This window comes from Polistes fuscatus, unplaced genomic scaffold (assembly GCF_010416935.1).
Source record: "Polistes fuscatus isolate 324 unplaced genomic scaffold, CU_Pfus_HIC Scaffold10, whole genome shotgun sequence".
In the NCBI taxonomy this organism is placed as follows: domain Eukaryota; kingdom Metazoa; phylum Arthropoda; class Insecta; order Hymenoptera; family Vespidae; genus Polistes; species Polistes fuscatus.
Window position 1 is genome coordinate 804,753 of NW_025112998.1, and position 126,587 is coordinate 931,339.

Sequence of the window (126,587 nt, forward strand, 5' to 3'; positions counted from 1 at the left end):
TTAAGAAGAAAAAAAGAATATTGGTACACGTACACGCATATACACACACGAAAGAAATGATCTCAAGTCTTAAAATAACTAATTAAACGATAAATATTCTCCTTTTCTCTTTATAGCCTTTGTAAATTGCGCTTGTTATTATTCTATAAATATTCATATTTATTTGTATGCACGCGTTTGCACTTGTAGCTGTTCACTAAGTATGTCGTGAGAGAAAATGTGGAAAATAGTTTGATTAGAAGGCGCGGATTATTAAAAATACTAACCACTCGTCCTTCGGGTCGGCTGAGTACAAAGCATTTTTTCCTAACAATCATCTAATACGATATGGCATGTAGGGATGGCGTTATCAAATCTTATATTATCTCCGTTTCGTTTTTCTTTTTTCTTTTTTATTTATCTGTTATCCCTTTGCCCTCGAGAGGTGACTCTCACTCACCATGGGGTGTGCTACCGCAACTCGAGAGGTGACTATCGCTCACCACGTGGTTTGCTTCGGTAATTAGATACGCGGGACTAACTGTTTTCGTTTACTTTCTTCGACGCGGGTTCTTACGCTCTTTCTATATAATCTTATAAAGTATAAAGGGAAATGGATATAAGATTTTCTTATCTGGGATTAGTTCGCAACCATGAACCGGACTGCATTTTCGGCATTAGTTCGAACCTGACAGTCGTGACAGAGAGACTGCAGAATTTAAAGTTTTTGATCCCTAAAAACATGGAACGTTATTGTGACACTTGACAAGCCGGGCATGCATCTCGGCAGTTGTTATCTCAAATACCATACAATGCAAAATTACAAAGAATAACGTTTCAGAAATTATCATCTTAAAAATGTAAAGATACATTTAATATTAAAATATAAAAGTTTTATGTGTTACTTTATGCGTGTAATCATTTTAAGTTAGAGGTAAGAAATTCACCAAATACGCTACGAAACGCTTCGAGTTGCTGGTGCGCCGTGCGAAAGAGGTCCCGAGTGCAAAGGGTTAACAATTTCGAAAACTTTTACGTGTTACGTTTCTTTTTTTTGTTTTTTATTTCTACAAAATTTCGTGTTTTTTTGTATGGTTTATTTTTTTCTCCTTTTGTTTTTTCTTTTTTTTTTTAAACGTTGACAACTACTATTTCGTCCAATTACACGTCTAACGTAAATTGTATGTTGAATATCGGTGTTTGTAATATTATCTATTCCTCCTTCCTTCCCTCCCACTAATCCCTTGTCATTCCTCTTCTTTTTAAGGACCCGAAATATAAGCGAACTGGCTTTGCTAAATGCCATCGCTAATTAGGATAATGTAATATTTATCGAGAATTAAAAAACATTATTTTTCTTGTCATTTTCTTTTTCTTTGAATTTATATCGGTTAAAAATTTCAAAATTTTACCTGGGAGTATAATTGTGATCAATAATAATCTATTTATTTTTTTTTTCTTTTTTTTTGTTTATTATCATTTTTTTTTTATTATCATTTCATTGATAATTAAAGAAAAAACGATTTGTCGATTAGGACATTGAAAACGAAATTAAAAACGATTTAGGCGACTGTTATTATTAGTGATTTGAAAAATGTCTCTTATGTTTTATTTTAGCGAATAAGATTATATTAATAATAATAATTAGAGAAAAAAAAATTGTGCGTATGAACGTTTAAGTGCATGAGTGAAAGAGTGAAAGAGAGAGAGAGAGAGAGAGGATGAATGGATGAATCTGAATAAGTGAAAGAAAGAGAAATCAAGATAGATAGAAAGAAACAGAGATGAAGAAGATGATAGGTGTTTATCCGAAAGACGCCTATCAAAAAATCGACGTATTTATTTATTAATTATTGACATTGCGAATTTTCCGTTTGATCGGGCATTAAGAAGATTGAATGCATTTTTAGATTATTAGTTACATGAACGCTATATTTACGCTAATAATAATAATAATAACAATAATAATAATATTAATAATAATATTAATAATAATAATCATAATAATCATAATAATCATAATTGATAACTAATTCATTAGTAAATAATAATATAATAAAATAATAATAATGATAATAATGATAATAATAATAATATTAATAATAATAATAATAATAATAATAATAATAATAATAATAATAATAATAATAATAATAATAATAAAAATAAACAAATACAAAAAAAATATACAAAAAGCAACAATAACTGAAACTTGTGCGACAGTGAGAAGATTTCTGGATCCACCAACATAAATAAGAAAACCCATTCATACTTGATTGGGGAGGGGGAAAGAAACTCCTGTGAATGGAGTAAAAAAATTGGATAAACTGAGCCTTCAGAAAGAATATTATTATTTAAGAAAATTATATGACTAATAATAATGTGTGTGATGAACGTGATGATCCCAATAAATATAAAAATAAATATTTCTTCGCGTGAAAAGAAAAAGCGCGGGGTTAAGAATACGACAAAAAAACAAATGAATATTCATAGAATAGTCAAAATTAAAATGAAAAGGAAGAGCAAAATGCAGATTACCTACCATAAACTAGTTAGAGTATTATAAGAATCATTAATATATTTATCGTTCCGACTATTGACCGATATAGCATATATACTAATTATATAGACAAACAAGATTTAATAATAATAATAATAATTAGTAACGTAATATAATTTAATCTATTATTTATTATCTAGGTTTTTTTTTTCCTTCTAAAAAGAATAAAAAAAAGAATAAAAAGGGTAACGAAATTGCAACACAACAACCAAGCATTATCATCGCATTACCGTTTTTTCACAATTCACTTTTTACTTTTCTCGTCTTTCTTTTTCTTTCTTATTTTCTTCTTCTTTTCCGTTGCCTTATTTTCTTTTCTTCTTCTTTTAGTTTAATAATTATTATTAATAGTCTTGCAAATAAATGAACTGTTATTGTCTTTCGGTGATTTACGGTGATTTGACAGAAAAAAATATAAAAAAATAAAAAAAAAAAATAAAAATAAAAATAAAAGATACGAAAGAACACATATATATATATATATATATATAATAATAATTATAGCCGATATCTTCACAGGAAGTGCATCGCGTCTGACTTTTGGACCTTCATCCTTTTTAATCTTGTCACCTTGTATTTTCGTAAATAAGAGAGAAGAATATTTAAACGAGACGCACTAAATAATAAAGAGTTTAAGAGATCGCGTATTTACATATACTCGTGAGTGTTATAAACAATGAACGCCCGAGTTTTTTTCACTCTTAACTCTAGTTGACTATATTATATTTTGCTACCGTTTATAAACGTCAAATGTTATAGTAGAGAGAAAATAAATACAGTGAAGAAATAAAATAAACCTTTTTATCTCGATTACAATGCATATCATAAAAAACGTTGCATGAAAATAAGAATTTAGGAACGGGTGGTTATAGGGGGTTGGGTTGGAGTTGGGGAGGGAAGGGGGGCTTGAATGTAGGAGTGTTTTTATTGCGAGAACAAAACTAAAGATAAAAACAAATAGATAATGAGAAAGAAAGAGAGAGAGGGGGGAAAGCTTAAAAATATTTTAAGCATGAAATCCAGTGAAATCGTGCAATGGGTGATAGATTAATTACACACACGCACACACGTACATATACAAAGAAACAAAAATAAAAAAAAAAAGAAATAAATGACAAAATAAGTATCGTAATAATGGATGCTCGCAAGTCACGATGCACGTTCCTTCTCGGTATTCGGCGCCGAGTTTTTAAATAATCCTTCAAAATTAATGGTACAAATGTTTCATTTTTAAGAATTTTGATGTGTTCCAAACGATATATTGTTTTAGGTTGTTTTACATAAGGACGGACAGTGATCCGAAAAACGAGAGCACAATTATTGACGCTCCTTTAAAAAAATAAACTATATTAATATTTATCTTTACTTCGTATATAATATGTATAATTTATCTCGGTGAATTTATATAAATCTTTCGAAACCTTCCAAAGCGCTCAGGCAAGCTATATGATGTAAAAACAAACATGACTAAACATGCATAATTAAATCTGAGTGAGTAAAAAGTGATGGTAGGACACGAGGAACTTATTATAAATTAGCGATAAAATAATTAATTCCTTTAATCCTCGTGCCTACAAGCGTACCCATTTAGTTAAATAATTTTTTTCTCTATTACAAAAAGAGGCTTCTAATAATTTGTATTTTTTTGTGATAGCTTATTTTTTATTATGATCAACGTGTGTGTGTGTATATACATATATCTATATCTATATATATATTTATATATATATATATTTTTAAACAACAGCTATTGTGTAACAATTATATCGGACAAATTATGTGAAAGAAATGTTTTTTCTTTTTATTTCGTTTTTTAATTATGAAACTAACAAAGAGAAATGTCTCAATCTAATTTCATATAAAATTTTAATATCTTCTTTTTATAAATTGAAATCTTACATTTCGACGACTTCCAAATGATGTAAATGTATAAACAAACAAAAGTAAAAGTTAACTTTATCGTCCTGTCGTGACGCAAATGTTGCGACGTAACAGCTGCTTCCACCTGTTACAGGTTTTACACACACGAAAATAATATTTGCACGTACATATTAATACACGCATATACACAACGTACATATTAACACGTGTTTTTACATAGAAAGAAACATATAAAAAAATGGATTTACATGTACACGCAAATAAAAGAAAAAAGGGGGAACGTTTTCCTTACGGGATGCAAAGTTAATTTTTTGTAGAAAAATGAAAACTTGAAATTGAAATGCGACGATGCCAAAATAGTATTAATGGTAATAATTAGAGGTTAAAAATATTTGTAATAGTAAACGTAAAGTATATAAGGAAGTCATTAACGCGATATGAACAAAAAGGATTATTTAATACACATACACATACACGTCGCATTCGTAAGCAAACACATGTAACAATAAAAATTAAATAAAACGATGAGGTGACGTTGAGAAACAGAGATTAAACAAAGAAAAAGGAGAAAGTTAATATTTGTTGGAAGGAACTTCTAAATGCGCGAGTAGGAAAAAAAAAAAGGGGAAATGAAAGAAAAGTTGACAAATGTATTTTTTCTTCCAATGCCAAAAAGATGCCATTTTGTTTTTTACGAAAAAACCTACGAAAAAAGTCCTAAAAAAAGAAGCGAAGTTAAGAGGAATGAAGAGAAACTTTTGAGATAGTTTGTAGAGAAAACGTATGTAAGTGTAATAGCGAAAAAGTAAAGGAAAATAAAAAAAAAAGAAAAAGAAAAAGAAAATAAAAACTCGATGTATATGTCTCGTGAAGTAAAATTACAAATATTCATTAAAAAAAGAAAAAAAAAAAAAAAAAAAAAAAAAAAAGACAAAATAAAAAACCCGACAAAAGAAAATGAAAAAAAAATAAAAAAAATAAAAGACACACACACTTGTTCGCCTTATGATGAAGAAGCAAAATAATACAATAGAAGAAGAAGAAGAACGAATAAAATTTAAAAGAAAGAAAAAGAAAACAATATTTGTAGTTTACAGTAAAACAGAGTTTGAAAAGATAAATAAACAATAGTATAATAAAATATGGACACGTCAGTGTTGCATTGTCCAAATACCTGAGATGCAGAAATTGTGAGGATATGTTTGGTTGAACGAATATAATATAAAAGGAAACAAAAAGAGAAAAGGAAAATAAATATACAAAAATGCAAATATAAATGAATTATAAATGAGAAACGTATTTCTAATTAGCAGAATGTACTGTTTGAAACTCACCATTTTTGCATTTTGGTATCATATTGAAGAAGATTAAAATAAAAAATAAATAATAAAGGGAGGTTAAAAAAAAGAAGAATATCCCCGTGTCACTCACAGGGCATTACGCATAAAATGTTATGTATACACCAATTATATATGTACATATATTTTTGGACAAAAAGAAAAAAAAAATCGTGAAGAGAAATTTTAAATCGAAATTAAATTTTTTCGGCGTGGGAAAAGCGGTAGACTTTTGACAGATCACTCCCGTTCGTATATAATCGATCCTGGAATTCGTCGTAACTTGAAATGAATAAATAAATAAATAAAAATAAATAAATAAATAAATAAATAAATAAATGAATAAATATAAATGATAATTCTTCATTTAATTGTATACAAAAAAATGAATGAATGAACCAATTGATACATCGTAACTGTTTATCGATCGATCGTCTTCGAATAATCTTCCCACAATTGGATTCTTGGATCGATCGACGTAAAATGCGAGCACTAGTCTCTTTCTTCTATATATATATATATATTTTGTTTTTTGTTTTAAAAAAGAACGTGAGAAATGAAAATAATATAAAGATAAAAAGAGTTAAATGAAGTCTTATTAAATGTTGAGTCTGTCAGGCGGTTGACCGCGCCCTAACGCGCCGAAAAAAATCAAATGTATTTATAACTATTTATTTACGCGAGATAAAAAGAATGGAAAGAAAAAATCTAATATATTGATGACGATTACGTAAATAACCGTAAGTTAAGCTGTAATTTTTCTAATAAAAAAAATAAAAAAAAAAGAAAATAAATAAATAAATAAATATGTGAATGAATAAATAAATAAATAAATATACAAAATAATTTTTTGATGCGTTCCATTCGCCAAAACGATAGGCCAAAACGAAAATCGAAGCGAAAGGAACTCCGAAGCAATTAAAAGAAAGACTATTCAATGATAAAATGAACAAATAATAAAAATAAAAAATAATAATGATTAATGAATAATAATAATAATAATAATAATAATAATAATAATAATAATAATAATAATAATAAATAATAAATAAATAATAATAATAATTAATAATAATAATATTATTAAATAATAATTATAATAATATTAATAATAATAATAATAATAATAATAATAATAATAATAATAATAATAAAAATAATAATGAGAAAATGATAGTAGTAACGAGTAATGATAATGATAACGATATTGATACTGGAAAAAATTTTAAAGCTGTCGTTCCGTAATATTGTTGGCTGATAAAAGCTGTGAAAGCTATGCGTGTAACGAAGAGGGTTAAAAAAAAAAGCTTATAATTAGTATGCTTAGATTAGAACACTAAAGGTAATAAATATAAGTAATTAAATTAAGCCGATTACTACACACTACGGATGATTATTATTGACATAAGAGTAGATTTAGGTGAGATTATATTATAAGCCAGTTGTAATTGTCCTTTGTGAATATACATAAGGCAGAAATGAAAAATACAAGAAACTTTTATGAGTAAAAAAATTGTCTAACTTTTTTTTATAAATTTATTCGAATACCTCGTACGCCATAGTCTTTAAAAGAAAAGACTTTTGCATTTATTGCAATTGATTTGTAATCAAGATTATTTTATATCGCTATTAGTATTTGTCATATAATAATTAAATGAAATCAAATTATAATCGCATTGTTGAAAACTAAACGACAAGATTCTATGCAACAAATTTTTTACCAAATTAAAATGGTTGTATACATTATATAATATATATATATATATATATATCTTATTATTCTTGGAATAATTGGTTCGTATACAGCACTTGCCTAGAGTTAAAATTATTAAAGTCTATAGGAATATAATTGATTAATAAACCATTATTCTTTTCTTATCTAGTAACAAAGATTTTCTAAAGATGCTTAAAAAAACATTATACAAGACTAATTAAAATTTGTCAATCATATTATATGTACAACGAGATATCAGACATATTAAAATTACAAATAATTATTATTAAAATATACTCATCTTTTTTTTCATAATAAAATTGACGTTATTTCAAGAGCTTTCCTTTGTTTGATTAACAACATTTCTCGTTGTTAAAGAAATCTCTGTGAAATTAATTTCTTTTTTCTTAAAACATGCTAATATTACTCTCTTAGTCAACCGACAGGTATTATTATGTAAGCAGTATCTGAAACGTACAATGATTAAATAAAAACGAAGTACGAATGTCAAAATTATCCTTCATGTGTATGAATATAAATTACCTTTCTGCATTTCGAAGTCGGACTTTCATTGGCTCAAAACAATCGTTTGAAAAACGAACTGAGATGAGGTTGATAAACTTTTCATTTATGTCTTATTTAGAATTCTTCGATCTTTTTTTTGAAGGCAATGATATTAATGTCAAAAATGTCAAGGAAAAAGTATAGTAAAAGTATTCGAAAAAATTTAATTACTAACTGACCTACTAGCGCTACCACCGATGGAACCACGATGAATGGGAGCTTCAGTTTTAATGATAACACCTTGTGCGATACCATAGTGTTCGTAAACATCTTTACCAGATACGAAAGTATTGATATTCGAAGTAGTTTGCTTCGATTTAATTGATGACATTTTTTCTGTTGGACGTGAGGGCAAAACATCAGGAGGTAACGAAGTATTACTGACACTTTGTAGTGCATTTAAACTTTGCATCACTAAATGAGATGCAATTGGCATGGACAATGGATTAGTTGCTTGTACAATTGTTAATTTTTCTTTCTGTTCCGTTGATTGTACATCCTTTTGAAGATCTGACGACGCCAAAGAGGTAGGTGACTCTGATACTCTTTTAACGAAATCGTTTGTAGCTTTGTCAACAATAGACGAGACCCTTTGAATTGTATTTTTAACAATTTTGTTATCAACTAAGGGCGATCTATCTGACTGAGTTGTTATTAACGCACTGACAGATTGACTTCTTTTAGTTGCTTCGTTCAACTTTATTTCATTCGTACGCGTTGACGTCTCCGAAAAAGGCGTCGTCTTTGCACGATGCTTCCTTGTTGGAGTTTGAGGACTTTCAACGTGTGCTTTCCCATTGACAGCACTGTTTCTAGGAATTGAATAGGTTCTTTCTACAGTGACGTCAATCGATGAACCATTGCTACCGTAATTTCCACTAGTTGTTGGCACAGAACTGTCCCTTGAAGTAGTACCGTTGTCTTTTTGAGAATCGTCGATGATCTGATCATTAATATTGGCCGATGAGGATATTGTATTATCAATAATTGAATTATTTTTTAATCCCATCTTATTTCCATTGATAACCTGTCCAGTATTCAGTTCTAAAGGCTCAGTGTTTTGTTCTTCTTTCTTGATCATTGCTAGGCTGGGGTCGCCATTAGGGAAACTAGCAAATCTAGCAACGGTTTCTCGTTCTTCAGCAACTTGCGGAGCGAATGGTATCTTCCTTTCAACGGGTTTAACCGATGAACGCCTTTTTGTTACCATTTCTGTTCGTCTCTTTCTTCTCTTAGTCTCAGACGTTTCTTTCTTTGGTGGATGCATTTCTGGAAAATGTCTACCTCTCATAGAAACTGGTTCCTTATCTTCTAACTCTTGGGCATCGATACATTCGTTAATGTCTGATTCATCCTCTTCGTTCTCTTCTACGATAGCACTAGCTTCTATCCATTCCCTGATACGGTCTTTCTTTTTAGCTCGATCAACGGTCGTTTCAATTCCATAAGTAGTCAGCGTATGCAGCAGTTGGTTTTTTTCTTCCAAAGAACTGTGAAAACTGTACATGGATGGACAAAGTTCGTCTCTTTCGTCAGCACCACCTGAAATAAGTAGGACAAGTTTGTTATACTTTTCGTGTAATATAACTAGATTAATGAGGTTAGAGATATTAAAATAATCTCAACATATTTCTTACCATTCAAGGCTTTTTCAGCACCCAATTTAGCTAACCATCTGTCTTCCAAATATTTATTAACTTCCAACACGCTAACAGGCCTTTTCTCCGCCTTAGGATCTAACAGCCTCTTAAATAGTCTGCGTCAATATATTCAAATATGTTAATATTTGATTATGTTTATTTGATTATTTGAAAGTCGCAAAAAACATTTCAATAGACTATGGTTCAAAGAGAACTAATTTGAACGGTTGCCAATTCAAAAATATAATGTCACAAGAATCCATTAACTCATTTGTTTGCACAACTTTAAGAAACATTATCTAATATATATATATATACTTCGTCAAAATATAATAATTTTTAAATAATAGAAATTACTAACGTTTATATATATATTTTTGATACTCAGAAAAATAAAAAGGCATCAACAATTTAGATTGATACCACGTGGTCATGCGTACTAAAAGTTAAGATATTTACCTCTGTGCCCGTGAGCTGATCAGCTGAAATAATTTCGGTTTCTTGGCGATGTTAAGCGTCGCATTGTGCCAGTTTAGATATCTTGTGTATCGTGGGTCGTCCAATGCTGCTTTCTGCCATGGTAGGCATCCGGTCAGGCAAACAAATAGGACAATGCCGAATTGCCAAACGTCATGAGATGTCAGGGCTCTGAAAATTGCATTAAATTAATAGTCAATCAATATTGATTACCAAAACTGTCAATTAATTTTATTAATCATCGCCTAAGACAATTGACCTTTTTAATTGTCCAGAATTGGTGATGCATAGTGATCACAAATAGATCTATAGGATGACTCAAGTATAATGTAGTGTTGTTGGTGAGAATAACTGATTGGTAAATAAGTGATGGTAGTAAAATTAAATCGGTGTAGATAGTTGTGTTTTAAAATAGAATTAAAGTAAACTATCATGCAACCTAATCGTATATTTAAAATGTATAGTTCTTAATTACTTGTAGGTTTCATCGGTCTTGATCTGTAGTACCTCAGGGGGTGAATAAGGAAGCCACTCATTGTGCCTTCTTACGATAGTGTTAACTCGTCTGGTCTCGCCGAAGTCACAAAGCTTTATACGAGAGAAATCGCTTCGAAAAACTAGTACATTATCCAACTTGATGTCCCTATGAACAAGCTCGCGACTGTGAATATGATGAACAGCGGCTGCCAATTGTCTTGCAACTCGTTTTGCGTGTAGCTCGCCTAAACCAGTCTCTGTTACGTTCGACGTTAGATCACCTGAAAATATACATCATTCACTATTAGTTATCCATTTGAAATTATTCTCATTAATCGTATTTTGGATCTTTCCCTTTTTGTTATATTATCTAAATAAAAAAAATCGCGAGTATTTATTAAACGATTAAATTAGTTTAAAAATTAATTTAAAAATAATCTTCAATATCATAATTAAACGATATGTATTTATTTGATCGAGTTGCATCAGATTTACTGACGAATACAGATCGAATGTATATAGTATAGAAAATTTGCGAGACAAGTTGTATGCAATCATTAAAGAAACATGGCAGACACGTAGCAGAACGTAAATCATTGATCTTACCCAGTGGTGCGTATTCCTGGCTGAAAACGTAGAAGCCAGCAGTCTCGAAAGCAACGTCGTATGTAGTTATGATGTTACGATGTGCTGCTAGATGTAACCCGTAATGGAATTCACGAAAAAAATCCGATAGCCCAGTGTACGCTTTTGGTAGAGCTTTCAAGACCATTTCGGTTTGCGTACTGCGATGCTCGGTCAAAAGAATTTTCCCGAACCATCCCTCACCGACGATTTGAAGTATATCGAACTCGTCAATTAAGTTAACCTGAGGTATGAAGAACTTTTGATTAATATCGTTAACGTGGCTCGTATCCAAGTCGAGATGAAATCGGCCATCGTTGGCCGACAATGTGTAAGGAACAGGTGCAGCTTGCATGATCTTCTTCGATACGAGAAGATCCCCTAACGAAACGATCTCTAAACGATCACTGTGCGTTGAACGCGTGGATCACCATCCGTAGACTCTACTCGCACGAATCGTCTGTCTCTATTTTTAATTCGACGCATGCTAACGTCGGCACCTAACGAACACATCACGTTTTTGTGTCACAAAACGAGGGTTCGTTCCATGGTAAAAATGTCTTAAGGTTTCTTTTTTATTTCTTTTTTTATTTATTTCAATAACTAAGAAGAAAATTGTTTAATGAAAAACTTTGCATAGTTAGCGCGAAAACAATTTAATACAATTAATTTGTAAGATTTGATCGATCGTTAAGTAAAATTCTTAATAAATTATACTTTCAACATATAATTAAGTCGTTTATACAACAAATGTAATTAATGTTTTATCATTTAGATTAATAATAAATTGTGAAAAATTCTATACAACGTTAACGTTAGTACCAAACGTGAGATCACGTGGCACGTGTTACGCAAGTCGTTTACAAATACAATTACGTATTCTCAGTTCAATGTCTTGAATGTGAACACGATGAACATAAAACTGACACTATTCAAGAATCTGTCCCAACTATATCTACATTAAATCATTATGATATATAGAGACTATCGCGTGGCGTCATCTTTCCGAGATCGTCAAGTAGCAATGTTATTAAGAAAGGAAACTGGTTTAATGCCAGGAACAAGGAGATTGCTCGTAATTTCGACAAATGTAAGTAAGTATTGTTAAGTCTTGCTCGCTATTTCGGGATCTCAAAGACTCGATTCGCTGGAAAATCCGTATGGCATAGTTAATTCTAAATGATGACTAAAGTGCGTGCCTTTTAATTTTTCCAATAAAGGATTCATTAATTTTACCTTTTCCAACTCGAATTCTCGTACCCTGTGAATCGATCCACCCATAGCCTTCTTCATTAAATTCATCCTGTTTAATAATTTAGGGTAATGTTTGTCAATATAAAATTGATGAACTTATGCACACTTTTATTATAAATATTAAATGCACTATAAACGTGTCACATATTTAATCATTTCTATATATTACAATTTTTATATAAAACTCAACGATAATCGTACTTGCACTTATAGAAATGGTGCCGCCGTTGATGATTAAATGAACTTTATTGTCACGTAACCAACGTTCGCCAAACCGAACCAATGAAAAGCTATTAATGTCCTAGCTAATTTATCAGGACATATCAGTTACATTTCACGTTATTTTCTCTTATACGTATAAATTAAGCGCACGTTATAATACTATAAATAATAAGAAAAATCATGTGAGAAAATAAAATGTACGATATATATTTTAAACAAATTGTACGTTTCTTTATATCAATCGGTAAAAGGAAAAGAAAAAATGAAAATAAAAGAACTTTTAACGATCAGGGTGAACTTGTAAGTTCCACTAACTTCACAACGGGCCTCCCAGTGTTCGGTGCACTCTTTGGCTGTCTGCAGTATTTATAAAACACCGACCGGAAAGCAACTGGCGAGCTGATTTTGGCGCCGAGCCGGCTTACCCGTGCGCCGACGCCTCATCTTTAACACTTCTTCGTCGGCGTCTCTTCAAAAACGACTTCCTAAGTCGTAACGAATCATCGTGGAACGTTAACGTTAACGTTTACCTTACGAAAAATACGCGCTGCCAGAAATGACATTTGATTCATTGTTCGCATTGTATTTGGTTTTGTAAAACACGGGGTTCTCATGAACATGAAGAAGCTCATTGTTTCGGAAAAAAAAAAGAAAGAAGTAGAAATTTAATTTAATTTTCATTTGGTTTTATTCCACCTAGAAAGTGATTTGTATTTTAATATTTCCTGTGTTTCATAAAAGAGAGAGAGAGAGAGAGAGAGAGAGAGAGAGAAAAAGGGTTGACCGATAATTTCATTTCAAATGTGTTTATTATTCCGTTCCACTGTCTTATTACAAATAGAAACCGTCGTTGTGCTTCGTACGTGCCCAGATTTCGATGCATTTCAAGGAATCGATTAATTTATTATAAAAGGCTTTACAAGAAAACACAGACAGAAAACAGATCGTAGTACAGTCGTATTATTTAATGCGAGACGCATTAACATATTCCTTACGAACATACAAATAACCGTTTCTTTTTTTTTTTTCTTATATCGGCTGCAATATTACAGTACGTCGCACATTCGATTCATACGAACCTTATTTGGTTTTTTATTTTTTTAATGTTTTTTTTTGTTACTTCTTTTTTTATTTTCTTTAGATCTCGCGCGTATATCGTACATTTGAGCTCTATAAGGAACATGCTAATAAATATTACGTTAAAAGTGGAGGATTCATGCTCGATTACACACCAAGAATAGGAGTTGTAATGAGTTGAGAATGACTCTCGATTTTATTCTTCGAAGATCGTTCTGATTAATAAACGAACATGTGAATATAATTATATTAGCAATGATTCTGTCCCGTTAAGAAAATATTACATGCTGATGTGTAAAAGTATTGACTTTGGTATTTTATTGGTGATGACTCTAAAACGAGACATTTTCGTCTTGATATTTTTGCACATGCAGGAAATTCGTATCATTGATATATACCTTTGGTAAGTACTTTAAATACAGCAAGCACTTTGTATAATCATTTTTATCCGACATTCAACGAATTATCAGACGAATTTAATTAACTTCGATTAATTGAAACGATTTTTTTTTTTTTTATAATCAGTCTCGACGGTTGTATAATTTTACCAAATATTTGAAATACATGCACGAGTACTTGTCAAATGAAAACATATTCATTTGTATGATATTCATACATCTACGAGACTAATTTATTATTTTCCCCTTCCTCTCTGAACATGATTTCAGTTAAAAGTCATTACCAAAGTATTACGATTCAATACTTTTGCACGTTATAATATAATAGTATACCGGTTTTTCTCGTCGAGTGTGCTTTAAAAAACCGATGTATTGTGATACTCTCGCAGTTGTTAGCAGAAAAATTCGTGAATGTTGTTGTTCGATTGATTATTGATCGCATTTAAAGTTCAATCGAATATTAGAAACAAGCTTGTTTCATCTATTATTATTATTATTTCTTTTTCATCTTCTTTTTTTGTTGTTTTTCCTCCTCTATCATAGATTTTTCTTTTCTCGCGATCGTCGATCGCATTTTGTGCTCTACAAAGTGACCGCGAGAAGTGACTAGTTATATTCTACATATAATGTCGTATCATATATTTATATATACACAGCTACCGAATAACATATATAGTTTTTTATGATTTGTCCCTTAATTGTCGATTCGTTTATGATACAAGTAATTTCTAAATCGTTGTACATCGTTACGTTTTTTACCAGTCCCGCTCTATACGAAATTTAATTACATTCTTTCGATTTAACTTATCCATTTCTTATTTTTTTTTTTCATCGACTCTCTTACTACCAATTAAAGTTATATTACACATATATACACACGCACACGTATACATGTGCATATGTATATCCGTGCACGTGTATTATAAATAATTATATATATATTTATATACGTGTGTGATCATTTTCAGAAGTTATGATTTTACCACGTGGTATCGTTTTTTTTTTCATACCTGTACTCGATAAATTCAATGGATGTATATATTATGGTCTATAAAAAATAAGGAAAAAAAAAAACGATATTCTTCCAGTATACACTTGAAACAAGATCACAGGTTGATAGGATGGTTAAGATCATGTCACAGTAAAACCACGAAATAAAACCATAACTTTTGATTTTAATCACATTACCCTCCGACGATCTCATTTAAACCAGTCTAATTTAAACCGACACTTGCGTCGCACTTATTTCATTGTTCCTAAGTTTATTTTTCTTCTCTCCCCCCCCCTCTTGTTCTTCTTCTTTCTCCTCTTTGTTTTTTGTTTTGTTCTTTAATAAGTCGAAAACGACCCGTTTAGTATTTACAGAGATTAGATACAAAATTATAAACAGTTTTTAGTACAAAATAATTTTATGACTATAACGATTAAGGTTTTCTTTCCTTCCCTTCTTTTTTGTTCTCCCTTTTTTAAATAGCATTGTAATAACGGACACGGGCACGGTGTTTCCATTTCTTATTATATTCTTATTCACCCTATTTCTCTCTTTTTCTATTTCCTCAAAACATTATCTTTTTTCCACTATTGGATCTCATTTCTTCATTTCATTTTTTCCGTCGACAAGGAAATAATATTCCACGTCTAAGAAGTTATAACGTTGAAGCAAATAAAACAAATGTTTTAACTTTTGCCCGCGTCCGGTACAGAAGATACAACTCAGGTGAGCTCTTTTTTTCACAGTCTTCCCGATTAATTATTTACTCCGTTTTCTTTTTTTTAAAGATTCCATTCAATTCCATAATAGACCGGCAAATACGATGCTTTTTAAAATGAAGCGCTTTTTTTTTCATTTTGAAAAAGAAGGAATTCAATTCGATTCATCTTAAATTCAATGGTCGCTTATTTTCTTCGTTTTTTTTTTTTTCTTTTTTCTTACAAGTTTCAACTGACTTATAGCACAAGAAGTGAACGTATTTCTAGAAAGAAAAATAATAATAATAATAATAATAATATAATAATAATTTACACAACAGAGCGCAATGTATTTCAAAGAGAGGCGAAACAAGGGACCTTGACTTTTCTTTCCCTTTTTTTATCTTTTCGTTTTTTTTTTGGATGAATAATTAATTACACGTTAACACACTTATTCTCTTAATGACGTTTTTTTTTTCTTCCTCAGACACGTAGCGATCTCACACGTTAGCTAACGACTTTGACAGAGCTCTATTTCGCAACGAACTTAAAAATTATTATTCGATATAATTGGCGGAGAAGGCGCATATTATTAAGGTAGAATAGTCATCTCGATTTAATTTCATTCAGGTAAGAAAGGATTACGTTTTTTCTTTTTTTTTTTTTTTTTAATTTAAATTCGTAATCGGATATACTAGCAACGGGATTAATTATTGTTCTTCCCGATACTCCGATAAAAAAATAAAAAACTAACGAAAAGTTTTGTATCATTTTGTTTTTTCTTCTTTTGTTGTCTTACGAAATAATGATGCTAAGCTCGAAAAATGTAATCCTTTCGTTTCTGATAATCTCATCGAGCTAGTTAGGTACAGGTAGATACGAAGAGATATACTGAATTATCACATGAGTAGACAAGTGAGTTACTCTTTAGCAGTAGGGGCAACGATATAGCCAAAGGCAGCATTATTTTTATATCAATTTAATTCGAGCGCAACTATTATTCATATTATTCTAGTTGTTATTAAAATCAAACCTCGTGTGTCTATCTATCCGTTCGTTTTATTTTTCACATACGAAATTTGTTGAATTTAACATAGACCAAGTAAGAATTTCGTTTTAAGATGATAAAAATATTGCAGTATTGCAACAAATTAATCCAATCATGTTTGATTATTAATTGTAGGTAAAGACATACATACAGATAGACACAAATTTCATTGAATTTCGCATAAGTATACGAGATAAATTCGATTTTAGTCACGCTCGAATTGAACATATTCGAAAAACGTATATGACTAATTTTCTGACTATCTACTTCCTTAAATGGCATTAGATTAATTTATATAAATAGTATTTTTAACGTTTTAACGGTAACATCGCCTATACGTTAAGATTACGCGTTACTATCACGTTTCACAATGTTGTTCATTTCTTTTTTTCTGCATTACCAATAAAGCATTAAGAAGAAAGAATGATACAGCATTATGAAAGACAACAGCATATTTTTCGTAGTAATCTAATATCTTTCATGTACATATACAATGGAACTTAATTGATTGAATTGTTTCGTTGAACTCTTTCGTTCCCATATTTCATTTTCGTCAAAGTGATTATGCACGTTACGTAGATATTTATATATACACTTGTATAATATAATCCGATTTTTTTGTTTGTTTTGTTATCTATTGCTTTTCGATTTCCCATGCTTCCTTACTTCTTATTAAATTTTTATTCATTCGTTGAAATAAGCACGAAGGAACACAGCACGATATGTTGTAACATTTGCGAAAATGATATTTTCCAAAAAGCTTCGTTCGTTCGTTCGTTCGTTAACAATTTAATCATTTAGCTATAATTGACGTGTATACTCGTCATGCAGAAATGTTAATATTTTGTGTTATCGTTTCATTATATTATATGACACAATTTAGGTAGACACTTTTCAAAGATGTCACCGCATAGCTAATTGGTTAAATAATAAATGGTAACTATTGTTTTTTTCTGCTTAAACAGAAAATATTGTCATTTTATTACGACGTATATACTCGTCAATTCGCAGTGAACTGGTTAACAAGATTTTACCTTCAATAATTTTAGAAGATTGCCGAAAGAAATTGTGCGATATTCAAAAGAAATAATCATTGTTTATTATTATGTATATTAAAACGTAGTCCTATGCACGATATATTTATACTAGTATCATTGATCCCGCCTAGCATATAGAATTTCCTTCTTCTATTTTAAATAACGTATCTGTTGTCGTTATATTATTATTTCGATATATTGCCGTTAGTCGAACATATGCTAATTTCAATTTATGTAATTTTTTTGTTATCTTTACTTTTTCTTCGATGATTCATTTAGATTTATCAATAGCAATGTTCACTACAAGAATGGTAAAACGTTATCGAATTTCAATTCTTAGCATTTTTTTAAATTCCTCGTGTCCGACTATCAAGTGACATGAATGAATAAAATTTGAAAAAATGTTAAACATTAAAAATTAACTTAAATAATCACCGATAAATTTAGTCGTATTTTTTATTTGGTTTAAATTAATATTTTAAAACATATTTAGAAAGTATATTCATGTCGCTTGGCATCCATTTGATTCTATAAAATTTACTTATCATCATTATGTATATATATCTATATATATACATGCAGACTTGTCTCGAAAAGAGGTTTAGTTTTTTTATTATTTTATATTATATCGAAGAGAAGTAGATCGTTACACGCATACTTATATTATTAACGCATCCTTCATTGTACAGATCACACACGCGCGCACACACACACATACACACACAAACATACATAATACACATCATTTCGCGATCTTCGATTAGTTAGCAACGATAGTCACAGCGTTTATATTGTTATAATATAATATATTGCCATTATGGTCGATGTAATTTTTAATTAAATAGAGAAAAAGATAGTTAGAAAGAAAGAAAGAAAGAAACAAACCAACAAACAACGAACCAAGCGAACAAACAAACAAACAATCGCTCTAAATCGTTATTTTAAATCTATTAAAATTTACGAAAGCAATTGTGTTGAATTTATCGATCGTATGATCAAAATCGATATCAATGAAATAATTATTCAATGGCATAGGTACGTACTCGTCTATGCAGGAATGTTCACAGCGGTATTTAATAGCTAATTTTACATTGTATTGTTCTTAAATGTTTACATTACGAAGAATCTTGATTAGTTTTCTCACGAAATTTATATCATTACCTTTATTCAGTTTCATTATCTTTTTTATATTTTTATTTTTTATTTATTTATTTATTTATTTAATTTTTTTTTGTTCTCTTTTCTTTTTCATTTAATCTTAAGTTTATTACATCAGAGGCGTATATCGCCGTTCTATCGTTCAGTCGTATAAACGCAGTAGCCTTTTTTATTAAACAGTTTAATAAGAACCACGGCGCACTCATTGGATTGTCGAAGTCACAGTCCAACGTCATATTCTTGTCTCTTAGAAATATTCAAATGTAACGTATTCTCTTTTTTTTTTCTTTCTCGAAAACAGAATGCAAAAGAACGAACCAATTTGACGATTCCAATCAAAAGCGGGAGTTTCTAGAATTTAATTCTGAATAAGAGGAATGTTCGCGATTTTTAAGCTCCTAACAACTCTCTCATGAAAAAAAAAGAAAACCAATACGATGACATTATTTTCCTTAGATACGTAATCGTCAAAAATATCTTTCCCCATCTACTTTACCATACCAAAGTTAAATTCCTAAATAATTGGAAGATATTTATTTTATTCATCAGTGTGTAATACGTTCGCGATTGATTTCAAGATATTCTCATTGATTAAGATTCCCAAACGATCTACGTTGTCAAAGGTTCATCGAATAAATTTGTTCCGATGAATGAACCGATGAACAACAAGTAATAGAAGAAAATTCGATGAAATAATCGAATAATCATCGTTCGATTCTCGTAACATCGGAGAATCGTAAATGTTCAGAAAATAAATCATAAACCTCGTTGGTGTTGATGGTTCAATATCAAGACGTTGGCGCGTATCCGAGATTTTTCCGTTGTAAGAACAAGGAAATCTCGCGGAAGGTTGGACGTTCGCTTTCCTCCCGACGCCAACATTCTAACATCAGATCGTAAATATCTTTCGAAGAAGCTGTAGGTCTTGGAAGATAATCGAAATGATCGTTTGTTCCATCGGTACCACCGCTTTCCGATGCCGAGCCGTCTTCTTCGTTAGCACGATGAAATCTTCGTAGACTTTCGACCACTTCCTCGTTCGATAAATGTTCGTAAGGTATTCGCCTTCCTAGATTTAAGATCTCCCAAAGAGTCACAGCGAATGCCCAGACATCACTCTTGGTCGTATACTTGCCCTTTTAACAAATAAATTCTAATTAGAGTGATCGTTATAAAAAAAAAAAACAAAATATTATTCCAACTATCATTCGTTACTTACTAAAAATATAGATTCCCAAGCCATCCAACGAACAGGCAAGGGTACAGTTCCATCCACCTTATAATAGTCACAGGCATATAGTTCGTTGTCTGTACCGAAATCTGAGATCTTGATATGATAAGCCTTTCCAACTAAGCAATTCCTATGGGCAGAAATATATTAATTAGACTATTATAATCTCTAAATACTGATTAGATACAAATTAAACAACCACTATTTTATTTCCAAACTTATGATGGAAATAAAAGTTGTAGTAGAAGAATTTTCATCTGATCTGATATTTGTATATATATATATATATAGGTAAATACAAAATCAATTTCAAGCTCCATTGAAATCTATTTAGAGATAGTTAAGAGACGAACACAAGCAACGTACTCGTGCTGGACAAATGACCGAGCGAACGATAGCCGAGCATCCAACGGTTATTGAATGGAGGGAATCGATTAATTTCGGTAGAACAAAGCACCAATTTAGAGGCAGAACGTCCGGGTAATTAGCTGCGCTTTATCGATCATTGCGATTGGCTGGTTCGCTTCTGATAGTTGTCCACGACTCGCAGCTCGTGTTTGTCAACGATCGTAGTAGGTAGTTTCGCGAACGTAGGAATGATAAGATTAATCCAAAAGACATATTATAAGTATTATTAAGTAGCCCCTTTTCGTATATTTCGTTGATGAATGTTCATCGTGTCGAGTAATAAATCTCTCTTAGTAATTATTTATACGCGTATACGTATACATATAACAGCTGTTTTGTCAGTGCAGGGCTGTTATCTATCTACAAATGCTCGTATGATTACATAATGAACAAGTGGTTCATGAGAACTGTGAGAGATGCTCTTCCGAAGTTCGGCAGAGAGGTACTCGTACTTGCTATGTTATGTGATAGTTGTATTAGATAGATACCTGACTGTTGACTACTTGTAGTACACGGAGAAGCGAGAAGCAAACATTTATTCGGTCTTCTGGAATGGGTATATCAGGAATACATGGTATCAGCATAATTCCACGTATCACTGATTTATTGAAAATCAAACCCTCTCAAATACATCGTATATGTTACATTTGAAATATTTTACAATTGATACTGAGAGAAGAATAATATTTGATAAGAATAATATAAATAACAAGTTAAATTTTTATTATCGACAGAATATTTATAGTTTGAAGTAATTTAAATGTCACATTAAACGAGACATCGAAGAGAAAGAGGTTTGTAGGATACCGAAGGAAGGGTGGAAGAGAGGAAAGATGCAGGAACATCCTCCTTCTCCTCCTCCTCCTCGGGAGTGTTCACAAAGCCGTAATATCATCGTGAAAGCGGCCCCAGGAAGCGTCTCGTGGTATTCCATTAAGATTTACGAGGAGGTCGTTTGAGAGACACTGCTTCGCAGGAAACTAGGTTCCAGGCCGTTGTGAGAGAGCATCACGCGCTTCTACTGCATGTGTGTATGCATTACCACTACTTGCACACATTCATGCATTTCTAGCGTATACGTAGAGACCTTTATTGATGCGTAGCCGCGTGTATGCATCTAAACGTTCTATCGATTCGTCGAGATAGGCCACCGCATTTCAATAACAGGAACGTACGAGATAGGTACGTGAGGGTCTTCTACCTTGGCTGATCATCCGCGATCGTACATGAACGAATGCCAACGATCTACGCGAATACTCCTGGATTATTACGGAAGCTATTCATCTCTCGAGATATCTCACTTTAGTTTCACTCCTCTTTCCTTTTTTCTTTCTCTTTTTTTCTGCTTTTTTGTTTCTCTTTTTTTATCTTGATTCATTATACCGAATAGGAAGATATACCCTCACGTTGACCTACTGTATATCTTCTCTATACGAAATATTATTTTTCAAAGCAATGCTTTATGGGTTCGATAGTATATAAATGCAAATATGTATATATATATATATATATATGTAATAAAAGATTTGACTGCATTAATAATGCAGGGATATTATTTTTTTTTTTTTTTAGGTCGCTGTATAAAAAATTGACTATTTTCTGTTTTCTTTGAAAATGAATAAAATAATGAGACTCATTTACTATTTTTCGATAAAAGGAACAACAATGCGATTATTAAAAGATATTTAATTATCTTTCAAAAGAAAATACATGTTCCTTGCGTTTATAACGTAAATACAGGAAACTCTCTGTTATCCGATCCTATTATCTGGCAAGCTTAACTAACTGGTATCTTTCACTACAGATATTCTCCGCTCTTCCAAAGCTATTGTTCATGATTCTCTTCTAACTACGTATAAACTTATCGATATCGATAGCTTTGTAATAATTCAGCAGCAAGTAATAATAACAGAGAGAATTGAAACAATGATGATGTTGATAAAGTTTTCGTTATTTATGCAAATGAATTCTGCGTGTGTTTATCCTGATTTGTGATTTGATTCACGTAAGATAATTTTTCTTAGGATTATTATCTCTTATGTACATATGTATGTATGTATGTATGTACTTAAAATATAAAAGAAACTAGAAAAGTAAAATGTTCGAATAGTTATTCATTAAAACTTATTCACCGTTGACGTGTAAATGAATATTTTGTTAACGTTAACGTAACGTTTCTGCTTTTAAACATAAAATCGTTCAATCGGGAGAGTCCTATAAATAGAAACTAATTTTGCGTTACCATGGAGGGTAAACTTTCAAAACGTAGACACGTATTTCCATTTACTAGCAATGCGGGAACAACCCTGAAATCTCACACCTCCATGTGTCAAGTAACGATGCCGTTAACGTAATGAGTTATAACTTCTATTAAGCAGAATTTCACAACGTATAGGAAAATTAACCAAAGTAACCGCATTGTTTCATCTTAATCGTCACCGAGTTTCCAATTGCTCACGCGACATGAAAATATAATTTACGTGCCTGCATACATACATACATACATATATACATACATACGCGTTTCATGCTTTTATCCGTTCGGTATATATATATAATTTCAAAATTATTATTTATTAGAAGATTATCCGGTAAAAGCATATACCATACCATACCGTCGAGTTCATCAAAAGTAATACAATATTATTACAGGATTTTTAAAATGACGCATGATATACCTACATACATTTTCAGAGCATAAAAATCTAAAATGGGGAAAACGTTCGTAAAAGGCAAATTTACTTTTTAATAACGTGAATTTCGAAACGAGGTTATGATTAATGTTTATCTCGTATTACGTAGATACTCTAAACGAATGTTGTCCTAATGTAGAAAATGCAGTAACTGGGGGCTCCTTGATTAAAACACAATTTATTCTGTCGGATGAGTTAGCACGCTCCCATCACGGTGCATAATTAATATAATCAGGAGTATAATCACAGCGTATTCCCGATTCGTTGACATCGAATCAGGGCCAACGAATCGTTGATTTCCCAGGTGGCAGTAGCTCACCGTTTGTTTAGGAATTTATGAAAATGCACGCTCTTCGAAAACGATATAATTTAATTTTCTCGGTGACATGAAGTGATGTGACCGGCACGGGCTTTCCTCGTGTAAGTGGAAGAAGAAGAAGAAGAAGAAGAAGAGGAGGAGGATGAGTAGGAGGAGGAGGAGGAAGAGGAGGAAAAGGAAGAAGAGAAATCAATGCCGGTAGACAGACCTTTCGTCTCGTTGCTTGGTTAGGAAAGCCCTGCGGAGAAGGAAAAGCCTTCGTTCGCTGTTGAAGACGAGTTTTCGGGATAAAACGCGACAGTTCGGTCTACATAATCCTCTGTTATCCCCACGAGAGAGAAAGAGAAAGAGAGGAAGAGATAGGGGAGATGTGGAGGGGGTGGGGGTAAGGAGAAGGTGGAGGAGTAGGGGGAGTTGCCTACCGAGGGATTCATTCGCAGAAAGTTTCGTTGTACTCACCTAGTAGCCAAATCCCGATGCACGAAGTTGAGGTTCTCGAGATACCGCATGCCCGATGCGATTTGCGCTGCCATATAGATGAGACAGTTGAAACTGAAAGGAGAGTAAAGTACATAATGCTGTGAGATCGAACTAATGGAAACTTGATTGGAGATGAGATTGTTTATGGAATTTCCAGTACTTCCGATACAATGTGTTCAAGCGATTTTTTTAATTACCTAAGCGTCTTAACACCGATTGGCATGGAATGGGCATCCTCTGCAGTGATATGCGTCTTTAGGAATTGACAGAGGTCCCCGTGTTCCAAATATTCCATCACAACGCAGTAGGGTTCCTCACGGCAGCAAGCACCCAAAACCCTAGCGATATTGCGATCCTCGAGTGCCGCCAAAATCCTCACGTCTCTTTGGAAATCTAGCCTGTTGGATGAAAATATTAATCTTGACAGTTTCGACATATTTCAATCAAATTTTGCAGATAGGTTGATATATATATGTATGATATATGTATGTATGTATGTATGTATGTATGTATGTATGTATGTATATGTATGTATATATAAATGTGAATTCGAGGAATGATCTCAATTTGTAACATACGTTGAAATAAAATATTTACGTATGCTAAAGAGTTATAAAAGGGGCGACGCTTATTCGTATTAGTACGTGAAGTTAAATCAAAAAGGGACATTAATATTCAAAGAGAATAATTGACAGATGAAAGGTTACATTTCAGAGCGGTTTAATTTAATCGAGTTCCTGTTAATAATTTATTACTTAGAGAAGAAGTCTAGACTGTCTGAAAAGATTGAAGCAAATTGTGTTGACTTCTTCGCATATTGATGGATCGAACTGTCCGTAATTGATACACGGTGTCACACACAACTTAATAAATGTATTATATTAATAATATTAAATTCAAGGCGTTGAAAATTAAAAGATTTGATCACAATGACGAATGAAAACAAGGGAGGGTGGGAGGGTTGAAGCCTGATGCGTGAATTAAATGATAATCTTATAATCATTATTTTTCAAGTATAACACACGAACAAGCGAATATTTTGGTGAGCATTTTCGAGTTACTTTTCATGAAAATTTGAAGCTTTTGCCAGAGAATAGAGAAAGATAAAGAGAGAGAGAGAGAGAGAGTAGTAATGCCATGGACTTTACCGACGGTGAATGTTGTTCAACGCTGGCTCGTTACTTCGGCTTTACTTACGATCGACTTGGTAATGGCACTCTCGCGTGATAGCTTAATGCGGCCGTTAACAAAACTACAAGGCTGCTGCTATCGATTCGCTATAAAACCGAGAATCCTACCGAGAATGCAACCCCCCCCTCTCTCTTCTCCTGTTACCTGCACTATTCGCATTTTCCCTAAGAATTATGACTACGTTCCTATGAGTTGTGTTCTACGATTGTTTCGCGAAAGATGAAAAATTCTTTGTATCGGTAATAAGGTTGATTTATAAAACGAAACTTGGTTCACATATAGAAAATAGTTAAACGTTATACGGTGTTGCAAACATGAATCACATAGCACTTAAATGATTTTTAATTCTATTTCATTGATTTGTTATAATATTAAACAATAATATGCACTTATTATTAAACTATCAAAAATTGTATATACATATTCTATTTCCTAGTTCGATAACAGTGAATGTTTTTGCATTTCGACTTAACGACGATGTTCGATCTCGAAATTCTATTATAGTAGTTTCTCACATTTTATTAAGATAAACGACTTGGATTCTTGGCAGTTCTTTCTACGATCCGAATGTTTCCAGGTGAATAAGGTGAAATAAGTAAGAGAAGTTTAGGTCTCTGGATGATAGAATATATATGGAAACGATCGATTAAAAAAAAAAAAATAAAAAACCTACCTGTACACGTGCATTGTATATGTATAAAAGTATACTCCGGAGTCTGCATCAGACGATAGGAAGCGTGACGCATAAAACAACCCTCTTATCTATAGTAAACGCGACCTTTGCCAGACCATGACCACTAGAATCGTTGTTAGTTCTGGTTAGTATGAAGGTTGGGGAGGGTTTGTTAACATTGTTCTTCTTCTTCTTTTTTTCTCTTTATAATAGCATCGTTTACATTTGAAAAACTATCATTTATGCACAAGTATACCTGTATAAATATACTTACGTGTACAAACGTAAAGTGATAAGGAGAGAACTAAGAGTAAAACGGACCAATCAGTAAGCTGTTCTCAAGGACCAAGAGAATGGTCCAGAGAGTGTGGTAACGAATGGTGTTACATTAGGTTCTAAAGGTACTATGAAAAACGGAAGGTTTTGTCTCCGGGTCTCTCGTGAAAGGGAGAAATGGTGGATCGTTTCGATCCAGGGAGTGAGAGAGAGAGAAACTACTTTGTGAGAAGGAAATTGAGGTGAGACGAAGGGAGGGTTGAAATTGAGAGGGCTGGAGTCACGAGATGCGATACGTTATACCCGACGACGAAGACGACGACGAGGACGAGGACGACGGTGGGAAACTTGTTGCGTGAGTTGTCGAAGACAAAGCGTTGGAATGAGCCCGACTATTCGACTTTTCGAAAGTTTATGTTTGATGTATAAGGGTTCTACGAATTTTTTGTACAGGCTATTTTATTTGATCAGAATTCTAAGCTCTAAGAAGAAGAAGAAGAAAACGAATTTTATATGAAATTTGTGATATCTCTAGTGTACATTTATATAAATTATTAAAATGATGAATCTTTTATAAAATATAATTATTTTATAAATATGAAATAAAATATCTCGTAACGATTAAAAATTCACACGTTACTTTTCTGATTAATCGTAACAGGTTCTGTGTAAGTATCTATCTATAAAGATAAACGTACGGATAGAGATAGATAGATCTTGCTACGGTAATTCGTCTTTGTCATTGAAAGGTAGAAACGACGGGCAAGGTGGAAATGCTGAGTTGGAATGAACGAGGGGTTAAGGAACGAAGCTTTGTCATTTTGTGAGGAGATTCGGTCGACGAAAGAAGTCCGAGAAGGAAGCCGGCGTGCGACTGTCTGTCGCGACTTTTTTTCTTTTTCTTTTTCATTGAAAGAGAGAGAGAGAGAGAGAGAGACCAAAGTTCCGGTCCACCCTATCTCTCCTTGGTCATTGTATGCAAATCTATTCCATTCGGCGAATCGAAAGTGGCTTTTTTTTCTGATGTCCAAGCGCGATAGTCGCGGGAACGGCTCAGCTCGGCTCGGCTCTCGTCTTCAGGAGGAGGCTGGGCCTCTTATCTGGTAGATTTTTTGCCAACGTTTCTTGATCGCACACCGTGGGGTTCCTTTCTATGAACAAACGGACGACGACGTGTCCGTTGATGCGTGGCTCAGACTGTTGGACCTCTGGCCAAGAATATTTTCGGGAAGGTGAACAAGAGATTGGCTAACATGAAAGAAACCAACGAGGTTTTATACTTTATTGAACCTTTAAGTATGGCTTATAGACGTGCCGAACGATGTGAATCGATTTTGCATTCCTATACATAAATCCGACTCAGATATTATATCCTGTCTCAACGATATGTGTGTATATATATATATAGTGATCGTAAAAGTCAATATATCAAAATAAAAACAATTGTTTGAGCTAATTTAAAAGTAAAATTATTTTATTAGGTTGCCCCATTAACCATTCATTCTATCACTAATATTCAAATAAGGTCTTGAAAAGTTTCTTCAAAATAAGCTTCTTTTTTTTCTATACTTTATACTACCGTGGATCAATACAACACTCCAAACATGATATGAAATCGTGAGTGGAAAACCGGTGGAACGAGTATAAAGTTTATCGGTTTAACAAAAGGATGAGAATCTAAAAGAATAAAATGAGAGGGGTAAGTTGGGAGGGGGTGGGACTTGAAGAGAGAGAATTCGATCGAGCGTATGCCATAACACGAGAGAATGCAAATTTCGAGATTCCAGGTAAAACTGCATGTGTGCATAATCATGTGAACATGCGACCTACGCGTGTGTGTCCGTGCTTGTGTGTATGTGTTTGTGCGCTCGTATACTCACTTTTCCTTCTCGCTGGCTTCCGGTAATAAAAACTTGACGGCGACGAAACGCTTGCCGAGGGTGGTCGTTGTTCCGTACTCAGGAATCCCTTCGGCTTCAGCTACGTATACCTTTGGAAGAAAGATTTCTGTGTTTTTTTTTCCTTTCTCTATCTATCCATCTATCTATCTATCTCTCACTCTCTCTCTCTCTCACACTCACTTTTTCACTCTTTACTTCTTACATTTCCTTTTTTCTTCGTTAGACAAATCGTTTTACTTAAAAATATGAAGGGGAAAAGCGCTGAGAGATGAATCGCATCGAATTCGACGCGCATTTTAAAATTATTGCCGCGGTGGTCGTCGCTTTTACATTGTTCGCTCGCTGTGTGTTAGAAGAAGGGGGTAAAAAAGAAAGAGAAAAAAAAAAAAAGAAAAAAAAAGAAAGAAGGAAATGCTTTCGAGTTGATACATGTTTCGCGAGTTCATTGAATTCTTTCAAGACTTTTCAATCTGATGGCGTCTGGTAGTATTTCTTTGAAATTGTCGACGCGTGTTTTAAACCACCAGCTCCCCCACCCTTCCCCCCTCCTACCCTATCGACCGTACAGATTTGATGCATCCATCTCTCGTTTTGATATACGTTTGATATCCGCGCGTTTAAATTTTGTCGATAGTGAGTGCGCGTCCTTTGATCGCACCCCGTACGAAAGAATAATTGTTTTTTCTCGCTATTGATGACTTTTTATCAACACTTAATCGTTAAAGTCAACGTTCGAAACAAAAAATATATATATATCAATTAAGTAATTTTCTTTTGTTTTAATTTTTTTGCTAACCCTTTCTTTCCGGGCATACTAGAAAATAAATCATCGACAAGTGGGGATCGGTGTATTTTCGCAAACTCGACGATGCGGTACTCTCGAAAGGAGGGTGTCGAAAGCGGTGACTTCGGTCTAGCCGGTCATTAACGCTACCCGATTCGTACGCGAAAGGGTTGAGGACAAAAGGGAATTATTAGCCGCGCTAACACATTCTAAATTGATCATACTCGATGAGTCTCGGCCGACGAGGTTGCATTGTATTCAGGAAGAATAATACTGCGCTTCGTTAATCGACGTATTGTTGCGTGCCTTGAAGCTCCCGTTGCTAACTCATTGCGCGAGCCCAAGCGAATGGACTTTGGTTTGAGAAGTTGCTTTGCGCGTTTCTCTCTCAACAAACGGATTGATTTCCTGATCATCATCGACCCGATAGGAAGTGCCGTCATTTCGTAAATTGTGGATAAATTGGGAGCACTTTGTCGTGCCATTCATTCATAGCCGTGTTCGTTCGTTTGTTCGTTCGTTCGTTCTGTTATGTTCTGTTCTGTTCTGTTTTGTTCTGATAGTCGAACAAATGTCAAAGACGACGACCTGTCGTATTTGAAGCTGTCAAAAGGATTCATTTTATTTTTAAATGAATTTGTCAAGCGCGTACCTCTTTATTCATTGCTAAATCCAATTAAATCATTTTTCTCTGATATCTTTTTCTTTTGTTATTTAAATTAATAAATTGATTTATATATGTTTTTTGTTTGTTTTTTTTTTCTTTGGCTAATTATAAAAGATTATTAATATGCTTACCGTCCCGAAAGCACCTTCTGCGAGTTTGGAAAGCATGCGAAGGCGATGTCGTGGGAAGAGGGGAACGCTAGTTTGCTCGAGACGTCTTTTCAAGGCCGACAGTACCTCCTGTTGTGTTGGTGACTGCAACACCGAAGAAAGATCTATTGTACTGTTGTAACCCATTGATAATCGACGATAGACGATCACGCTACGTTGGTAAAACACGAAATGGGTTCACGATAGATTGTTCTGATGTATTTGATGTATCGTTTCTCCTACTGTATCATTATATCTTGTCGTGTTTATTAAATTACGTATATAGATCGCTAATAAATCAATTGATAAATGATTTGAAATAATTTCCGGTGCGAGGTGGAGGATAAAGATAAAGATAAAGATAAAATAAAAAAAAATAAAAAAAAAAAACAAACAAAAAGAAAAAGAATCAATGAAAAATAAAACAGGAAAAAGGTTTTGTCAAAAAACGTGCGAGGAGTATAGAGAAGGGCAGTTAGGGATAGGATGAATTAATCGAGGATCCGTTGATTGGCATTGCTACCGATGCGTCAAGGGCAGAGAATCAACGGGGGTGGTAGGGTGAAATGTTTTGACTGTTTCGAGTGGTACTGTCGTATGTCAATCACGAACAGACGGGTACCGACATAGACATGAGCACTTTCGGATTTGGATCGTCCTAGCCGGAGTATTGTATTCGGATCAATCTCAATCCGAAACTATACATATCCGATACGGAGAATACCATTCAGTATACGAGAGTGAACACTAGCATACTAGTTCACCGTTTCTTTATCTGGAAGACTAGGGATGCACGGCGAAAGGAATCGTTTGTTGACTGGGAATGCATTCATGTTGATAAATGCAGGAACACACGTAGAGTGGTAATGTCTATTGAAGTGGAAGAAATCGCTTAGTTAGGTTTCATAAATATGTTTCACATATATGCTAACTTTTAAATATTAAACTAATCTAAAACGAATGTGAAATATTTTCAATAGTATTTTGAGTATATATATAGTGCCGGAAATGGAACTTATAATTGGCAACACACTCTACTCGATGTAATAATATTTTTTTGGTCGTTTCTATTTTTTCATTATTTCCAGATATTTTATCCATTTTACAGTCGAACAGTCAAGTAGTTTTCGCGTTGTATCGAAATTCCGGATACGAGGTAGACCTCAGTGTACCCGTGGGACGAGAACCAATCTACCCCAAAAACATTTCAATCTCTTACCAGAATCTAGTGATTTAAATAATTAATTTCAATTTTTTTTTTCTCCCTCGGCTAGACCGAGGCCGTTTTCAATGAAAGGGCTCCACCTTTATATACCTCTAGGTAGGTACTAAAATATTGACACGAATTTTCTCTTTTGAAGTATATATGAAACAAATAAATTTAAATGATTAATTTGAATTGAAATCATTTCATTTGTAAGATCGAAATCAATTTCTACGAGTTTAATCAAAATATGTTATAATACGAAATCTATACTATTACATCGTTGCAGGAACAGATATGACCAAGAAGTCAAAGTAACGAGGCCATGATTAATCTAAATTGAAACTGACCTTCTTGTCCTCGGTCTTGGCGCTATGAGAAGAATTCTTAGAGAAGAGACTCTCTTTGTCACTGGTCGTACTGGATACAGTAGTGGTCCTAGGGCATCCTCCGGTTCCTTCTTGGTTGAGGAGAGGTACCGTGCCGAGTTCCGGTACCGCATAATCGTATGATGTGTCAACTGCACCGTTCGCGTACACTGCTGTGGATGATATAGCAAAGGAGGAGCGGATGTAGAAGGGGGTTGGTGTATTGATTGCGGTTAGGGAAATGCTTTGTACGTTGATACGTATTTGTGCATGTTAGTGTACCATCAGCAAAAGCTAGTCATATGTTCTAGGAGTAGATGTAAGCGAATGTCCATGAATGTATCGGCACGGTACCGTTCGAACGGCGCATACCTGAGTGATTGATGTTGGTGCCCTTGTTGTTCAGCATCATGTCTTTCATCTCCATAACGACGGTGCTGTAGCTGTAGTATGGAGCATACTTCAACGCTTGGTAGGGTTCCTGATAGTCATCGAGCTTGGCGATATCCAGGAGACGATTGCCCAGGTCACGTGGTAGGGTAGGCAAAGAACCCCCGGCGTATCTATCAAAACGCGACAACAACAAAAAAACGATCTTTGACTAATTGCAGGTCCTTCCCGAGTTAGCGGTAGCTTTCACTGTTAATGAGATAATCATTTAAAGGAACGTCTAGAAGTCGATCATCGCTATGACAAGATAATTAATGTTAGGTTCTATGATAAAATCAAGAACTTTTAGATGACTAAATTATACTTTGATCGATAGATTGAAGTTGTATATACCTTTCGTCGTCTTCCAAAGTATAAGCCATCAGTGCTGCTCCCTTTTCTACGGTGGCACAGGTCGAACCCAAATGAGATGGAGCTTTTCCAGTCATAGGACTGGCAAAACATTTCCGTTGTCTGTGTCTCGAAATGATCAGAAATATTGCCACTGCAAGGAGCAATATTACAGCCATCAATACTCCTATTACGATTGCCATGTAAGTCGGATCATCGTGTTTCGCGGTTGAGACAGGTAATTCACCGTCAACGCCCGATCCATTTTTTTCAACAAAAACGTCGCTTTGAATTGGCGATTCCGTCGTAGGTGCTTCCTCGGTCGTGAAATTACCATGTGCTATGTCTTGAAAAAAAAAAAGATTTATAAAAGATATTATATAATATTTTCATTCGAACATTATATTTTATTCTTAACGTTACGAAATAACGATCGAGATAACATGTATACCAACGGTTATTGGTTAAACTTTAATTAACGTATAAAAATAATTAACTAAGATTATTCAAAAATAGAATGCGCGTTTAGAAACTGCAAATGACTTTGCCGGGGGGGAAAAAAGAAGGAAAACCTACGCGGGAAACGTTAGTCCGCGCATTATAATCGCACGAGTGCACGTGACGACACGAAAAAAAAAAAGAAAAAAGTGTCGTTTCCTACTCCGGGACTCTTTCTTTTGCGTCCTTCAAAGAGAAGTAATCGTGCGTGAGGCGCTCACGAGGATGGTCCTTTGAAAGATAAGCATCGGACTAGGATAGCGAGTGTTGGAAAGGAAAAAAAATGTAAAAAAAGAACGACAACAAAAAGGAAAATAAAAAAGGAAAAATAGCGCGAGGAGCTATTAATGCCGGACCGACATCTTATTCCGCGAAAGCTTTTTTTCTCCGTGCATGTGGAGCGTAAAATCAACCTATTTGTGCTACGATGCATCATCGATAATCCAAGAAAAGCGATAAAGAAATAGCAATGTGACGTGGTAGGGCTCGTATTTACATAAGCCTCATAAAATGTTTTTCCTAGGATATCTGTAAAACAATGTTATATATTTTACAGAGAGAAATTCGGTATTGTTCGTGACGTTCGCGATATCAAATCGATTCTGTATCAACTATTAAGAGAAAATATAATTCTATAACTATCGTAATCCCTTTTTAACGAATGATATTGTTTTCAGTTGAAATTTCAACGGGCATTGTTAAACACAGTTCGAACGAAGAAACAAACTGGCATGAGGAAAGGTAAAGGGGAAAGACAACACATATAAATGCATCCAAGAGTCGACGAGAGAAAGAGAAAACTAACGATGGTGGTAAAAGAGGAGGGGAGGGAAGAGGGAGAGGATAGCAGAGGAAGGTCGAGAAGCGAACGAACGAACGAACGAACGAACGAAGCTTTTCTTCGTGGCAGGTCGCGTGCGGTATTCCGTGAATTCCCGACAGGATTATCCCGGGCGAAACAAAGCTGTCATCGCGTTTGATATCGGTTTTTACGTGTCCTGTTTCTCCTACGTCATCCTTTTGCTTCGCCAGCGTTAGTGAGAGCAACAAGCCTGAACCATACTTTATTTTTCTCTCTTTTGCGAATCTCCCGCATGAAATTCGATATTAAACATTCTTTATACATGGAAGATATAAACTACAAAGGAGTATGCCGACCTCCATATTGTTTCTTTCTCTATTGGGGTGTCAGGTGTTTAAGCGACAAACGAATGGTAACTAACGACGAAAGATAAAATTAGTTTTTAATGGTTCATTTCAACGCGACTAGAGACATATGAAAATTTATTGATTTTTATTACTTTTTTTTCTTGTTTCTTTCAATTAGTGTGTATCTTAAATCAAATATTTTATTATTTTATCTGTAAGTAATATCGAAACATTTCTTAATTCAATCGTTATGTGATATATCTTAGAATTTGAAGTAGAAAAGTTAGATCAATAGAAGCAACGATGACAGAGACATAATTACGCGTTCGCGTACAGTTATTTGGATTATAAATCATCACTTCGTAGGATGCAACTGGATGCCTTTCTTCATTTCCGCGAGGAGATCTAAGCGGTTCAAAAACAAAAAGGAAGAGAAGAAGAAGAAAAAGAAGAAGGAAAAAAAGTGTAAGCAAGCCTTTCGTCGCGTGTGAGAACGACTTGAACGGCGTTTAAGCGAAGAGCCTTTACGACGAGAGCTATGAATTACTAATTTAAGATGTGTTGGTATCCTCCTGTATACAGGGTGTCTCGTTATTTCCAACATTTCATTTCAAAACTTTTTCCTTGGAGAAGATCGAATTACTCGGACGAGTGTATAAAAATTCAATTACGAATCATGTCAAGAAAAATTGAATAAAACGAACTGGAAAAGAAAAAAAAAAAGAAAAGAAAGTATGTAAAAGAAAAAAACATGCAGACATCCAATCAGAATCCAACTTAAGAGTACATTTAATGAAAATTCACCGAGTACGTTAACGTAAGACTTTATTTACTCGTTCCAAGCTCGAGCCAGGATATCATCTTGCAAAGAAGAGACTTATGCGATGCCTAAGACGCTCTGAATATAGTTTTATGAGTAGGAAAGTAAAATGGCTTGGTTACGCGCGCGTGCGCGTGTGTGTGTGTGTGCATATGCATGCATGTGCAGCTGACGCTCAATGTCAAACGCAACTAATGCGCTCCTTGATCTCGCGGCCCGTGTCGCGAGCACAGCTCTCTTCTCGCCAATTTTAAAGCTCTTTGATTTACCGTACGGTATGGAAATGCGGTACCATCAACCCTCCCCTCCCATTTTTTGCCACCCTTCTCTTCGTCCCCGTCACCGTCACCGTCACCGTGTCTCCTCAACCACCGTTGCTACCTGTTTTTTCTTCCATCCCTTGGTTGGAAGATCATCCAACCGAAAACCTATGCTTCCGGCAAAGAATTCGTGGAATTCACGGGAATAGTATGTGATCTTCTTTTGCTAAACGTCACTTGGACACGATATCTTGAATATTTAAAGAACGGAAGGAACCATTCCCAACGGTGAAATATTTTTGCGTGATGCGAGACGATTTCGGATGAGACGACGGAGAATAGGAAATATTTCCTATTTCATGAAATTTACATGGTCGAGGGAGAACAGAGGATATCTTTTTTACGAAAAAAAAAAAAAAAGAAAAAAGGGGGGCCAGAGAAATCTTTACCGTTCTCGCGAGTCACGGTACGGCACGAACGAAATTCCAACATGTTTTAATATTAGGAGACCCTTTTTAATGGAAATATATAGTATGCCTATGGAATAACGAACAAAATGATTAAATAATCATTTTTCTATACGAATTTATAATTTATCTTAAATGGACAAATTTTGTCGATATCACCGTGTGTTATTCGATCGTAATTGACGAGATACCGGAAGTTCCTAAATCGTTTTTTATTTTAAAAAATGTTGGTAATAAGGGACAGAAATATTCGCCGGATTCCTAAGTTTCCTCGTCATTCGACTCTTGTTCTTTTTTTTTTTCTTTTTATAATCTCGATGTGCAGGGTTTATTCATTGGACTTTCCGTGATGTACACCGACTCGTTTCTCGACGCTAAAGGAATTTCAAGCTTCTTCTTCCTGTTCTTCCACCCTATTCTTTTCCACCCTTATTCAACTCTCCTCGTTCATTATTTACAGACATCGGGTACAGAGGACGGTCATATTTGTAGGGTACGTCGTTAAAGGAAGACTCATTTTTCTTCAATACGTCCGTTGCTTCATTTTTCTACTATATCAACCTCCCACCCGTTATATACTCGCCACAATATCATTGGTTGAAACGAACGTACGAACGAACGAACGAAGGGTGCCGGCTGTTCGATCATGAATTTCACGCGTAACGCGCAAAAGAGATCCCTATGAAATTATCCCTGTCTGGATTGAGAGTGTGCAGGGGACTATTGCGAAGGATGTTTAGAGAAAAAAAGGGTTGATAGCGATCCTATAGAAAGGGTAAAGAGTATAGGGAAAGTCGTTCGGTATAAAGTAAGCCGTGGTACGTCATCAACAACAATCTCCTTTAAGCTCGACAATGTTCTCTTTATCTTTATTTTTTTTTCTTCTTCATTCTTTCTTCTCGACGTTTAATCCACTGTTTTAACACGGAAACTCACATTTCGTATTTCGTTTCACTCATCGTTGAACTTTTCGTTGTATTATTTGTACTTTTCTGTACTTAACGATTCTAGAAAAAAAAAAAAAAAGAAAAAGATCGACTTAAATTATTAGACACGTTTGTATACCATAATACCATAGAGTCACCATAGTAAACGTGTTAAAAAATAACTCGGTAAAAATTCACATATATACTTTTCTTTTTTTCTCCAGATATTCGTACGCGAGACATTATGTAAAATACATTCTCCAATGCTTAATGGCGTGTCAATTCGATGTAGAGTTTCAACATTACATCTGATACATTGAAGAGAGGCGTCTAGCTTCTAGATGAGTCTTTTGCGAAATAGAAAAAGGTAACGAGAGTGGAGTCAGAGCGTTATTAGCAACCCACCATCGCGGCATGAAGTTCGCTCTCTTGACTCGTTTGGTAGTACTTTCCTTCTTTCTTTTTTCTTCTCGTCTTATCTATGTCATCTCAAAAGCATTCTATATATTTCACAGAAGTACTTTGCCATCTTTTTGCTTGTACGTGCTTGTACGAATCGAATATAACGTGAATATGAATGTGTTTTAAACCATGAGTCTGCATTAATCGGAACGATTCCGACGAAGTGAGCTTTAAGGAATCGTTCGACGATTCTCATTCGACTGTGCGAAAGCTCTTTCGAGAGTTCTTTGTGTTCAGCCTAAGGGTTATTATTCTCCTCGAATTCTACCGATTTGGACTTACCTTTTGTATTTCTCTGTCTGTGTGTGGTGGCTTCATTAATTCCTAGATGCATTTTAAGTACCTTTATCGTAGCTTTTTTTCTTTTTATTCTATCTAGAATTCACATCTTCTCTATTATTTTCTTCTTAACAATGTCTTTATCAGGTATATTAAGGTAATATAAAAATGATTACAATATATATATATTCAAATTACGATAGATTTTATAAAATATCTATTATTTAATTAACCAACAAGAATTGCAATTTTAATCGATTATTGTTAATTTTGTTCATAGAGTCTCGTCATCTGTGACAGAAACCTAAATGGTCATTTGATTGATATCATTTTCCCACGCATAATTAATATGTTCGATAATTACGTTCATATTAATAAACGTTTAAAAAAAGAAAAAAAGAAAACGAAACTTGATTAGTCAAACACAAATAAAATCATTTTCCTATCAAAGTTATTGAATTTTAATCTAATTCAATCGATGGAAAATTGAACGAGGAACAATCTTAATATGTTTATGATAAATCGATTCTGAAATAGCCAAGACAATGCGTCTATACGAATAAGATGGTAATTCTCTATTCGATATATATCCGCGATTATAAATCATCTTGCTTTCACATCCATATTGGAAGAACTGGGTGCCTCGATAAACACCGATAAGCTCTTTGTAAGATGCAATTTCCTGACGGAACTACTTTAAATCAGATGGAATTTACTTTCAGTGGAACAGAACGACGAAGGAAGAAAGAGAGAAAAAAGAGAGAGAGAGAGAGAAGGAATAACGGAAGGAATTTTCGAAGACGTACTTCATGATTTTATATCTTTCTTGATAAAGAACCGTACTCGCGTGTAATGCTACCAATACGTTATATCTCTTCCAGGAAACGATCGGGAAAAACGCAAGGAAGGAAAAACACGGATAGAAAAGAAGTTCCTCGAGTGTGCTTTAAATCGAATTGTGAGTGATTTGCGATTTCAAAAGGGAAACATAAAAAAAAAAGATAAAAAAAGGTAGCAACGAAACGAGAAGGGATATCGTTCGAAGAAAGAAAGAAAGAAAGAAAGAAAGGAAGGAAGAAAGTAACGAAGAAAATTGACGCGAGAAGAAAAAGGTAATGACTAGTCTGATCAATATAATAAATATTACGATAACGTATCTTTGAATTTAAATTTGTAACGGGACAATAGTATTTACAATAGATCCTCAATTACTCGGTTTTTATCGATTGAAATCGTTTTCGAAAGCTATATTTTTGTATCGATTGACAGGTCGGTAGGCTATTGAGCAAGCACTGATCCAAAAAGGGGTGGTTTATAAAGAGGGATACGAATACGATCCGTTCCTGGCGAATTGAAATAAAATGTCCTGGCTTAAAAGTAAAAAAGAAGGAATACAAAAATATATGTATGTATGTATATATTTCTCTTTTCCCGTTTTGAGCAAAATCCATGCCAGTCAAACGATTTTGCGTCACGAACAGAAAAGTTATTGTTTTTTCTTTTTTTACAAATGACAGGATCGGCGAGATATTGAAAAGAGAAGTTGAACACCTTTCTTTTTATTCTGATATAAAAAAAATAGAAAAGAAAAAGAAAAAAACAAAAAAGAAAAAACAAACGGAAGTGAGGACTTACCAGAATCGAAAATCACTTCGCTGATCATGATCCATCTGGCGGAAAAATGGAGTCTCAATTTCACGTACTTCCCGATACGATGGTGAAGCTTGATAGAGACGTTACGAGACGTTTCAAATATTTTGTCCTCCATGTAGGTGTAGGTAATCGGCTCACCGTTGTAGTATCGCCCGCCTATACTGAAGAGTATGTCGACTTGCGAGAAGATCTGTGAATAAAAATGAGAACGGTTATGATATAGGGAGATGAAAAAAAAAAAAAAAATCAATGCACTCAAATCTCGATATAACATATATATATATATATACATATATATACACACATATATTTCCTATCTGGAATATACGTTTGCAGAAAAAATAGTGATAACGTAGTAGGAAATGTAAAAATAGTAAAAATTGGGTCTTCTGAATAACCTGTTTCGTTCGTGAAAATAAATCGGAATTATGTGCAAACGATTTGAATATTTTCCTTCGTTCAACACGACACGACGATTAATAACGACGATTTTTTTTTATATAACAGAAGTAAACGATTAATATTTAAAACAAATATTAACTTTCCAATCATTCGTTTCGTCAATAAATAAATATATACTTTATTTACTTGATATTATATTATTTTTGTAAGAAGAAAACAATGAAAGACGCGTATATACTTCTTAAAAAATTCTCTTTCGGTATGGTTTACATAATAAACATCCTTATCCCAGGAGAAAATCATTCCCCCGTGGATGCACGTTTAACGGGGTAGCTCTTGTATGATTCTTATGAGGGTAGAAAGGGATTGGAAACGCAGGATAATAGGAGTAAAGGTTGTGTGGCTATTGAGGACATCATAAAAGTTTAATGTGTCCCTAAAGTTCGATGGAGTATATGATCTGATCATAAATCAAGACTATCATTCGAGGTTGCGAAGGGTTTACATAAAAGAAGAAGGAGAGGGAGTCGGAAGGAGTTAAAGGAAAAACGATTCGCTTGAGTTGTGTCTCTCTAATTTTATATCCGTTCGTTTTTCTGAGAATAAGAAAGAGAAGAAAGAAAGAAAAAAATATAAGAAAAAGAATAGGTACTCTCTGCCAAGAGAGAGAGAGAGAGAGAGAGAGAGAGAGAGAGAGAGAGAGAGAGATAACATGGAAATGAAATGAAAAGAGATTGAAATGAAATTGAATTTGAGAAACGGTTCCGGTTGAAAATAGATGTCAGGAAGTAATTACGGATTAACTTGCATATTTGCCAGAGCTAAATATGTTCAATTGAAATGCTAGAGAATTGAGAGAAGAAGATATTTTGAATATGTTTAAATTATCTTACGCTCACGAATAGAGGATAATTTATCTATCTTTTAGAAATAATCAGTTGATAACGTTATCAATATTACGTTTTCATTTTTCACTCATAATTATTTCATTATAACACTTGATTAAATTACAATTCGTCGTGATGATATCAGTTAAAAGACCAAAAGAGATTAAATGAAAGTAACATAAAAACGCACACACACACACACACAATGAAAGGAAAAAAAACTAAAATAGAATAACGTAGCTCAAAGCTGTTCAACCGAACGCGAGTTAAGGAAATATTGAATAATCGCACTTAAACTTCCACCGAGACTCGGAGTTTAAGAAGGGAAAAAACTTTTTTCAAGGAATAAAAAAAGGAAGCAGGAAGAGAAGAAGAAGAAGAAGATGGCATTTTTCAGTAAAAATATTCATATTTCTTGCACGTAGTTTGGATTGAATACGTCGTAGATATCGTCCATCTCGTAATTTCCGTTATATAAAACCAATTCTCAAAGATTCGTACGGCAACGTTCCTCTCGGTGTACATACAAGCGGAAAATGGTATCGTGTGCCTGAAAAGTGGCCGGTATCTGTTGGTAACAGTATAGACATTCCGATATCGATATGCTAAAGTAAAATGCCATATAGAAACCGTCGCGTCGTAAGATTCCATAAAACTTTCTTGTAACGTACGATTTACGAATAGAATCGAAATTTTAAATTTTATCTTTTTCTATGTTATTTGTTGTTACCTACAGTCGTTTTAGTCAAGTAAGTCTGATTTAAAATAAAATAAAATAAAATATGTTTAAAAGAAATGAAAAAAAGAAAAGAAAAATATTTATTTAAGATTTACGAATATCAGGAAGGAGAGAGAAACCTAGAATATTTATTTATTTTCAAAAATAATCTTCTATATCTGGCATTTTATTTTTCTTCTTCTTCTTCTTCTTCTTACTTCAAAAAAAGAAAAAAAGAAAGTTCTTTAATCCTAGTTCTTTAATCTTAAAACAAGAGCATCGGCGAGTCGTCAGTAACGAAAAGTTTTAAAGATCTTTCACGAAATTCTTTTAAAAGAAACATATTTTCTTTACTTTAGTTGGTAAAGAAGAATAAGAGAAGTTTCCCCCCTTTTTCGATCCATTAGTCGGCCATAAGATTTTATGCGTTACATTAAATTTTGATAATCTACCCCGAGTGGATTCAACAGATCAACTGGTGTACGACGGGGTCTGAAAAGAGCATTCGTAAATAAAAAAAAAAAAATAAAAAAAATAAAAATAACAGACTCGAAGGCTTAGAAGGATGGTTATGGTAAGGGTAGGGAAGGTGTAATCACGTTAATTTATGCACTTTGACGAGAAACGGAAGCGATCCTGCGCGTAACGCCTCGGAAAGTGTCGCGAGAATATCGATCTAGTCGAAAGTAGGTGAGATTAGGCGAAATAACACTATGAGGGGTTCAGGTGGCATCGAAATGCCATGAGCACGTAGCTAAATGTCTTCGAATCAACAATTAAACGCTCAGTACGTTAAACCTGACTCGTTACCCCTGTCGTTAACTGAAGATTATTCTGATAATACGCGACACACATAATTTGAATAATTTTCATAATCGTTTCTGCGATGAAATTTTTTATCTCGGTAGTTAAACAAAAAATATAAATTCCAAACCATTAGATACAATGCAATTTGAACGATTTTATTTTCCATCAGTTTTCTGAAAAAAAGAACCGTGTAACCAATTTTTCATTTTCCTTAATTCCGGAAAAAAAAAAAGATTGGTTAGATTAACGACACTTTTCATTCCCCTTTACCTTGACTGTCTCCCTTCCCCCTTCCCCCCAGCCCCCTAGTCGGAGCTTTTCCTACAACAATCCCTGGCAGGACGAATTTTTAAATCGACAAGAACCATTCGCCGAGAACGATTCTGTTTTGATCAAAAGTCGGGGGCTTTCCGTTTCTGGCAACGTTCAATAATCTCCCATGCATATTTCATCGCACGCGCCGTCAAACATTTAAATGCACTATAGAGAGCTATGGAAAGTGCGCGCACGCGAGCGCGTTCAAAGCGGATTTATTGCGAGCCTAGTGAAATACGCGCGCAACGCGCAAATGGTACATAACTTGGGCTCGTATAGATGTTGCATGTATATGCCAATACAAATATATCTACATAAATATACAATTTCCTATATATATATATATATAAAATATATTGTATCGTATTACATTAGAATAATATTAACAAAACATTACCGATAATATTGCAATGTGTAATATTCAATATTTTGTTTCGCTGTTCTTTACTTCTCTACATCTTTACTTGTAACTTTCTAAATACATGGAAGTATATGTTCGCAAACTTAAAGTTGTGCTATCCGTATTGAACATTTCCAAAGTTTTCCAAACTAAACTTATAGAAGATATATCCAACCACTTCTTAAACAATAAAGATGTTACCGTGTAATATGATTTCGAAAAAATATGAAATTGATCAGCACGAAAATTGACTCCAAGATCCAATATAGTCGAACAAGGTGTCATTAATCGTGAAAGGTAATAATAGTGTAATGATATAAATGGGAAGTAACTCGGATCAGTGTTGCGTTTGGGTGAGTTTGTATTCCATGGACACGTATTCGATAAATCGTCGAGTAGAATATTCAATCAAGTAACAGCCACAGCAGCTGGTTCGTAAGATGCCAAGAACTTGGTGGTAAAAGGTGGAAAGAAAATTCGAAAGAACACTGAGGGTAAGCCTGTTGATCGACACTGTCTTCGCATTCTTCTCGAGGGCTAAAGGTACAACGTTGCTAAAGCGAAGGTAAACGATTCTTTCGTGAGGTCAACGACTTTACGTCTAGTACACTTTATCGACAAAAGGTTCCCGAGGTTTCTCCACATTTTTCAGTTAAAATACATGACCAAACGTTTCGTTCAACTTGTATTCAAGACACGCGAAAATCGAGCGAAACATTTTTCACGTAATCCCATTTACGACAGAAACATAATCCGGGTCAAGTGTTAGCGCTTTCTGAAAGCGAACTGTGAATGGAATAACGTTCATTGTTTCAAACATATTTGAACAAACATTCCTAGCACTCCAATCTACTAACCTGAACGTCTCTGGTGAATTGGTTGTTACAGTAAATATGAATTGCCGAGAATTCTCTGACTACATCGAACTCAAATTTGATTTCTATTGGTTGATCATTTCGTGTATCGTTCCTCCATCCAACCCAGCCTTGCCTTCGATCGTCATAATAGCCCATTTTGAAATCATCCGGGCCCATTTTACCGTCTATCAATTGGCCCAATCCACGACGAAGTTCATCGTCCCAATGACCGTCGTAAGTGGCGTCGAAAAACTCCCATTCGTTACCTCTCTTGTCGCCTTGGGGCATCGAATAGGATACAACACCGTCTGACAATGCAAAAAAAAAAGTAATATTCTTTAATTAAATTATATACTATAAGATTATTGAATTAAATATTAGACCTGGGAAAAATTTGATAATTTTGAAAAACAAATCGAGTCAATATTTAATTTAATATTTTATACCTGTAAGACACTAATTTATATTTTATACGATTCACAATTTATGAGGGAACTGATCCTGTAGTAAAATGGGTGGGTGTTTATGCGACGCATAGAGTTTTCCTCGCTAATAGAACGTTCCAAGCTGGCATACCAAGGGGGTCGAGAAGTTTCACGAAAATTGGCAAGTGCAAACAGCTTACCGCTCCAGTAACACCCGTAGAGCTCGACCCGCATGCAAACTGTCCGCGTGTGACTGCTGAAGGGTAGAAAACGGATCTTGCTAGCCCACAGAGGTGGCTCCAGTTCATGCTTGGACTCCAAATACGTGTTCGTGTTTCCTGGTATTACCTGCAAGCAAAGAGGAAGAGAAAGAGAATGTCAGCTAAAGGCCAGAATAATTTCGATTTTCATACACGGCATTTGAATTCTCTTTGGAATAGATTCACCAAATCTCATTAGTTCTAATTATACTAAACTTTTCTTATTAGTTTATATATATATATATATTATTTTTTAATAATTTCCATGGAATATTCATCATATTATTACAATGGAAAAGAGATTAGAAAAGTATATTCAACTTAATTATATCAATGATCAACCGAGAACGATGCATAGTTCGTTGGTTTACCATAATTAAACGCAACGTAGCGACGTTTATGTAGCCCACATAGTAGATCGTGATTAGTCGGTACATGGAATACCGTTGTCTTCTCCCAGGTATCTTGTCATAAGGACGAATATCGCATTCCATTTCATCGGACGAGACTAAGGACTAATTTCATCCTGCATACCAAGGCAACTTAGGTAGGAAAGATGATATGCAAGAGGGAGAGAGAGTAAACGAATGTATTCCGAACACGTATAATAAATAAATCTATCTTGATTAATAATATAGAATGCATTAAGTGCATTAAATAATATAGAATCTTAAAAAAAAAAATAAAAAAAAATAAAATAAGATTAGATTAGATTATATTATTCCATTTTACTGTTAACTATTATTCGTCGTTTGCGTATCACTATTAAAATGATATTTATTTTCGATAATATATAAGTAATATAAAGTACGGTGAAAAAAGCTTGAGGACTGTAATATTGATTTTTCCAAGTTTATGAATAAAATAAGCAGTTTTATCTGACGTTGAGCGACTCAGGGAAAGAGATGAAAGAGTGTGGGATATAAAGACAGGCGGAATGACTGAGTATGTATTAGGGTATAAATGTATGTATAATGGTATGTGTGCATGGTGTCCCGAGAGATCACGCGAAGTGGCGTTGCCCATGGTGAGCAGATAGCAGCAAGCTGCAGAGTATGTATATATATATGTGGTAAGAGCTTTTACTTGGTGTACGTGTTCGATGTGTGTACGTGTAAGCTTGATAGTTCTTGCGTATAGAACACAGGGTATAACACGGTCGCGTGACAAAGTATTTTGTGGCAGACACGACACATTCTGTGCACGTTTCGTTGCTCGGCACACGTTTCTCGCCTTCGGACACCTTTATCACCTTTCTTGCTACTACCTCGACCTTCTTTCCTTTTTTTCTTTCTTTTCTTCTTCCTATTTTCGTCCTTACAGGTACGGACATGTACCATCGATTTCAGTTTTGGTATCGCCAATATCGAGTTCACTATTCGATACATCTATGTGCATAGAAAGTGATCCTTCTTTACCTTCCTTTGCAATTCTTGAATATACACTACTTGTTTTCATAGTATTATATTATTCTAAATGGTAAAAGGATATTACTTTACTGTAAAACTTATCCCCTTCCCCCATTTAAAATTCAACTTCAATAGATCTGAATTCAGTCTAACGTAGAAATTTTCAATGGAGTTCATTTAATAATCGATTATTACGTCTGAAATATGTACAACAGCCAATATTCCAGAAGTAACTTTCTTGTTGTTGTTGGTTTTACTTGTCGTTTTATATACACATAAATATGAAATTTTAATATTTAACATGTAGAGAGATAGCTCAAAGGGAGTAAATCATTAAATAATTATCGTTTTTTTCTTTTTCGATTGTTTTTGCAATACCGGGGATAAGTTTTTCTAAAAAGTCTGGTTCAAGTTCGTTGCACAAAGATCGCGTATGCGCTGGTCGGTGCAACCTGGAGCCACGCCTGCAGTACTTAGCGTGCGAGATCGTAATATCTTTCTTCCCCTCGTTTTTGCTGTCGGTATCATACGTTGTCAAGGAGCAATAATGCGGTGCAACGTGCACGATGGATACATGCACGTTATTTCTTCATTACGTAGTCATGGAACGTTGTACCAGTTTGTCCCCCCCCCTTTCCGTTCGTCACCCCTCCCCAAAATTCTTCCTCTTCAAAACGATTTACGATTCTTTTATACCTGATCGATGAAACGCGATATTTTGATAGTGGAATATACATTGTGATTGATTCTCATTGGTCACACGCCTCCTATCCATTGCAAATATTTTAAATTCGTGTCCCATTGAAATTCCTATCACGTTCGCTCTTGCATTACTAACTGGATTCGTTGAAACTGCTGGTGCATATTTAAAAAATAAAAAAAATAAAAACATATGCAACCTACGTATACGTATGTAGAGTTTGTAGTTTTTTTCATATTTTGCATTCGTCAAACGGAACACACCACATTTTCGCGAACGTCAATGAGCGATGATACTTTTCATTTCGATCTGTCAATTTGATTACTTTTTCTTTCTTTCTTTATTTCATTTTAAGGAATACTATTTTATAGGATTTTCAAACGAGTTAAATTAAAAGAACATTGTTGTGTTTATCCTTTCAAAATGTACTTTCCTTTTACTTAGGAAGTTGAAAATACTTGGAAGTAAAAGCTAGTCGAGATACGAAGTAGGTATTAGCGAGTTCATACGCCCTCCCTCAGTGCAATTTGCCAGAGCTACATCGATTTCACTTCTGCAAGAGGAAAAACAAGACGTGGTGCGTGTAGTGCAACGGGAGGGGGGCCGGGGGAAAGTCGATACGAGTTGGTGGTGGTGCGTGCTCGTACTTGGGGGTCAAACGTTAGACACGGCGGTGATCGTCGACGTTATCGACCTTTTGTGGCTACGACGACGAAGTCGTCGTCGTTGAAGTCGTTGCCCATAAGATTCCTTCTTTCGTGTTTAGAACCATTGTTGGTTCGTAGAAACGATAATAATTACTAATGCTAACTGAGTTTTTGTACTTATCATTTTACTATCATAAGTAATTTACCTAAAGTTTTATTTTTTTTCCCATTTACATTAATTCTATTCTCAAATTCCAATAATAATGAATATTAATATAATTAACGTAATAAATTCGTTGCAATGTAATTCAATCTAATTAATTATAATTTTAAATTTATCTCTCCAACTAATTATAATAAATTGTATAAATATCTTAAAAAAGGGTGTAAATTTGTAATGAGAAAAAAATATATTCACGTTAAATTCACATTTTTATCTAATAATAATAATAATTGTTGCGTAATCCTACGCAAGCGAGTAAGTGAGAATCATCTGGACGTTTCGAGACGTATCGACGCGTGCCGAGATATAGCGACAAAGAAACATCTTAGTTACGGTGTAACAAAGGAGCGCAGCGAGCTCCTTGCAGGGCGCTTTCGTTCTTCTAGCACACGTTCTCCCACCATTTCTATTAGTCCAATCATATGCATCGACAGCTACGTTATCCAACTTTTCGGTAATTGGTCCGCGCGTTGCGTCGTCTTTTTCTATAAAAGCCGCGTGCTTTCACGCTTTAATGCTATTCTACCACGAGACCTGCGAGAGATCACGTCGAAGAGAACTACACTCCTGCGTTACTATTACATCAGTGGAACAAAGGGACAAAAGGAAGAAGGCCACGTGGTCAGAATTATAGTCTGCTTTGGATTAACAGCAACCTCGATAGCTGCCGATAGGCAAGCCAGCGACACATCATCATCAACTGTATTTCAACCAGGGTTTTTACGCCGAAAGGCTTTTCCCTGCAACGAGCCAAATAAATCGTACTTATTAGTACTGACTGGGCTCAACAAATATATTTTAATTTATTTTCACCTACTCTCATTCCTCATAAATAAACGATTCCTAACATCCATCTATAAGTGCATTTTCAACGACAAGAAAACCACCGGAGTACCGATACAAGGCGTCGGTCGTTCAACAATAATAATAATAACGTTAGTATTGCGATTCGCAAGAAGTATACAAAAATGAGGATCTTTTTATACAATTGACACGACACTAGAACATTAGGAATGTATATTGTGAACACGTACGAAGCATAAGGTTTCGGAGTATCTTCTGAATGGGGGTAAAAAGGGACGAGTTAAGGATGAAACTGAAACTGCAAAAGGGCAGGTGGAACACGTTTCTTAGGAGAAGTGTGAAAAGTAAAAACGATGTACAAGGACGCGATGTGAAGTCATTTTACAAGCTTCCTCTTTTCCCTCTTTTCGTTCATTCTTTTTTTCCTTTTTTCCTTTCATTCTTCCTTTCTTTCTTTCTTTCTTTCTTTCTTTCTTTCTTTCTTTCTTACCTTCTATCCATCTTTTTTCTTGAGTCGCGAGCGTGAGATAAGACATCTGTCGACTTTTATGCACTCGCCATACCCGACGGGACTCGTAAAATTATATTGCGAACACGTTCTCGAGTAAGAGAAAGAGAAAGAAAGAGTTTAAGTTCATATTTCGATAGAACTTGTCGTCTGAAGGAGACCTCTCTTTCTCCTATGAGAGAATGAATGAAAGTGAAAAAAAAAGAAAAGAAAAAATACCTGACAATTCCTCACACTTGTTCGAATACTTAACAACGAGAAACTTGGGATAGAAAGAGAATTGAGAAAACCTGAGGTACTTTAAACGTTTCCCCCCCCCTCCCATTTACATGATAATAAACTATCTTCTTCTCAGAGATTTGTACGTGATATTATTTAACAAGAACAAATGTATTATGTACAAAAATATATTCTGATATATAATATATAATTGATTATTATCGATAAAATATAAATTTGTCGACGAAAATTTGTATTGAAAAGAAAAATAATGGAAAATAATACTCGACTGGTTGCGCATATGCGCCGATGTAATAAATTCGCTTTATGTGTTTCTTCGATAGGTAGACAAAAAAAAAATAAAATAAAAAAGAGAAAAAAGAAAGGGTCACGAGCTGCTCCTCAAGTTACAGCCACTCAAGTTCGCATCGACATGAACGAGTAGTGCACTATAGAAGAAGTACCTTACTCCAAAAATTTGTCAACTACGAGTATTTCTAAAAATCATACGTTTATCATACGATTCTCCTTTCGAGTAGTCCTCGTGATTGCAATCAAATCGAGACGACAATAATACAACTACTTCTCATAGAATATAGCGTGTCTATAATATTTGTCTGTTCTAATTTGAGAAAAAAGAAAAAGAACAAAGGAGAGTTAAAATTGTCTACAAATTTAATCTTAAAAAAGAACACTTTGTGAAGAACATCGAATTTGAATAAAAACGGTGGATTTGAAAAATAAATAGGAATAAAAAGTACTATCGAATGGTAAAGTGGAAAGAAAAAAGAGTATGTAATGATATAGCTGTCAGGGAGATTTCTAGAGCGAGAGAGAGAAAGAGAGAGAGAGAGAAATGAAAATTAGAAAAAAAAAAAAAAAGAAAAAAACAAGAAAAACTGACGGTACAAGCAAGTAGGTTCTATCGCCATTATTCCGTCACGCGAAGAAACTGTGTTCCCTCTCTCAAAACATACACGCATATACACATGCGTATTCACGAATACATAGAGAAATACACGCAGAAACGCATACACATTATCCTCCATATCTTCTTCGTAGCCGCAGAGAATACTATGGTGGAAATCCGATAATTACGAAGGGTGGTGAAATGGGAGGGACGGAAGTGCGTGCGTGCGTACGTTCGTTCGTATATGTATGCGTGTATTTGTATACCTATGTTTACGTTCACGCATTCACTCGTTCAACGTATGAGATTCGAACGTGTGCGAGAAACCATAACACGCGAGCAACTACGAGCATCGGACCGTCGTCGTCATCTATATCGGCTAGACTTGCTTCCACATAAATCACTACACTCGTATCTCAGACGGGGGTAGGAAATATAGGGTGAGAATCGAATAAAGCTTAACCGAACGTACAAAAGGAAGTGAATGGAACTGGAAATACGTTGTTGAAACAAATTACAATGGAACGTTTTTCAAAAGAAATTTTCCTTTGCAAGTAATAACCATATTATATACTTTTTCTTACTAATGTATTACAAAATAAAATCATTATTTTATAAATAAATGATTTTGTAATATTATATTCGAATGAAATCTATCTATCTGTCTAGATGTATTTATTATTCGTTTAAAATAAAAATCAATTTGTCGAGTCTCGTTAAATGTTCGGATCAATCGTTTTGTTATCATTGCCAACGACGTAATTGGATTCGTTCGTTTGACGATTTATCCTATAACAAGTTTTAGTATATATTTCTACGTATTGAGAGAGAGAGAAAGATGTATGTGTATTATTAATACTTATACATACGTATAGAGAATTTCTTGAACGTTGAGCGTGAGTAGTGCTCGTTTCAAGATGCGACAAACGCGTGGGACGATTCTATCTGACAACGAAGATCAACATGACCGATCGTACCGCGTGTTTAACAACCATTTCGAAAGTATCGTACCATGAGAAAGATTATCTTACGGGTTCGTCGAAAATTAGGTACAATGTAGAAACGAGCTTGTCATGCATTGATGCACACATGGATATACATACGTCAATTTATAGTTAACAATTATTACAATTATCCGATGCATTTTCACGACAATTCTCTCGCTAATTGCATTCGAGCACGGAAATATTTATTTTATTCACGTATATATATATATGTTTCCTCAAAATTATTGAAAATTTTCTTCAGCTTTATTTTATTATTATCATTATTATCGTGGCTTAATTCTTGCCTGGTAATAACGTCTTAACGAATACGTCTGCGCATGCCAAGCATCGTAAATTATTGTGAGAAAAAGAACGAAAGTGTGTCTTAGAGAGAGAGAGAGAGAGAGAGAAAGAGATAGAGAAGACGCGAATAATTCGGCACAGTAAAGTAGTGCTCGTTAAAAAGTATCGCGTTCTGCAGTGGAACAGAAAGTAGAACGATTTCGAGATTCTCCTGTTTTTAGAAACGTCATTCTAATGCGTCTTGTTGCAGCAGTCAGTTTCAAGGAACGTTAACAAAGATACTGGGAATTTGCCAATTTTCCCTAAATTTTTTTTTCTTCCTCTCTCTTTCTCTCTCTCTCTCTTTCTATCGTTTTAAACTAATTCATACCAAAATTTTCGCGTACTTATTACCATAAATTAAAATATATTTTAATTAGTCCGGTGAGAAAATCTTTGTAAAAAGATAAGAGATAAATGGATTATCTTTCTCTCTCTCTCTCTCTCTGTCTTTTTATCTTTTACATTCTGTAGATATGAAGTTAGATAAAGGGTAATTTTTTACTTTAGCCTCCTAAATAAATTTCCATACTAGTGTTACATATTAAAGTAATATTTAAAATACATTTAAACTGTTTAAATTGTAAGAAATTTTTATAGAATGACCTGATATATGAGATGGATTTACTTCTTTCTCTCTTTCTCTCTCTCTCTCTCTCTCTCTTTCACTCTCTCACTCTGGAGACACGGAATTAAATAAACGGGTGATGGGTTTTCTATGCCAAGTAAATAAAGTAATTTTAATTATTTAAAATAAAAGTAAAATAATGATTTCACGTAATATATTTCCAACGGATTTTGTAAAAATTTTTCCACCGTATACTATTTAGAAAAGCTTTTTCATATTATACTTTAGGATTTGTATATGCTTTCAACTAAACTGAAAACCTAACTTAACTTTGAGAGTTGCTTACTTTTCCTTCTACCGACTGAATCCTTCGCTTGGAAGGGGAAAAAAAAATTCCTTACCGCATTACCATTCCATTTAATTTTTAATTTATAATAAATGTAGATTCAGCAATTTAAAAGAGTTCATTGTGAAAGTAATCGCGTATATAATACTCCGATAATTTTCTTCCTTCGTATAAAATAGTAAATGAAGAAAAAAAAAAGAAAATGAACAGGAAAAGAAATTAAATTCACGGAATAAGACATTTTTTTTGGGTTAAATCCGTCTAATAAAGAAAATGCAACCTCTCGTTTTTTTTTTGGGGGGGGAAGGACAAACGTATCGTGGAAAAATAAGAAAAAAAAGAAAAGAAGAAGAAAGAAAAAAGAGGAAAAGAAATGTATGGGGAAAAAAGTATATCGCCATTGAAGGTTTCGCCATTAGTCCGATAACTTGCAATTTTCCACGTTAAATGGTATAGGTTGGAAGAAGACACGGAACGAGGTAAACTCTGGGTCCATCCATCCGGCAAACGTTTCCATCGAGTTCCATCCCCCTTCTTCCTGTACCTTCCTGAACGAGGAGGAGCCAACGAGCGTGTAAAACGCGTAGGACGATCTTTCCGCTCGGCTACACAGCGCAATATTTGTTATCGGAGTTTCGTCATGAAAGCTCTTCGTCTAGGAACGAGGCGGCGTACGTACGTACGTGAAAATATTCCCGGCGGACCGGAAGCTTGATATCAAAAAATAAAAAAAAAAAAACGAAAAAAAAAACGAAAGGTAAGAACAAAAAGAAGAGTTTGTCAAAAGTAAAGGAAAGTACAGAGAAAAAAAAAGAAAAGAAAAGAAAAGGCAAGGGAAGGAAAAGTTGGTAAAAGGAAAAAAAAAACGAGCAGTTTTCTGCACTTTGCTCGGAAACTGCTGCATAGCGCAAGTGCAACTCGGGTGTATGCTACGAGGATGCAGTTGCAACGAATTTACGTCACGAGAGATTCCGGGAAAAGCTATTTAATCTCGTGCCAGTCGATGATGGAAGTTTTACGAAAAGTATACGAAACGTGCAGTACAACAAAATGTCTATGCGTTTGTGCGTTTGTCTGCTGCAGTTGCTGCTGTTTCCTCTCCTGTATACGCATGTATGTATGAACTCTGTATGCGTGTACATATAAGAGGCTAATGAGAGCCCAGGTCGTTCTGTTTGACGCGACTATTTATTATTAAGGCGACTCGTGTTCAAGGGAAAGGGAAAGGTTTGAAAGGCGACCGACTTCACGAGCCTTAATTACTTCTGTCGGTCTTTTGAAGCTCCCGCTAGAACCCCTTATTTCGTCGTTGATGATCGCATGATGATTATTATTATTATTAATATTATTATTATTGTTACTTTTATAATTATTACTATTATATATGTTTTTCTCTTTTATTTTTTCTTAAACTCTCTTTGTTTTTTTTTTCTTTTCTTTTTCTTTTCTTTTCCCCCAAAGAAAAGAAATACGAACGAGAAAAGATGGACGAGAAGACGCGAGTAATTTGGGAAACGAACGATCAAAGGAGAAGCGCTTTTGCTCGTGACTTAAGTTTGCCACCTACAACGGCGAGAATAAGAGGGAAAAAGAAGGAAGGAAAGAAAGAAAGAAAGAAAGAAAGAAAGAAAAAATATGAAAATAGAAAGAGAGAGAATAAAAGAAGAGAAAGATTCTTCTCCTCCTTCTCCTCCTCCTCTTCCCACCCCACCCCTTTCCCTTTTTATACCTATTCTAATTAGATCTTTTTTAATTAAAACATTCCACGTTTTAGCAATTTCTCACGGGAATCAACCGCAGGCAAGAATGAAGACTTCAAATTGTTTTCGCAGATGGAATTTGATTTGCTTTATCGAGTATCGTATTCTCTTTTTCTTTTTTTATTCTTAGAAGAGAGAATTGAGAATAAATTTTGTCTCAATTTCTCTCTCTCTCTCTTTCTTTCTTGCTTTCTTTCTTTCTTTCGATATCTTTTAATATTTATTTTAATCAACGGAGACTAAAAATTTGTTCGTGATATACATCAGTATGCGAGTTTAAGGTCGCCAGACGATTAATAATCAGAAAGCAGTGAATAATCATGAATCCAATCGTTTGTTCGAATCACCTTTGGAAAGATGGGCAGCAGTAGAAGAAAGAGAGAGAGAGAGAGAGAGAGAGAGAGAGAAAGGTAGAGTTAAAGCCCTTGGCACATTAGCGCCAATGCAATTGGTTCATCAATATTAATAAGAGATCGTAACTGGACAGTGGACGGGCATTGATTGGTCAGCCAATTTGCCTAGCGGCTAAGCTTTTTCGCGAACGTTTAACATTTTCTTTTCTTCATTTTTCTATTTTGAAGCACGAAAAGAAAGAGAAGAATGATAAAAGCATAAAGGGTGTAGGGAACGATCATTGGGTATTAATGATGGACGCGTCAAGTATAAAATCTTGCCTAAGGGGATTTATCAATGACTTGAAACCTTTAAAGTGTCTTAATGGGAAAAGTAATTCTATCTTCATACGCATAACACGTTACGCGAACGATTCGAAACTTGATTAGTATCTTATGCTTATACTTGAAATCGTTATACGTTATTTATTGAAAATAGGGAGTGGGAGGGAGCGGTTTGGATTTCTAACGCTGGTAGAATAAATTTGTATCGATAAAGTTCTTCCTACGACTATGGTAAATAATAGAAAACGATCGAATATCTAGTTGAAATTTCAATGTATATCTGAGAATGAAAAATATGCGATAAAGATTGGATGGCATCGATGTTTGTATAAGATTTAATTGAAAAATTGTCTGTAACCGTGGTGTTAGACGAAGAATTTGAATATTCGTGATTAAAAAAGAAAAAAATTATGGGTTGACGATGATTGCCAATGAACGGAAATATTCTTTCGATCGAGATTTTATTCATTTCGAAAATACCGTGTTATTTGATAAAATTAATTAGGATAGGTGAAAACTCAAACTCGAGAGAGATTTAAAATAAGACAAGCACGGGGAGAAAATCGATTTTGATGGATGAGAGAGGATAACGTTCCAACGAAGGTAATGGCTCGTTCTTCGATTGGAGACCCAGTCCAAAAGCTCGTTCCTAAAGCTTCGAGATAGCTTTGGCTAACCGTTGAACGGATTCGACGATCTCTAAGGTACGTCTGGGTTCAGGCTTCCGACAAAGTGGCAGCATCCAACGGTACGAAATTAGCTTACGGTTTCGCGATAAGCCGTTTACATTAATCCCTCCACTCGGTCTTCGATTCCTTCATCGGTGGCCAGTAAACTACAGAACGAACGAACCCGATGCTTTGAGCTTCCACCATGCGAATTGCGTCTGCTTTTCAAAGAGGCTAACAGTTACTCTACTTTCTCAAGAGAATATAATTAGATGTACTAATGAGTGTTCTCTATCATGGTTACCCCAGTTACCAATCAACGAAGGTATTACTCTCTAAACTGGTTTATTGATATCTTTGGTTATTTCAAGCGTATGACGTAATGTATTAAGCCTCTTCGAACTGTTTTATGCCCGAATAAACTTTCATTTGACTCAAACAGAATGTTATTACTAATGCTCATTTAAATCGTCTTTAAATGAAACGTTCAAAGAAATTTCTTACGCACTGTAATAACGATGCCAAGAATTTACCTCTTGTCCTTTGATGTCCCTGTAACGAACCCATTTACCCAGTCGTGGTCGCCAATACTCTAGAAGATAAGCCTCCGAGTACTCGACACCCTGTCCGTTTCCAAAACGACCTTGAGTAGCGGTGGCAGTGATAAGGTGGACAGTGTGGAGATCAATTTCCAACCACTCTTTAGCTTCCTTTGTGATCTGATTCTTCGGACACCAAGCACCACCGAGGCTCTCCGTTTTCAATCTAAAATCAATAGATCTTTAGTCAGTTGTGGTTACACGTTAACGATCAATGAAATGTTCTTCTACGGAAAGGCTTAAATAAATCATTAGAGTTCTCGTCAATGTAAGAAACGATATAAGTTAAATGGTACTCGTTAACGATTGACATTTCGGACAGAAGTAACTATAATTAGGTATTACTGATTCTCTCTCTTTATAAGGATTTTCGAATCGGTAGACCCTAGTTATCGAGATCTCTGAGTTCTGAAGACCCTAAAGTCTTACTTTTGGGATTCTCTTTTCATGTCCATCGAAACGCTCGAAATCACTTATCCTTGGCACTATTGAAGAAACTCTTTTCGAACCCCACATCAAGTAAGAATTTGGAAGAGAGAAGATGAGAATGAAAGGAAAAAAGGGAGATAGAGAGAGAGAGTGGGGGGGGTGGAGAGTCGGAGTGTGTCGTTGCCGGCACGGTTATAATCTTTTGGAATGGGAAGGATAGCAGAAAGCAAAGCCAAGGAGAGAAGGTTGGCAGGGCTGGAGCATGAATAAAAGATGAAGCGTGAAGCGCCTTCCCTAATTGCGTGGACCGTTTAAACGCTCGACTAAGAACGAGGGAATCCTCGTTCGATGCAACACGTACACGAAAATCGTGCGAATTTGCCTGTATATCCAAAGGTATATATATATTTGTTGGGAAAGCGGGCTGCATTAATGAGCATCATTGGTGCTGGAAGGATCATGAACAAGGAAGGATGCAAAGGATCGGAACACGTCCGTGATCAGGATACCAGAGACTTTCTGTTTTCAGATTTCATTACCAAACGGTTGGATTTAAATTCTCATTCGTCGCAATTTGTTATTAAGCCAATTTGATAAGTGTCGAATATTATTTGATATGCGTTTACGTTAAATACAATAAATCTTTAACGAATTCGAACACGCAAAATTTGATTTTATTTATCTTCTTTAAACCGAATATTATAATTTTCCTCTCTGATGTATACTATCAGTTTGAAATTATTTGTAACTCAAATATAAAAGGTTAATAATTAAACATTAATTAATGACAATACTCTGTTCAATGTCCATTTTAAAATGGTATCTTTACAAAATATAGGATATTATTAGGTTAAAGGCAAAATTCTGATTTTCCCTCGAGATTCATTCAATTCATAAAGCATGCAGTAGTCATTTTACGGATATACAAAATCGATTCGTCTTTTATCTCCAACAGCAGTAATTAGCATTTTCGCTTATCTCTAGCTATGTCATACTGTCGACTCGCTCGCGATCACTTATTTCTGTCCACGTTGCAATTCGGTTAATTCCAAAGAGATTGGTAGAATCGTTGGCGTATGTGTATGCGCGTGTGTATGTGTGTGTAAAGCTTTACCGACGAGAGGTATAGTAGAGGTGGAATAAGTTCGATAATGGACGATTTAGCTATGAGAGTTGAACGTTTAAAACGTCGTGTTCCGATAATTCGAATTTTTCATTAACTTTGCTTGGATATATTGTCGGTATCTAATAAGTGAAGTCTTTCTAACTGTCAATTTCATTGCGAGTCGTTGGATTGCATAATGTAATGTACGCATTAGAGAGAGAGAGAGAGAGAGAGAGAGAGAGAGAGATTGCTGGGTAATGTCAGACGTGTTACCACTTTCCCCTTTTCGAATCCAGAATTATCTGCGGGTGGAAAATTAGCTGCTCGTGAGAGTGTCTTTCTCTCTTTCGGTTTTTTCCCGTCTATGTTTCGCTCAATTTAATGCCATCCGTCCGTCCGTCCGTCCGTCCGTCCATCCGTCCATCCGCCCGTTCGTCCTACACGTCAGTCCGTTCATCCGACACGGGGGAATGAATTTTCGAATGGCACGGATGAGAGTGTCCCGCGTAAAAAGCGATACCTCTGATCGTCCTTTTTAGCTTTACAGGGACCACACACCTCGATATCTTCCCTTTCTTCTTCTTATTGTTCTTATTCTTCTTCCTCTTTCTCTTCCTCTTCCTTTGCATCTTCTTCTAACGGATCCGAGAAAACTCAGTTATAAATAGAATCGTACTTGTCTCGGCTGGCTAAACGCAAACTGTCTTTTACATGTACTTTCATTTTAATAACGCTAAATTACATTTATCTAACATGCATTATACGGATATACAACACGAGAAACATTGGTATTAACTTTTACAAAAAGTGTTAGTGCGTGCGTGCGTGCGTGCGTGAGTATGTTTCCTGTAGATAAATATCTTTTTTTTCGATCGAAACGATATTGATTTACAACTGTTATGATGATTTCAAAGATAACAGGAAATACAGTTCGTACTTTATTCTTTTCTTTTTTGTGTAATAAAAAAAAAAAAAAAAAGGGAAGAAAAAAAGAAAAAAAAAGAAAAAACGAAAGAAAAGATATTTTTTTTTCTTCTCGGTGCTCGTCTGAGAAACGCAAAACCAGTCTGTCGAAGCTACTTGTTATCGATAAAGAGATGCTTCCAGGTCGCGCAGGTTGTAAATCTCGTGAAAGGAGATCCCGCCAGTTATAACGACGACCGGTCCAGCATAGGATAACAGAAAGAGAGAGAAAAGGTGATGCAAAGAAGGAGTCGTTATCATTCTCGCCTCAGCTGAATGTATAACTCGATTATTAATTCCTGGTGAACCTGATTATCTGTAAGAGGTAAGACGTATACGACTAGTCTTAAGCGTCATTTAATACTAAGAAACGTTTAAAACGATTTTTTTATTTTTCTTCGATTTATCGAGATCAATCATTATTTTTTTTTTGTCTCCATAGTGAAGGTAATCCACGTATGACATAGAAGTGAATGATTGTCAGACGATATATTTAACCATTTCAATATATTTCATATGATTTAGTATCGATCTAACAGTAAATACGACAAAAATACGAGCATAAATAATTTTTTCGTATAACCGAAATTTTTTTAAAAATACGAACAAAAGTTAACAGAATTACCATTTACGAATTCTTGTTTTGTTTTATTTTCGAATAAAATGTTCGTACGAACGGAGGAGCTTTCTTCTTCTTCTTCTTCTTCTTCTTCTTCTCCTTTTTCAGTCGTTTTTCTTCAGTAATAAACGTTATCGTAGCTATGTTTCTGAAAGTGAGACTGTATAATCTTTTTTTAAAGAGGCTTTTCGTTATTCTCCGTTGTTCTTATTTTTGGTCTCTTATTTAAAATACTGAAAAGAGTCTCTTGATTGCGCGTTACGATCGTACTTTTTATAAAAACGACATTGGCCACTCCTATTTCCCTCTTGGAAGATGCAAAATCGAAAATGAGATTCACATTGGTATCATTTGAAGCGATTGCTAAGTGCATAATTGCTCTCGATTCCACAAGACTCGTACAAGTTCTTTACGAAATTGCTTGGTGAATCGAATTGGAACTGGTATCCCAACGCGTATGCACGAGTTTCTACGGAAATAAAGTCGTTATCCATAAATTGCTATCGTTTAACGTTATGTATATTTGCAGAAAACGATAAACGATATCAGTGGTCAGGTGTTGAAATAAGAAGCGAGGAAGAAATTTGCGCTCGTTTGCGCAAACGACGATGATGGTTCGTGGTTATCGGATGGCAGAAATAAAACAAATAAATATTAAAGAGAAAATGATCACGTTAGAGATAATTATGTCAAAGATTAATAATAATTAGTTATCTAAGAAATAATTATTTTATGATAGAAATGAAATTGTTGGATTGGATTGACAATAATTCACAGAACTATATATATATATATTTCAGACTTTCGAAAAGTTTTCTTTAAGGAAGGGAGGATTTTCTTACCCATTTCTACTTCCTTTAGCGTTGATTTTTCACGAGGTCTACTATTTCTTTCGGTATCTTAACGCGACACTCTTACCGGCGTCTTAATTGCACCCATTCTAGAAATACTGTCGAGTAAGAAAAGCTTGAAGAAAGAGAAAGAGAAAGAGAAATAGGGAAAGGGCGAGAAGAAAGTATGGAGTTAGGGAAAGAGAAAAAGAGGGGGAAGGGAGGAAGAAGGGCGAGCAAGCAAGACGCGAGAAAGCGCAGCTGGGGGACAACTTCTTGGTGAAGTAAAATGGCGAAATCAAAAACGCGTGACGAAAGTTATGACGATCCGGCGCAAAACTTGCCTTGGAGATTCCAAAAGAGTAAGAAAGAGAATACTTCGTTCGTCGTGAAATTACGTGTAACGGTATGATTATACTTCCCTGTCTTCTTCTTCTTCTTCTTCTTCTTCTTCTTCTTCTTTCTCTTCTTCTTCTATTTCTTGGCCAACTTTGACTGTTATGGAAAAGGAAATCGAGAGTTTTGGTATAATTAAATCCCCTTTGCAGAAAAATAAAACGGACTTGGCTCCACTGATATATCTAATAATAACCCGAGTTCAATTGAATCTACCTACTTGTTTTCCTTTAACGTTCCGCATTAATACTTGCATTAATTCATCTTTTTTCTTTCCTTGGAAATTCACTTAATTTCAAAGTTATCTTATTTTGCATAGAAATACAAATAATAAACCGCTTCTATCTACCGGTTAAATCCGTATCGAGTTAATTTATCTCATTGAAATTTTTACCACCATTAATTATTATCACTATTATTACGTTAACTTAAAATGAAATTTATCAAAATGACACGACTATTGCTAAAGTTAATTATAAAATATTCCCATATATTTCATCGTTACATTAGAATATTAATAAAGTAATAACTTTTTTACGCGATATCACCGAGAGTAAGTCGTATCTATGTTAAATGTAGTCACGTTTTATGAGATAGAGTAATAACCAAAGGAATAACTACAAACCAATAAAGAATTGCAGTCATTCGTTGTTAGATAAGTTTAAACCACCACCCATTACCACTGGCGATAGTAACGATCAAGATATTAGAAAACAACCGCAAATGATCGAACCTACGGGGTCTAGTTGGGCACGTTTTATCCTTCAAGCAAAGCAGGTGTGCGATCTTCTTTGGCCCGAGGTCGTCGAGTATTAAATTAGATGGTGACGTGCGAGGAGGAGTTGGCTGAGAGTAGGTAGAGAGTATATACATTGGTAAAGGATAGTCATCGGAGTGGCGAGCGGGATAGGAAGGGGGCAGTTGGAGGGGGACGAGGTGGGGGAGGGGAGGGGAAACTAAAAGCTCATCAGGAGTCAGAGATCCATTCAGCCGGTCATTGTCTACTGTAATGGAATGTATTAATATCGGAGAGCCCGCGGGGGCCAACAACAACAGACCGACGCAATACTCGCTTCGACTGCTCGTTGCTGCCCCGTTCGTTTGTTCCTTCGTACAACATGCGTGCTACAGTAGACCGGATGCTTCCCACGGGGCACGGTATATTCGTATAAACCGGCACTGCGGTACAACCTCCGACGAACATTGGGTACTGCGCGTTAATATCTAAACAGGGCTTGTATGTGTTACAAAGAGACAGAGAGGATCATACTCAGAGTGGGAGGGGAGACTGGGGTAAAGTGGGAGATAAAAATACTATTATAACATACTATTATATCTTATTAGTGACAATATTGCTCAAGCACAATTGTAGTCCTTTACTTTTTCTTTTTCATTTGGAATGAAAATGTTTTCGTTACATTAGGTTTCGAGGATATATATTTTGTTGTTTAATACGTTGGAATGAGATTGCTATGAAATTTCGTTGGAGACAAATATGGTTTGTTGGTTCAGCTTCTGTAAGTTTATTTCACTGACGATTGCTCCTGTTCTTTCTGTACGATAGTGAAAGGACTTTTCATAACCTCCTCGCGCACGCACGGATAACTATCAATGATCGATTATTTGCATTGACCGCGTAACCGCCTCTTGAAAGTATCAGATAATTTGCGGTACGAATAGGCGTGAACTTTCTCGCTTGTAATTTAAGCGATCCAACGCACATTTTTGCGGCTTGCCACCAAGCCAAATACAGCAGCAGCAGCAACAGCAGCGATTGAAAAGCAATGAACGAACGGTAATTCGTCGCTGAGGGTTCGAACCAAGGATAAAGAAAAAGACAAAAAAGAAATACAGGTCTCGGTCCTTTATAGAAAATAATTCTATCGTCAATCACGAAACGATTCTTTTTATACTATTATTCGTCGAATTATCGCACGTTTCTAAAAACACACGCATCCTTTTTCTAATAATTCCATTCATTTGCTTTGTAAAACACAATGCTTTCGGTTATGCAAATAATTATTTTCATCTATTGATTTTTTTACGTTTATCGATAGAATTAAAAAACATCGAGAGTATTTATTTTCAAGGGAATAAAGAAGATTTTTGTTCGTGACACTTTATTAAGTAAATTTCGCGTGTCTTATGTTAATCTAAAAAAAAAAAAAGAAAAAATAAGAGAACAGCCATATAAATTCTATAGAACCTGCCACACCGGATTTTACGTGTTTAAAAACAACCGTACACGAAATCATTCCTCGCAAGATTTTATTATTCACGCTAACACGAAGGCGTTTCAATTAACCCTGTAACTCCCCCACTCCGGAAATTGGAGGCGTTCCAAATAAATGTTAAGTTGTAAAGTAACTTTTTACCTACCATTATGATAATTAGAAATCGAGTTTCATATAATACTACGTAAACGAGAACGAAGTTGTGTTGTTATAGAAAGTACTTATGGCGTATGAAAAATATTAGAAATAATTTTTGTCTAAAGAATCATTCGATTTTTACGTAATTTAAAATACATACGAATATAATATTTAAATTAATACGAATATTAAACAAAATTTTATGAAATGAAATTATTGACGTTTACCTAATTTTACGCATAGAATTTCTTCTTAGAAAAGCATTAACGCGAGGAAGAAGAGCGTAATCGTGATGAACCTTTTGCTCGGCATGCTTCGATTAAGGCGAATAGTGGATGTTCTGTGCTAACGATTTCTGGTCCATCCAACATCCGTGACGGGAAAACGAGCGACGTGTGCATTGGCACAGACGCATTAACGATTCTTTGTAATTCTGATTCTTTCAACATCGTCTCGTCTGCCAACTAAATCCATTAGCTCTGTTGGATTATGTATCGAGTGAACGAATAGCCGATAAGTGCGACAAAAATTCGGTTTGACGCATAAGCCGTCTGTAGTCGTTATCGAATCGAGTTGTCAACTGAAAAAGAAATGAACGGACGAAATTTTTTCTCTTTTTTTTCTTCCCTCCCCCTTCCTCCTATTTTTCATTGATTCGTTTCGTTAATCCTTTCGAGCGTGATTTAAAAAAAAAATAAAATAAAGAAAAAAGTATTTTACATTTAGCTGAAAATAACGGTTGGTAATATTAAACGTATGGCAAATAACAATAATGTTCGATCGTTTACTTGAGAAACAACAATAAATCCGTTTTGTTATATTTATATCTAAGTAAAGATAGATAACGTCATGTAAATGTTCAGTTTAAAAATCACTCCGCGTACATTGTACGAGAAACATCTATCTTGATCAAATTGAATCGACACGTGTCTCGGTCGTGTCTGTTTGAAAAATTTGCAAAGTTCTGCAAAAAAATGTAAAAAATAAAAAAATAAAAGATATGAAAGCTCACCGTGCCAGATGCGGGCCAACATTTCCGGCATCGTAGGTGGAACTGACTGTGATGTCCTTATCCGGTATTGCTTTGGATTCCATGCCCAGTGGCGCGATGCATTGTGCTAAAACGTAAAAAGATCAAAAAAGAATTATCATCTCGAACGTTTTACATGCGTATGCGTTCTGCATATTTTTACATATACAACCAACGTTAAACGTGTCAAACGAATATTCCCGTAACGATTATTTAATCGAATACTACGTTGCGAATAATTCGTATAAAAAGATTTACTGTAAAAAAAGAAAAAGAAAAAAAAAAGAGAGAAAAGAAAAAAGTATATAACAAACTGTTTTTAAACAAAATTATACGAATTAATATATGTGTTAAAATCTTTGCGTTTATACGATAAGACGATTAATAATAATATAATCTTATCTGAAATATAATATTTTCTGTTAAAGATATAAATTTAAACACATACACACACATGCATTCAAACACACGTTAGTACACATTTACATATATTTGTATATATTTATATTTATCATAATTTATTTAACCGATGGATCGAGCTGATCGAGATCGGCTTGTAGTTAAATTTATACGAGCACGAACGTTTCGAAGATCGTCGAGATACTGGTTTGAAAAGGAACAGCGAAAGGAATATATCCCTGAACTCAATCTAAAGTATGCGTATTTATATATTTACCGTGCAACGTAGCAAGGCGAATTAAAAAGGGCTAAATAAGCGGCTAACTGAGATGAATCCGTGTGATAGTTGAAACCAGCTTTTCACGTAGGACTACTACCCGAAACGAGTGGGTCGTCGTTGAATGTTTAGTAAAATGGAAGGTGAGCTAAGTGTTAGGGAATAAAAGGGTCTACCTTAGCGTGTCTAACTTATCAGTGTACTTTGATCTAATTGTTGCATTGATTGAAATGAAAATATACTTATTCAGAGATAGACAATGAATCTTATTTCGAGATTCAATCTGAAAAATTAACTATTTTTTTTTTTTTTTTGTATGAAATGAAACGTGATCTTTGATGAAATAAATGAGAAATATAGTTAAAAACTACAGGCAAAAAGTAAAACGAGTAAACGATAAAATGAATTGTTAGAAGTACCGTTATCGAAATAATTGTGTTACGAACAAAATTCTATATTTAAATATCTACTCACATTGGTTTAATGATAATCACAGAAAAAATCGTACTCCATTAATCCTTGTTTTATCTTCTTTATCACTATTTTATCCGAATAACGATGATTTACGAATCGTAATAGAAAAATATTCAGTTACTACCGCGACAACATTATCGCTCGACTGTTAGAAACAGACTGAACGAAGGTGACGTAATACGCGCGATTGAAAACAAAATGTAAACGTTATAGAGAACAATGACTTTGAAAGCGTAAATAAAAGAAAAACGCGCATGACTGACAAGTAAGAATATAAAAACACGATGTTCTCTGCGAATTAGTTTACAAACGTAAAAAATATGTTTTTTCTTTATCCCAGATATGTTTTTCTAAACACAATCATCCTAAATTCCGTTATACGATCGAATTATTTATTAATTATTTCTCATCTCGATCTTAATATTAATTCAACCGTATAAATATATATGCTAATTGAAATAATTCGAATTATTTCTCGATACGATTACGGTTTTAACGATTAAATGTCTTAATCGATCAGCTTTCAAGAAAGTTGTTGTGAACCAAAGGGGAAGCACGAAGAAAAAGGGTGGGTTCGAGAAGTCGGTTAGAAAAAGAAAGGGAATATCTCTCTCTCTCTCTCTTTCTCTCTCCCTTTTTGATTTCCTTTCCTTTATTTTTCTTTCCTACCATTGGTTTAATCTTCCAATGGTACACAAGTTCCCTTTCGACTTCGTCTTGATCGGGGTCTCTTTCTTCCTTTCCTTTCTCACATCGTCGTTTAACTTCGTCGTCTATCCTTTCTTACCTCCCCCTCTCAACCCCAACTTATTTTTCTTTTACTTACTCCTTTTTTTTTCTTTTTTTTTTTTCTTATTTGTCCCTTATAATTCTTCGTTTCGATACTTTACGCTCGTTTTATTTTCCAGACCACCCCAGTTTCTCATCGTCAAGCTGGCCTTAATACGGCTTCGACGATTTGCATGCGTCAGTTGATAGATTCTCTTTTCCGTTCTCAACGAGAAGAGAGGTTGACCGATAGATGGAGAGAAAGAGTGACAGGGATAGAGAGAAAAAGAGAGAGAGAGAGAGACAAAGATATTAACGCTCGGCGTCACTTATCGAACCGAATATTATTTAATAAACGGAGGATCTTCTCTCTTCGCCGTAGCGAATTATTTTATAACGACCGGCGTAAATATTTGCGAGAACTCGCGTCACAGGTGAAGGGTAAAATCAATATTTAATCAACGTTCGAACGAATAATGGCCGGCTTTTTTTTTCTCTCGGGAACATGGTGGTAGGTACATGATTTCTGCGAAACGATTGGACCATGCAACGACAAATATTGTGAAAACGATTAAGTTAACCGGTATTAACGTTTGATTGTAAAAAAAGAAAAAAAAAGAAAAACAAAACAAAGAAATAATATCGCGTAGAATAATATATACGTTAAATGGTGTAAAAATTGTAGATTGTGAAAAAGGGGAACATAAAACATACACACACACACACACATATGCGCGCAATAACGGAAAAGAAGCAGGAAAATTGTTTAAATATTTGATATTATTCTTCCGTGTTTTATATTTTCTTTTTTTTTTGTTGTTAAAGTAAAAATAATACTTACAAAGATCCACGGCATGCGTTGAGGGAACGAACCAGGTGAAACCGAGGAGGAGAAGGGGGAGAAGAAGACGAATATGGTGAAGGGTAGTCGATGGGCTCGCACCAACGACGAAACTAAAGTTCTTCGCCATGGCACCCCCTTTTCGTGCGAGGGTGAAACCCTCGCCCTTTTCTCACCGTGACTCCTGCGTCATTTCAGTCCTCGTCAAGCTGAAACAAAAGGAACCCGTGACATCGTTAGTATCACCGTAAACCTGACGTACGTATGTACGCATGTAAGCGTATTTTTATTTGCAAGTCTCGCGAGATATCATAAAAGGATATCAAAACGAGGAACCTCGTTTTGTTTAAATACTTCAAACTCGTGAATCATATTTCCAACGTAGCAACTTTCAACGTTGAGAAATAATATATACATTTATATTTCTCGATATTTGCATCGATTTTGTAAGACAAGCATCAATTTATTTCTACGAACGTATGATGCGCATTTTATTTTTTCGTCCGATTCATTGGTTAATATATTTTTTCGTTTGTTAACAATGCATAATATTATTATTTATCAAAAATTGTTAAATATTCCTTAGATAAATTTCATTTACGAGAATGTCATAAGTGTTATAATAAAGCTCGAGATGCGCGTACACTTCTAGTGAAAATTTAGGTACACGTTTGAATTTTCGATTTTAATTTAAAGATGGGATGGTTTATAGTAGCTGATTCGGTTCATTAATACGTTATTTGTTGGTCCTGTAGTCTGTACGAAACCACTATTAAATATTTATCTGAAGACAGGAGGGTAGAAACGAAGAGGTAGATTAAAATTCGCGAACGCTTTCAATATAGAAGTTTGCTCGAATTCGTTCAGGTAAGCAACGCAACTAGGAGAAAAGTCAGTGACAGGAGTATAAGTTGGGTAAACAAAAACTAATTTACGTGCCTGAACGAATGATTAGTAGTCATTGTGAATACAGTAACAAATTTTACCATCCAACAAGTCACGAACTTCGCAACAAATTATTGAACTAGAATTATTTAACCAATAAAGTATTTTCATTTTTAGAATACATTTATAATAAATGTTACAAATTGCTTTTGAAAACTTAAAATCTGTCAGATATCAAGATTCAACGATTCATATTCTTTATTAAAATATTGTACATTCGTCAGACACGAGAAACATTTTTTTATTTATCATCGATCGTAAAAATGATCACAATGAAAGTTATAATTTTCGAAACGTTCCATAGGATCAGCCTCGTCGGTGAGTACATTTTTAAAACGCGAGAACTTTCAACTTCCTGGACTATAAGAAAAGATGATAATGACTATATATCAGATATTATCTCCTATATTGTATGTTTTTCTCTCTCATATATTTTTACTTCGAAAATAAGTTGTAACTATCGCAATGCTTTTCGAAAGATTTTTTCTTTTACCTTTCTCTCATTTTTCTATAGCATCTAACTTGTATCGAAGTCATCCCTAGTACACGTCAGACGTAGAAAGAAAGAAAGAAATAAAGAAAAAAATAAAAAAAAAAGATAAGCTTAGATACGTGTTGAATGAAATAAAAAATAAGAAAAAAGAGAAGCACAGAGGTGGTTGTTGATACAGGCGTTGGCAGCGAGTAAGAAAGGTGCGATTTTCGTGTCTATACGTCGATGAACTACCACACACCGGTAATTGCACCAGTCGTGAATAAGTTATAAACAAAATGGTAGTAAGAAGTTTCTTGGTCGAAGGCCTTGCTGCTTGCTCGCATTAAACATACATAGGATACGAGTAGGTGAACTTATAGTCCTCGAGCAAATGTAAAATCAAAACCTCTGAGCGTATTCGTCATAGATTTACAGTTTCGAGATGAAAAATATCGAAAATCAGTATGTCTTTGTTGTTGTTTCTCATATCTTTTATTTTTCCTATATCTTTTATTCTTTATTTTATATCGGTCCGTCGACTATTTCCTTGCTCGATATCGGAAATACGAAGGAAGACCGAAAGATTGAGGAACGTTAGAGAGGTTCTATCATTGTGTGTTCTCGAAACAGCGTCCAGAGACAAAGGGGGAGGAGGCGTGGGGTTGGATGATCGATCGTACGAATCGGTCATAGGAAAATAGAAGATTATCTTAACGTTTAAATAAGATTCTACGAAGAAGATTCGTGCAGGATTATAGGGGGTGTAACAAAAAAAAAAAAAGAAAGAAAAGAAAAATGAAAGAATAAAAAAAAGATATTTCTCCCGATCGATTAACATTTATGATAAGAGAAAGATCTTAATCTCAGCTTGGCAGGTGTCACTGTCTCACTGATTTTATTTTTCTTTCTTTTCAACCGTAGGATGATCATCGTCACCTTCGAATATGCCGTAGGACAAGGGACTCGGCAATTATTATTCCGTCTACGGCAACACGAAGAAGAGGAAGAAGGTACGAAGAAAGGAAAGAACGAGAGTGTGAGTGAGTGAGTGAGTGAGTGAGTGAATGAATGAATGTGAGAGAGAGATAGAGAGAGAGATAGAAATGTGTAAAGGGGTTGTTGGTGTCGGTGTGGTTTCATTTACGATCGGTATCTCGCGGTATACAAGCCATATCTATATGTATATAAGCCTCAGCATGCTTCTAAGCCGCGATGTAAGCCCCGCGAGTTTCTACCCGTTCGGTATCCTAGTTCGACGTCGTCGAATCCTCCTCGTTTGCATAGGAATGAGTTTATGCAGATTAATACACGTGCGAGAGTCTCTCTACGTGTAGCTTGCGACGGACTAGCTAGCAAGCTAGGACTATAGGTAGGTGGTATAACGTTCTATACCGAGTCATCACTCGCTAGCTGGCTGCTCTTCGCAGGGTTCGGGGATGTTAAGCATGGTGTCCCTTACACGGATTTAAACGTACATATGCATATTTTATTGACGATTCGTGAATACGATCTATTCGAGAGTTTCTCTGTTGCATAAAAAAATGAGATACCGTTAGGCATCGTTATAAAATCCGTGTTCTTTTTTTTATTTTTATTTTTATTCTTTCCTACGTTATTTTTTTCTTTTTTTTCTTTCTTTTTTTCTTTTTTTCTCTCATACTTTTTTTCTCTTTTCTTTCATCAGAGAAACCGTTCTACTTTCACGATGTTTAAAAAGGAAACTCTCGATCGACTCTGATCACAGTTTGTCAGTTTGTAAAAGTTTATACCGAGTTTGTTTGAAATAAGTTTCCAGCGGTAAGGTTTGGATTAGGATTTGTTGATAATTCATATTGCGCAGGTGCGATGACTTACTTTTCAAAGATTTCACATAGATAAGAAATATTTGATAAACTTATTTCTACGAACTTTTACATATATATATAAATTTATTGACAATTTGTGAAAGTTTTGTTAAAGATTTTCGATTGTATAAACGATACCGTTACCGCATCATTAAAGAAATCTTTTTTGTTATTCTTTCCTAAGTTACTCCCTTTTTTCTCTTATTCACGTCGAAAAAAAAAATATAATATATTAAATTTATTATTAAAATAATTTGTTGAACAAACAAACAAATCACTAAGCCAACGTTAAATCCGTCGTCCTTGGTAAAATATCCAACTGACACGGATTGTCACGTCGACCGTCGTTAAGGCGTTAATAAAAGCTGCAAAAAGGGGTTAAAGTCTAAACTTTAAATCTTAAGCAACGAGGCGGGTCGTAGACGAGAACACCGATGTTGGACGACGAGAAGAAAACGGGATGAACAAAAATAAAAAAGAAAAAAAGAAGAACAAAAGGGAACGATCGATCGTTTTTCTCATCCTCGTCCTTGTCCTCGTCCTCGTCCTCGTCCTCGTCCTCGTCCCTTGTCGTTGCCGTTGTCCTTCTCGTCGTCGTCGTCGTCGTCATCGTCGAACTGAAAAAGAACGATGGACGGGGGTAGAGGGTTGGGGATCGGTGGTTGGGGGGTTGGGAGGAAGGGCATCGTTGTTAAACGAGATAAGATTTTCTCTTGGAAAAGCCGTTTAACAAATAGACGGTCTCGCGTTGAAAAACGATCCAACGCGACCCAAATAACGTAGCCCACCGTCGACGAGTTGACGCTTTCTGACCTTAATTGTTGTTCGTTCGAAACCAAAAGAGAGAAAGAGAATAAAGCGAATGACGACGGTACAACGAAGAGAGAGAAAATGAAAACAAAGAAAAAACAATAAAAAGAACCATACACGGTAGAAATCCCCTGCAACGAAGCCAAGGAACTTAATAATCTACTTTATCGTACCGTTTGCGGTACATCGTTTTCAACGAGAAATTGAAAAAGAATCGGAAAATGGAGAGAACGATGGTTTGGTCGTTGACGTATGACGAAAATTGATTGTTCGGAAAATACTAAATGAAATCATTGCAATTCCGTGATTTTATCTTCCGGCTATTAAATATCACGAACGTATCTGATTTTTATTTTTATATACTTCTCTGTGAGAAGTTAAGTTAGAAACGTTTTAAACGATACTCGAGAACACACCTGTAAAAGATAATAATAATAATAATAATAATAATAATAATGATAAAAATGATAGGACATTAAATTGAAAAATTATTGAATCGAGTATACTTCCCGACGAACGTTCATGTGATAAAAAACACGTTAGAGGAGTACTTATTTTAAAGTGTTTTCGAGCGGCATTTCGTTTCGAATACCCTGAAGTAATTCTTGGAATAAAAACGTTTAGGTACCAACTACTCGAGGTGGAACCAGAATCCTCCTCGTCGTTTCCCTCGTCAAAGTACTCGACTTAAGTGCTGATTATGATCCGTCCGAGGTATAAAGCTACCGGATCATTCCACTGGCATTGTTCTGCTTTGTACGATTTGACGTAATCCTGAATGCTCTCTGACGTCTCAACAGATCCGAATGTCACACATGACACGAGATAGCTAGCATTAGTTGAATATTACTCGGACGCATATACGCGTACGCAATAGCTATACTTGAAAACATCTATGTACATTTGAAGATTACGATGATATAACGATCTCTCTCTCTCTCTCTTGTTTTGGATCATTTTTCCCATGAATTGTCGTCAGTTTTGAAAAATAATTTGTCTTGCAAATAAATCGTTTAATAGTAAGACATTAATATTTATTACAATGTACTCTCTTTTTTTCTTTATCATAATAATCATTTGAATTGATTACAATACCTTAAAGATTGAAAAATATTCATTTACATTTTGTATTTCATGAACAATCACCGAGTTTATCTCTTTTCTTATATTACACAGGAAACTTATTCTTCGTGACCGTCGTTCAACCTAATTCTTTTTCAATCTTACGCCTTTCGAAATAATCCACGTGACGTTGTAAGAGCCTAAGAGCTGCCACCGTTAATTTGTATCAAGCACGAAATTATACGGAACGCCGGATAATTATCTCTTGTCCTCGTTCGACGATGAATAAATAAAAAAGTTCTTACACTTTTTTTCTGGATCGTTCGAAACGTTGAATGACATGAATAGATCTCTGTATATTCCTCGACTAAAAACGTAATTAATATTTTTGAAGAATCGTTTGTTGAATCTCTAATTATGTCTATTCTCGTTATTTATCATCTCAACCGGATTAATTTCAACTTTTGTCGAAAAATACTCAATTGTATTTCTCGTAATTATTGTTAATGACAAATAGCAATGATCTCGACAAATTGGAATATTATTTGAAAATAAAAATAAAATAAAAAGATATTACAAAATTCGAAAAGAAATCTCGTAATTATGTTATTTCGTATAATGAATATCATATTCTACATTGATTTCGACTAGCTTTATCCATTTGTAAAAAATTCTTCGGATTTCATTGACGAGTGAAAATTCTTCTTTTCATCAGCATTGTTACGGAAAATCAGTGTGCATTTTTCACCAGTCGATGCACAATAGGAAGGGAATGCGCTTCCCCACATTCGATGCTGAGCAGCTATCTCTGTATGTCTCGCTTTCTTTCTTTCTCTCTTTTACTTCTCTCCCTCTCTCTCACTCTCTTGTTACCTTTTCTCCCATTGTGATTTCCGTCGGACGCTTTTTCTTTTGCAAAACTCCGTCCATTTGTTCGTCGAATCGAAGTTTTTGAGGATGTTTCGCGAATGTTACATGCCGTATGCGTTCTCATCCCTCGAACTCTACAGGTATTCGTATGTGCGTTCTACTGATAAATGGAAACTCGGCCGACCTGTATATACATACTTTCATAAATCTAAAACGTCACGATACATGTTTGGAATAAAGCTCTTCGTAGTAATATCGATGTAGTTTCCCCTATAGTCGAAACCAGAACATTTTTCTATTCCGAATGTTATGGAACTAAATCGTCATCTACGTGCTTTTATTTTTACCACTTGGTCAACAGTAGCTCGTTCGCTAAATTTGCGATTCGATTTTAAATTATTTATGGTTTTTACCTTTTGTTTTTCTTTCCTTTTCTTTTTAATCAAATTTTTAGAAAGAGATGAGGAAAATGATGAGAAGAAGAAAATGATGATGAAGAGAAAAATGATGATGAAGAAAATGCGTTTAATCAAATTCGATATGTAACAAAAGTTGATAAAACAAATACAAGAAAGCGATAATAATCGCTAAGACTAAAGACTTTATGTTAAGGTAAACGATCGTGTTTGCTAGCAAATCCTCCAATCTCTTTCCGGAGATAAGTATTTGCGAAATCCAGCCGGGAATGAATTTCGGACGAGGATGCGTGCTCTTCGGTAAGGCACGAGGATCATACAGAGGATCGAAGAATGAGTTCGTCTACGATGCGCAATCCTCCCACCCCCCATACTCAACCCCCTACCATTACAAATCCACCTATTCGCGATAAGTATCGTTTGAGAAATTTGAAGAAAGAAACAGAGGAAAGTTGAGACACCGTTAAAACGAACAAAAATTGATTAACAATGAGTACGTTACGATGAATATGAAATTATCTAACAATACCCGAACGATTAATCGCAACAATGTAGTATCATCTCTTGATGATATGATTCTTCTTAGAATGATTAATGTAAAAATGAATAATAAAAAAAAAAAATCATATATCCATGCGTGTATATGATCGTTAGACCATCTCCTAATAACGCTACTAAACATCATAGTCATTCTTCTCCATCGGGGAAGAAGAAACTATGGTCCCTGCTGACTCACTTGAATGAAAGGACAATAAAGAGACGTGGAAAAAGAACAATCGCAGAATTGCGACATTTCGAAACGTAATTTCCTTCGCTGACTCAACCATTGACCCATGTCCTTCCGAGCAATCTTAAAACTAAAGTAAAGCTTTAAAAAAATAAAAGAAAAATAAAATAAAAAAGAAAGAGAAGAAAAGTAGTTTAACGTTTCTTTTCCTTTATCTTCGTACAATCTTGTTTAAATTTCCCACTTAAAAACCTTTCGTATGTAATGAAAATAAATAATACGATACTTTACTTTTATTATAAGATGTTTGTTTCTTTTTTTTCTTTTTTGTTACAATTTTCGTGTTTTATATCAAAATTAAAATATGCTCGTTCACTTGAGTTAAAATCTTTTTACCGTTCGATAAATTAGTCGTTTAACAAACTGCCGTATAACCCTGCGATTAATCGAGCTATTGTAAAGGGTTGAATTTATTTCATGGTATCAACGGGTTTTTATATTCTTCGGTTCTTTCGATTCGCACTGCCGCGGCGTTTATTGCTCGTTCTACGTGATTTACCATTACAAGATGAGTACCTAAGATAATGATGGGCGGGTTCGGTACTTAAGCGAAGCTGAACGTTTTAATGACTCATAGGCGTGAATGACTCTTCGACTCGGAGAGTTGGGTTTCTGCTCTAATCGTAAAATTCTATGGAATCTCTGATAAATCCTACACACACATACACACACACACATATATATATTATCTATAAACTTTTTTATACGATTTTATCGAGATATTAACGAGAATATCGGCGCGAGTGATAGAGTAATTTTCGTGATAATGATTGGTTTAAAGGCGTTCCCGAAAGTCAAACAAATGGCTTAAGGTGTTAAGAGTCGAAATCGTGTCGAGTATTTTTTATTACAGATATTATTTATTATAAGATGATGATGATGATTATAATAATAATAATAATAATAATAATAATAAATATATGAAGAATTTTTATTGAACGTTTGACGGGATGCTTGATCTCTTTGTCGAAATAACATTCCACGTATTATCAGATGATAGTACAACGTAAACTATAATAATCTTCGACGTAGATTAATCGATGATACGGAGGGCATGTGTTGCGACAAATATGCGAACAGGGTTCTCTCTGCATCCTATCATTAATATTCACACGCTGTTAAATTGACGCTTTGGATGGTGCTCGATACATCGAGCTAATGACGCCTCCTATGTCCGTGTTCAGCATCGACTTGAGAACGTATTGTCGTACAACCTTCTATCTATCCGTTACGATGCATCTTCTTATGCATTCTTCGATTATGTGAAAAAATTCAATGAAATTGCAGGTACTAGATAATCATCATCATCAAGACAAAAAAGTTTGATCGTACGATAAATCGATTAAAATCAATGGACTCTTTTCTTCTTTTATCGTCTGTTAATTTTAATTTATTTATTTTCTTTATTTTTTTCGTTATATAATCCTCATAATCGTTCGGATTATTTGTACGATGAAAAGCAACGCGAAATGTTGTGTCCATTATCGTGTTAAATCGAATGAGATATCGAACGAAATGATTATTCTACTTCTCCTTCTTCTTCTTCTTCTTCTTTTTATTATTATTATTATTATTATTTTTAATCGAGAAAAACGTTTCTCTTGTTAATTTTATCGACCGAGTGATTTTCGAAATTGGACGTTACCGTAAAAGGGAATACCCATGATAACGAGCTGACGTTAAAGTGAAATCGATAAAACCCTATTAAAATTATAAGACGATAAGACGAGGGCTTTTATTTTCTTTTTATTTTCTTTTTATTTTTTCGAGTAATTAACCCAGGTTTAATAATTTTCGTTCGTTCGTTCGTTAGTAGTTCGAAGTGTTGCCTGCAAACGTGTTGCTCTTTTGCCGTACCTCTCGTACGATCTTCTCGCAAACGGAACTGGTCTTATCTTGGAACGAATGGAAACGAAGCGAGAGAGAGAGAGAGAGAGAGAGAGAGAGAGAAACGTCGGAAGAATCACAACGAACGAAAGCAAATAAACGTTTTGCCTTCTCTTCTCTTCTCTTCTCTTCTTCCAGCAACGAAAAGGGAAGAACGACGACGAAAACGACGACGACTGGTAGCAGTGCCTGGCATCGTTGCTAAAGGAGAAAAAGAAGAAGAAGAAGGAAAAAAATAGAAAGAAACAAGAGAAGGTCGAGAGTTGGGTAGAGAAACAGGCGTAGTGCGATAAAGTGTGTAACGTTGAGAGAGAGAGAGAGAGAGAGAGAGAGAGAAAATAAGGGGTAGCTACTAGAAAACAACTCTGGATATTTTAATTTCTTGAATCTCCAACGCGTTTTCACTGGAATCATAAAGTACAATTTTTACATTTCTTTTTACGGTGTTAAGAGTACGTGCCGTGATAAATTATGTATGTATGTATGTATGTATGTATGTATGTATGTATGTATGTATGAATATCATGATATAAAGTTCTATTAAAAAGTATACAAGAATATATGAGGTTGTTGTACTTTAATCTGTCACGTAGCTTATCGTTAATGTCAACTGACCTGAAATCACACAATATCTCACGTGTCCCCGCGTATCGACCCCATAGTTCCAATTCTTATTTTCTTATCTCTCAACATTTTGTTTTCTTCTTCTTCTTTTATTTCTTCTACTATTTGCCGAATGATTCACACGAGTTTTTTCACTCGTGTATCGGATATCGAAAGATAACGAATAATCTGTAAAGTGGTTTTTCCTTAGAAGAACGAAAATAACAGATCGATGAGGTGAGGGAGGGGAAACGGAGGGGGAGGCGTTTTAAAAACCTGAGAATCTTTCAGCTGGCAGCAAATTTACAAGATAAAGAAGTGCGCAAATTGTTTGGGACAGGCTCGGGGTGAGAGGGATAGAAGCTAAAACCCTTTGATCTCGGAAGAAAGAGAAAGTAAAGGGAGAAAAGTTAAGCGCGAGATTTCACAAAGCTTGGAGAAGCTTTTTTAGTGGGTAACATCGGATATTTCGTTGATTCTTGGTTCGAGGCAACGTCTGACTCATCGGAGTCTTCTACAGAAATCAAATCTTTCGGCATTGGCCAGGCGTGGCACGGTGCCGGGTAATCAAAACGATTATTCCGAAAAACGAGACGTATACGAGAGACGAAGGGTTAACGGCAGCTGGTCTAAAAGAAGATTCCTGAGTGCGTTGGAAGAAGTAGAAGTAGAAGAAGAAATAGAAAAAGAAGAAAAGAATAACCTTTCTCTTTTACCCTAACCAATATCATCTTTCCCTCTCTCATTCTAACTTTTTCATCGTTCTTTCTGAAAACATTCCGCCGCTTCGCGTCTGGACGCCTTAACAAGCCTCTAATGAGGAACGGGTGTTACTCGTGTCCGTCGCGGTACTTTTGCGCAATTACCATTTATCACATCTGCCTCTTCACCTTTTCTCTCCCCCCGCTCATCCTTCCTTTTCCTTATTTCCTTTCTCTCATCCTTTTTGTCGCGTTTCCTTTTCTTTTCCTTTTTTTTCTTTCCTACTCCACGTTACTGCCGTTACCGGTCTTATGACTAACTTATTTCTCTCGCCTTATCTTTCTTTCTTCCCTTCTTCTGTTTTCTTTGTGTTTGTTTGTTTGTTTGTTTTTTTAATGCTTGTATATTTTTTCTTCCCCCTCTAAGATTTTTTTTTTAATTTTCATCCTAAAAACTTACCGAGCTGACTCGTTAATGATCCGACGAGATTCTCAATGAAAGGTTTAAGTATCGTTTATTTATCTTCTTCGTTGACACCCACATTTTCACGTTAGTGATATAAAAGATATACCGTAAAGATCAATATAATATTATATATACGATTAAATTATATATGAATATATCGATTTAATGATAATACCAGAGATATAATTATTAACGAGAGAAAAAAAGAGAAGACGAATTTAAGAAGAAGACTAAGAAGTGTAGACTAAAAGAAAAAGTAAGCCACCTGTATGTGTATGTGTGTGTGTGTGTGTGTAGAAATAGTTGCTGGGTTGCGTCAGGGGGCAAAGGGAGAGGTATAACGACAGAAATCAGATTTCCATCGTCACGTAGAGCCAGTAGCAGTGTAAGAGGGTGTCGATCCCGTGGATTCTCGAGGATGCCTGATACTATCATGCCAGATCGAATCTCTCTGTACGTTGAGCCTCCGTTGAAAAGAGAGTGTGAGAAGGAGAACGAGAAGAACAAGAAGCTGAGAGAGAGAGAGAGAGAGATAGATAGATAGATAGATATATTCGAAGTAGACGAAAAGAGAAAGAAGTCAAGTCGGTGGAGCTTTTGAAAACGGGAAAGATAGGACGATAAAAAGGTAAGAGGAGAGAGGGAGATAGAAAGAGGGAGAGAGAGAGAAAGAGAGAGGTGACTATAGTCCAGAGATTCTTTCGAGACGGTTATTTCTTCGTTCATTAACTTTTACGGTAGAGACGAGAACACCCCTACATTTCTCTAACGTGAGAAAGAGAGAAAGATCTAGCGAGATCTCCGTTCCTTTGCGATTTTCAATGGCGTGCGACCTCATTACTGAAATGGTACTCATTACCGTAGTACCGAAGGGAAAAAGAGAGTGAGAGTAGGAGGGTAAAATAGTGGGAGAAGGGTGGCAAAGTGTGAGAAGCATTTTGTCACGGTGTTACACACGTTGGTTAGAATACGTAAAAAAAGGGCCGGTTGCTAATGACCACCGGTTATTCAACCACACGTAGGTATAACTCGTGGCTTTAACTGATGTTGAGAAAAGAAAAGAAAAGGGAAGAAAGTCTGGTGGGCTAGCTGTTGGGTTAGACTTGGTGAGATTGAATAGGGGCGGTGGGGTGAGAGCAGGCAAAGGTTGGAAACGGAAGGTCGAAGAGAGGTAGCAGGATATGTTCAAGTTGAATTAAAACCTTTCGAGATAGGACAAACCGGAAACGGAAGGCACGTAGAAAACGGAATACTCGTAAGAGTTCACTTATTCTATGTTTTACGTCTATTTTTCAAACGGATTGCTCGAAAATTGTGGATGACGTTTGATCAGGTATAGATTTTCTTACGTACGATATTTTCGTACTATCGAGAAAATATAATTGATCGAATTACGATTGCCTCGCGATATGAGAAATTATTGATCGTAACGATTGAAAACCTAACACGTTCTTTGACAAACGATAGTAATCGATCAAAAAGGGATACATTGTAGTACGCTCAAAACAGTTCACTTTGTTGCCATAAATTTAAACTCCGTTTCAGATGCACTTTGTGCACCTCAATGCGTTGAATTGATGTTAGCATTCAATGTTAGTGCATTCAACGAAGAGTTTGCATTGGCTTGATCTTTCATTGGGTCGAGCAAATTAGCAGGTAAGGTAAACAGACGTATCGATGCTGGTCTATCGTCTCTTTCTCTCTCTCTCTCTTTCACTTTCTCTCGAAAGACCTTTCCTTTTGAGATCGATTATCCCCTATCGGTTAGAGAAGCCAGTTTCCACCCTTTTGAAACTTAACAGAACAGCATCGATAATGCAAAGAGAGAAAGGGTCGACATCTGATCGAAAAGGGTAGAAAGAGAAAGATTGAAACTGTAAATTTCCTACGGCTGAGATCCTAAACCACAGGAAAGATACATATACACAGTTTACAGTAAGTTGCCTTCTTTGGCCGCACATGGACCCGTTAGCCCTGCCCTAAGGCGAATAAGTTCCAACATAAGTGAGTTTTTAAATGGGTTGACCAGTTTTTGAAAAATATACCATGTTATATTGTGATTTACGCACGTTGCTTATGTTATTATGTACAATTAAAAAATTTGACTAAATATTGAATACATGAATCAAAGTATATTCAAAAATTTGCTTTGTTTTTTCTTTTGTTAACATTTGAAGTAACATCAATTATCTTTGGAAAGATAATAAATATCAACAATAATTAAATGTTAAATATCGTTAAATGACAAATAATAATCATTAAAAGTAATTGTCACTTAACAACGGTAAGACAAGAAGAGGAAAATGGTTGGAGATATCGCAATAGAGATGAATGAAATCAAAATGATATTACTTTAAATGTCTTCCATCATTTTACCATTATCCCCTCCTCGAAGAAGTGTTCACTGTCGTGCCGATTGATCGCCGTAGGGTAAATGTTAGCACAACAATTAAAACGTCGGAAGAAGTAAGGACAAAAGGAAGAGAGAAAAAGATAGAGAAAGTATGAGAGAGAGAGAGAGAGAGGGAAAAAGGAAGATGGAAGGAGTTGTTGGAGATGCTCCCGGCATCCGGATCTTGAATACGCTTGCGCGCGGGCGCGTTGGCGAAAGAACGGCCACGTTGGCTCATAGAAGCGAGCGTCATTATGCGGGAGGCCGAATGAATCGCGACAAAGATAGGAAGAGAGAATGAGGATGAGAATGAGAGAGAGAGAAAAAGAGAGAGAGAGAGGAAGAATGAGAGAGTGAGAGTGAGTAAGAAGAAACGGGCAAATGTTTTCGAGTAGTCCCACTTCCACGAGCCCATTGTTATTTAACGCGAGAACACTGACAATAAGGAAGGAAAAGAGGGGGTGAAAGGAAAGAGGAACACGCTTCGGAAGGGTGGGAAAACGGGAGAGGGAAACGAAAGTCGGAGAAGATAGAAAGATGGCATTGTTGAAGTTCTGCCAAATGCCATGGTCTTGGGTGGTAGGTGTGGATTTCGTCGGTCTGCTTACCTTTAGATTATCATTATACCTATCTTGAATTAGGCGAAGCTTCACGATTATTCGAAATTATTCCTCTTATTCGCTTCAAGTAACGTACATAATATATATATTGTTCATTTATTCTTTTACGAAGGGTAGATTTGCTAAGCGACTCGTACGAACGATAAAATGAAATAATGACGATAGCGATGATGATAATAAAAAATAATAATAATATTAATAATAATTATTATTATTATTATTATTGCCGGAGTTTCAATCTGTCGGTATTATTATTAATCCAAAGAACGGAGATTGAAAATTGTTAAACACGGAATTAATTGAAATTAAATAAAATGTTTTAGGTTCGTATAAATGATATATTCAATGAAACGTGTTCTAACGAAAACTTCCTGATGATTAAAAATAAAATTGTAACGAACATTCGAAATCCTATCCATTAAAATTTAATCCTAACGTTAACCAATATCAATGCAAAACAAAAAAAAATGTTAATAATTAATATTTAACGTTTACGAAGAAAATATAAATTTAACAACGTAATACGAAACGTCGAAAATAAATTAAAATAAAGACGAAGAAAATAACAACAGTCCCGATAGATTGTACTAAAATAAGAAAAGACATTGGGGATAGAAAAATATGGAATTGCAAGTTATACGAGGTGAGGGGGGCAAGGAGGGGTGGGGATGATGGTGCACGAGCGAATCTTAAATTGTACCGAACGGAAAGTTTCATCTCGCGGTGCATAATTCTGTCCCGCGATTCGGTGTCCTTCGTGCCACCACGGTAGCTGCTACTAATTAATCCTTTTAACAGCGCTTAAATTTAATTAATCTCAAAGTTATGTGGTCGGCCTCCAGGGCACACGGTTGCCTTTACTTTACCCCCACTCCCTTTCTATCCACCTCCTCATTCTCTACTTTCCACCACCCTTAACCCATACTATTATTCTCTCTGTTCCTTCCTTCTTGGATCGCGGTGGCATAATTCGCCTCAGGAAATCGTATACATTAAGGGAAACTTCGAAAATCTGATTTTATATCCTCCTCCTCCTTCTCCTTCACCTTCGTCTTTCTCCTTCATTTACTTATCGACCCTCTTTCTCTTTAATATTCTCTCTCTCTCTCTCTTTCTATTCCTCTATCTCTTTTCGACCTATCACTGTCATTTTCCACCAACACTTCGTAAATTCGACTCATTTTCTAACATCATAAATGGAATGGGGAGGGAGTGGGGGACGGAGGGGTAAAGAAAATTCGACCGAGTTGTACATCCTACGAATTATAAATTCTTTGGCAACTAGGAGGATTCATAATGAGCTCAACATTTTTGTGTGTCTCTCTTTTGGATACTTCCGTTAATGCTGCTTCTCGCAATACGATTTATTAAAATCTTTACCGAGTTGGGTGGTAGTTTTAGAAATTGCTTTTTTTTATTTTTTCTTATTAACTCACGGCTTTCCTTCGAATTTCTTTTCTTATTTTCGGGATTCGATATTATTATATAAGAATCAGATTTGACAAGTTGTTATTTTTTTACTGATTGATATTGACATAAAAGATACATGTAAGTTGATTTATTTCGTTCTATTGAAACAACGTTTATTGAATCACAAAGAAAGAAAAAAAAAAAAGAAGAAAAGAAAAAGAAAAATGTGCCCCGTTAGTTTCGATTAGCTCTATTTTGGTTTTCCGCAAAAATAGGGGAATCTATAAAACACTCGAGCGCTCAATCGTGGCTAATAAATATCGCGAAGTTCACGCTATGGTGCACATAGAATAAATGAAAAGGCAGGGAGCAAAACGATGGGCAAGCGACGTGGAGAGTTCGATGGCAAAGTGCCAAGAAATTATCCGCGCCGATGTTGGCGAATAAAAATTTTCGGCTTTATTGGCCGAACCGATGGGGTCGCTTGATTCTCTTCTCTTCTACCCCCGTTCCCGATCTCCACTTCGACTACCAACCCGTCGGGCCACCCCACCAGTGAGTGAGTGAGTGAGTTTTTCTTCTCGGAAACAGTTGAAAATCGCTAACAGGAATGCAGATATTTGATCACGAGCCAAATGTCAACTGGCTTCGGTCTTTTGATATCGTCAGGATGAACTTTTAATCCTTTCGCGTTAAAGCCGACTTAAACTCAATCTCCTGTTTTGTTCCAGACGGTTCTATGTTCGACCAGATTTAGTATAGTGAATTATCCCAACTAGTTGAATTCAGTTGAATACTAAGAGAGAGAGAGAGAGAGAGAGATTTTCTCATCAGGATTTCCATGAAATACACGTTAAATAAATTCAATGTTCAAATAAATATAAATATTACAATTACATTCTATTGAAAGTAATGAATATAGGATCTATAAAAAAAAAACAATTTCAACGTAAAAGTACGAAAAAGTGTATCCTCGTATATCGGTCTCTTAATCTTCTTCAAAGTTATCGACTATTCCAACCTTACCGGATATATCGACTGGTTCCCTGTATAGCTTGTAAACGATGCATGGAACGAAGAGAGAAAGAGAGAGAGAGAGAGAGAAAGGAAAGGAAAGGAGAGAAAGAGGGAAAGGAATCAGCTTAAGGGGGTTGACGTTTGAAAGGACTACCACGTGGTATGGTTTCCAGTCAATGCTGAAGTCCTCGCGTAGGAGGATTCGAAGGTGTTGGTTCTTTATGGTGAAGGGTGAGGTGGTGTAAGAGGAGATGCTTGAAGAGGGACGGGCTAGGTCGCTAGCGACTGTCCTCGAGGGCTCAGCTGCGGCAGTAGCATAGTGATCGATGTCTCCACTCTCCACAATTTGAACAATGTCCCTGTCTTGAGCCGCAGCGTTTTCTCTCTCTCTCCCTCTCTCTCACTTTCTCTCTTTGCCCTTTTCCTTCACTCTTTCCGTATATTTATCTATCTCCATCCTCTTCTTATCTTCAAGCATCTGTCTCTTTCAACACCATTCTTGAAATTCCTCGGTAAAATGAACGTTATACCGAGTAAGAAGGATGTGGGCTCATTCTTATTTATCCTTCCTCAGTTGGATGCAAAAGACGAAGAAAGAAAGAGAGAGAAAGAGAAAGAGAGTGAAAAGTCAGCAGCAAGAAGTCGTGCCGAGAATTTCTCTGCTTTTTATATCGATGAGGGAAAAATAAAAAGAGAGAGAGAAAAAGAGCGAGGTTTTTTCGCAATCACGAGTTTTCTTGCACGCGGTCTAAACAAACGTACGGTAGCATATAAATGAAAGCGTCTGGAGCACGCCTGATCTCGAAAGCAAAAGGACAATGAAGACAAAGGGTTGTTGAAAAATGTCGTACCGGCCTAACGGAGGAAACTAGATGGGAGTATTAAGGGAGAAACTTGAGTTATTACTTATTACTCGGCTCTATAGTCAAGTTCTTCTAGCTTCCGCCAGCAAGTATAAGCGTTCAAACATCGCTTATCGAGTTGGGTTAGACAGGTACCACGGGAGACTAAGTCTTGTTTGGCGAACGTTAGAATATAATACCATTCGAAGGCACCTACCGACAAGAGAGGGTGCACGCATATCTTACCCTAAATGGAAACAATAGCGTAGAATCTGGCAATTGTGCCGAGGAATCACGTGCTAATTTATTCAGAATAGAGCGGCAGAGGTTGTTCGATAGTTATGCGGCTCGAGTGTATATCTTGAAAACTTCGCGGTGTATAATAGAATCCTGTAATTGTCCGGGATAATACGTTCAATAATAATTTTCATTCGTAATTTTATCGAACATTTTTTTTCCTTTTCCCTATTAATATGAACACTCATCTAAAGAGAATTAGAAGAAAATAATCAATGACACTCGCGTAAAAATGCAATTAAAGATCTTCTTTTCCCTTTTTTTTTTTTTTCGCTAGCTCGATCCATCGCACGTCCATTTTAATCAACTCTCTTTATCGTGAAACTTTGAAACGTTTTTATTTTTTTCTGTTAGATCGGACTGACAGAGTTTTATTTCACGAAACCGAACGGTGGTCCGGACTAAAAGCGAGATGAGAAAAATTAGGCCCGTCGGGATGTTGCTCGAGAACTTATCTCAGTTGAATTTAATTTAAAGACGTTCAAAACGTCAAGGCAGGAGATTTCTACGGCTTAAGGGGTCGGTCGGCCTGTATTTTGATTGGCGCGAAAGGCGGATATTCCTTGCTTACGTTTTCGACGCGATGAATATTTAGCGACGCTTCCAAAACCAAATCTTAAGATGCTTCCTCGAGTAGACGAGTCTTCTACTGGTATCGTTTCGAAACAACAACCCCACTTCCGTCTACCTCCTTCCAATCTTATACCCCATACCCTTACCCCCACTCCTACTTCTACTCCTTGGTAACTTGCTTGCTTTCCTTCCTTTCTACCCTTCCTTCTTACTTCCTTACCAAAGTTCAGACGACGGCTTTTCCTAACCGCACAGTAACAAGTCGCTTTTCCACGCTTAAGACCGGTCCATCATAGGATTTTCAACTTCGCTTACTCGCTCGTGCGATTTACTCCGACACGACTTCTTCCTAATGTCTCCGATGTTTTACCACCAAAAGATTCTGTCACGGGCTTGAGTAACGCGTTATTCATTGGGAGTATTACCACTACTTTTCTCTCACACAAATGTAAGATGTTAGGATTACCGTTATAAAACTCTGCTTACTTTTTACGGCTTGTCACCACTTATCTTTTCTCTCTCTCTCTTTTAATGGATACTACATTTTTTTTTTATATCTATCATCTTTAAGCTAATTATAACGTAGTACATTTATCCAAAAATTTACTTGTTTTCTTCGACACGTCAAAATACTCGATAATAACTGACGGAATCCGTGGTACGATTACAAAGTCGTATTCGAAAGGTTCAATTAACGTGTTCGCTCGTCACGTCCCGATGTTCTACGCCTGATCGATGATCGTAACGACGACTCTCGTTACTCGCCGTTTATACCGTCACAAATTGGAAAGTGATACCGAAGTCACGCATCGACGACTACAGGATCCGATCGCTGCGCTAATTATAGAGAGAAGAATCGAGAGAGAGAGAGAAAGAGAGAGAGAGAGAGGGAGAGATTTGAATCGAGTTATTTTAGGTAATTGGGGGTACATCGGAATTACTGAGCACCCTCTTCCGGTCTCGTGCATGCACGTACATAAAACCCAGACGCACGTGTGTAACATTGTTCAGTCAGTCCAGTTAGATCCTCTTTTGATTTTTTTCTTTCCTCTTCGTATCCTTCCTTTTTCTTTTTTCCTCTATTTTGTTAGCCTTCCTTTTTTTTTCTTTTATTGAAAACCGTAAGCTTCGCCACGCCACGCATTCAGTGCGATTCATTAAATTTTAACGAGTTTCAGAATTTATTGTTAGAAACAGTTAACGAGTATACTTAAGAAAGGACATCAAAGTAACCTAATTATCTTTCAAAGTTTACGGGCCGTAGGGAGGAGGAGGAGGAGGAGGAGGAGGAGGAGGAGTATTCGTATCGGCTTGTAGTATTTAGCTCGTTGATAAAGAAAATTTTCTAGTGTTTACGATGGAAATAATGGATATTAAACAAATTTCAGTCGTTATCACTGGCTAAAGGAAAATTTATTTTCGTTGTTATAAGCACTCCGGTAATCTCTTTTAATGTACCCACGGTAATACACGTTATTTGATACACGTTAATATCTACATCCGATACTGGAGTACATAAATTTACTTTATACAATTAGTATTTTGCGTTTGGGTATTAAGTTCTTAGCTATTGCGGAAGCGTGCTTAGGGTAAACCGGGGATTAAACTAATTATTTTCTACCACCATTAATTACAAACGCGATAAGCGATTGCAAAAATGTATTATCTCGGTAATCCAGTAGATTTGATCGAATCTACCGGCTTGCTTCGTGTACTGTTAACTTCGTTCTTCTCTATATAATAATATTGGTTCTAACCGGTAGATGCTAATAGTAGACACTAATAATATAACTTTAACGTGTTACCGATACTAGTTTAACTTTACTGCAAGTGTTAATAAGTTGGCTAATTTTTTTCTACGATTATTACTGTTGAATAAACGAACCAACCCCCCCCCCACCAAAAAAAGAAAAAAGAAAAAAGAAAAAAGAAAAAAAAATCATGAAACAAGAAAACTCAAGAAATTACCAGCTATTAATATAAAGTATAGCCAATCGTAATATATAAATAAGTATTATTTAAATCGATTTTTATTATTACTTATTCGAATCGAGCATGCCTTTTAAGTTCTCAAATGCCGATATTTTTCGCGTCGAGAGTAAAAAGAAAAAAGAAAAAGGAAAAAAAAGAAAAAGTACGAACGAACACTCGTTTTATCGTAACAAACGTGAGAATTGGTTTCCTCTCTCACTTAAGTAGCTATCTCTTTCTTTTCCCTTTTTCTACTTCCCCCTTTATTTCTTCTTTTTTTTGTTTTTTATTTTTTTTTCTCTATGAAAGACTCGAGTTAAGTGATTGGAAATCATCTGAAATCGAACGTACGATATACACCTGTGCTCGATCTCGAAAAGAGCAATGTAAAAACGAGCGTACATGTAAAAAAACATACGAGTTGGAAAGAGTGAAAAATAGAGTGAGAGAGAGAGAGAGACAGAAAGTGATAGAAGCTCGGATGCTGTGGACGGAAAAGCGTGGTAGTAGCAGGATAGTCGGTTTGTGATTTAGCACGATTGCTATCCGCGTGATTTTGCCGGCTTTATGCAGACCAAACAGCTCTCAAACCACCCTCTTTCGATCTCCCACTACCCCTCCCACCTCCCACCACCACTTCTAGAAGGTAGTGAAAGGGTGTAGGAACAGCGTTTCGTGGATGTAACTACCTCCCAGTTTGTACCTCGTGGCGGATGACTCTTGTGGACTGGTGTTAGGGATCCATTAGCTAATGGCCATACCAGCCATCTGCTCGACGTAGCTTTTATTCGCCTATTGCTCCATATCTTTATCTCTCTCTCTCTCTCTCTCTCTCTCTCTCTCTCTCTCCTTCTCTTACACGCGCTTACACACTTCTGTCCCCTTTCGCCTATATCTGTCCCTCCCTCCCCCTCTCTCTCTCTCTCTCTCTCTCTTATATTTCTTTTCCACCCTTTGAACATCTATCATCTACCTTACGAAACGAACGATTCATTTATTCATATTCTTCCTTTATCTGTCTCTCTCTCTCTCTTTCTCTTTTCCTTTTTACTTTCATTTTATCCATTTTAGTTTTTTCCTTTCATTCTCGCATTATCTCCCGTTGCGGTAAGTACGCTCATACATTGTCCGATCATCGTTTATAAACTGAAAATATTTTCTAGATGCATTATATATATATATCTATATTATTTTTTTTTTAATTAACCTTAGTTCATCGAGCTTTGAAAATATTAATATATATGTATATATATATAGACAAAATGGTTGATTATCTTGAAAAAGGAAGTCTGACACGAAATAACGTTACTCTTCTGTTTCGAATTATTTGTGCACGTTAGAACCAACCCCCCTTGGTCCGTTTGTATACCGGTCTGAATATTCACAAAGGAACAATTTTCGAGATATTTGAACGTCAAACTCGTCTCTGTAGAAACTTGTACGCGTTTCGTTTAATATAATATAACAAACTCGTCGTCAGAGATTCAGGAAATTATTAAGAAAGCGACAATGGATGTTTATTAAAAATACATAAACCTTCTTTCATCTTATCTGCTTTATTCTTGGATTTAAAAAGACTTTCTTTCTTTCTCTCTCTCTCTCTCTCTTCCACTCTTTTTCTTTCGAATAGACGATGAATAACGATCGGGGATTTAAGGACGAAGGAAAAGCAGAAGCAGAAGAAGAAGAAGCGAGCACGCACAATGGCTCCCACGGACGTCGTTAAATCAGCGAACATATCGTGGGCTGAATCGAAAAGGAGCAAAACGTTGCTTCTTCTTCTTCTTCTTCTTCTTCGTCTCGTCTTCTCTTCTCTCGTCTACTTGCTTTTTCCCGCGTCAAAGGCATTTAAATAGAATATTCTCCGAAACTCGTTGTACTTTCTCGCGTCTCGTTGAAACGACACCCTCCCCCAAGTCCTCCCCCCCTCCCTTTCACTGCTTGTCGAACCTTGTCTACCCTTTTTATATTTCTATTTCTTTTTTCTAGAGAAAAATTCCCACTCGTTTTCTTCTACCTTTAAACAAAACATTCCGCGAGGATTGTTGGGAACGATTTTATTTTTTAACCGTGATCGAAATCGATCATTTTTCATAACGATTTTTAAACGATCGAACCGAAGCACGAAAATTGTCATCCTTTTCGCGATTATTTGTCAGTTCTGTATGATATTTCGTTGAATGTTGTTATTACAGTTTAACACGTGCAATAAATTTCCATTAAAATATATATTAATATCTGTGTTTGTATATAAATGGCAATGACTTTATTTGGTGCATAGATATATATGCATTTATCGAATGTTCCCTTTATGTTTTAATGTTCATTTTTAATGTATTTGCTTATTCAACGTAAATAAGTAATATTTATTTATTATACGTAATATCAAACGGAATAAGTTGCATGGCTCAAAAATGAAACGTTTATGGAACGAATCCATCTGTTTGTTTTCATTTCAAATAATGTTATTAACGATGACAGAGTAGCAATAATAAAACTTTTTCTTTCTTGTTTATTCATTGGATAATACGAGAACATAGTACATTTATCGTCTGTCCGTTCGACTGAAATTTCCCTGTACGCATCGATACATATTAGTTTATTTAGCATTTTATTTAAATACTAGAAAAAAATGAATTTTTAATATTAATTAATTGTTCGATTTGTTCAATCTTCAATCCATCAGTCATATTAAAAATATTTTAACATTAAAAATTATAATTATTATTTCTTTTTTCTCTCTTTTTAGGACAAAAGTATTACAAAACAATATATTGTATCCTCGAACAATGAGAAAAAATTACCGATGAAGAAGAAGAAGAAGCAGAAGAAGGAATAAAATTTCTTCTTTGGCAGTTGTACCACGAAATCACGACTGGGTGGTTCAAGTTCTCAAGGTCGAAAGTGCCATGCTCGGTACTTAAACTCGTGATATATGCGATATGCGCACGTATACTTGTTGCTGCTAGCATTGCTGATACTTACCTGCGTATATACGCAGGCAAAGGAAGGTTGGCAGGTCTCGGTTAGGCGTTTTAAAGGCCGACCTTTACACGTGTTCCTCTACTTTACATCGCCGGCTGAATAATGTGCCACGGAGCGGCATTAAAAGTCGCTTGCTAAAGTCGGCGGCTTCGAGCAAAAGAGCTGGGCTGCCATTGCCGCCGAGCCGTCGTGAAAATTCTACGACCCGTGATGTATGCCTCAAAGAATATCCCTTAATAATATATCATTAGGTGTGCGGTATATTAAAAAAGTTCCTTTTTGTTTTTTATTTGTTAACTTCCCTCCCCCCCCGTATACGTGCAAAGTAAGTAGGTACTTGCAAACCTATGTAATACAACTTTGACTAAACGTATTTAGTATATAAGGGCAATTACGAAAAGTGAGAGTCATACCGAGAACTCGTTTCGTAATCGTACTATTATTTACTGCTTTTCTTTTTTCTTTTCTTTTCTTTTCTTTTCTTTTCTTTTCTCTTAAAAAGACTTTTAAACAACAACGATTTGGTTGAACGTAAGTTAACATAATTAGTACTCACTGTAACATTTTCTGCACAACTTCCGCTATACTTGGATACCAACGAGAGAGCGAATCGGTCTGTAAGAAAGAAAGAAAGAAAGTAAGGAATAAGAAAGAAAGAAATAAATGATTTGCATGGGAAATTTTGTACGTACACGTCGAGGATTTATTATATGGATAATATTTTTTACGTACGTAATATACGATTAACGATGTTAAGCTCTATTGAGCATCAAAATTCGATTGGATAGAATTTACACCATACTACTTATCTCTCTACTACCCTGTACCGCAGCATGCATTATCCCACGATTACGTATCCAGTATTGAACACATTGCTCGAATGTGGTTGGATTAATTTTGCTTCGTGGTCTTGTGGCGATATCCGCGAGCATATTGCCACTTAATTTATCGATCAAAATTAATCTGCATTTATTGCAAATTCGCCTTATACAAACATCATTGCAAATTTGCGATCTAAGTAAGTTCAATATATATATATATATTTATATATGTAATATATATTAAAAAAATATATGCATATATACTCTGATATACATTAAGCGTAAAAAAATGTTTATGGAAAATCTAAATCCTTTCACTTTTTTCCACTCTGAAAACATAGAACATGTCCGAGAACAAATAGAATCATCCCCTTTAAAGTTTAACGAGCAGATAATACTAAAATCGCATCTATCGGATGACTAAATTCGTACAATTTGGTTATAATAAACATTGTTCAGAGTCCGGATAGATGTATATTCGTTTAAATGATAATTTTATTAACGCGTTTATAAAACAATAATGTCATATCTCTCCGATACGTGTACGTACGTATGCGTTAGTTTGCGCGTGTATTTGTAGCTTTTGATTGACAAAAACGAATAGGAAAATTGTTTAAACGTTACGTTATTATTAGATAATTTCTCGGCGAAGAACAAAAGAGAATATTTCGGAAAAGCATCGAGATATTATACTTGACGAGCTTTTTAAAGCTTTATACAAAACTACCGACTAACGTTCTTTATTTCGTCACGCTCGGCATCAGCTTAACGAGGAGAGACAGACGCAACGGCTAATTAGTAGGTACGCTTCTTCCAAAAGGAAGCAAACGAGTAATACGAGACACGCTGTGTGTCAACGATCCACGATTTTCAAAACGATTTTCGAAGCCCAAAGCTGCATCTATTACTACTACTACTACAACAACCGATCCGAGAACAAATTCGTGACTGTGATTTTAATAATCTTTACTCATTAAATCTCATTAAAAAATAAGAAAGAAAAAAAAGGAAAAACGGTTGGAGAAGAGATAAGGGACAAACGAGAAAAGAAAAAAAAGCTACAACAAAAAGAGGGATCGAAAATAAATCCGAAAAGGATCTCGAGATGAAAAGCTAAAGGGAGATGAGAAAAAAAAAATAAAAAAAATCAGCGAAACGATTATCACGTTCGAGCGGTTCCTTTTTCCCCCGATGACGAATACCTATATACAAAAACTCTATATATATATATAAGAGAAAGGGTTGGTTGGTACGATTTACAATTAGCTATTACAACGCCACTGTTGATTCTGGCCGATTGTTTCCTTCAACGAGCACGAGTCTCCTAATTACTCGTCTACTGTCGTAAAGCTCTTCCTCGTTAGAGCTTTCGTAGTTACGGTGGCGTGGGTAAAGGAGCAGTCAAAGGAGAAAGGAAAAAAAAAGTAGAAGAAACAGAAGAAAAGAAATGATAAAAAGAAGAGAAAAAGAGAGAGAGAGAGAGAGGAAACGGTCCGGTGAAACGGACCGGAAGAGGCAAAGCGACGGAAGTGAGTCGGGGGAGCGGGGTGGGGGGAAGGGTACCCACGTTGGATAGAATTGCAGAGAACGCGAGAGAAGGAAATAAAAAGAAAAGGAAAGGAAAGAAAAAGAAATAAAAAAAGAAAAGAAAAAAGGAAAAAGAATAAGAGACAGTCTACACATCGGTGTCAAAGTGCTCGTGGCCTCGCCGATGGGGGTGGTTCTTGCTTTGTCGTGACTCTCGAGACGCTTGGTATTATTAAGACCGACCCTCCGGAAACATATTTAACGATGGCGCGAGTAGAGAAAACTTTTCAGGCGTTTCTCTCAAATACGCTTCGATAATATTCATCCTCAGGGACATTCGATTGGTGAATGAGTAAAAAAAAAGGAAAAGAGAACTCGATGAGAGAGCGTGAGAGAAATAAGGGAGCCAGCTTTTTTCTTTTTTTGTTTTTTTTCTTTGCCAACTTATTTATCCAAATATTTGTTTTTTTTTCTCTTCTTTTTTTTCTTTAACTTTTTAACGAAAAGTACGCGAGCGAATTTCGTCGCGAAAATCTTTGCTTTAAGATTATTCTATTTTGTATTCATTAAAATCGTTTCGTAAAACGTAAGATAAATATAATATGTTTTTCAATTAAATTTACACGATATAATGTGCTAATGGAAAATTGTTCTAATGTCTTTTGTTACCTAAGAAGACATCGTTAAACTAACAAGAATATAAAATAAAAGAAATCGTACAACTCATTGAACACTTTAAGCAATGAATTTACTCTTCTTGCAATTGTTCGAATCGATCGACGCATTATCTTCGAAATGAATTGCATCTTGTGTTAAAATAAAAAGAAAAGCAAAAAAGAAAAAAGGAAGAAACAGGAGAGAAATAAAAAGTTGAAACGGGATAAATAACGTCGAATGGGGTGGAGTGGGGTGGGGTGGGATAGGGGGATTGATGTTTCCCCGAAGGTATTCCCCTTCTCGTTCGTTGCATCGGAATACGCGGAAGCGATGAGAAGAGCATCGTTTTTCCGATTTTTTTTTGTACACGCTGCATTCCAGCATGGCTCCGATATATTATAATCTTGATTAAGTTTCTTCTTAGCCTGTTCAACGTAATTGTATACAGCGAAGCACGTATTTGATTACTAATTCCTCGTCTTTGACGTGTGTAACGGGCTACGAGGATTGGCGAGTACAAAGCTATCTCTATACGTATATTATTATATATATATATGAATATATGTGTGTGTAACACTAACATAATATAACCGGGAGATACACTCGTACACTTCGATCCTCTCCCTTTCCTTCTCCCTCCCAACCCCTTTCTCACTCTTCTCTTCTCTCCTCTAAAGAGAAATGCTCACCGATATTGAATATCCGCCCATCTAACTGCACATCTCGCGGTTATATGAGAAATTGCTTAACGAACAGGCTACGTAACCGCGTAACAAGGTATACTAATTTTGCGTCCCTCTCGCCTAAGGGGATGCGTAATCCTTAAAAGGGACATAATCAACACTAACACGGATCATCGAAAGGGAACGGAAATAAATTTGTTATAGTTGAATTTGTGGGTTTGACAGTGGAAACGCCGCGGGTTTAAGCTATTTGATACGATGGAAGTGACTGTTTCGAAATTAGGGAGAGTTCAGGTAGATATTATATGACTATAGTGTATGACATTTATCGTTTAAAATAAGAGTTATTAAATATTCATTTGGAAATTTGAGTCAAATATTTTCCTCGATACGATCGTATCGTAAAGAAATGTAATGATATTTTTATTTATTATCAAAATCATTTTGAATTCTTAACGAACGATCTTTCGATCCATCTGTCAACCGAGAGATTAATTTCGCGCGAAATCGCGAATCGCGAAGAATGGAAGAATGAAAGTTTGCTTGGGAATCCTTTCGATTAAACTCGATTCTTTCGAGCGTAACGATTGGTGGGTGATCAGAAGAATCGTTCGCTTGTCTGGAATAGAGTAAAGAAGAGAGAAAGAAGGGAAGATCGTGTGTTCTATCGTGAGATGGGGTTACTCTATCGTAGAAATTCGTAGCGTCGTTAAGGAGTCTATCATCGTGGTCTCGGTTAGGTTCGTAATCGAATACGAGTGCGATTCCTTGGCTTTTCCCATAGAGTTTCGGCGATCGTCCTTTTTACTGCGTCGTAAAGACGCATTAAACTTTAATCAAGCTTGCTTTTGAGTCAACGATACCGACTCGTTCCGCTTCCTAACGCGAATCTTTTCCGGAAATTCCATGAAACGAAGTCACGCGGAAAACTTGCCGAGATGTCGTCTTGTCTTCATTGCGAATGTAATTACCCGAAACGTAATTATAGCATTGTTTCGAAAGTCACGAAGAGAAAATACACGGAGGCTCGTTTCTACGGGAAATTGGTTTTTTTTTCTCCAACTCCCACCCACCCCCACCGCAGATTTTCGTAAGATCGACCACCGTTCTCCTTTTTATGATCTAACGATAATTGCATTTACTGCCTTTCCGAGTACTACCCACTTATATTCTCTCTTTTGAACCTGATATCTTGAACAGAGAATTCGATGTTAACGCGTTCTGACCTAATTGCTACCTTTTTATAGCATTGCTTGAAACTCTTAGATTGCTTCAAAGTATATCACATACTTTTTCTTCCAAATAGTTTTCTCTATTTTAAGTTCATATAGTTTTTCTCTGTTATTTCTTACACGATCGAACTTACGAATTACTACGCTTAAAAAGATTTTTCCTTTTTATTTATCTTCTTCTTTTTTTTTTTCGTTCAAACAATAGGTACCTCTACTTTTGCTCGTCTCTACGAATTATTATTATTATTATTACGAATTTTATCGATTCGATTTTTTTTTTATTTCTTCTCTCACTAACGAGATTGAACGCATCTTAGGAAAATCGATTGCATAAAATTCACGCTTACGATTACGGGGTGATATTTCGCTTCTCCCTCTCTCTCTTATTCTTTCTGAAAGCAACAAAAAAAATGTACTCGAGATCGGTGATACTTATACATACACACGTATATGTATACGTATACATATAAAAGACGTGAGTGCGAGAGAAGTTTCTCGAATATCGCACGTCCCTTCTTCGATCGTTCAACACGCTTACAAGCGGAATTGCTTAATGACGATACTCGTTCTCTCGTTCACTTAGTTTAGTATGATGCCAATGGGGAAACCACGACATAAGTGGATGGTGTCCTGTGTGTTCCCAAGCCCTTCTACGGTTAAGTGCACCTAGCGAAGGGGTGGTTCAACCGTAGGGTGTGCAGTCATACCACCGACGAGTAGCTGTGGAGAACTTGAGAGGAATAGAGGAGGGGGAATGGGGAGGGGGTGGAGTGAGGGGGCGAGGGAGGCTGTGTGTATGTCTCTCTTGGACTAGACTGCACTCTCGTACACGTACACGTACACGTGCATGCTGGTACGTCCATACGTTCACAAATTTTACGTTACTTTAACGTATGATCTTATATCATATATTTTCAACTACCTTAGCAAAGAGCGAAGCGTCCTCCCCGATAAAAATTATCTATGTACGAGTTGTGAAATTACCCTCGACTTTGGCGATAAAAGTTTATTCGCAATAAAACGGATACTCCGGTCCATTTAGACAAAAGTATAAAAATTGCTCGTGCGATAAATTAGATATACTCTAATATCGTACAATCGTGAGTTGGATAATTCGTATGAAATATTACGCGTACTACGTAAAAATAAATGAATTTAATTACAAACAGGAAAAAAGAAAATTGATTTCACGGTGTCGAATAAAATATCGTTGAACGAGGAAAGAAAAATTTGGAAAGGAATATAATAAAATAAGAGAGTCGAGTTTAAACGGAATCGATATCTTCTCGTAGCACCGGAAAAAAAGTCTGCAGCAATATGTAGGAGTGGGGGTGGAGGTGGGGGTGGAGGTGGGGGTGGGGTGTGGAACGGGGACGGAGAGCGTTGGGGGGTTGATTTCACAGAGAGACAAAGACGGATAGACAGAGAAATGGATGGAAGCGTTCGTATTTTACGTTCTTTTCTTTTTTTTTTTTCTTTTTTAACATCGAAGCACGTGGACGATGGTTCGTACGTACGCTGTCAGATCAAAGGAATGAAAATGCAAGGGAGCAGTAGCACTAGCACTAGCACTACCACTACCACTAGCAGTAGCAGTAGCAGTAGCAGTAGCAGTAGCAGTAGCAACAGCAGCAGCAGCCGGCGTTGCTGCGTCCAGCAGAAACAATGAAAGCAAATACGGGCAATGGAAAACTACCGGGCGCACAAAAGGGATGAAAAAAAGCGGTCATTGCGAGTTACAAAGGATGCACGGCTGGAAAAGTACCGCAGATATCTAGTTTGGGCAAACAGGAGTAGCCGAAACAGAAGGAAAAAAATAAAAGGAACATTCTCCGGGCTTGCGGAACGTCGCGCGTTAGTCAATATCGAACTGAAAAGCAGTCTGACGACGACAACGACGACGACGACGACGACGACGACGACGACTACTGCTTCGATACAGAGAAAAAAAAAACAAAAATAAATAAACAATAAAAGAATCCATCGTTCCTCTTCCCGCCCGGCTAATTTTTGTTAAACTTCGTAACTTTGCGAATGATGCTATTGCTGGTGCTGCTGCTGCTGCTGCTAAGGCAATAATATTTTATCGTAACGAATATTTAACGGAATTCGTTAAGCAATATTAATTAAATTCCATTAATTAAATTTACTCTCTCAGAGAGATACGAGAGATCACGGATCGTATAATTCACTGTTCTAGAAAAATATTTTTCTTCTTTTTTTTTTTTTATTCAAGATTTATAATTGCACAACGTAACGCATGCACTTGCACGTTTCGCAAGCCATTGCGAATTTTTTTTCTCTACCGCTTGCTTTTTTCCTTTTTCCTTCCTTTTTCTTTTTTCTTTTTTCTTTTTTTTTCCCTTACTTTTTTTTTCCTTTTTCTTTTTCATCAAGAATTTTATTCATCTCCGTCCAAGAACCGTACGCTGAATTATTCTCGTTTTACATCGAATCAAGAGAAGAATAGCGATAGCTGTTGGTTCTACAGGTGGATATCTTCGAATTCATTTTTATGGCGCCTTTAGACAGAAAAAGAGAAAGAAAGAGAGAGGAATGATTTAATTCACCGGATGATCGATCGAACTGGAACTTCGTTGAAAAGGGAATAACGTTCGAAGCTTCGAATTTGTATATTACGATTCTTATCATTTCTGATTAACAATTAATGCTTAACGTTCACGTAGTATGTAGCAATCAGTAATTCATAATTAAGCGATACGAAAACGTTACTTTAATGGAATGGACCAGTGAAAAGGTGGGGAAGGGGGTGAAGGGGGGTGAAGCGGGGGGGTAGGGGAAGGTTACAGGTGCGCACATTCGCGACGTTGTGTGTGAAATATGATAGCATCGTTAAGCAAGATTAATATACAGAATATTTCGAAGATACATCGCTTCACTGGCAGCCAACGTAGATTATTCTATGGCAAGAATAACGCGTTCCTGTGAAAATGAATGCGTGTGCGGATACGGTTATAGAAATATAAATCTGGTTGGACGATATTTTTGTTGTTGCTGTTGCTTCCTTCCTTCCTTCCTTCTTTTTTTGATCCGCGTTTCGTGTTGATTTTTCTTTTAGCAGGCAGCTTAGATACGCGTAATATTAAAACGTTGTTGTCATCCTGATTGGAAATTCGTTAAATGAAATTGCAAATAGTGAAACAACGCTGCAAAGAAATATGAATGTATCGTGTATATTTTGTTTGTTATAAAAAACAAAATGATGACTTATTTCTTTTTGTTTCGGAACTATACAACAGAAGGTATTACCAATTGGAATACGCCCCGAGGAAAGGTTTGCTCTCAATATGGGTATAGGAACACTTATACGTCACTCGATTTCGAGTGTCTCGTACACTTTGAAATCACCATCTTTACGCTTACTATTATATTCGAATCACTCTGATGCACTCGTATTGCTGGTAATAATTCGGCCTAGCAAACGGAGAAACAGCACGAGGACACGTAAGAGGAGGGTAACCTTAGTAAAAAGGGAACGCCGTTTCAATGCTTTCTTTCAATTTATCTTTTTCCTGCCCTTTTTTCTCCCCTCCTTCCATTCTTCTTCCTTTCTTTCTTTATTTCTTTTTCTTTTTCTTTTTCTTTCTTTCTTTCTTTCTTTCCTTTTACTGATAGAAAACGTTTTTCGAAATTGTCGTAAGCTTTTAATCAAATATTTAAGTAAGTACTACCGGCAATTCTATTTGAAATAATTGAAGAAAAAAAATCAATATAAAAGTATATTTATTCGACAATAATAATGTTGAGAATTTAATCGTATATCTAGTATACGAGAGGAAAAGAATTTCAAATGAACTTCTAACAAAGGTACGAAAATGTCACCGCGGTTCTTATATTCGCAGACAATCCTAGATTAAACGTCGAACATTCTATAGATCTCTCGATTCGATCGAGGAAATGTTACGAAAGATGAAAGATCCTTTGATTAGATCCTTTGATTTGCTACGATTCCATCCCAGAAATTTCATAAAAGCTAAGCGAGAAAGAGATAGCAAAAGGAGTAGGATGAGGATGAGGATGAGGATGAGGATGAGGAGGAGGATGAGGAGGAGGAGGAGGCTTAACTCGTCCACGATAATTGCCAAATGGATTCATCAAAGAAAGTATTTGGTCGAGCTATGAGAGAGTACAGACCGCTTGTCTTTGAAGTTGCCACCGTTCGAAGTTAGCGAGAAATGGAGTTTGTTAAATCGTACGTACACAGATTCGTTAGTAACGTGAGTGAAAAGCGTCCTAGGGCAGCATCGTGGATGTTAGTATGAACATGTAGAGAAGATCGAAGAGGAAAAGGATAGAAAAAGAGGAGCCAAGTATCGGAGGAAATGAATGTGGAAGAGTTATTGGCATCTGGCTATATGAAGGGAGAGATAGCTTGAAACGCAAAAAGAACAGCAAAGAAAAAATACGATTAAGGGTGAAAAGATAAGAAGAGAGAAAGAGAAGAGTATTACTACTACTACATCATACTGAAATACTTATCGTCAGTTCTACGTATATAATCGAATAAAATTCAAAAAATAAACTACCAATAGGATAACTAATTTCATATAAAAAGATGTAAATGTGATGTTCGTAATTATATTCTCATCTATGAATTATATCATACTATGTTTTGAATGAGTGTTATATTTCCGTACTACCATATATTGATATACATTTACTATTTATACATAAGATAACAAAGAGGTAATGTGTGTTGGCGTCGAGAGATATAGAAAGAACCGAAGGAAATAGAAGAAAAAGAAAAAGATGAAGAATAAAGAGGCACCGAGTATTAGAGGAAATGAATCTAGAAGAGTTATTGGCATTTGGGAATGAGAGTGGGAGAGGAGTCTGGAAAAGAAAAAAAAAGAGAAAAAGGAAAGAAAGGGAGAAAGAGGAAGGATCGAAAGAATGGTGAAAAGACGAGAACAGTGTATGAGGAAAGAAAAGGGATAGACCTATGGACAAACTAGAGAGACAGAGAAAGTAGTACGTAGTACGATCCCATTGAGAGGACCACCACGCACATCTGCTATGAGACGTATTGTACTGTACTCGGCACTCATCCGCATCATCCGATCTGCCGTGACGCGACCACGGTTCTTGAGAAAAAGAGAGACGAGAATCTTTTAGAACCCAAGGAAAAAGAAGTGAAGGAAGAAGAAGAAGAAGAAGAAGAAAAAGAAAAATAAGAAGCTTCTTTTTTTCTCCATCCGTGTGCCTCTGCCTCGTGCCAAAGACCCTTATCGAGTTATGTCGTCACATCTTCCTACTACCTGCCAGCCAATAAATCCCTGCCAATCCTTTTTCTTTCCTTCAGTAAAAAAATAGGATGATATCGTCGTCTGGATACTACGAAACTCGAAGTTAATAATATCATACGTATATACGATCTCTTATCCTTTACTTTTTATTATTTTATTTATCAATATTTTTTTTCTATCTTATTTATCGTAACGCATACTAGGAAGGTATGATTACAATAACCCTTTAACAAATAAATTCCTATCTCTCGTTTTGTTCGTTCTTGTTTTCCTCTCCCTTCTAGTTTAGTTTCATATTTCACTAGAGTACGGGTTACATTACGTATTTATGTCACGCTCAATGTCCGACTTGTTCTCGCTGGTCGATATACATATAAGTATATGTAATATGTACATAAGCATATATGGAATGGAAGGAGCGAATTTATGTTCCCGTATGCTTTTACGATGGTGGGCTTGTATTAATAATTTAACAAAGTACTATGCGCCTACTTGGATCTGATGCTTTCCCGAGTAGAACTTTTCTTACACCAGTTTTTTCTCTTTTTTCTTTTTCTTCACTTCCTATTTTTTTTCTCTTCTTCTCTTCTTCTTCTTCTTCTTCTTCTTTTTACTTTCTTTACTTTTTCCCCCCTTATATATTGTACCATCATCTTACTTCTCTTTTACCTTTTTTCTTTTTTTATTCATTTCCTTGATCCCACGAACCTTTTGTATATCACGATACAAAAATCTCTTTCAATACCTATACGAGAATTGCATATCAATGATGAATCCTGATAGACGAGGATGAAAATGGAAGCTTACACACTATTACCTGTCGTATTTTATTTTCTTTTTTTTCTTTCGTTAAAACCCCTCCAGCCAGTTGGCCCACTTTCGGGTTAACTTTTAACGTTTCGCTCGAACGATCGATTTCGGCACTCGTCGGGGCATCATTTTTAGGGGAAACCCCTCAAGTTAAATCGCGTGTGTACATACACTACACTACACCGGTGAAGCGATTATCTTGTTTCGTTTTTTCTTCTTTTCTTTATTTTTTACTTTCCCTTTACTCCTTGACAACGTTATCCACACATTTTACATTAAAACAGATAATTATATTGTAAAATGTCGAAATATTAATGTACAAAGTGAGTCAGTTGAGTCCAATATAAACGTCAAAAGACAATCAGAATCTATTTGCATAATATTAATCTTTGTATTTTCATGCTTTGATGATAAAATCTATTAGTATTAACAGTGAATCTTCCATGTCAGGATGACATCAAAGATATCTCATAAGCGTATCCTGAAATACGAAATTGTACTCTGTGCTGTTGCTGCTGCTGCTGCTGCTGCACTGCCTCTGGTTGTCCATTGTTTGGCGTTGACAATTTGTTATACGGATAAATTTGCGGCTAATAGTTGGACGGATGCACATAATTGAGTACTCAGTGGTACATCTAGCAATTGGTCCTGTTATTCGATTAATGGCTTCTTCAATTATACGACTAATTAGTAGCATGGAATTAGCTTTCTCTCTCTCTCTCTCTCTCTCTCTACCTTTCCCCTTTTCTATCTGTGTTGTTATATACGTACGTTCCAAGCGATACAGTTATTATGATTGATATAACTATTGTTTAGTTAGACATCTAATTACCATTACATTAATTGTTAATACGACGCAAACATATAATCATAAAGGTACATCCACAAGTTCACAACGTACTACGAAATATTGATTTTTTTTACCGAGGAGAAACGAGAACATACTTAAAACACACTTGGTACGTAGGTACATACTACATCACGATCTTGCATAATGGCCATAATAATAAGCAAGGAAAAATTTAAATTTCAATCGAGCCATCTCTTACTACAGACCTCCAACACGAAATTAAATTGATATCGCGTGAAAATGGAAAATTCCGAAAGAAAAAAAATGACTAGCTTATTTTGAGTTTAATTTATTATTCAATGATCTGAAGGAAAACCAATGGACCTAATGGGTAATATTTTATTTTACGCTTTTACCTTCTGCCTCCTGCCCACCCTTCACTTCTATTCATTTAATTCTTTAGATTTTCAAATGAAAACATTTATGGTTTATCATGGGGCTTTTGAAAATTTGTACGTGAACCCACCGACTAAACGAAATAAAACTTTCGAATCAAGTTCGACCTAGCGTTATTAATAGAACTCCATCCCTGATCCTATTGTTATGAATTATGGCTCGCAGGGAAGAGAGAAAGAAATAAAAGAGATGAAAAAGGAAAGAAAGAGAGAGAGTGAGAGCTAAAATAATAATAAAAAAGAATAGGAAGCTTCGTTGTCGAGGATTTTTCGATGCACTCGATTGTTCGCGCATAAGTTGCACGTTATGGATTAATATAAAGGGAAAGGGCGTGCACGTTGTTCACAGGATATTCTGCGAGGGTACACACTCGTATAGAAACCGCTCCGATCGCACGCCTTTCACGTGTTTCACATTTACATAAGGGGTTACGGCTCCATTCGCAGGGAAAATGAAATAATCTTGTTATGTAAATGGACATCTACCGACGGCACCGTTCTTATGCTCACTGTTGGACGTCTTCGTCATGCCGTCGACGTCCGAATAGTTTCTTCAAACCACTCGTTTACTCTTTACTCTCTCCTAACCTTCCTACTCTCTTCTCTTCTCTCTTCTCTTCTCTCTTCTCTCTCTCTCTTTCTCTTTCTGGTATACTTAACGTCTTGCTTTAGATTTTACAACCAATTTCACGACTACGCTCCTCACCAACAGTTTCCAACGTTAAAAGCATGGAATTTATTTGATCTCCTCGAACGTGTTAAGCGTAAATATGTTAGCATATTGGACTTCTTGATTTTATGCTATACCAGTTTAAAACCTCATGATTTATAGCTCGGAAATTTATACTTTAATGAATCAAATTACCGAAACGTATTCTTTATTGCCCATTTGCACATGAAATCGTTGGTTGGTTGGCAAAATTTCATACCCGGGGACTATCGTAACCGGTTAACCAAGAAAATGAGATCTAATAATAATGAAATTTATTTTTAGCTACTACGTGTTACGTGATAGTTTAAAATTAGTATTGTGTATCATTTAATTTCTATGAAGAATGATAGGAGTTAGAAAATCAAGAAAGATATGTTATAATAATAATAATAATAATAATTTGTCAAATTGACTATACAGAAATCGCGAGGATTGATGTTTCGTTTCATCATTATTATTCGTCGAATGAGGAAATGATATAATGGCAGTCTTGATGTATCGGAATCACTGCGAGCTATTATTAATTAATGAATGAATGAATAGAATGATCGAGCGTAATAAAACATCGAATTCGTCATTACCCTCGTAACGATGTCTATGTATAATAGAAAATTGTCAATCGTAAATAATATATCATTTAGTGAGTCAATTTTCTCCTAGAAATTTTTCGTTAACACGAACAAATTGTATTATTAAAAGAAAATGATTAAAAATAGCTAATGTAAAGTGAGTGCCACTTTTTGAAATGTATCCATTACAAGCAAAAATATCAATTATTTAAAATTTACAATGAGAACAGGTACGAATATTTCTGTGACTCGGTATATATACATATTTTCGAGAGAAAAAAAATTATTCTTTAATGTAAGACCTTACTTTCTTTTATTAGTAATAAACTCGTCGCGATCTTTCAAACGTAAGTAATTAAACTTAATAGACATTCATAGACAATGATTTTCCAAGAGAAGTATGCTAGCAATTCTCGTAAAAGATCATTGAACAAGAAATACACAGAGAAAGAGAGAGAGAGAGAGAGAGAGAGAAAGGGAAAGAAAGAATGGAAGAAAGTAGATCGTAGAGTCCATTCAGTCTTGCGTTCTTCGATCCAAGCTCACTTACAGTTGCCGCGAGCGATTCATGGTAAATTAAAGAGACGAAGAGAGCAATCAACAATCCTCTCGCAATGGGCTACGAGAGAGGTCTCCTCGTTGAATCTCGTTTAAGGCAAGTGTGTCTAAACGAAGTCTCCACTACTCTTCCCGGTATTATTATTCCTCGTCTGCTCCTTAAGAATTCCTTTCTGACCATATTGTCCTGGATCAACGACGACGACGACGACGACGACGACGACGACGACGACGACGACGAAGAAGACGACGAAGATGACGATAGCATGGGGAACGACGCTTTTCTTCTTGTCTACTATCGTCTTTCTTTCTTCCTTTCATTCTTTTTCTCTCTCTCTCACTCACTCACTCACTCACTCACCCACTCGCTCTCTCTCACTTCTTTTCTGTGCTTTAGAATACTTGGAAGAAGAAGAAGAAGAAGAAGAAAAAGAAGTACGGAGAGTACGAAAAGGGATAAATAGGAGGAGGAGGAGGTGGAGGAGGAGAGAAGAAAGAGTCGTTGGCCTTACCAAGAAAAGATGTACATAGAAATCCACGCGAGAAATCCATATGCATTGAATATCTTCCCGTGTGCAAGGAGCACGTCCTGCAAATTCTTGAATCGCATTGGTAAATCCTAAGGCACGCTTCAGAATGCGACCGTTGTGTGTATTGGCATAACTCCCCGCCCCTCCTCATAATAAAAGTTCATAAGTTTTGCTACGAGCTTTTTATTCTTAGCGTTTGGGTTTTAAATCAAATTCGTGATTTCATATCAATCGTAAATAGTTTGAATATCGAATCGAATTACGAATTGAAAGTTTAATTATTAATTATCGATAATATATATATCGTTCTTTATATATTAGTTGTTAATAAAATTAGATTCAATAAAAATATGATTACGTTTAGTTTTTCGTATCGTATCGGAAGATAAAATGTTTCGAAAATAATAATAGTTTCAATAAACGCGCAGCGCGTGAAATGAATATCTGTTATGCATATGCATGGGTAGAGGGGAAGGTGGGGGGGGGGGGGGGGGATATTTCGGATGTTTAGTAATTAATATAATTAAAAACAATGCACGGACAAATATTGCACGGCGAAAGATCGTTATGAAAACTATTTTTTCTTTTTTCTTTTCTCTTTAATAATTTCCCTTCATACGGATATTATTTCGCAATACTTTGTAATGCGACTGCGAGATATTATAAATGACTTCCTCTGACATTTATCGAGAAAAATATTCGCGATAATAGCTACCTTTAATTAATAAATATTAATAATAATAATAATAATAAAAAAAAAAAAAAAGGAAAAGAAAGAAAAAATAATAAGAGTACATTTACAGAGCTTGAAAAAAATGTATATGTCACTTCTCTATCCATTATCTGACATTTCTATTACAATTCGCAATTTCTTTTTTTATTATTGCTTTTTCTCAAGCGAATAACACGATATTAATCAAGACGACTTCTAATGACGATCATCAACGTTTCCTTCATTCATTATCCATCGGCAATACATAACCCGAAAGAAAAATAACTCTCTCTCTCTCTCTCTCTCTCACTCTCGCACGAAGTTATTAATTTGTATCGGAATAATTTATAGCGGAGTAATGATAAACGGCCGTTACATTCATCATCGTTTCGAAGAGAGTATTGCATACTGCATATATATACACTCACACAAACTCGTATGCACATTTACATATACACACATATATATACAAGTAATGATAGCCAATGATCGAGTCTAGGTACTAACTATTAACCGAGAAATGTGTATTTCATTGAGAAAAAAATTGTTTTCGAGGCTTGCGATTGCTCGTGCCATTGTTCACTATGTTCGATGAATGATATTAATAAGAACGATAAGCAGACGCGGAAAAGGAAGTTCGAGCAGGCTGGCGCCTACAGTTCACGATAACCAGCCGGCGAGAGAGAATAATCGACGACCATCATCGCCCTCGAGGATTTGCGAATTATCAACGGAACAGTTTCTCTATCTTCCTATTTCTCTTTCTCTCTCTCTCTCTCTCTCTATCTCTATCTCTATCTTCATTTTCCATTTTACTCTCACTTCCGAGATAATACGATATACTTTCACGAGAGATAAACTAGTGTTAGCGTAATGACGTATTCATTAATGTGAATTAAATGTCAACGCGTAATTTTTCTTTCATTTTTATTTGTAATTTTGTTCGATACAAAGATCCAAACATTCATTTAAAGTATCTTTATATGTGAAAGTAACATTTTGATTATCGACGCGATAGAAAAGAAAAAAAAGAAGAAATAACTATACATTTATGTACGTTAGTTTGAAAAAAAACAAAATAGAGGTAATCACGCATTAGCGTTTTAACCTAGGATGCGTTATTTCCGTATACGTTATGTTCCATTAGCCAAATCTCGTTGCGCCAGGCCTTAATTATCATTAACGACGGCGAAATCGATATCGTGTACACGTACATGGGTACAGCTTTCATGGGAAAGCGATGATAAGCTCGTGCTTATGTAGAATTATATAGATTGAAGAGCAAAAGAGAGTGACTTGTTGAAGAGAGAGAGAGAGAGAAGAGAGAGAAAGAGAAAGGTAGAGAGACTTGTTTGGCCATTCACAAAAACCTTTTCGTCTTTCTTTCACGATTACATTAAAAACATATATATATATATATGTGTGTATGTGTGCGTATACAAACGTGTGCATGTAAATTCCTTCAAGTAACTCGAAAGATTCTCTGCGCGGAAACGAGAAAGTGTGCTTGTAACAGAAATTGCTTTACCGTGTTCCGCTCGTTCGCTCGACTCTATAATCTACGCCATCTGCTTCTTTCACCCCTCCCCCTTCCCCATACTCCTTCCCCAATCGGCCCTTTTTCCCACTCTTTTCTCCATTTTTTTCTTGCTTTGGCGAATCTTCAGCAATCTTACCGTCCACGCCCGTTCAACAATTTTTTCTTTCTCTTACGATCCTTTATACAACCCACTTAAAATATTTTGAAATACCGAAGAATATATGATTTTGATTTCGAATTCAAGCATGATTAATATCACGTACGATAGTAATTCGTACAACGTTATCAGATACGAGAGAAAATAATGTTGAGATATGGAAGACGTAGGTAGACCTATTCGAACAAAAAAAAACATACGTTCATACTTGAGAATAGTTTTATGACGTATTATACGACTAAATATAAATAAATAAATAAATCCTACTCTCGATTAAACGGATATTTTATTATCACATTTGTCTAATCTGTCTGTCTCAGTACTCTCTTCTAAATCCTACGCGGATGTGATAGTCCTGTGAGACTGGTAGTGGTAGTTGTCGAGATTTATGCCTACGCCCTCAACGTTTCCTCCTTTCAAATCTTAAGAAATCTGTCCGCTCCTTGGTGATCGAAAAGGATCACTATGACTAACAGGAATAGGAATTCAGGTATTCTCTCATTCTATTTCTCTTCCGGGTAGTCCATAAAAACCTACACGTATATATACAAATATATATTGTATATATATACCAGGTAGAATATTACCCAATCCTAAAAGTTATTCTAGGTAAAGTTTAAACGTCGAGTATTATGGCGGTAATCTTAGAATTCGAAATCGCCTTTGGCGCATCTCAACAGTTCTAGTTTAGGTCTATGGCTGAAAGAGCACACTTTGAAAATTCAACGGTATTTCTCATTCTTTCATTCTCCGTTATCTCATCCATCATGCTTTTCACCTCTTACGTTTATTAATTAGATCTTTTAACTGAAAAGACCGATCAGAAGTTCTTGCGAACCTATCAAAACAGGTTAATTAAATTCCCTAGCTAACGATTTGGCGAAAGGATTTTATAAGGCATGATTATAATTGTTGGAAAGGCTCGAATGGTGAATGAATACTGCCAATGGGGAAGGAAAATGAAAGAAAGGAATAAAGAAATAAAGAAAGGGAGTGTGCGTGAAGTCGAAGAATGACCCGAGTTGAACTCTACTTCTTTCTCCTTTCTTTTTTTCTTTCTTATTCACTAGCTGCATTGCACTTGCGTTAATTAAGCACGCAATGAATGACGTTACGTTCGTCATCAAGAAGTACTTGGAGTCAGGTTCACGCAAGTCGATGTCATTCGTCAGGAGGGAAACTCTTTCAGTGTTATGTGTTATGTGGGAAGGCATCTTTATCTTTGTACTATTCCTTTTCATACGTTTTTTTTTCAGCATGTCAAAACAACTCGAGGAACTAAATAATTGTTGCTGAAATATTCCAAAATATTCATTATCTTGTCTAATATTTCTAATAAAATTATTGCAAGATAATTATTGGTCATTCATCGATATCAATAAATCATTACTTAAACGCAAACGTTAATAAATACTTTGTGGCCCGAATTAATAACATCGGAATGTTTATATGTATCTAAAGTACATTAGTATATGTGTGAATTATCAGGAAATTTCTACCCTTAATGAGATACAATTAAATTCCATCTAATTAATTTCATACACGTTGGCCAATTGTATATTATTATTATTATTATTACTATTATTATTATATAAATTAAACTATGTTATACTTGACCCATTCTAATCATTTCTATTATTAATAGATTGTATTTCAAAAATTATAAACTACATAGATCGTTTCGTTCAACAAATTTGAATAGTAATTAGGTGTTGTCGTCGTGAATTGAATATTTCAGGAGGTTCTCTTGATAAAATAGAAAATAAAATAAAAAAATAAAATAAAATCCCGCACCGATATATGCATCACCGATTGGTAATATTTCGAATCGACACGCAAGAGAAATTCTACCGAACATGTGCCGTCAATTATAATGAATCATTTTTTTGTTTGGTCGAACGGTATAACAGGCCACCGTACACTATCGGCAAATCGGTTCTTCGTGTACATCGGTTGTTTCGCACGTGTGATGACGATCGGCGTGTGGTCCACGAAGCAGAACCCAATGTGTAATGCTTAATGTCGGTGTGACACGTGCGAATCGTCGTCGTAGTCGTCGTCGTTCTCCTCGTCCTCGTCCTCGTCCTCGTCCTCGTCGTCGTCGTCGTAGTCGTCGTCGTTCTACTCGTCGTTCGGAATCAATTAACTCGACATGCACCGCTGCTGGCAACTGGAATATAACACCTTCCTTGCGGCGAAACATGACCAAATGCTTTTTGACCTTTTTGCGCAAGCGCATTTACCACGAGAGTAAGAGCATACTCTTACTCTACCACGCAACCACTTCTGCACTCTATATTTCTCTCTTAATATTTCCTTAAGTACTACCTCAATTTGCATTCCCATACGCGAACCATATAATTATACTCGCTTACAATAATAACATAAAAAAAAAGAAAAATAAGTTTAAAGTGTTGCCGTAGTTTCGTGGTATATATATATGGTTATAAATATCTAACGTAGGATTATCCAAATTTTTTACTTTTCGTTAAATTTTTCCTTAGTTTTTCCATTGGTTTGTTTTTCCTTCTGTTTTTTAATTTTTGGGTTGTTGTTTTTGACCTGAATACATACTTGTAATTGGTCACACTCGTGTTAGACTATATACCTATCCGTAGTACTAGTAGTAGTAGATATAGAATTTGTCGACATCAGACAACACGTTCCCTGATCCGTACATTTTCAACCATCGAAATGACTCCGAGCAAGCATGTTCGGCCTCGGGTTTACGCGCGTCTGCACGTGTAATCCCCATTGGGCTTTATAGGCCACTATCGTTCAACGAACGAACGAACGAACGAACGAACGAACCAACGAATGAACGAACGAACGAATGCGTATGGAGCTTTACATAGCAGCGTTGCTATCGTGCGTGGATGAATGTGAATTACGACGATACACGAGGGGTTGCGGTACACAACGAGGTCGTTAATTAAAATCCACCCGGTACATGTTGAGGTATCATATCTACGATACGAAGTTCCGAATGCTCAACCCGTGGCTATGTTTACCATGGAAGAATGTTTTTAGCATTACTTTCGATTAAATGTTCATTTGCGTTAAAAATTATCGAAACTTATCGGTTAATTTAATATTTAATCGGGCGCATAAATTATTAAATCAAATTTACGATTAATAAATTATTACTTTAGGATTATTCTATTGCTCGGTTTTCATTTTCGATAACGTACCATTCAGAAATTGGCAATTAATTAAAATATATATCATGAATTACTTTTTGATAATAATGTATACGCTATATGATAGCAAAAATAGTCTTTAGTCTTCTCGATTTTTTACATATTCATTATAAATATATATATGTGTGTGTGTGTGTATGTATGTATCCCTTTTCCATTCGTTCCTACTATTTTTCTGCTTCGCGGAGTTTTATTCTGCTGGCAGTGTTCTTTTCCTTTCTAATTTTTTCTCCCTTTCCCCCTTTCTCTTTTCGCGATTCAACATAACTCGCAGTTTTTGTCGCGAATTCGAGCGATACGGATCGACCGTTGTCTCTCTCTCTCTCTCTCTCTCTCTCTTTCTTTTTTCTCCATATCTTTCTTCTTTATTCGAGCGTATGACGAAAATCTCAAAAGAAGTAGTTATGACAGCTGGTATCCTATCCTTTTTCTCCGGTAGTCGCGTACTACTTTACGTAACAAAACAAAAAATACGTACACGTACACACACACACGTAAACAAGAAATAAAAAAAGGAAAAAAAGGAAAAGGAAGAGAAAAAATAAAAAAAAAAAAAGCCTTGAACTCAGTTCGCAATAATAGGCTCTAAAAGGGCAAAACGCGTAAGCTCGGTTCTATTAAAAAACTTGGAGCGAACTATTCTAATAAAATGCAGGTTGCATGTAGAAGAGGGGCTGCGTAAAGCTCTCATATCCCTGCTACTTCTTCTTTCGCCGTCTACTTTTACGCCAACGTCGTTTTTTTTACTGCAAAGAATGAGATTGGGTATCGCTGCCGAGACTTATTTCTTCCCGTGAAAGACAAATTATTCCAATTCGGTTATACGATACACGAAATATTATATATTATATGTATATATATATTTTTATTCCTCCAATATTTTCCTCCCTACTGATTTTATTTATTTTCCCCCTCCTTTACTTTTCCCAGCTTAATTTTACGATAGCAGAAAAACGGAGGATAGGTAGGTTGTTTAAGGCAAAAAATATTATAGAAATGAGAGAGGAAAAACGAAATCCGAAAAAACAGAGATATGTCGAAATGAGAATAAACAAAATAAACAAAATAGGAAAAAGAAATCAAAATAACAAAACAAAGGATACAAAAAAGAAAAGAAAGGAGGCCAAAAAGAACGAGAGAGTTAATGTTTTTTCTATGGTCAGAAAATTGAAAAGATCTCGAATCAATTTGACGGTCTAACGATTCTCGTACGAACCGACGACGATGAAGACACCACGTAGATCACGAAAAAGTCATTTGCCTCGTAAGCGGCTCGTCGTTTCGATCGCAATTTCAGCCTTTGGCTATTCCTTTACCTCTCCTTTAGCTCCACCATGTTTCTCTTTTCTTCATTCTTTCTTTCTCTCTCTCTTTTTGAGAACTAGCAGGCTACGCGATATTTGGCCTTTTCATTAAGCGCCGAAAGGCGCGTGATTAATGGAGTTCGTTCGGTGTGCAGAGGATAGGTGCGTTGCTCAACGGTGGAGAGGGGGTGAACACCCCCCTCTTTCTGTCTTTCTCTTCCTTCAACCTAAAACTTCTCTTTCTCTCTCACTCCCTCTCACTCTTTCTGTTTCTCTCAAAGCCCTCCTCCTATTCTTCCTCATGACGCGCTGACAGAAGCGTCGTTCAAACTCGCGGAGGAGTTTCGTGAAATCCTGGTAGAGACGGTAACGAAGTCACGTTGATCGACTAATCCTTAAAAAATATAAAGAAAAATGGCGATGTTGTACGCGGTAACGGGTAATATAACAACTTGAGGAAATTTCAGCAATGAATTACGAACCTTTTACGAGTCGGTAATTAAAGCTTCCTAGTCCGAATTTGTTAAGTTGCTTACGTTGCTAAAAAATATTACGAATTTTCAACGTTTCGTATGTAATCATTAAATACTAAATTAGTAAAATCTGTTAGTAGAATCTGTAGCTGAGCGGCCGGTTTGACGTGCATATGCTGTTGAAATTCTAGCCGTTGGTAAAGTTTTAATTATTTCTTTATATATATATATTTACGTAAGTTCTTATTTATACAAAGAGATAGAGAGATATATAGACAGATAGATAAAAAGAAAGAGAGAGAAAGAGAGGTTCCCCCGGGGACCTGTAGGTTTTTATTAAAGTAACTGCACTCATTTAGTTGCCAACCCAATACTAGCGCGCATATCGTCGGAGATACGTCAAATGAAAAAGTAATATAAACAAACATAAAATGAAAACCAAATGTTTGATATATTACAAGATTTATTTCTTCAGTAAGTTGGATCGATATAACTTTGTATGTATTTTTCGTTCGGAAATAAAACCAGAAAATTCGAAATTACGTGAACAAAGAAATCATTAAAAAAAAAAAGTAATCTATACTTTTCTGTATTTGTTCGTCGTGATTATTTGCCTTTTATTGTATCGAATGAACGAAAAAAATTGCTTCAGTCGGAGCAGCAATATTTTCATGATTAAATCATATTGCTTTTCCTTGTTTCGTTACGTCTATTATTTGATATATTTCCTATTCACAAAAATTCTAAAAAATTGTATACATTTTACGTATATATTCAATTCAGAAAATAATGCAGTATGGATGACGAAGAATAAAAATGCATTATCCATTGTAACGGTGATTATAAAATCAAATCAATACACTATTATATAAAGCACATTAATAATTCCTTAGAAATCTGAGAAAAATTAAAGAATATATACAAATTCTGTCCATATATATACTTTACCACGTACACAAAAACGTTTAGTTATTAAATATAAAACAAAGTAATTTCACATGAATTAATTGAATTATACCAACATACATATATACATACATACATACATACATACGTCCATTCAAACGTTTTAATCAATAACTACGTAATTTCATATTATAGAAAATAATAATAAAACTAAAAAAACGAAGTTGCTTATGCCATTTTATTATTTCGCGAATAGTCTCGATACAAAAATAAAAAAAAAGAAAAATCAAAAGCGAGAAAATTGTACTTATTGTATGCATTATATATCCTCGCTTACATGCCACGCATACACACGTATACGTGCATATATACTCATACACAGACACACACACACAGACACACACACACACACACACACAGATCGTAATAAAGTAGAAAAAAGAGAGCAAGAGGGTAGATAGCCGGTGTTGCATGTGCAAAGAGGTGTATATGTGGGCGTTGGTGTGGGTGTGTGTGCGCGCGAAATCCACGTGCTGCTTACCATTGCAAGCAGACTGCTCGAACCCTCGGGCTCTTTTCGACGAGCGAACATAATGCGATCTCATTTTATTTTGCACCGGTCTCTATCCCCCACCTCCTACCCACCCACCCTCCTACCTTCTGTTATCATCGTCGTTCTTTCTACGGTCCCTGAACGTCGCGAGAAAAAAAAAGAGAAAAGGCTCGCCACCCTCCCAACCTTTCACCCCCTGTACACTTTCTCGGAGTTTCTCCTCGTTCGCGTCTGTTTAAAATTTTTCCCTTTTTTCTCTATTTTTTTTTGCTCCCCCTTATCTTTGTTAAGATCGGGCAGCTTGATGCTTGAAAATTGCAGTTTTTTTTCTATAGATTCTCTTGTGCTATTAATATTGCCGATTTATTATTCTCATAATACCGTGGAAAGAAGAAGAAGAAAGAAAGAATAAAGTATCGCGAACAAAAAAAGTAATAGCGAAAGAGTATATTTTGTATAAGAGAAATAGGTGTGGTCGGTTACGTGAGAATTAATTTTCGACATATTATATTATAATATCGTAACGATAATGATAATGACAATTATAATGATAATTGAAAAACAAACAAAAAAAAGAGAAAAAGAAAATAATTCACGTTCGGTTGAAAGCTCAAATTTCTTTGGGCTTAGGATCAAATTATTCGAGCTTTTCCAGGACGAATGAACGAACGAACGAACGAACGAAAATTCGCGGTTTACGCAATTACTATGCGCCGTTGAACGCTGTGAATACTTTCAGGTGGAGATTCGTTGGTATTTGTTTGCGAAGGGCACGACGCGTTACTTTCTATTCTTCTCTCTCTCTCTCTCCCTCTCTCTCTCTCCCTTTTTTTCATTCTGTTTTGTTATTTTTTATCACAACGATTCGAATATCACGCTTGTATCGCGCTTCGATCGAATGGTTTATTTCGTACGAAGTCCGTTTCACTCGTCATTGGTACAACCTCTATTGATTTCTTTGACGCTTCACCGAACGAGACTTTTTTTTACTTCCCTCCCCTGTCCACCCCACCCCTATTCATTCGTACGACTTTAAAATAGCTTATAATCTATCTCCGTTACTACCTTAGAAGTGTTGTAAAAGCATCGAAGAAGTTGAAAAACAAAAAAAAAAGATTAGATAGTAAATAAGGTAAAGGAAGGTAACAACAATTAAAGTACACCGATTACTTATCGTTAATTTGAAAAAGCCATTAAGCGATTAAAAATCAATCCTATCGCGTAGTTAAAAAAAAAAAAGAAGAAAAAAGAAAAACCGGACAATCGATTCGAATCCACATTAAGCACCAATCGAGGAAAAAGCACGGCAACGAACGAGGGGGAAACGTTCAAAAAGTTTAAAAATCGTGTGATAGAGAGAGAGAGAAAGAGAGAGTCGATTTTCCGATAACAAATTTTCTTCATCGTTAGCGTAGAAAAGGAAGGAAAGAATTCAAACGGCAGGACGTATTCACTTCGGATATCCTCATTGCGTGTCTAGTAACTACTGGACCGATAATCGAGAACTTAACGATCTACGTGGACTGAGGTACTGGAGAAAACAACCTGACGCGTTGCTATTGATTGCTATTTCGTTTCGACGCGATACTACAGTGAGAGAGAGAGAGAGAGAGGGAGAGAGAGAAAAAAAAACGTAACAGGAAAACAAAAAATGGATAAAGAAAGAGGAAGAAGAAAAGGGAGGAATAAGAAAGATCCGCATATCGCGTGTGTAAAAGTGAGAAATAGAGAGAAAGAGAGAGAGAGAGACGAAGGATACGTTGCATGCTGGACCCTCGACGTAACAAATTGTTTATTGCCACATGCTCGACTCTCACACTATACACGAAATGGGGTTTGAGTCGGCCTGCAAAACATCCAACGCGCTTCGACCTGCCTCTACCATCCCTATTGGCTGTTCCATCTCGTGTTCGCACACAAGTACACTTTTGGAGCACCCTCTTCTGGCTATTACTCGCCTCCGAGAGTTTACTTAGACTTGTTTTTCTATTTTCTTTTTTTCTTTTTTATTAAGTAATGGTTCTCCCACGATTAAGCAAGATTCTGATAGATGTAAGTATTCAACCGTGAGGAAAGTGTTGGCGAGCAGGTGCAGTTAAACGAAAAAAAAGTACATTAAATGAGATCCCCGTACGAGCAAATTACTGGTCTAATATGTAAGAGAATTTAACGTAACGTTTATCAATTGTACCTAATACTTTTTACGAGTACGATTTGATAAATGTTCGATGTTTCGAAAAGGTAAAACGTTTTTACCCAAATGTTATTGTAACCCGTTGATTAATCTTCCATTCTTTCGTGTAACTTCATTAACACTTTAGAACAGCCCATTACTCTCGATAGTCGCTACTCGACCCTTAAAATTAGTGAGCGAAATCCCGAGTATCGGTTGGTTGAACGCTCACACGGATTCCCTTTCGCATGAATGTTCATTGCGTTCGCATGTACACTTGATGGCAAACAGAAAGCTCTTTTCCCCTATTTTCTCTCTCTCTCTCTCTCTCTCTCTCCTTCCTTTTTTTATTCTACACGGTTGGTCTACTGGTTTGAACCACTATCTGTTCGTGGCAACACGGTGCAAACATTTGTTCAGGACGAAGAAGAGTGCTGATAGCAGGAATAGGACACTGTGGTGGGAGCTGAGAAGCGGGCGGCAAACGCTGATGCAATATCGGTAATAAGATAACGACTAGCCGGCGTATTGCACCCGACTTTACTTTCCCTTTGCCCTCTTTCCTCATTGGCTAACATTCTGGAACCACGTGCTGTAACGATCTAATGGTTTTCGAGTTTCTTATCTAACCTACGTGCAACCAACGTACACCGCCATTCTCGTTTGATTGCTTTTGTTCTTGAACTTTGTAACGGTTCTTTTCCTTTTTTTTTTCTACAATTAATAATTAAAAAAACGATTGTTCGTTTAAAACAATATTATAAACTAATGAAAAAAGAATATACAATATGACTTTGAGAACGATTTAAAGTACTTTTAAAAAATACGAATGTACAAAAGTAAGGTTGGCATTAAAAAAGAAAATATTATAAAGTATTATCACACTTCCAAACATCATTATCGTCCTTAACAAACGAATGACTCCAGGTGAAGCACGTAGAAGAAAGAAATTTTTCACTTCAGATAAGGAGTTTTATCAGAAAGAGAGAGAGAGAAAGGAGGGCTTCTTCTTCTTCTTCTTCTTCAACCACTTTTCAGCTAATCTCTAGCGACCACCGGTGTGTCACATATGGCGTCGGGCATAAAAAGAGCTCTAGGCGTCGCTATTTCTAGTCGTCGTCGTTGCAGCTCAGATTAGAAGCAGTGCATTCTGCACGTTCGCGAGGCCTCATTTCGAAAACGATTCGTTTTCCCGATGTAAGTTGTGGAGCACCTGTCGACCTTCCCCTCTTTCTCTCCTCTCTCTCTCTCTCTCTCTCTCTTTCTCTTTCTTTCTACCCAGCCTCTGTTCATGGTACTTCTCCTACTTTCACACAATCACGACGATATCGCACAAAGAGACATTAATGTTGGCGATGTTCGTGCCTGTGCATTTTTTAAAAACCGAATCGCGTTTCACGAACGACCAGTCGGAAATAAAACAAGATTAAATGCTCTCTGTCAAAATCAATATTTCCTGCACTTAAACGGATTGGAGCCCATTGCTACAACCTATGAAAGAAAGAATATGATATTTCGTCAAAATCTATATTAGGCAATAAAATATTGAAAAGTAAAAGTTTATCGATCACGCCCGCAACGTGAGGCTCGTTCACTTTGCTTACATATATATATATATATATATTATATTTAAAGGTTTATTTCATTTCGTTAAGAATAAATCTGAAATAAATGAAGAATATAGAAAGAGAAAGGAGAATAATAAAAAATAACACGAGTGAATTTAAAAATAATTAATCACGATTCACGGATTTTACTCGATAGACATTTTTATCGCTTGCGGTCACGTAAATCGTGGTTTTTGGTATGCCCTGATGACAACAAGTATAGTTAGCGTTAGGAGCCGACCGACCTAAACGGCGCGTCATAAATTGTGCACAATTGTCAGTCAACGTTGACCCGGTGTCATCGTCCATTTCGAGCAACCTTATAATTGCCCTCAACACGAACAAAACTACACTATCCTAAAGACATGCGCATTGACCCATAACTGTACTCATCTACAGATGTGCAACGAATGTGTTAAATTGATTGAGCCGTACGCAGTTTTCGAAGGTACGAGGAAAAATACATAGCTCAGTCAGACTAATTTTGTAAAAATCTAGGCAAAAATTTATTCGGGAAATGAATATAATACATTAAAGAGCATTCTTTGCACTTTAAACGGCTACAGTCGATATAATTTGGTTTTGGTATTCTCTATGTGATTTTATATCGGCCCGAAAATGGCCAAATTATTTGCACACAATTTCCTTTTACTTTGATTCTCGAAAAGCTTTCGATCGAGAGCGAATAGTTGCGCAATTTACGCGATGAGTGAACAAGCACGTTAGTTTGAACACACTGTTCGAGGATTCTAATGTGATTGCACTGTTTATTTTAGGTAAATGAAATTGAAATAGTACGAGGAGAGTCTCGAAGAGTGCTGGCTCGTTCGTTCGTTCGTTCGTTTTTTGGTGGGGATACAGGACCGCAGGAGATGAGGGGTGAAAGGAGGCCTTATTGCGAGTCTACCTTTTTAATTAAAGTTTGAAACTAAACTAGCGCACGCAGGGAAAGGGTTCACTCTCGTACCACCCTCGCGGACTCGGTAGAAACGCGACGCATAAAATAATTAAGTGTAGCTTTCGCTATGTTGAGCACCATCATAGAGCTTATTTAACATTCCTACCCATTATAAAATGAACGACGGCTAACACAAGATCGCCTTCATTCCAAGATTAAATCCTGGAACAATAATATAACCGTTTCTCGACTCTAGTCTTTTACAACCACCCACCGTTCTCATCCTATTCATCTTGAAATTTACAAAGAAGAAGAAGAAGATGTAGAAAAGAAGAAGACTATTCCTTTTTAAAAACGAGGTTAATTGACTTTTTCAACAACGTCACGTTTCAAAGATATTACTCCCTCTGTTTCATTAATTTTATCACCGATTTCATATCGAATATACGAACGAATATTCATTTTCGCAATTCCTTTATTCGTAAAGTTCCTTAACCTCAATACGACCATCGTCGTTCTATCAGCAACGAGTATCTACGTTAATTTTGCTAATGGTTAATCGATAAAGCGGTAAGTTACGGAAACGACATCGTTTCAAGCTTACACTCGTATTTATACATTTATACATTTATACATTTATACATTTATACGAGTTCGCGCGTATGTATGTATATGTATCCTAAGTTAGAATTCATGCGTGGTCCCTAGCTGTGGAAAACAAGAAACAATGGGATGCTCGCTATAATTGAGGGTAGATATATTTGTATATGTAGTTAAACGAATACGTTCTCGATCCTTGGACACCTGTTCACATACGCGAAGAGAAGGCGCATGCGCGTATACATTTTCGAAGATGCTAACTGAACGAATAGAATTGACCCGTAAGTCAAATTAATCATAAGTTTTACTTGACGTTAGCTTGGAAGTTAAGTCAATTGATATAACTTAGGTACGTAAGCGCGAGAATAACACGTTTTACGTTTATACAAATTTGTATTAACGAACAAGCGATAAATTATTTACCGGTATATTACCTTTGAATATAATATCGCGGACTAGAGAGAGAGGGACTCGATATGAAAGTGTTTTCATAATGCATCGTGCGGCTACGTCGTTTAAAACACAAACCACGTTTGTTCACAAAGCAAACCTATTTTGGTCGGGTACCGTGCAAGCGCGATATGGAAGCGAATACTCTGATATTGTATAGGATTAATTATTTATGCAGTAAAGGGTTTAAAAGGGAACTATGGACCATCATCGAGCGTAACCGAAATCGTAATACCGTGAAATAATTCGCGATAACTGGACTACTGCGTATATTTGGCAGAAACATTGTCGCAATAAAATACCATTCTGTTTTCTTTGTTTTTTTTTTTTATCCGTGTACCGTTTCCTTCTTATCTCTCGCGGACAAACGATCTAAACAAACAAACAAAAAAGGAGGGAGAAGGAAAAACAATTCACGTGATCTATGAGACCTACTAAAGTTCGAACAATGAAACAGGTGAAACGTGAGCAAGTTTGTTAGCGACTTGAGGCCCGCCCCGAGCTAAACGGAAATAAGTTACGGCTATAATAGACGATGCTAATAAAGTATTCCAACTGAATACTTTATCCAGCGTGTTTTTTTAATATCATCACGACCGCGTCATTTCTTTTAGCTGTCTCGATCATCATCCGCGAAGGTGGTGGTAGTTCGAAGGAAAAAAGTCACTTTTAAAAGTATTATCTCAGTTACCTCATCGCAAAAGGAAAGTTTTTAATTCGTTCGTTGCGAAGCATTCTACCTGCGGCGCACCGACTTATCGATGAAGAGAGGAAGCCATTAAAGAGGAAGAGAGTCATATTACAATAATTGGATCATACAAATCTAGTTTTTTTCTTTTCTTTCTTTCGATGTATCTGTTTTATTTATTTTTATCTAATTTATGCGATTACTGTTTGTCCTAAGAATAACTGTAAATAGAAAGACATTATTCATTTTGTATTATATCGTTTGCGTCATGGTAATACAATTAATTCGATGATCTTTGAACCTAAATATTCGTTGAAAACAATAAACTCAACTGAAATCAAATTAGTTGACAAACAATCAAAAGTCCTATTTACAATTTAAAACGTTATTATATTAAAAAATGTTATTAAAAGTCGAAAGATAAAGGAAACCTGGTAACGGAGTTAAAACTATAAATAAGTTAGCACGAAATGTTTGAATGCAATTACAAAGAGCATGAAAATTTAACAGCTGTTACCATAAACGAGATTTGAACTATTTTAAATAACTTATTTTTTAACTTCTATTAGAAACGTAAATGAACGTGCTTTAAAAAACAAAATTAAAAAACGATTCAAAGATCAAAATAAATAAATAAATAAATAAATAAATAAATAAATAAATAAATAAATAATTAAAAAAACAAAAAGAAAACAACGTACTCACTTTAAAAAGAAAGTGACGTCAATGTTGAAGGATTCCTTCTGAGTTGTCACGAAAACACCTCGGTTGTTCACCGAGCAAAAGTGGTCGTTGCAGTCTCTTTCGTTGAATAGAACACTGTCACTAATTGATCGTAATAAAACACGAAAGCATGATCGTCAATAACGTGTCACGATATGTCACGGTATCACAGAAAACACTAATATATATATGTTTCAAATTATTACTATAGATATATATGTATTTATATATACATATATATAATAATTTTGGCGCGTCTCCGTCTGAAATCGTCGTCGAGAGTACCGAATCTTACCGGAAGGAGTAAAATCGTTGAAGAACGTGTTAAAGACCGTGCGTAGTCTTCGCGACCCCGTAGCGGACTGAGCGTCGCGCCAGCGGCACAGCGCCACCGTGACCCGTGGCGACATCGTGTACTAACACGCGAACCGAGCCGAGTAAAATTCGTGTTACTATATCTCTCCCTCACTCTCATTCCCCTGTCTTATTCCTACCAATCCAAATACCCTTTCTATCTCGTATGCTCTCGGTTCTCTTTCCCTTTGCAAGTAGTTTCTCCACTTTTCCCGCTCTTTATGGAAAGGACGAAGAAGAGCTTACTTCGATTCGCGTTTTTCTTCTTGTCGGCCAATGTTATCAAAGACGCTCGCAAAAATATATATGAAATATACCTGTATCGTTATACCTTACCGATATATCTGTTTTTTGTTTAATACTTTTTTTTCCTTACCATCAGGCAAGACACCTCTATTTTTAAACAACGACGCGTGGTCGTTTAATGTTTTTTTTTTCTTTTTCTTCCCCCTCAAACCTCATTACTCTCTATTTCGTTTTCTCGCACTTCTGCAAATTTTCATACGAAATCTAATCTTTCGCGATTGCGTTATTTTATTCGTCTGAATTGGCCGAAAACTAATTAAAGTCGTAATTTGTGTTAGACTTGAAAATATATATTGTTTTTTTTCTTGTTCGGGTCAACGCGAGCAAATTTCAGCAAGGGTCGATGATTCTTTCAATTCGACTACGTACCTCTTGGAACGCACGTACGAAGGAAATGTACTTTGTACGTGAGTGCACGCGCTGAACAATAATTGTAAGCTCGTTTCGGTGGAATAGATAAGCAAATGATGCCCTGTGATTTTCCTCAATTCTATATTATTCGTAAGGTTAATAAAATATTTTTACATTTAAAAATAGAATTAATTTGTGAAATAAAACGACAATTAGATGAATTTCGTGACACAATTACTATTGATGTATTTGTACTTTTGTGAAATATTTATTTTTGCCGTTTAATCCGCGCATATCTTAGGTAAATCGATCGATCGATCGATCGATCGACCTATAATACCAATGCAATTTTACGAATAGAATAGAAAGAGAAACATCAAAGGTAAACGGTATGTGAAGAAATATTTGTTTTACCAGCGTCTATATCTCCAACCGTACGCGACAGAGAAAATATTTGAAATTAAAACGTTCCCTCGGGTATTTGAGCGAAGCTCGATTCTGTCTTTACGTCTTTCATTTTCAATCGTGTTACAATATGGTCATTGCATCTTGCCGATGACGTTTGGTAACGAGTATCGATGATTGAATGTTGACGTTGATGCATGAAATCGAATATTATTGAGAAGAGATGAAATGTTGATTAACTTAATGTACAGTGATGCAGTCAGTGATCGATAATACGGAAAACGAAATTGATATTTTGCTATGTAATGAACGTTTACGATAATGCACCTACTTGGATTACTTAAGCGTGCAAAAACACTTAAGTAATACATTACGATGACGTATTCGAAGATACACGTGCCATTTAATCCCATTTGTTCTCGGTGGAGGAGGAGTCTGACGTTTTCGACAATTTCTCTAACTCGTTCTAAGAAGCTACTTTAAGATCGTTCTCGTCCTCGTACTCGTTATATTTCTTTCTCCCTCTTTATTTCTTTCTCTCTCTTTCTCATCCTCATTGTGAGCACGCAATCATAACAACGGTTCGATAACTTCAAAGCGATAAATCAATTAGTCTCGTGTCGTTTCAACGTCTGCCAGCTGGACTTATGTCTCCGATTATGCAATTACGATGAAAGTATTTACGGGCTCGGTCATGTGACCCAAGAACATCGGAGAGCATCAACTATTCTTCTTTCTTTTCATTTTTCTATCATTTATCAGCTTTGTCCGTACTCAATACTCGCATTTCTAGAGCTTTGGTATCTGTGCAAGTTCAACTTGTACGTTTTCCCTTTGGAGATTCCTATTTTATCTGTTTAAAGGTAAAAGCACAAGTACGCATTGCAAATACGAAACGAACAAACGTTCAACGTTCCCTTTTATTCTGCATATTCTAAAACAAATATTCATAATTTCGTATGCGTTCGTACGTGTAGATAAAATAAAAAGAAAAGGTCGATTACGGTACTGCTACTGACGGATATTTAATATAAATGATGAAAATTGTAATTAATAATAATCATACAACAAAGGAAACACAAAGGTTTACACGCGTGTACTATTTTCGTACTTTGTACTCAGTCGTGGAAAATAAAGAAGGAATAAAAAGAAGAAAAAAACATATCTCATACTGAGATACTCTGTAATTATCGTAATTATGTTAGAGCGTATCACGATTTTGTTTGTTGCACTTCGTTGATATGCAAAACGCAAAAGCGAACGATTATTTCTACGTGTTGGTGGACCGATCGATGAACGAGTTTCCGTCGAGTTTGTTACACAAATGCGTAATTATTGATTCTATTTCGTTGCGGTCGGCGCGTAGTTAAATAGCAATTTGTAATTCAGCGTATTCGGATTACCGGTTTGGTAATCGGAAATGCTTACGATTGCGATTTTAACTCTCCCATCCGCCATTCTTTCGGATTACAGGCACCAATATTTTTTCCCCGTTTTGAAGTAATGTTCCCGTGATTAGTGGCTCGTTGTTTCGAGACTAGCAGCCTGGAAGAAGAGAATTGTTTTCCACGAACTTCTGTTACGGAGTGGCGTTCTTCGAACGAGAGGATTAGATTTACTACCGCGACGAATTAATGTTTTTTTCCTGGCTCGAACAACAAGAATCATTCGTTACCTTAATGACAATTTTCTTTTATCCCATTTCGATTCTATTCGACGATAAAACGTGTTCTTCCTTTGAATTACATATATTTAATTTGTTTACTATTTTCTCTCCATAAATCACATTATTTTCTTTTCAATTGAATATATCTTTTTATGTCAAATATTTATAAGAATAATAACGCGCACTTTGAATTTTAGATTTCAACTTTTTCTGGTGCTAAAATAGACGTTACTAATTTCGTACGAAGTACCTAACGAAAAAGTGGACTAATGAGTAATTCGTATATATATATATTACATAGGATAACGAGCAGACAAAAATTTTATTTTCTTACCATAGAGCAAAAGCGAGAGAGAGGCAGCTGGTATTTTGAAATTGTTAAAGCTGACAATACCAAACGAAAGACTCGTTTATAAAACGATAAAGACGATAAGACTGACCGTTTAACCACTTTGCCTCAGAGCCAATCAGCATTATCGATCGATTTGTTTGTTCGACACTACGACGTTTTCCATTCGATCATAAATCTTTAGTCTCGCAACAATTCCGGGTACCCTTAGGTGCGACTTAGGTCCCGAAGATGGGATATTTTGTTAAGCCATTAATAATCACCGTCTCGCGTCTCTCGGTAACAGGCTTTCTCAATTAATCTACGTTACGAGTGTACCGAATGGAGAGACGAAGAATGGGAAGAGAAGGATGAGTGGAAAGGGGGAAAAGGGATGGGTAGGAAGGGAAAGGATTGGGGGAGAATGTAAAAGCTTGAAAATTAATATTAACGCACAGTTTAGAGGAACTCGCGCATATATCGATGCAATAAATCGATATTTTATGTTATCGGTATCAATGGATAATAATTCGATTCTGATACGGATACTTTGCTCATTGTTTTCAACATTATCTGAGCCAACATAATCGTTTTACTTACAGTTATTATCATAATGCTAATATTATGTATTCGTGACTAAATTCTTAAATCAATTATTAAAGAATACAAAATTGATATGAATGAGCGATAAATGTGTGTTCATTGAAAAAATACAAATAAATTATATTCCAAAAAACATTCCGACGCTTCGATCTACCTTCGTTATCGTATTTAATGGTATAAGAAAAAATTCAGATTTTTCAGTTAGTTTCATTTCGACTCATAATGGATAGAACCGCAATCTCCTGAGGGGAATACCATATGTTCTACAGACGAACTAAACAAATTTAAATGCTACTACGTTATAAAGTATTATGTATTATATATGATATATATACATTATCACATACCATGCTACAAATCCATCACAAAAACCGTGGAAAAGCATATTTTACATACGGTTATACGAGCATTTGGCTTTCCATGAAAATTGATGAGTAAACAGAGATAGAGAACGAAAGAGAATGGGGAAGGAAAGAGAGGGTGGGTAGTGGTGGATCAGTGATTCGGGCAAACGAATTCTACTTTTATATGTCATTACCTTCATTAACAACAAATTTCTGTATGAATTAAACTACGTTCATGTGAAATGCATTATTTAATGCCGATTGGAAAGAAATGATTATTTCGTACTTACATGATTACGATTATTATTATTATTATTACTATTATTATTATTATTATAATAGTAGTAATAGTAGTAGTACGAAGCTTTTACACGTTTCCTCTATTTCTCTATAATTAACTATAACCACAAGTGTCAGTAATATATTTCATTTAGGAACGAGCCTTCTACGTTCGTTAATATAAACTACCAGTCCGCAGTTATGATCATCATCCACCGGATAGAGCCCAATATTTCCATATTAACACGCATCACTGTCCGTTATCGACCAAAATTAGACGAATAATTCGTTCATCGAAGCGAGTCCTTTCATATACATATATATATATATATATGTATATATATATATACGCACACAATAACGCAAACACGCATCCACGCACATGCACACACTTATACGTACATCTATGATGGTATAGAAACGAGAGAGATAGATAACGACGATCATTAGAAATTCATAAAGGATCGAGTTTCGACTGTTCCTGCTAATTACGAGATCGAACCAGAACACAAAATTCGAATGATTTCATTTTCTTTTATTTCGAGCGAAAACTATGCGAGGACACCCTGACCCGCCCCTCCCCCTTCCCAACCCTCTCAATATCGGTCCCCTACTCCCATGTTTAGTCGATTTAATTAATTTCCCTCGCATTGCCACGTAATTAGTAATCAATAGCGCGAGGATTATTAACCGTTATTATCAACATTATCGACCACAACGATTCATTACACACGTTCAAGATGACCATTCGTGTGTGTTTGTGAGTGTGTGGGCTAGTTTATAAAAGCATTAAACGATTGATTATAATAAATATGGATATATATTATGAATATATATTGAATTATATTTTCAAGGATTTGTGAAAGATCGCCATTGTGAAATTCAAATTATTCGGGCTGCTTTATCATTTCAATTCAAGAAATGGCTATTATGAAGATTGATGGTATAGTGTTTTGTTAATTACTGATTTAATCTTATCTAGAGAATTTTGGTGTTACCGCGTCATAACTGATAAATATAGATAAATGACTTAAGTAAATTGCTCTGATATTATGACGGTGCTTCTGCTAACAGTGACCTTGACAAAGTTGGAAGGAATCAATCTTAAGAATAATGGTTTCTATGAAATCTTTTTAGTTTTTCCCCATCTTACTCTCTCTCTCTCTCTCTCTCTCTCTCTTTCTCTCTATTTCAGTCTAATCCAGTTGACTGTGCTGTGACCAACACGGCATAAGTAATAACGTCGCGATATAAACGCAAAATAGCTCGCGGCGTATAGGGAATGAACGAGAGAGAGAAAACGAGAGTAGTCGCGCGCGTCGAGAGGGTTGACCTGGCACAGTTGGATCGATCCAACTCTCTCTCTACGTTGAACCTAACTTCCTCTTTTGCTCTCTCGTACCCTGCGCGCCTGCTTGCGTTGATGCCAGCCGCAAGGTATCCTCTCTCTCTCTCTCTCTATTTTTCCTTTTACATTTCTATCCGATCTTCCATCACCCTTGAATACATCCTTGTACATCTAGCCAGTTTGAAACCCCTTCCAGATACTCTAGCCAAAACATTCCAATTACCTCTGCCACGTGCCCCAGAAAAGGTATATAAAAGACCACTGATTTTCCTGTATGCGCCAACCGAACAGGCTTCTGGGTCAAAGGTGACCATATCTCACGAATGATGTAAAACTACCTGCCCATCTGCTAAAAGTTTGCTTTTTCAACAGGATCCAGCTAATGCTAAAAAGACCTATCTATGCAGTATCACTACTTCTAGTAAATCCTACATCATCATCATACGTTTCCTACATGCTCGATATAGAATAAAGAAACAAAAAATTCTGTACAAAATTACAGTGATGTTTCTTTTTGATATAACTCGTCTGAAATTAGGGGTTGATCAAAATTGGCGATCCTTGCTAATATGTGCATATATTATTTAGGAAAGATTTTTAGTAAACTGATATCCATTTTCTATATATTTTTGATGGTACAGCTATAAATTACGGTAACTTGAACGATTTTACTGGTCTGCAGTATAATTATGAAGTTTAAGAACATCTTCCTTCGTCGAAAACTCTTTAAAAAGATTCCCTTTAACTAGCCGAACTATGTACTTTGCTATCAAGACCATTTATTAGCTTCTGAATCACTTAATGTCCAAACTATGGCTTGTATTTGTGATGATCCCCAGTTAAATATGCATTGACCCTATCTCTAATGACAGAAAGGACCATGATTAACCTACTATATACCGCAGTTTGGATTTTCGTTTATTTATGAATCGGACACCGCTCATCGTTCTCGGATTCAACGCGGTCGTTATCGACATACCGCTTTTAAATGACTATCCGGTAGTTACCTTAACGACGAAGGGGTTTAGTCTCGCATTACGAGTCGGCAGCATGATTATTGTATCTGCTAGGGTTATAGCAACCGCATAATATCGTTCGATGTGGTACAGTTACTCGTTACTCCCTACTATACTCAATCCATCGTCGATAACATGGAGTGTAGAGCATACTCGCTTAACCTATCCCAGTTACAATATACTTCCCTTTCGATCACGTTATAGTTCTTATACACAATAAAAGTGCCTCCCCTCTCAGCTTGATAAATAATTCAATAGGTGCAACGAAATAACAATTAAAACTTTAATATAAGTAGATCAAATAC

At 35.6% G+C, this 126,587-nt stretch overlaps 2 protein-coding genes across 4 annotated transcripts; both read right to left on the minus strand.

Moving 5' to 3' along the window:
* Positions 1-7,820: 7,820 nt before the first annotated feature.
* Positions 7,821-12,877, minus strand: LOC122526089. 2 transcript variants are annotated; one of them, XM_043649254.1, is made up of 9 exons: positions 12,709-12,877; positions 12,490-12,556; positions 11,236-11,497; positions 10,628-10,910; positions 10,135-10,323; positions 9,673-9,791; positions 8,215-9,577; positions 8,015-8,125; positions 7,821-7,938 (listed from the first exon to the last, which is right to left on the minus strand). In XM_043649254.1, the coding sequence occupies exons 2-8, from the start codon at positions 12,553-12,555 to the stop codon at positions 8,107-8,109; spliced, it is 2,301 nt and encodes a 766-aa protein (XP_043505189.1). In that variant the 5' UTR covers position 12,556; positions 12,709-12,877; the 3' UTR covers positions 7,821-7,938; positions 8,015-8,106. The 2 variants fall into 2 exon arrangements, with proteins under 2 accessions (XP_043505189.1, XP_043505188.1); XM_043649253.1 differs by lacking the exons at positions 12,490-12,556; positions 12,709-12,877 and having other exon boundaries at positions 11,236-12,241.
* Positions 12,878-19,202: 6,325 nt separating this feature from the next.
* Positions 19,203-119,640, minus strand: LOC122526090 (epithelial discoidin domain-containing receptor 1-like). 2 transcript variants are annotated; one of them, XM_043649256.1, is made up of 17 exons: positions 119,265-119,640; positions 89,244-89,302; positions 65,715-65,923; positions 62,938-63,043; positions 55,146-55,377; positions 43,786-43,933; positions 43,161-43,468; positions 38,757-38,964; positions 32,264-32,606; positions 31,853-32,043; positions 31,463-31,650; positions 29,891-30,013; positions 28,288-28,397; positions 24,465-24,665; positions 24,247-24,339; positions 20,356-20,497; positions 19,203-20,272 (listed from the first exon to the last, which is right to left on the minus strand). In XM_043649256.1, the coding sequence occupies exons 3-17, from the start codon at positions 65,842-65,844 to the stop codon at positions 19,925-19,927; spliced, it is 2,871 nt and encodes a 956-aa protein (XP_043505191.1). In that variant the 5' UTR covers positions 65,845-65,923; positions 89,244-89,302; positions 119,265-119,640; the 3' UTR covers positions 19,203-19,924. The 2 variants fall into 2 exon arrangements, with proteins under 2 accessions (XP_043505191.1, XP_043505190.1); XM_043649255.1 differs by having other exon boundaries at positions 31,463-31,653.
* Positions 119,641-126,587: the final 6,947 nt, after the last annotated feature.

What these genes read in the sequence shown, in the direction of transcription:
- LOC122526090 (XM_043649255.1), bottom strand. Translation starts at nt 65,844, where the DNA reads ATGGCGAAGAACTTTAGTTTCGTCGTTGGTGCGAGCCCATCGACTACC. An exon ending in CAGAAGGTGCTTTCGGGACG is followed by an intron (nt 28,398 to 29,890) that starts GTAAGCATATTA and finishes TTTCTTCCAAAG; the next exon opens with GTATACGTAGCTGAAGCCGA. An exon ending in CTTGGGAATCTATATTTTTA is followed by an intron (nt 20,273 to 20,355) that starts GTAAGTAACGAA and finishes ATTTGTTAAAAG; the next exon opens with GGCAAGTATACGACCAAGAG.
- LOC122526089 (XM_043649253.1), bottom strand. Translation starts at nt 11,608, where the DNA reads ATGCAAGCTGCACCTGTTCCTTACACATTGTCGGCCAACGATGGCCGA. An exon ending in CCAGGAATACGCACCACTGG is followed by an intron (nt 10,911 to 11,235) that starts GTAAGATCAATG and finishes GTATATTTTCAG; the next exon opens with GTGATCTAACGTCGAACGTA. An exon ending in AAGACCGATGAAACCTACAA is followed by an intron (nt 10,324 to 10,627) that starts GTAATTAAGAAC and finishes TGCAATTTTCAG; the next exon opens with AGCCCTGACATCTCATGACG.